Genomic DNA, 143,844 nt, shown 5'->3' with positions numbered 1-143,844 from the left:
CCGCGTGGCTGGGCAACTGGTTGCACGGTGCCGAGAGTCGAGCCGTGCTCTTCGAGTGCCTGGCGGACCACGCCAACATTCTGCTCCACGCCCTGCAACTTGTAACCAATTACAAAAAGTTTCCGGACTTGTGCCAGCGCAACGTGCCAAGCCACGTTTACGCGGCTTGCGTCCTCTTGCGCGTCCTCACGTACAAGGCCGGCAGGGAGCTCTTTGACTCGCTCAGTTCCGGCGGGAACCCAGAAAAAACCTGGTTCGACGTTTTCATAAAGGTCGTACTGTTCGCCAAAGTTCTGTGGGGTTCCAAATACGAAAAGTTCTCGCTACTGCTTAACGTCATGACTAGAGCGGTGTCGTTGATTTGCAGCCTCACTGAAAACCCGATCCTCCCTCAGCAAGCCGAGGTCCTCATCAGCAGCCTGGTAGACTCAAGCAAAAGCAGCCCGAACGGCCAATGCAGCACACACATACTGTCCGAATGTCTAGACGCAATGTGCTCCTCGGCGTCCGGCTTGATTCTCATCACAAACTGCACCTACAAGTCTTGCAAAGTGCCTCAGATAATACTGTCCTCAACGAAGCGAGCCATAGAGAGACGCAGCGAGCACGGACTGTGCGCTCGGTGCGTGTCCAATTTCCTGAGGGCGAGCGGCAGGATTGTCCAAGATCCGGGATACCTCCTGTCCGGGGGTTGTGCGGGCGTCGTCAGGCTCCTGTCGTGCGCGTCGGAGCTCATGGCAGTGGCGGACGAAGATCTGAAAAGAAGTTTGACGAGTTTTGTGAAAGCCCTGCTCACCACCAGTCTGGGAACGGCTCTGCTATGTGTAGGAACCGTCCCTGAAGCCTACGAGAAAATTGTGCTAGATGTTACGGATGTGTCCGAGAAAGTAAAGTACTGCACACTCCATGTGCCTTCTCACTACTCTCACGACGATTTGGTTCTCTGTGCAAGCCACTGCGTATGGAGCTTGAAGCACGAACTAAGGTCAAGTCCCGAAAGGGTTCAGGAACAGCTGCTGCACATGATGTCGCCATTCCGACAGTGCAGAACGCTGCTTGGAAAAAATGCTCAAGACTCTGTGGGGAGCCTGTGGAATGCGGTGACCCTTCTCACCCCGGAGCAGTGCCTATCGGAGGATCAATTAGTGGTCGCCCTAAGTGTGCTTAAAGGACTCATATGCTGCCTAAAGACTTATGTGTTTCTTCACTCCAGATACTCGGTGCGTCAGAGGATACAAGAACTAACTGCCGATTTTTGTAACGATGAAGGCAAGCCCATTTTGTGCGAAGTGACGCTTAAAGCTAATGAAGTCGAAGAAAAAATTAAGTCGTTCAGTGGAGGCAAGCCTCTAGCAATGCCACAGGTATCGCAAGCATTTATGGGTCGTAAGAAAGCTCGCATTATTGGATTGAAATATGCGAGCAACATGAAGGAAGACTTTGAAGCTGTCTTATCAGATAACGGTATATCAGCTGCAGGGTTCTCTGACATTATTGACTTCGAGGACAGTGACAAAGATGACATCCTTCCATCGATTAGATCGCTCACACCTGAACAGAGACACGGTATTCAGCTGACAGTTGAGTGCGGACTCCACCTTGGACTCCTCTCACGTGACAGTGAAGACCATGCAAAAAACCTCGAGAAGCTCGTTCATAACGGACGTCACTTTTATGGTTCGTCATGTTCAAAGGACAGCTGCGACTTTCTGCTGGCAACCGTGTTTCTGTTACTGAGGGGAAACGTGAAGAAGTCTTCGCAACTCCACAAGTTCTTATGCGACAGGGACTGCTATGCCCTTTACTTTCATGACATGGATGGTATCTGTGACACCTTGGTGTGTGCCTCCTTTTGCCAGTTGTTTGTGGTCATTCTCAGGGACCAACTGCCAAGACTCTATCATGCATTCAAGATGTACAGCTATGAGCCCAGCAATGTTCTCAAGCACTGGATAGGACAGTTCTTTTGGGGATGCCTCTGCTTTGATGAAATTGCGGTGGTACTGCTGATGGTGATAACCATGGGAGCGGAAACGCTTCTCTACGTCTGTCTCACCATGTTAAAACATATAGAAGAACAGGCGTTGCAAGCTGCTAACGAATTTCGCTTCATCGCCATGCTGAGGGAAACGGAAATGCATGACTTCAAGCTGGTGTCTTACGTTGAATATATCAACTCCTTGGTTGAACAGTATGAAAGTATGGTACAAAAAGGTTTACATATGTATGCACACTAGGTGTCGTATGTCAAGGCCACCTCAACTACAGTCTTTCTAGTATATCAGTTTCTGCCAGCTTATTGAGCCTTTTCTTTCTGCTCATTCTTCATGCTGTTTGTGACACCATTTTGTAAACCTAGGTAATCGTTGTGTCTTTTCAATTCCATTCTATTTTGCATATATGATACACCATACAAACTTCCGCAAACTGTTCGGAGCCATAGTCAAATGCTAGGAGTGGATAAAATGTAATATAAAGATATGTTCGAGGCTTTGACATAGATATACACATACCAAAAAGAAAGGAAATGTTGGAAGTGTACAGTTTTTCAGAACATCATCATTGTAGATATCTTTTTTTGTAATGCAAATACGAATGAACGTTCATGCATGAAAAAAAGAATCTAATGATCTTTAGGGCCAGGTTTGCTATGCAAAAGGGTTCAGCCAGTGTTTGTCGGCACCATGTGCAGCCAAAAGTGGTTTGAGATGGAAAAGATGCCAAATATCTAAGTTCGGGCTCTATGCTGGGAGAAGTGGCAATTGTATGTGTTCAACACAACATAAATTTTAGATGCAGTTGTGAAACATTGTGCCTGCCTCATAATAATGAGTCATATTTAATATTCAGCCATATCTTTAAACACTGCCATTGCTACAGTAGCTGAACGAACAATGTATTCATAGGAAAAATAAACAAATGGTTAAATGAATACTGTGCTTTTACAAGTCAAGTGCCCATATTAGATTCACTGTTGCTTTATTACTGTAAGTCCAATTATATCTAGCTAAGGCATCTCAAATGAAAGCAAATGGTAAGAACACCAGAAATAAATGCATGGGGAAAGCACAGACAAAGAAACAGGAGACATTCACTGAAGAAAACGCACTGCGGCCATATGGCATTGACTGCAGTCTGCGGTGTGGGCCACACTCTCAGAAAAAAAAAAGAGTCCTTTGACTCTTTTTATGGGGGGAATCCTGACATGCCACGTATATGACTGTCATGTACATGTCAAGTCAGGGCTCACTGAAAGGAGTAACTCTTGCCTTTTTTCTTAGAATGCATAAGACTACCTTTGCTCTTTCTAAAGGCAACAGAGCTCTGCGAACGTGCAGTAAACGCTCTTATGCGTGAGCGTTCATCGCTTCTTTTTTTTTTCCTGTTCTTGGCCACTTTTCGAACCCCAGAGTAAGGTAACAAACCAGGTGCAATGCCTTTCTTTTACTCCCCCCTCTCCCCAGTGTCCTTTTCTGGCATTCATCTTACACCAACTACTCCAACAGGCCACTCTTGTGTCACTGGAGTTTGTTTGTTTGTTTGTTTGTTTGTTTGTTTGTTTGTTTGTTTGTTTGTGTGTGTGTGTGTGCGTGCGTGCGTGCGTGCGTGCGTGCGTGCGTCTCGCTTTCCCCACCACTTCATTCAGTTTACCTCAAGTGGTTGCATAGCTCTCGCAGCCACAACTTCGTTCCTGGGCATGTTGGGGCATTCAAACGAAATTACTACAGTACATAGTTCTTTTGACAAAACAGGCCTGCGTTCACATTTATTTGAAGGAGGATGTGATCTTCGTCCTGCGGCTCTTCACAGCACTGCGCACTACGCATTGAAAAACAAATGTGGTTGTCATTTGCCTTTCAATATTTATTTTGGTTTTTATGCTTCCTTGCGAGTTTTGAGCATCGTGCGAACCAAATATTTCTTCGTTATAGCCGATATCGCGGCGGCTTTCGCATTTTGGTTTCGTTATAAAAAGAACAAATGTCGCTGAAATGAAGCACGACTAACCAAAGTTCGTATTTAGTTCGCTATAGCCGATATTTCGCTATATCAATGTTTGGTATTAAGAGGTTCAACTGTATCCGCTCGAAGTAATGCTGACACCTAGGCCTTTACAGCTTCAAGTAGAAAGTTAAGGGGTTCTTCGTAAATACTTACCTTTCCATTTGCTCAACCTTAGGTGAGCGTTGATCTTTCATACAGTGTATCTGGGCAAAAACAGAAACGCTTATAGCACCAGTATTTAGATGGTGACACGAGTTGGAAAAAGATCGGTTTCATTGTACTCACCTTCCGTCTCACTTTCAGTGCACAGCGGACCGGACAGTCCGAAAGGACAGCTGCATTGACCATTTGTGGGATTGCATTTTGATCCGCGAGGACATTTGCACAGTAGGCTGCAGCCTGGTCCGTAAAACTTGTCCGAGCAAACTGTAAGAAATTATAAAACGGAGGTATAGCAAAAGGAAGGAACACGGTTATAAACATTTTTTCTGTGCCTTTGTAGTGCAGGTTTCTTGAAAAAAATCACAGTTTCGCAGAAAGGGCAAAAAAGAAATGAATGCGATAGCAACAAATTGGAATGTTATAAGAAGTAAGGCAACCAGTTAAATGGGCTCTGCAACACTTTTCTAAGTACTCATCGAACAACCTCAATAATGGAGTTGATTGCCTCACGAATCGACTGCCGCAAAAATTTTTAGATTCCGTCAAGTACGAGCGGAGTTACAGGGATTAGTCGCAGCTCTTGATGCTTTCTCCCTCCTTTCGTTCCAGCTATAGCGCGCTGATAGCTACACCGAGGGGTGGGGGATTATGTCAAGGGGGCAAGAAGCTACGCCCGTACGTAAGCGCGCATCATCAGCTTGAGCACTTGTTTTCTTTTGAACGTTGCGCGCGGCTCACATGCTGGCGCCGCGATGTGACGCGGCGGCCGCAATAACTATGCAACTCATAATGTTCAAATGAGCCGATGGCCGTGTATTTGGGGTATATGACGCAGTGATTTTGAGTATATGGCATTATTTGTTGAGAGAATAGCGAACGATTTCTAGCTGACTGAAATTTGTAAATTCCCTGCCACGGGCTGCGCTATAATGTTTGGCGCACATGTACGCAGGAACCTCGTCTACCGATCGACACCATTTCCCGACCATGTTCAACAAGTGTTGCAGGGCCCCTGTAACTCCTTTAGGATCCCATCTTGCGTAACTCTGCAAAACGCTCGCGCAAGGGAATACGGCCGCTCCAGGGAGCGAAGCGGTTTTCGTGCTGTCTGTCGCCTCAACGCGACGTAAGCGGTGAGAGCGCAGCACGTGCAAGGGTATGAGCCGTCTACTGACGTCTGTCGAGATAGCGCGCGCAATCGCGCCCTTTTGATCAAAGTTCGCAGTTGCTGCCCCAGAGACGAAGCCGCGTATTTGGAGTGAAGTATATATGCCCGGCACTTGCCTTTCTCGCAGTGACGACCAACACGCCCAGGGGGACATCGGCATTTCCCCGTGACGCCGTCGCAGCCATGGCCACTGCAGGAGCACCGAAGCGCACAGTGATTGCCGTACCAGCCCTGGTCGCACGCTGAAAAACGCGGAGATTCGAGTTCGCTTGCGCCTGATCAGCATGCTATATAGGCGCAGACGAAATAAAGCCCGTAAAGCACATATAACAATGATGAACAGACGTAAGCGAATAGATTGCGTCGAACGTGATTCAACAGATTGTCAAATTATGCTCGCACACTAAATCAATGCGCACGCGTTGTACACTGTACTTACGTTAATTCGAATACGTTACTGTCTCAACTCGGTCCATTCTTAACCGGGTTCGCACCCAAACGCACTGCGGGACTGTCGCGCCATCGAAGAGCTTCTTAGCCACCAAGCGTGAATCGCGCAAGCGCTGTCGATGCCGTGACAGCACGGCGACGCCGACGGCGACGACGCGCCTAGAGTGTCCGCCTAATTGGTATCGCAATAAAGTGTAAGTTTCGGACATCCTATAACTATATAATATGAAAATACTCGGAACGCCAGCTGAGCTCGGCAGAAACACAGCTGTGTTCAGCAAACCTAAGGCAAACATGTGTCCTGTATTGTTCTAGCTATTTATGTTTCTACGTGTTCCAGCTTTATAAATAGCACAATGTCCCAATCCTCGAACAAGCGCCAACACTACCATTTTGCTTCTCCAGATAGCAAATGTCGCCGTCGTCTAAAAACCGTAATCATAGTCTGCTAATCTATTAATATTACCATGTTCCTGCCGTTGACGTATTTGTCGCAATAATAATAATAATAATAATAATAATAATAATAATAATAATAATAATAATAATAACAATAATAATAATAATAGTAATAGTAATAATAATAATAATAATAATAATAATAATAATAATAATAATAATAATGATGAAAGCCTCAGCAATTAAGCATCCCTGTGCTGCGCTAGCTTCTTCGAGGTCATGCGTGCAAACTTCCTCATTTAATTTATCACATCATCTAATTATCTGCCGTCCTCGACTGGGCTTTCATTTCCATGGCACCAAATCCAACCTATGGGTTGTTTGTCTAACGCTCCTGCGTGGCCTTCCCAGCTATTTTTTTCCACCTTTTAATGACAAATGACAACCGGAATACCGTCTGCTGCTTATTCACACTTTAATTGTCGTGTTTGCTGTTAACAGTAATTAGAAAAATTAAATGAGAGTCAGATCACGACGACCAATTAATTACCTTGCTCACAGGATTCTCCCACAAAGCCGTCAGCGCAGCTGCACAGTCCTGTACTTGGGTCGCAGCGTTCTCCGTTTTGACAGTGACAGTTCATCGCGCAGTACTCGCCGAACGTGCCTTTCGGGCATTCTGAAAAAAAAAAAAGAATCAGTTTCACCGCGAGGGCGAAGCAATGAATGCGGCAGCAACAAATTGTAATGTTTTACGAAGGCTGGCAACTAACTCTTTTGATTCGATCTCACATAATTCTACAAAGCGCTGGTGTAAGGGAATACGGCCGCTACAGGGAGCGAAGTGGTTTTCGTGCTTTCTGCCGCCTCAACGCGACGTAAGCGGTGAAAGTACAGCACGTACAAGGGTATGAGCCACCGATCGCAGTCGAGATAGCGCGCGCGACCAGATTTTGATCAAAGCTCTCACTTTTTGCCCAAGCGACGCAGCCCCCTCCCCATTGGCACCCCTTCATGCTCATTCGCCCGACGGAGCCGGCTGACGCGTTTCATCTCTGCTTGAGCTGCGCCCATTGCAGCCTTCGCAAGCTTTCGCTCGCACATAGAACGTACGACGCGCGGGGTGTGTTATCGATTCGGACTTTATACGGAACATGACGGCGACGGCAAAAACGCGCCTCGATTGCTCAAATAATTACCATCGCAATAAAACGGACAGCCTCGGCTGATTTTTGCCGTCGCCGTCGCCGCCGTCATGCACCGTATATGTATGTCTATATATATATATATATATATATATATATATATATATATATATATATATATGTATCAAAGCCACAAAGAAAAATAATTCAGAAAAACATTCCGACGCGCGGAATCGAACGGGCGACCTCCCGATTTCCAGCGCGCGGCGTTAGACGGTTAGGCCACTAACAGCACCGTCTTTCGGACTGCTAACGGCGAGCTATTTATATACACCACTTACATCAGCGTGCTTTCTTAGTTACCACATAGATGGCGCGATGTGCACGCGTGGCGCGCTTTAAAGATCGTCGCCCCGTTCCTGCGAACGCCGTTGCTCTTCGACCTACAGGGCGTGGTCGCCTTCGTGCGCTTATCTCGAGGAAAGAAGGGGGCGGCTGGCGGGGGGGGGGGGAGCGGGGAGTTGTATGTTTTGTGCTTTCCCCGCGATGTCCGCGCTGAAGTCACAGAGCGTACGAAGGTCGCTTCGCTCGCTGCAGCGGTCGCGTTTGCGAAAGGAATGCGCTGTTCAAACAGAAATAAGTAACAACTGGGACGCGCTCGTCCTGTGTGTACCTGTTCGTTCGTTTCGTGCGTCTTGCTTTATGTTTGAGCAGTGAGCTTCCAGTGTCGAGCTGTGACGCATAATAGTTCGCGTTGATGCTGTGTGCGTTCTTTTCGTGCGTCCTTTGGGCTCGAGCGACGCGCTGGGAATTTCGAGCTGCTTTCCGTTCTTCGAGTTACATTCCAATTTATTGCTATCGCATTCATTGCTTCGCCGTTACGGCGAAACTGTGACTTTTTTTTCCTTTTTGCTGCCCCTGGTGAGATCAATTGATGAAAAAAAACATGTGTTATTTGAGGTATATAACATGATTATTATAGAAATGATTTAGTCAACACTGATGAAATATGTAACCATCACTGGAATTTCATTATGGTGCATTAAAATGCAGCAATTGCTTTTCTGCGTAGCAAATAATGAGTGTAGTAAATATGATCCAGTGGTCATTACAGGGAACGTCACGGGTGTTCGCACTATCGTGCGCATCACGTGACCACGATGGCGCGACTTCATCAGGCGGCGCAGGAACATTTCCGAGGCAGGCGCAGTTATTAACTGTCCAGCTTTCTAAGTACAACCAGCGGCTTCTCGTGGGGCGCGTCTGAAACTACGTCACAACAATCCCTCTGTTAATTCCGCGTAAATTTCCCCTGGATAAAGGTTAGGCCTTGCCTACGTCCTTTCTGTTGTTGTAGTTTGAGCGCTAAGTCTATTATAATTATTGAGCACGCACTAACTAGCACAGCAGCAGGTACAACCAAAGTTTCACCTGTTGACACTCAATCGTCACACCAGAAAACTTTTCTCTCCTGTAAAGTTGTCTCCCTGACATGCGCTCAAGTTAAAAGGCGAACCCAGCTTTCCGTGCGCCACTAAAACGGTACTTTTATCATATCGTTACCATTTTAACATTACGGTTAACGGCTACACATGCGCGGTACTTACTGCGCATGCGCTATGTTTCGATCGCGCGTTATTTTGTTTTTTTTTTTTGTTTCCTGTCCACTAGAATTTCCATCTATAATAGGCAATTTCAAATTTGTTAATTTCCCTCCTCTAAACCGTTTATTCGATATCGTAACCAATCCCTACTATGGTCATGCGCCATAGTCATTCGAAAGAACGACGGCGACTATAACAACGACTACCAAGTTCCTCTTCGAACTGCCAGCAAGGTTATTCAGGCACGTACAGATAACACAAAACGCGCGGAAGTACAGATAAACAAGTTATAAACCTATCGAGACAAGTAAACGTAACTCTGGCGATTATCATTCCATTCGCAAACACCCAAACGCAAATCGGAGCAAGTACGAATCCTCTTCACTACACTTGGACATCTCGCGCTCTGAGCCGACAGAATGTATGCATACCTTTCGAGCAAGTTGGTCCCGTAAAGCCCGGTTTGCAGCTGCAAGTTCCGGTCACAGAGTCGCAAGACGCGTTGTTTCGACACTCGCACTTGAGAGAGCAGCCTGGACCGTAGTTGCCCGGGGAACACACTGGTGGAAACGATGCCACATGTTCATCTCAATAACACACAACGTCTCCAGGTTTCTAAAATGAAATGCCGAAATTTTACACGCGGGAAGCTAGTGAGTGACCTCGTTCAATGCGCGACATGCAGGAAAGAAAAAAAAATGTAAAGTGCTATATGACTGTCGGCGTGTGCGCAAGTGTTGTTTGTAGTACTGACGTGTGGTATCTCGTGGGTGTTGGGTCTACGTTGGGTTTTAAAGGGGCAATGCAACAACTTTTGAATGTGGTCAGAAAGTGGTGCCGATTGGTAGTCGAGGCTCCCGCGAACATGCGAGGCATGGAATTAACAATTAAATTTCGAAGTCAACAAAAAAATCGCTCGCTCTTCTCTCGACAAATGAGGCCATAAGCGCAATTCGGCTTATGACATCAATTTGACTTGCGGCCATTGGCTGATTTGAGCATCGTAAGCTGCGTAGTTGTCGCGGCCGCCGCGGGGTGCCGCGACGTGCCCGCGCCACGCAATATAGAACTACTACACCAGCGCTCGTGATCGAACTGAAATACATGCGAGCGTTCAATGAAAAAAAGAAAAGGAAGAGCTCAAGGTCATGACGTACGTGTGCAGACGTACGGATGTAGCTTCTTGCCCCCTTGTTATCCCTCCCTGTGTAGCTTTCAGCGCGCTTGCTGGGATGAAACGAGAGAGAATGCGCCTAAAGCCTGCGACAAATCCCTGCACTCCGCTCGTGCTTGGTTGATTCTAAAAAAATTTTGCGGCAGTCGATTCATGGGGCAATAAACTCAGACAGTGAGGTCATTCGATGGTTACTTGTAAAAGTATTGCAGGGCCCCCTTATAGGGGTTTTATGACTTCGTCTTCTCTTTCCTTCTTACGTACGCCCTGTGTCGCGTCCTTACACTGTTTCCTGTTGTGGGTTTTGATGCGCACGTTTGGGGCCCCGTTGTGCTCGTGGTTGTACACGCGAGAATAAGACCTTGACGCTGTATATAAGACATGCAGATTACTTGTGTTTGGTACCCGCTGTACACTGCGTCTTTGCGTCCATTCGTCCATGACTGTACATATACTCACCCTTGTCGCACCTCGTTCCTTGAAAGCCAGGCGAGCAGAGGCACGCTCCTGTCTTCGAGTCGCAGTGACCGTGAGAGCAGGAGCAGTTCAAAGAGCACCCGGGACCGTGCTTACCGGGTGGGCAGTCTGAAAGTAGCGCCAATAACACAATGGTATATTCCGATTTGCTTTCACTCGCAAGAAAAGTTTTTTGAACAGTCTATAGAAAGTACACACATGTTTTACTACGAAGTCCTCGGAATGGTTATGAAGAGTCTGTGGACGTCTGATTCTACACGTTTTTCGACTGCTGTCGTACACACTCTGCAAAACCACCCGTTCGGAACTTTATGGATCGTGATACGCGCTTAAAGAAACAGATTTATCTAGTGTTCTCGCCTCTGCGGACAGACTACAGTGCATACATTCTATAAGCAAAATGACAAGCCGTAAGGTGACGTTCTGGTAGAAGTGTCTCTAGAGAACCTATGGAATGACTCTAAAGTAATTTTTATAACTGTTGACTCCATTCCACGCTGACAGTCGGGCTACTGTTGCGTATTTTGGAGTGTATGCATTTACCAGCAGTGCTATAGAGACAACACAGAAAATATACGGAACAAAAACGGCGGGCTTCTGTTTCATCCATTTATTTTACGTGCATCATCCTACGCGGAGCTGGTGGACATGTATCCTTATACCTTAAATTCAGATTATGCGCAAAATAGAAAGCGCGAAGAATAACAGATGTGGTTTACAACACCCATGCCTTTTTCGCAACGCTGTCCGGTGACGCCCGCTGGACATCGACAACTGCCATCGGTGAAGTTGCAAACACCGCCGTTCTGGCAGTTGCAGGAGCTGTTGCAGTACTTCCCAAAGCTACCGTCAGGACACGCTGCAAGAAGAGGGCATATAGAGTTACTGTGTGTGTTCCTCTTGGGGAACTCCCGTAGGGAACGTATACAGTAACTATAAGGGCATACGTCGATTGAATACGACCTCCAGCTAAATATGTGTACTATATTCGTTGGCAAGAAAAACCTAAAGATTACCGCGGATAGAGTCTAAGAAAAAAAAAGAAATAATCAAGAAGTACTGTGTACACATGCGATCTCCGGCGTATAAAAATACCTCTAAGGGCAAACTTTGCTTGAACTGAAACTGAAACATGAAACTTTGACCCCCCCCCCCCCAAGGATCTACTGGGGAACCCTGCGCACGCCTATGCATGTGCTTGCATGTAAAATCATTATGAGATATGTTCATTAACAACCCAACATGATAAAGAGAAGCAATAATGTGATATACACACAGTTCATTAAATTCACTGCGCGTCTTTGATTGTCAGGGTACGACCACGGTCCAAGCACTTTGCTCAGTGTGAGAGGTCGTCTATAGAGGCTGTTCAACCGATCACTCAGTTGAACGCCGTGTTCTTTGTAGCAGAATATCGAACAACACAAACCGAGCACTCTTTCTAGTCGTTTTTTTATTGCGATAGCAATTATATGGACAGTCTCGGCTGGAAAATGTCCGTCCCCGTCGCCGTCATTCACCGTATATGTATAAGTATGTATATATATAGAAAAGCCACAAAGAAATTTTTTCAGAAATACTTTCCGACGCGCGGAATCGAACGGGCGACCTCTCGCTTTGCAGCCTGCCGCGTTGGACGTTAAGCCACGACAGCACAGTCTTTCAGCCTGCTAACAGTGAGCTATTTATATACACCATGTAATTCAGCATGCTTTCTTAGTGGCCACATAGATGGCGCGACGTGCGCGCGTGTGGCGCGCTTTAAAGATCGTCGCCCCGCTCCTGCGAACGCCGTTGCTCTTCGCTCTACAGGGCGTAGTCGCTTTCGTGCGCTTATCTCGAGGAAAGAAGGGGCGGCCGGTGGGGTGCATCGCTTCGCTCGCTGCAGCGGCCGCGTTTGCGAAAGGAGTGCGCTGTTCAAAGAGAAATAAGTAACAACTGTGACAATTAGTTCGCGCTCGTCTTGTGTGTACCTGTTCGTTCGTTTCGTGCGTCCTGCTTTATGTTGGAGCAGTGCGCTTCAAGTGTCGAGCTGTGACGCATTAGTTCGCGCTCGTCCTGTGTGCGTTCTTTTCGTGCGTCCTTTGGGCTCGAGCGACGCGCTGGCAATTTCGAGCTGCTTTCCGTTCTTCGCGTTACATTACAATTTATTGCTATCGAATTCATTGCTTCGCCGTTGCGGCGAAACTGTGACTTTTTTTCTTCGTTCTGTGTTTCCGCTGTTAACATTTTTCCCATTTGACACGAAATACTACATTTGTTACTCGACAGAATTTATTAGGCTCGTCCTTAATAAAACGATAATTTCTGCCTCCGTTCTCATGCGTGTTTTCAACCTTGTATAGAAGAGGGCGCGCTTCAATATAATACCAAAATAATATAACACCAAATTTTCTTTGGTTTCAAAATGACAAGCGTGGTGTGATCGACATTATGGTGACGTTATGAGACACAGAACAAAATCATAGCTGACATATAAAAATTATGGTAATGACTATGGTACTGCGCGTATTTCTCCTGACCGCGAGCTTGTAGTGTAGTGATCACCGAGGCGGAGCGAGACAATGTATCATGACGTCATATCGTCACGTCACTTCGCAGTGCACCAACATCTTGCATATCAACGCGAAACTGTTCGTATAAAGATAAATTACAGCAAATTATTTAGGACGCCTTGACTATCTCCAGTATTTTTTCTGAGGCTTACGTGGCTTCTTCCTTTATTTAGCGCAAATAAAAAAAAAACAATACAAGTAAAATATATTATGACTTCTTTAAACTGCATACGTCACATTATGCAAGCGCTAAGTATGCGACCTTTTTTGTCGATGTCCTTTCGTAGCGTTCTTCACCTTTAAGTGTTTTGCTGTGCATATAAGGCCATTTGTGATTCCTTGACAGCGATTTAACCACCGGGCCACTTCAATGTACTTAACAAAAACTAACGATATTAGGTCTTTCTTATCGTGTTGTAACTTGCTTAACATTCTTTCTTAATTCACTATTGATAACTTTTGGAATTCCAGAGTAGTTACAAGCTATCTCTCAGCATATCAATCAGGCGAATGATGGAGCAGCAATGTGAAGGGTGCATGCCGATCAACGTTCTGAACGAATATCGTACACTCATGCACTAACCTTGGTCACAGATGCTTCCGGTGTAGCCGGGAAAGCAGTCGCATTTTCCGGACGCACGGTCGCAAAGTCCGTGTTGGCAGAGACATTTCCGTTTGCAGCCTGTTCCATATGAGCCGACTGGACAAGCTGGAGACAAAAATGGAAAGCGACAAACTCTTATCTGACAGTACTGCAAATATCGACTAACACAGACGCATAATACACCGCATACAGCAGAATAACGGCGCACGCTGTGTAGCGTAATCTTGCTATCGAAATCTTGCTGTTACAGAAAGCTGCCAGAAAATTAGTGACCGTGCACGACATGGCCATTGAGAATTCGTACGCTATCCCACTCTGGCAGTCGAGCCATGCTTCGTGCGTCTCCACCGTATATACGTCATGCGGCAGCAAATGATGCGGTATTTGATGGGCATAGGTGCGCATGGCAAGGGAACTATAGGTAAGGTTTCCGTGCTGCTGCAAGAAGTAATTCGAAAACTGTGCTGTAAACACGAATTTGAAAACTTAAAAGGATACGGCCAGAACAACTTATCGTCAAGAGTCACCTTGATTTCCCATGCAAGTGTTACATGCAGCATTGAGAATAAGGTCATGCTATTCTTGCGATCGCTTCTCGAATTACCTTCAAGTTTATACAACCGACCATATTGGACTCGAAAACTTCCGGAAAATACGCAACGATGAAGGTGACTGAACCTCTTGAATGCGTGTAGAATCGCGCCCAAGGTTCCTTCGTGACTGCTTTCTACACCGTATAAGCTATTTCTACACCGTTTAAGCTAGTGGCACAAACTCTTTACTCCGTGATGCTCCTTATCGTGGGTGCACTACTGAAGTTTCTTCTCTCTTCAAGAACGCGCAAGTTATTGTGAAAGTGCTCCTTCTTGGACGCCTTGGAAACCGTACAATCAGTAACCGTTGTGTTACAAAGAATAGTCCAGAAGGTCCCGCGCTTCGGCGAGAGAGACATGGGCCAGCTCGCCTTCTCGTTACAGACCTGTGTTGGCGCCACAGTTGCCATAATATAGTTCTGTTCAGTGCGACTGAGAAATTCTAGAGAACTTTATATGTGTCCGGAGTACCGCGTAATACCTTCGTTGCACTGTTTGCCTTTGAAGCCGGGACGACACAGGCAGTCTCCGCTCTCGTGGTGGCAGCCGATCCCGGCGGGACAACTGCACCGCTGCGAACATCCGTGACCGTACCAGCCGTCCTTACACTCTGCATGCGCGCAAGAATGACACAATAATAATAATTATCATTATTTAGTCCTAAGTACCACATACCCAGTTTAGTCTTACCAAACTCCGAGTTTTCCCGAATTCAGTGCTTAACACGGCAGGTACAATATGTACGAAGATACCTGTCGTCCTCGTACGATATGTATGAATGTACATATTGTTCCGGGGAGTATACCGTTACAATATCGTACCCGTGACAATATCATACCCGTGAAAATATCGTACCCGGGACAATACCCGTGACAATATCGTACTGCTCGCGGCGCAATTAAAGCTGTACAGTTTCTGACACTCACTTTTATTTCTTTTTTACATCATAAGCGTTATAATTGTTGGTTGTTAGAGCTTGTATGTGAATGCAAAGTTCAAATATAGGAAAGTCGATCAGGCTGAAGTGCAATATACTTCCAAAAAGTATGAGGACGTAATTAAACATGTGATACACCGTCATATAGAACAGGCCTGTGACATAATATCAGTGTTGGCGGTAACGCGTTACAAGTAACGGCGTTACCGGTAACGCGTTACTTTTTTCGGTAACTTTGTAACGTACTCGTTACAATTTAGAAACTGTAACGGGTAACGTACTTACGTTAACATTTTTCGGTAACGTGTGGTGTCACGTTACTCGTTACTTTTTCATCCTGGGGGTGCCGTTTTCTCAGAGCTCCCCCGACAAATTCTTTTGTCGCAGCGTCGGACTGCTGTCGGCCTGCCAAGCATTCACCAAGAAAGCGCGGGCGGAATCCCTTTTTTTTTGTGGAAATTGTGGGGACCAATTTCTTAAGACGCGCCGACTCCTTGTGTGGAGGTTTGGGCCGTCGCCACACAAAGCTTGATGAAAGCCGCATAATCCTCCATGAGAAACTGTACGGACATGCTTCTCGTGGAAGTGGATGTAGCAGATGGATTGCTGGCACCTGCTCCTTTTCGTGCCCAAAAGAGAGGCCGTCCGAAGAGAAAGCACAAGGGCTGGTTTACTTCCATACCACGTGCTGATCGGGAAATTTTTTACGTGGGGGAAACGAAGAAGGCCCCCGAGAGGCTGCGACAACATAAAAACGACGTCCGCAAGCTCGCGTGACAAAGGAGTACACTCGCTGAGCAGAGCACGGTAAATGACCACCGCATCGAATTCAACAACTCCCGCGTCGTCGACTTAAGCGGCTTTCTGTGGGATTCTGGCCCATCCAGGCGACAGCCGGTAACGTCAGCCGGTCTACAGGTGCGCTGCCGATCGAGAGTCTGCGTTATTGTGGAGAATAGGCGTGACCCCCGCTGGAAGAAAACCCTGAAAAAGAATGCGAGCGCGACGCGAAACGTAGAATTTTTTCTTGTAACGCAAAAGAAAAAAAAATCTTTTTTTACTCACTACCTTAATACCGCTGTCACACGAACAGCCTTAACCGCGGTTAAGCTAAGTACGGTTACGGCTAACCACAGTTACAGGTAGCTACACGGCAGACATTACCGCAGTTAGTGTACTAATCGTGGTTATTGAAAACGGGTGATTCCACGAGAGATCGACACGCATCCGAAAATAGATATTTTATATTTGATTGAGTATTTTATATTTTATGCATATCCCATGCCAGTAACCCGAAAAGGAACTTAATTTCCTTATTAACTGCATAATTTACGAGGGAAAAAATATCAAACATATTCAATCCGGAGGGACCAATTTCACTACCTGTCGTTCTCGAAAGTTCACGACGTTGTAAAACACAAATATTACCGTTACAACGAAGATATTTTGTGTATGAAATGTATGCGCAACAAAGAGTAAAGTAACATTGTTTGAAACTTGTAGAGCTAAGGAAACTGTTTTTGAAAAATGTCTAAATATGCGACATTTTATAGTAGCTACAAAGCTGATAAGGCTTATCAACTTTGTTTTAAAAATAAATTTTGCTTTTTCTATGTGCAACTGCAGCGAAGTTACTGGTTATTGAACTCCTCAGCGAGTGAGGCTGATCTTGAACACCCTCACATAAACGCTCGCAATTTTTGCGGTAATTATACAGGTTAGAGTGAACAAAAAATGTTTATGCACAGATATTTTTTACGTGACTAGCCCATTTAACCATTTCTTTACTACTACAAAATTCGCGCATCTATTTTTCTAGCAGAAGCACACCATCAGAATTATTGTAATTTTCTTGAGATTTCATTGATGCTTTCTTTGCGAATAGCGTTGATGATTGAATCTCATATTTTGTATAATGTCACATTGAGAAAAATGGCTTCACCATGTGTCAGAGCCAGAAGCCATCACACGTAACTCCAAAGACAACTTTAAGCCACTATACCATTGCTAACGTCCGGTACATTCCGGTACATTTGTGCAAGTAATACTCGTTAAATCAGCATTTTGGGTATATTCGTTGTTTGGGTTAGAAGTTTTACGTGAAACATAAATTTCAGATTTAAATTATTATTGTGGGTTCCTACTGCAGCAAAGACACATCGAATAAAATTTATTATTGCGGAGTAACGGCAGAGGTAACGTCCGTTACTTTTTTTCGGTAACGGTAACGGTAACGCGTTACAATTTTTTGTAGGTAACGTAGGGCGGTAACGCGTTCCTTTTTTTATAGTGTAACGAGTAACGTATTTAGTTACTTTTTTTCAGTAACGCCTACAACACTGCATAATATTCATGCTCCGCAGGGCCACCTTACTAAATATAGTTATTGTGATACATGCAAGAAGAATACCAATTAGCACTGACATGTCTCAGTTCTCGACTTCCACAGGCTAAACCATACAAGGCATTCGTCCGGTAAGCTGCGCGAACATCCGATTAACCACTTGAATTACCCGTTTCTAAATATCGCATTCACACGATTGCAGATGGACCCATTTTACCTGAATTTGACATCCGAAGTTGCGTGGGTCGACTTACAATCGCATCAGAAACTAGTAGCGCCAGTTACGGCGGGGCAAACGAGAAATTAGGGACGCTGTGGCATGGTTACGACGTTAAGTTTTCGTTCCGGCTCTACCTGTAACATGTACCGCATCTTCTCGCGTATAACCACCCTCTCGACAACGATTCGCGGAATTTAAAAAGAGAAATGATCCCCGCGTATTGCCGCGAAGCTAGCTTTCCTGCATTGCTGTGAAGCACTACCGTGAAGCCACTTTTGCACACCGGAATTTCCGTTTTTGTTTTGACTTTACAAAACACGTCGCACGGATAGTTGGTGATACACTCCTACTCAAAATATTCCAGCGCTACTTTATACGAGGACAGGACAGAAAAGTGCGTGACAGAACGGGTGCTTACTCCAACTATGGAGTCGGTAAACGTGTAGTCAGTCCAGCGACTACGTAAATAAATTTCCTCTATGAAATGCGCTCACGCGTATTTTTTTCTGGCCGTGCTATTTGGGGTGGAAGGGGGCGCCTACCTACATTCGAGTCGACTTACAATCGTGTAAATACGGTAGTTTAAACGAGTGAAGAACATGACGCATATTATGTAAGTGTTAGCAAAACATAAGCTCACTTTGCTCGCAACTTGGCCCTTCTTTACCGGGCTGGCAGCGGCAGGCTCCCGTGACGTGATCGCAGGGTTCCCATGGCCTGCAGTTGCACCTCTGGGCACAGCCTTCTCCGAAGAAACCTTCCGGGCAGACTGCAATTACGACGAAGTGGGAATATTTGAATTTTTTTCTTATAAGGTCAGAGAGATTGCTCTACCGAGAGCTCATGGCGAACGTTCCGAGCCTACCTTCAAAAGTCATTCTCCTTGGCCGTCACTGGCCCTGTGCCATTAAATAACATATATCCTCATCATTCAAAAGTCAGACTTGCAATAGGCTACGCTGTGTGGTGAAATGTAAAATGACAGATGAGTGTTCATATATTTATTTTCTGAAAGACTGATAATGAGCTACAAAATTATAGCACGTGTGGTGCCATGGCACCATCTAACGCCACCAGGAATAATAAATAGAGAATTTTTCTGCGACGCTTGACCGTCTGAAACTATGCGTTGGAATCATGTTAGCCAGAAGTAATTTTATTGGTAAGATGACTTTTGGCGCTGCTTCCCTATCAGCGAAAAGTATATGCTTAAAAGCTTTCACTAAAGACGGAATACTTTGTCACTGCTTCAGGTATGCTCAGCAAATTTCACAATTCCTGAACCATACGTTATAACTAAAGGTGGTAGGGTGAGCTTGGACTGCAACGGAGGCTTATTTTTTGCTTGAATTACACTTAATTTTAAAAAGATAGACGTTCATGTCAGCCATTCCAAAGTCCTAGAGTAACGAAACTGCAGCAAGGCAATTAAAACCGGGTATTACATCTTGCATTAGCTAGGGAATCCGCACACTGGCACACACGGCGTACCTAATTCACAGTGGCGACCCTGGAAACCCGGGCTGCAGTGACACGTGCCGTCAACCTGAGAACAGGTGGCTCCGTGCAAGCAGCGGCAGTGGGGCTTGGAATCGATGGGGACTGCGATCAAGGCCTCCAGCGTGGTCTCCGTCGGGGTATTTCCTTCAGCAAAGAGCTCTTGAAAGGACGCTGTGTGCAGTGAAGGATTGTCCTTGTAGATGATTGAAATGATTGGACTCATTTTATGCGTGTCTTCTTTACGGCGTCATGACCGTCTCGGATAAACAATTCGGATTTTGTATCCGTTCTGTGCTACCTGGGACTTTATTTCTCTTAAGAAGGTGCCTAAATGTCAACGCAATAGAACTTTATGTTGTCATATTTTAATATATGCGCGCGTTCCCTTATCACCAGGAGCATAGCCTTAGATAAGATCGACAAACGCGCTCTCAGTCCGCGTCAATACTGATCTCGGAAGCCATGAATACTTGAAGCCAGTAAGATTTCGTTATGGCACAAGTAATACTTCTCTCTAAAAAAACATCGCACAACAAAAAGCAAGAATTTCAGAGTATACTCTACGACTAACGTTTGATACCGTTCAAGACGTCACACGGCTGCCTTCATTCATTGCATGATGGGAGCGGTTGTGAAACTCGGAGCACCTTAAAAAAAAACTTTTATTGCAATTATATGGACACTCAAGGGGCATTTCTTCCGTCACCGTCATGTTCCATATAAAGTCCAAATCGAAAACATCACCCCACGCGTCCTATGTTCCGTGTGCGAATGAAAGCTTGCGAAAGCATCAGACGGGCGCTGCTCAGGTAGAGATGAAACGCGCCGGCCAGCTCTGTCTGGCCAAGGAACATGAAAAAGCAACGACCCCCCCCCTCCTACCCCCGCCCCCGCAGACGCAGCCCCAGGGGGGGGGGGGGGGGTCTGCGTCTGCTCGGGCAGTAACTGTGAACTTTGATCAAAAAAAAATCACAGCATATCCACGGGGTGAATGATGATGAGTGGGGCGAAGCTACGGAGGGAATCATCTGTAAACCGTGAAACTCTTCCGTGAAATGCGCCCAGTACATAATATAAAGAGTGTGAAACATCGTGTGTATATTAAACATCAAACTTTTATTGTACTGTTGGTTTACGTGGTCCCTTCATTATCACTTGTGATCGGTGAAATGCAAGGAAGAAGTCCGCTTGGTCCGCTCCCGAGCGAAAGAGCGCCAAGAGCGACCGCATTCCCCGCTCGCCCTGTGCGAATTAAAGGCAAGGCTAGAGGGAAGACAGGACGCGCGTTCCACGACGCGAGGTCGGTAGCATGCCCAACGAAAGCCAACGGAACGCGATCGTGCAAGTGCTCCGGCTTCGCATCGCCTCATGGTTCCATTTAGCGTCCCAAAACCAAACATATCGCTCAAGGTGTGCCTTGCGTTTTTCGTAGAAATAATTTCTTTATCATGTACATTAAGACGAAAAGTTGAAAGCTCACTAGAGTGTATCGCCCGCAAAGTATGTCTTTTAGTGTGATTTAACTCTCGTACGGCAGGGTCCTCGCGCCGTTGCCGGTCCACCTCGCCCGTTGACGATCGGGCGAGGTGGCTAAATACAACTACTACTACTACACTTTAAGAAAAACATCTGGCGTTCTTTCGTTCTGCTTTTACAAAACATCTGGCGTCTTTCGTTGGTTTATTTCATCAATCAACGGCGTTTTGAACAAAATTTTTATTGTTTAATCACGCACAGGAGAAATCTCACCAGGCACTACCTTGGAGGTAAACAATGGCTGCTAATGGCAATGAGAGACAGAAGAAGTCGGCTTTTAGCTAACACTTACACTTCTACTTCTACTAACGTTTCCTACTGGAACATGCCAATGGCTGCTAATGGGGAATGAGAGACAGAAGAATTCGGCTTTTAGTTAACGCGCACGCTGCGAATTTTTTATTGTTCAACAACGCACAGGAGAAATCTCCCACCGGCACCACCTTGGAGGTCAAAGCGTAAGACTTGTTACTCACTACTACGATCACGACGACTACGAGGGACGAACGGGTGCCGCCTTAAGGAGCTTCGCCCCTAAAATGTGTGGTCGCGCGCGCTATTTCGACAGACATCAGTAGACGGCTCCTACCCTTGTACGATCTGTGCGCTTCCCGCTTCGCATTGAGGCGACAGACAGTACGCAAATCGCTTCGCATCCTAGAGTGGTCATATCTTACGCTAGCGTTTTTTCAGTTACGTGGGATCGGATCCTAAAGGAGTTAGCTGTTAGCATTACTTCGTATAACATTGTAATTTGTTGCCATCGCATTCATTGCTTCGCCCTTGCGGCGAAACTTTGACTGTTTTTTTTCGTTGTTCCGGACCACATTCTCAATTTAAATAGAACGTTAGCATATGCAATTACCAGCATGTGAGCAACGTTTACGTCTCAAAGTTCCGCACGGAAGGCTCAAGAAAGTGCCACACGGTATGGTGAAATGTATATACTTCCGATTCCCCAAACTCACCGACAGTCGCGCAGTGGTCGCCCCCCGATTTGTCGGTGCATCCGCATTGTCCGGTGACGTGGTGACATCCCCGTCCATTGGGGCAGCGACAGCGCAGCTTGCACTCGAGCCCGTGGAAACCATCGGGGCATCGGCGCTCGCAGAAGCTGCCCACCCATCCGGGCCCGCAGGTGCAGGCGCCGCTCATGGGATCGCACACCGCGTTCGGCTCACACTCGCAGTGCCGGCTGCAGTTGCGTCCGTACCGGCCCTCGGGACAGGCTTCAGTGCGACAGAGGTAAAGCGAAATGAGTTCAAACTATTCTACACTATACAACTATACTTTCCAAGTAGTGCGACTTAAAGGGGTCTTGAACCACTTTTCTAAGTAATGATCGAGTGACCTCAGTATCAGAGTTTATTGCCTCACGAATCGAATGCCGCAAAAATTTCTCGAATTTGTCAAGAGCAAGCGGAGTTAGATGGATCTGTATGATGCTTTAAGCGCTTTCTCTCTTCTCTCGTCACGACGAGCGCGCTGGAAGCTAAACAGAGAGGGATGGCACAGGGAAAGCAGCTACGTCAAGCGCGCGTCATGACTTTGAGCGCGCATCATAAAACACGACCGCCCTCTCCATGCGCGATTCCGGAGCGCGCTAGTGTGGCTACTGTATAATGGTAGCTGACTATGAGGCGCGCGGCCGGCACGTGGCTACACCCCGAGGCAAGACGCTCTTCTGATCCAACCGCTGCTCTTGATTGATCTCGGCTATCGGCCAATAGCATGCTATCTGTTGTGTGACGCCAAACAGCAGGCGCCGGCAGCTCCGGAGAGAGTGAGTGGGCTTCTATATGAAAAAAGGGCGCCTAAGAAAATGGCAACTTCGGGCTCCGATTCTAAACTCTCCTTGCCGCGGACGCCCGCAAGATTTAGCTAAGTGTCAGCTTTTCGAACGATGTGTTTTTTTTTACCAAGACCGAAGGGTAGTTCACGACCCTTTTAAAGGCAAACTGCAACAATATATGACTTTAGCTAAAGTGGTTATAAATGATAGGATATATAGTACACTCATTTTAAAGGCCTAATAACTGTGCTTACTTTTTTCTTAAACACGGACAAAAACACGAGGGAAATCTGCGCGCAGTTAATAGGCCTTTAAAATGAACGTTAACCAACTAGCACGACTTCGTGCCCTACCTAAATATAGTGCACTGCAGATGACGCATGCACCATGGGCCCGAATTCACAACCCTTTGCGTTCGTAAGTCTTACTAGCCATTGGCCCGCCGCTTTCTCTAATAATACGTCCAGCACCAGGATCTTCTGAGATTTTATCTTAAGAATAATACTGACGTACGAAGGTTTTTTTTTTTCTTTTTTTTTAGAATACCGGGCTTGTGTGATGTTCAGTGTATATGACGTATGTGCATCCCAGCACATCTGAGATGTCATTTGCCAGGAGCTTCGCGTTCTGCTTAGTGCACAACTTTCAGCACGCGCCATTTACAGTTTTTCTTCCTCTCTTTTAAATGGGAATAGCATTTCTTTGCTTATAGCGCGACATATTCCGGATGGGTGGACGACTCGCCTTTCAGTGTGACGTCACACACGCGCGCGCGCAGGCGAGGGACATTCACGCCGCACATATGAATACATCGGATGAATATAAACATATATTAAAAAATTCAAATGTTCCGACGGTGGGATTTGAACTTTGGACATCTCTAACTTCTACGCCACAGTCACATGCCAACATCAGGCGGAATTGAACACTTTAAGAATGTGCCGCCTGCATGCACGCACATTTTTCACAACGCTGGTAGAATTCCATGACCAATTTCCTTCTTGCAAGCCAACGCTATGAGACGCTTGGAGCGTTTTCAAAACGCTAACGGAGTGTCATCACCATTATACTATTTCCAACGATAATGATAGCTGACAACAACGAATTTCTGCTGTAATATTTTATTGCGATAGAGCCCTTTGTAATGGGTTGGAAGCATTCAACAACCCACTCGTTGCGTGATTCGCATTGTGTGACGCCCGGTATTGCAATTATATGGACACTCTCGGCTGGTTTTTGCCGTCACCGTCTGTCGACGCCGTCATGTCCCGGATATGTATATGTATGTATATATAAATAAAAGCCACAAAGAAAAACAAACCAGAAGAAAAAATTTCCGAAGCACACCACCGGGATTCGAACCTTCGACCCTTCGCTCCGCAGCGCGCTGCCTTAAAGAACTTGGCCACGCGCCTCCGGCTATTTAGCATAACAAAGGCGAGCTATTGATATACACAATTTAACGCTAACGGCATGCAGAGCTCAGAGGTGCTTCAGTACATGTAGTATCACCCGCGAGATTGCCCGAACGCTCCTACACTTTTCTTCAGACGCGCACTTAAAGGTGGCCCCTTTCTGTAGCCACTGACGATGTGGAACGCCGAGTAAACGATGCGTCTAACGCCACCGCGCGGCAGGACACACCGAGGGGTCACTCCACGTGCCGCAGTTTTAAAGAAAAAGAAGTCTAAGAGCGTTGGGTTGCAGCGCGCTGCTCAAACACGATGAATTAACAACCGCAGCAGTTAGTTCGCGCTCGTCCTCTGTGTACTTTTCGAGTGTCCTTCCTAGTGTTTAAGCAATGCTCTGCAAGTGTCGAGCTGTGACCGTTGTTAGTTCGCGGTCGTCCTGTGTGCGTTCTTTTCGCCACTCCTTTGCACTCGAGCGGCGCGTTGCAGGTACTGAGCTGCTTGCCGTTCTTCGTGTGACATTCTAATTTGTTGCTACCGCATTCATTGCTTCGCCGTTGCGGCGAAACTGTGACTTTTTTTTTTTTTCAGTTTATTTCTCAGCAACGTATATATTGGGGAGCTTCTCGTTACGCATCTACTCGTCTTTTGCACATTACAAATTTTGCGCGAATGGCCGCTATAATTTTATACCATTTACACCACCTGACCAGTCCCCTTTATTTAAAACGTCAACAACTACAGCAAACTACGGCCACGTTAAAGCTCAATGCGTTTAATGCCACATGCCACACTCTGTCGATCTCTAAGAAAAACTATATTAGGAGCAAGAAGTGTGCCGACCGAAATCGCAATAGAGGACAATTGAAATTTAGAATTTTTTGCTTTCCGTAAAATGTTCATTCGAGACAGGCACGGCATTAAGTAGAATTACATGTAGAGCTTGGTTGATCACAGGTGATCACCCCGTAATAAAGATGACAGTCATAGCATCCGCCCATCCGTATAGTCATAAACAGTACGTCTATATTTCAATTACGACGAGTTTCTTTCTTATTACCGCTTTAAACATATTATCCTCTAGGAACACGTCGCTTCGGGTCACGGTATATGCGTCTACAGACGCTTTTGCCTGCCTTCCTAAGGTGACGTGCTGCTTATCTTGCAGGGCGCATCCAGGTAAGGTATGAATGTATTATGACGATGATGCTCTGACCGCAGTTTCAAAAGTCACACAAAGTCCATTTGAATATATCAACGTGTAAATTCTTACGCATGGTGCAGTGAGGTCCGTGCCAACCCGACGTGCAGAAACACTTGCCCGTCGCTCGATCGCACTCGGCGTTGTTGGCGCAGCGACACTTCTTGGAACAGTTGGCACCGAAAGTGCCCGGAACACAAGCTGCGTTGCATGAATGCAGAAGACAAGTTGTCATGTAAGCAAGCCATGTTCAGGGTGCCAAGATATCGCAGCAAAGTCGTGCTCCTATGAGCATGAGATCTAAACAAGACAGAAGCGACAGCGAGCTGGTTATGATGGGTATCGGGATGAGTAGTTAGCGAATATATGGAATGCAATTAAGTTGCACGCGGAAGCTGCAGGATAACGCTTGCTACACGCGACACCAGCGTATCGCACTACTCACTGTGTTCGCAGTGTACTCCTCTGTATCCTCGGGCACAACGGCATTTCCCGGTTTTCCCATTGCAGGTGCCACCATTTCTGCAGTCGCATCGTAGTGTTCTTGCACAGTTGTCGCCTCGGCAGGAAACTACGTGTAGCAACGAAAAAAAAAAAACAAAGAACAAAGGCTCACGTACGCGTAAAGCACTTGCGATATAGAAACGTTCGTAAGAGAAACTATCGGTCAATATGCGTAAAGTGTGTATATGTTATAAGGTTTCAAGTATATGCGCATCTCTACAGATCGCAGCGGCGCCGGCCACACCGTTTTCAGCCGCCCCTGCATTTGTGACGTGGCATATGATTTGTGACGTCACATGTGCGGCCGACCTGATTGGCTTTTCAGCGTTTGCACCGAAGAAAACGTGAGCGGCCGGGTTTATGGTGCCACCTGGTGGCGCAGAGATCAACTAGACAAAGCACAGACCGTGGCCTCCGCGATTTTCCGCGCGCCGGCGGACGTTCGCGGATGGCGGAGCCGGCCCCCGACCGTCCTGGGCAGAAGTTGAGGAGGAAAATCTCGGCTTTAATCGCCCGTAGCTCCCCTGATACAATAATTATGGTATGAATGACCGATTTACTCTTGTAACTTAATCACTCACATAGTCTCAAAAATCGTTTTGATAAGGAACCTTTCAAGACCGCCTCGCCTGTTGAGTCAGTTGTTTTTGCGTTCTTTCCAACTGACCAATGCCATACTCTCTCGCGAAGTGAGCGCTGCTGCTAACTCTTCTTGAAGAAGATGGCTGGATGAATGCGAAACTTTATTGTAAGTCCTGAGGTGCACGACTCAACGCGCAGCCGGCCGCTCCCACGTTGGGACAGTCAGGCCAAGCCCGACCGCCGCATCGTGGGCCCTCTGGACAGCAATTTAATAATATATGACTTGGCCTAATGCTCATATTATGACACATATATAAATAACGTAGCCTCTTGCCTTGGCTGCATTCACCGGACCGTTCGCAGTCCGCAATGGGTGGGTTGCACTCTCCGGTGACGGGATCGCAGCCGGAGCAGTTGCACCTGTGGGCACACTGGGCTCCCCACGTTCCCCTCGGGCAATGGTGCTTGCACTTGCTTCCCGTGAAACCCTCTCGGCACACACACTCCCCGTTCTGGATGCAAGGACACAAGAGAATTAAGGTATTAGCGAAACAGGAGCACAAATCATTTAGGACGTGCCTTGGACGCCGGACTGTCTATTTGATGGACGCGGAGCAAAATATTAAGCGGTGTTTCCCTGAAAGGGAACTATCCAAGATATACGTAGCGTTATATGGCGGTCGGCGTGCTGTTTGGGTGGTTTTTGCAGTATCAATGAAAACAACAACATATGTGTATGCACATTTACGTGTATTTTCTTATCAACATTCAGTACCGGAGGCGTGTCTTCTTCCCTTATTACGTGTACCTTGCGTTACGTGTACTTACGTACTTACGCGTACTTATGTGTACTTGTTACGTGTACCAGTGAACACTGGCACAGTGTTCGCTGCGCTTCTCCGTGTGGATGTTAGTGCCTAGTTGGGTCCAAATGGGTTTGTGTACATCGTTTTCTGTCATGACTGTGTTTCCATTTGTGTGTGTTGTGTCCATGTCGGGTTTAACGGCGTTTTATGGCTTCACACCATAACAGTTCGAACGGCTCGCCATATAATGATACGCAGTAACACACTCGTGTGATGTACATTGTGCACATGCATGCTGAAGAACCCCATAGGTGGGCAAAGTTAAAGGGACACTAAAGAGCAAAACGATTTTTCTCGCATTAGTAAAGTAATCTTCCACGATACCAAAAACACCACGCTTGCTGCGAGAAGACGCTTAATAAGCGAGAAAACGCGCAAGAAGAAAATACAGGTGGCGACGCCACCTTGGAATTCCCGCACCATTTGCCGTGACGTCACATATTTTTGACGGCGCCTGCTTGGGCCTACGTAGTTCCTAATCGGTCAAATCGAAGTACATTGTCCTCTGAGGGGGCCAGAGACTTGACATAACGAGTTTGTGGAAATTTTGTCGAGCCAGTGGCGCCAAAATACGTTAAATGCTCTTTGAAATCTTTTACGTCACGAATTACAAAGCTCGGCGCGAAATTTAAAAATGAAACTTCGAACTTTGTTTTCTCCTCTAATAATAAACCTATGGTGGTGAAATAAACTACACAAGAGTTCTCCGAGCACACTTCATCAATCTAAACCAATTAATTTTTTCTCTTTAGTGTCCCTTTAATCTGTAGTCCCCTACCCCAAGGTGACTCATGATCATATGGTATCGTGATTTGTGGCACGAACTAAAACCAAATAATTCAATTCGCTCTAATTACCACGGGGTCGCACCGCAGGGTGTTGGCGCGGTCGCATTTGCATGCCCTGGCACAGCTGGGCCCGTAAGTGAATGGTGCGCACGGGAGGTTGCAGAATCGGCCGTGGCTGGCGGGGGGACACTCGCAGTAGCCGAAACGTCGGTGACAGCGGCCGCTCGGGCAGTCCTCGGGACACAGGCGCTCGCACCTATCACCGAAACGTCCTGCGTACGCGCAATAAAAGTGCGAGGACAAACATGAGAACAAATGACTATGTATTTGAGATACATGCGCCGATATATATGTTGAGATATATGCGCATGTGATGAGATACCGAACTTGTATCGTGATTCTTAAAGGGGTACTGACACCTTTTTTCGAAGGCAAGTTTACTCTGCCATACAAATCTCCTGTATGCAGAGACGACTCTGAGCAAGTGTGAAACTCAGCAAATGCTGATAAGATATTCTATTTTGATATTGAAGTCAATTTTTCCATTGCGCACCTACCGACATCGACACTAGCTTGACGTCAGACTACAGTACTAATTCTGGTGACTTCACGCAGCAGTCTGGCTAGTTCTGATGACGTCAGTTACCAAAACTTCCAAGATGGCCGCTTGTGCGTCACCAAAACATTCAAAACGGTCGCTTGTGCGTCACCAACAAAGCCACGGTACAGAGCGGCCGTGGAAACGTCACTATGTATTGTGCGAGCACGTGACGAGAAACTCATACTGTTTTGTGACGTCAGGGTACAGTAGGAACCGAAACTAGCTTTCAAAAAACATACTTTAATTACTTTTTCAGGGTGCACTCGCTCTTAGCAGTACCTTTTTCTAGACTCTTGAGGGCTTGGGCTTTCATTTGACGCAAAAAAACGACAACTCAAAATGTTCGTGTCAGTACCCCTTTAACTGCATCGTATATATAAGCACATACATCCAAGGGGAACAGGCTTAATGTATATATATATATATATATATATATATATATATATATATATATATATATATATATATATATAACCTGTACGCATCGTACATGCGGGTTAATTCGATCCAATAGGACCCTCGATCAGCCAGACGTGCTGCTAACATTCACACAAACCGACGGGCAAATTTCGACCCCAAGCTGAAACTATATTGACCAGCCATTCACTACATACAAATGAGTTCGCGCAAAATGAACGTACGGTATTCAGCTGTGGCCTTAAATGCATAACGCCAAGTTCTGCAACAAAGTGTTAAGGCTGTAGAGTCTACCACAGCACCGGAATGAATGAACAAACTTTATTAAAGGGCCCGTAAACAGGCTGCGACTTTTTTTTACACCCGCCAAACAAGCTCGCTAATCCGTACAGTAGACCGCGGCGATCACGTTTTCCGAATATTACAGCGCTGCGCGCCGCGCAGACCCTTCATTTCGAAAAACAATTCCCGCGCTTCTTTCCTACACCTGACCAATCCTCCTCGTACGCGCAGTGACGTCAACTCGGCGATCGCCGAGTTGACGTAGCACTGAGCTCGTCGATTGGTCTAAACCAGGTCTCGACAAACAATTGTCAAGTGAACGTCAGTTCCTGTTCCCACCCACCGCTACGAAACTGCGCCTTGTTTTTTGGCCCTGCGGTGATGCGGTTTCGGCCACGCAGTTGTCGCGCGTATATTCCTCGCACTGCATAGCACTGCATAGCACCTGCACGCACTTCGCCTTCGACATGAGGCTAATGAGGCGAAGCGTTGTTCAGTTGCCGGCTGCAAATCGAGCGGGGAGATGGGAATCTCCGGTAGCTCGGACGGGTCGCGCTTGCTCGCGCGGCAAGCGGGGTTCTCCAGGCTTTTCTCTCGCGCCCCTTCGACGTCTCGGAAAGCAAGCACGCATTCCTGCTGCATTGTGAACTGTCACAAAGGTTTAAAAATAGTGAAGAGCCGAAAACTGCCCGTCAAGTTACGGAGCACGTGCGACAATATAAACAATAAATAACCAGGAGCCGCAGCAAGCGGAAGTGCATTGCGACTGATCGAGCTCGCCCATGACGTCAATTGTTGACGTCGTGTCACGTTGCCGAAGTGGGCGGAGTCACGACGACGGGCTACGCCTTTTCCTCCATGTGGCGGAGAAGGGTGGTGAGGCCGCGCGAAAATTTGAAACCAGCTGAAACGGATGTTCTAACCCCTGTAACTTCCTTATTATAGCACGTACTCGCAAAATTTTTGCGGCAGCATGTTTACATAGCAAAAGTGCGCATATTTCTTTTCATTACAATTTTTGGACATCGGGGTTGTTTACTGGCCCTTTAAAGGTCCGGCAGTTTGCTCCAGGCGAGCCGGGGGGAAGAGGGGATTAACCCCTGTGCCGTCCCACCCTCCGTCGATGATGATGGTGTCACCGGAGTTTTTTTTTTTTTTTCTTCCCGTATTGAGCGCTAAATATTGTCTGCCGGTGACATGCTCGCAGATCGGTCCATTTCTTCGAGACCCCATAAACATTTTGGTGGTTGTAGAAGATGGTAACCTGTTTCAACCGTTTCAATACCAACAGTAATATCTGCGTTTTACACTGAAAAGAGATCGGGCTCACGATCGCTCCGAAGACATCGACATTTTGCTCAATCCATGGAAAAAATGACAAACGCGAGAGAAAGCGAGGAATGAAGAATGCAAGCCATGCCTACCGAAGGGGCACACGTCGTGACAGCGATGCTTGCCGTTCCCGTTCGGTGTACAGCTGCAGCGGCCTGTCTTGTGATTGCACAGGGCAGAGGCGTTGCAGAGGCATTTCTCCTTGCAGTCAATGCCGTACATACCCTGCAGATTGCAATAACCTCTCATGATGGTCAGCGCACACAAGACACAGAGCTAGACGACCCAGGCGCTGGCGATCACATTCTGCATTCTACATCTACAGGTGAGCCATCCACATTCTTCTAGTCTCATGTCTTGTCTGCTCTGTAGCCATCATGAGTATATTCGAACTCTCCCAATATGATACCTTACTGCAATGACAGGACGAACTAAAAGTTGCGTTGTAATGATGCAGTGACGATATACTTTGGAGATGGCTTGCACGGCTGCCTCAGGCCGCCAGCGAACAGTACATGGTCAGTGGCGTAGCCAGGGGGTGGCACACTAGGCCGGTGTCCCTCCCCCCCCCCCTCCCTTACCCCCGACATTTTTTTCTCTCATTGGATACAGAACACACAATGACACTCTACCACGCTTACCTGCTTGGACCCCATGTCAGATCAAGGGGGTGCACCTCCTACCCCCCCAAAAAAATTTCTGCCTACGCCACTGCACATACCCTTACGTGCAGTATAACGTCACGAGTGTAATGCTACTTTACCTGGGGACACTTCGCGTCGCAAAATTCTCCGACGTATCCTGGCTGGCAGCGACATATTTTAGCGGCTGAATCACACGTGCCGTGTTTGCAGGCACGACATGCGTGCTCACATTTCTCACCAAATAGCCCTGCCGGACATTCTGAAACGAGAGAGCGGGACGAAGAAATAAATGAATGAGAAAACTTGCAGCCGAATAGTCGCAAGCAACTACGCGGGCTTTCATATGTAGGCTTAAGAAAAAGTTGCCGAAGACTTACGAGTCAGTTTGCAAGTCCTGCCGTCTTCGGCGAGTTGCAAGCCCACCGGACACGTGCACCGAAAGGAACCGTCCAAGTTTTGGCAGCGATGCTCACAACGGTCCGGCTGTTCCAAGCACTCGTCGATGTCTGCGGAGGAGTTGGGAGAATTAAATATTGTGAAGAAAGAACCACGGGGAAACCGAAAAAGATACACCTTTCTATCACTCTTCGTAAATACCCGAGAAGAAAAAAAGTAAAGATGGGGTTGTTCAATGGCACGTCTTTTGTTCCACTGTGGATACACTGTCACTTAAGTTCTAGTAGCTGTCCATAATATACCCATATCGAAACAAATGTCCACGTCTACGGACGTCGGCTCTGTAGACGTCGTTGGAACGTCTCGGTGTTCCTCAAATAACACCGAGGCGTTTCAACAATCCGTGTTATACGCAAATGCATAAAATGCGCGCTTCTATAGGCCATTTTCAGTTTTGTTTAAATGGCGCAAAGAACTTTTAAACGTGCTCCGCAACAAACGCGTTGTTGAAACAGTTAATACAGCCTAAAAAATGCGTTCACATTGCAGTTAACATATCGACCCAAACTGGTGTAGAGTAGTTCTTGAGAGAAACCGGTAACTGAAACAGAAATGTTAATTAAGAGAACATTTTAATTATAGATATAGCTCGAAAGTGGCGCAAGTGGTAGAATCCCTGCAACGCAGACGTAACTACACAACCAGTGTTCGGTTTTCTATTTCGCGATTTCATCAAGCGTCATAATAAACAAAAAAAAAGTTAATCATTGGATCTCGTGAATAAAACTACTGTATGCATTGAGATTTATCGTGTAAGGAACGACCCTCTGTTCGGATCATCGCGTGAACAGACCGAACGGCTCTATAGTATACGTAGTACTTCGTGTGATAAAAAAAATTTTTTCATAGGATGCCATGAAGCTTATCAAGATCCAAATACTGGACAGCTGCACTCGGGACACGAAAGCCATCCTCGGCTTGGACCTGGAGAAGGCCTTTGACAGCATCCGTCACGAGTTCGTTCTCGACGCCATCTACAAACTCGACCTAGGTTCGTACTTCCATGCTTTCGTCAGGTCTTTCTTGAACAGACAATGTGCCGTCCTCAAGGCTGGAGATTTGGAATCAAAGAAAATGGAGCTCGGTGGAAGGGGCACCCCACAGGGATCAGTCATCTCACCGCTCCTATTCAACATTGCAATGGTCGGCCTCTCGAGAGACCTAGCCAAGATCCAGGGCATCGGTCACACGATCTACGCGGACGACATCACTGTCTGGTGCGCGGGAGGCAGTGACGGACAAGTCGAAGCCGCTCTCCAGGAAGCTGTCGACACTACAGAGCGTTTTCTTACAGACACGGGACTCCGATGCTCCCCCAAAAAATCAGAGCTCCTTCTTTACAGCCCAACTAGGAAGGGACCCAAGCCGCAGAACTGGAAACCCCCCACGGAAATTGACATTAATCTCTACACCAGGTGCGAAGATCCGATCCCCAAAGTTTCATCCATTCGAATCTTGGGAATGACACTCGAAGCGACGGGCACAAATTGCTTAAGCATTCACAAATTGGCAAAGAAGACGGATAGCGTCATTGGTCTAATCAAGCGGGTAGCTAACAAAAGGCGAGGCCTGAGCGAAGAGAACCTGATAAGGCTTGTGCACGCTTTCTTGTTATGCCATTTCACGTATGTGGCGGCTATGCACGTTTGGAAGAGGGCCGAGCGAGACAAACTAAATGCCATGATAAGGAAGGGGATCAAGAGCGCGCTCGGACTACCAAATTACACACGCACTGACCGGCTCCTGCAGCTGGGTATCCACAATACTCTGGAAGAGATTGCAGAAGCGCAAGAAAGGACGCAGATTGTCAGACTCTCCGGCACCAGGGCGGGCAGACGGCTCCTCATAGAGATGGGCGTCCCGCCCGCCAAGGTTGAAGACACCTACCAGGGCCTTTCGAAATGGCTGAAAGACAACATCATCATATCCCCCGCCCCGCGCAATATGCATCCCCAGCGCAACGTGGAAAGAAGGAAGGCCAGGTCGGCGGCGCTCCTACGTCGGGCGACAGAACTTCCTGGCGGCAGCTGCTTCGTAGACGCGGCCCAGTATGCCAACAGCAATAGTTTTGCAGCAATGTCGATCAACCACAGGGGTTCGACCATTAACGCCGATTCGGTACGATGCTCGTCGTGTGTGCGGCCGAGCAAGTGGCCATCGCCTTGGCCCTTCTAGATGATAAACATCATATATTCAGCGACTCCAGGGCAGCCATCCGCGCCTTCAGCGTTGGCGCCATGTGTAAGGAAGCCTGTCGCATACTGGAGGGCAAAAGCATCACCACCCACACTCTCACGTGGTTCCCCGCTCACATGGGATCCATCAGGGGAGACTCCACAAACCTGAACGAGCTGGCCCACTCCACGGCGCGAGGTCTCGCTTTCCGCGACCATGGAGAACTCCCTCACCAGCCCGCAGTTGTGGAGAACAGAGATCATCCGACCTCTTACAACGAAATTACGCAGCACTTCTATCTCGGCAGAAGAGACTTTCCCCTTCCTAACAACAAATTAAGTCGAGCGCAGGCATTGACTCTCAGGTTACTCCAGACGGGTTCGTATCCCAGCCCGGCTTTATTACATAAAATTTATCCCGACATTTATCCCAATAGCTCCTGCGAGAACTGCAACTAATTCGCTAGCCTAGACCACATGCTCTGGCGTTGCCCCTCGTTACGGGGCACGGACCAATCCAATGAAGACAAGTGGCTATCCGCTATCAAGAGCCCCGATGCCGGGGCACAACTATGGGCTGTCCAGAGGGCCCACGATGCGGCGGTCGGGCTTGGCTTGACTGTCCCAACGTGGGAGCGGCCCGCTGCGCGTTGAGTCGTGCACCTCAGGACTTACAATAAAGTTTCGCATCCATCCATCCATCTAAAGAACACGGGATGTAGACATGCAATGATAATAATTGGTCAAATTCTCAAGTATGCAAGAGAGAACGTTTTCTGGACTAAACAAGATAGATAGATAGATAGATAGATAGATAGATAGATAGATAGATAGATAGATAGATAGATAGAGATAGATAGATAGATAGATAGATAGATAGGTAGGTAGGTAGGTAGGTAGGTAGGTAGGTAGGTAGGTAGGTAGGTAGGTAGGTAGGTAGGTAGGTAGTAGGTAGGTAGGTAGGTAGGTAGGTAGGTAGGTAGGTAGGTAGGTAGGTAGGTAGGTAGGTAGGTAGGTAGGTAGGTAGGTAGGTAGGTAGGTAGGTAGGTAGGTAGGTAGGTAGGTAGGTAGGTAGGTAGGTAGGTAGGTAGGTAGGTGTAGGTAGTGTAGGTAGTAGGTAGGTAGGTAGGTAGGTAGGTAGGTAGGTAGGTAGGTAGGTAGGTAGGTAGGTAGGTAGGTAGGTAGGTAGGTAGGTAGGTAGTAGGTAGGTAGGTAGGTAGGTAGGTAGGTAGGTAGGTAGGTAGGTAGGTAGGTAGGTAGGTAGGTAGGTAGGTAGGTAGGTAGGTAGGTAGGTAGAAAGAAAGAAAGAAAGAAAGAAAGAAAGAAAGAAAGAAAGAAAGAAAGAAAGAAAGAAAGGCGTCAGGGACTACCTTCGCAAGACTTCTTGTCAGAGAGAAGTCTGTAGCCCTCGCGGCAGGTACACTCCGGCCCGGACAGAGTGAGGCGACAGTTGTGCTCGCAACCGGCATTGTCAATGCCACAATCATGTATTTCCTGTACTTCAATGCCTGCAACAACACCAACAACAGAACCACGTTTTATGCAAGGAAGACAATGCCACACCACGAAAATTTCGCTTTAGAATTTTGCGAGGGATGTTCTCATATATGATTAAAGTGTTCATGTTTACTGCCTCGAAACAGTAACGGAAGAAAGAAACCATAGAATATGAATTCCCCAACACTCTGTTTCGCGATCGTAGATTAATTATTAAAGGAGGTCAGTTTCACTTTTGAATCTCGCGCCGAAATCCCAGCACTTGAATGTTATTGCGACGTCACTGATTTTGGTTTCTTTTTGTGTTTCGGCCAGATTGGCTCAATAAAAATTTTTGAAACTTACAATCGAAAGTATCTGGCTCCTTTAATAAAAACACAATGAAATTCCTTTCTATCGATAAATAACTATAGCGTGTCTAAGGGATAAATTAGCCATAAGCCTGGTTTCCGGGGACATGTCTTAACATTAAGCCAGAGAAAGGCTGGGCGATGTTCCAGCTACAAGAGAAAAAAAAAAAAAACATTCGAGCAACACATCTCGAACGGGCAAGGAATCGGTTGCCGTCTTAATCCAGTAGGTCATCCTCACCACCGATGTGAGGTTCATTATTTAAGAATCTACACGAGTCCGCAAGTGCTGCTTCACTTGTGAGCACCTTCGAAATGTATGACGTCACATCGAGCTGGCGCGGCGTCGCCACATGCATTTTCTACTGGCGCGTTTTCTGCCTTGTCAGGCGTCTTCTCGCTGCAAGAGTGGTGTTTTGCAGCGAAGCTGCGTATGGCTAGGAGGGGGGAAAATGTGGTGGTCCGTGAGTGCGCAGAAACTACAATGAAGATGCAATGCCAGCATACGCTACATCGAAAGGTCTGCGCGCTTGCGCTCGTTTCTCTTCAGGTTTTGTCAGCATATATATTGCTAGGGATAATACCCGCCGCAGCTTGAATCGCTTTCCATAAAACGACCAAGCGCAAGTTCTGAAGCACGCATCTCCTAAATGCGCTAATAGAAAAATCAAAAGCTACAACAGAAGACAGTTCGATAGATCACAGCTCGTGCGCACGTTTCAGCATCTCCGGTTAACCACATGTACGGAGCGCTTGGGCGGTGAGTGTTTTGATATTTTGGAAGGGTAATTTATACTACGAGTGAAATCCTTCGTCTGTTGAGTGTCTCTCTAAACTTGGCAGGCAACAAGCATCTATTTCCCTTGGCAAAGGCGAGTAGGTAGCGACAAGCAGCTGGTTACAATGAGAGCTTTCAACCCAAGAACGCAACGCGCGGCTGTGAAGCTGCCAGCTGGCACTGCAGGAGCCTGCGCTGTCACGAGTGTGACGAAAGCGACAAGGGCGCGGCTTCGGTGTATAAAGAGGGAGATGCGTCTGACGTCATCCTTACGGAAACAGGAAGCGCCGTCACCGGCGAGCTGGTAGCCCGGATGACAGGAGCAGCGGTAGGATCCTAAGGTGTTGACGCAGTCGTGCGTGCAGCGGTTCTCGGTCAGGCACTCGTCCACGTCTGCGCGAGGCGAACATGGCTCTATCACGGCGCATGCTCAGAGAACGCACAGAATGACTCAAGTTCGATATACGTCGTGAGCGATAGTCGGTTACAACATAAGACTAAATACAAGCCCCACTCACAGCCATCGCTGTCCCATCCAGAGAGAATAGCATATACGTACCGTCCAATCACATACTCAATTTCGTGACGTCAAGCCCTATTCGCGAGATTCAGATAGTCGGTGTATCCATACGGGCACCTGTTCGTGTCGCTGGTTTTAATTCGGAAACTTGAACGTCCTGGCAAATGTCATCAGAGAATTCAGTGGCGTAAATCTAGAAAAATCACAAGAGGCGACACACATCTTGCCATGGCGGCCATTTTGTTTTGAGAGATATAAGTTTTATTTTACTTTTATAAAAATTGAAATCATGATTTGAAAAACGAACTCCTATATTCCCAGCTCGCGCAATTGCATTGTTCTATTGAGTCCTCTCTGAAACTGGTTGAGTGGCAGTTGCGATTTCAATAGTCTCACACAGCTAGCTGAGAGGTATTGAGCATAGGTACACACTCCGACATAAGCATTAAAAAAAGCTGAACGCGCTATACGCAACTGTCAAGCAATCCAAATATATGATGCTTTAAAGATAAATTTCAAGGGGGGACACTTGCAAGGGGTGTCCCCCCCCCCCGCCATCCTGAGCACAAAGGGGGTCAGGACCCCCCTGACCCCGTGATTTACGCCAGTGTCAGAGATGTCAGACATCTTTGCTTGGCGAAAGGTCATGTTTTAGGTAGCAACGACGAACCTTTATTTTTCGATAGTCGTGATACTTACATTATCGAAGAAAAATTGCTTACAAGTTCGAAAGGAAACCAGCTTGCACGACGCTATCACACAGGTGATTGACAAGCGCGCCGCGGCTTTGCGGGCGGAGCTTGTATTTATTCTTAGGTTTTAACAAGCGATAGTCGTATGCACTAGGGGGAGAGAGGCAAGAAAGGAAAAAAAAAGGGGGGGGTGAACCGAACTCTGTCTTGAATGGTAAACTGCAGAGCCCGAGCTAAGTACGGGACATAACACACACTGTACAGGATAAGCGCTATCCATGTCTTGTCAGAATCAAATAACCATTGCATTTGCCCTCAAGAGGTTCGCTCTCGCTGGAACGAAGTTCTTGACTATAAGGCCTAAGCGGGAAGGAAGGAAGAAAACAGAAAAGGAGAAGGCAGGGAGGTTAACCAGCAAAACTTCCGGTTGGCTACCCTATACACTGGGGGATCGGGGAACGGGAATAGAAAGATGAAAAATAGAGAGGAAGGAAGGAAGAAAAGGAGAGAAAAAAATTACACCATATCCCACTAATGGGAACCATGTGGGGATGCGAAACAGCGCATGGGTCAACTTAAAGTTCCGTTCATCACGGACACCTTGCCCGATGTTAACGCGTCCTTGCAAGTGGAGCAAAAGCTGCTTCGCACCTAAAACAAAAGGAAGAAGAGAGGCAGAGATGGCGTAAGCGGCGTTCTGACCAAAGGTAGCACCTGGCAACACCACAAAGTCACTGACCTTATCCGCTCGTAAAAGGCGCAGATAATTCGTTTTGCAGATCTTCACCACAGTACAGGTTTTGCCTTGTTCAGCACTGTGTTGTTCTATGCCCCGTGCCTAATTTGCGCTCTGCAGTTCACCGTTATGAACCAACTAGCCCAGCAACGAACTCCATTTGGTCTTGTAACCTTAATAAGTTTAAACAGTAGCGCAGCCATGAATTATTTTTGAGATGGGGGGAGGGGCCTAACCCCCCTTTACGTATGTTCGTGCGTGTGTTTGTATGCATGCGCGTTTATTATACACAAATACAAAAATGGTTTTTTTTTTAGTGGGGGGGGGGGGGGTTGAACCCCCCAAATCACTGGCTACGCCACTAATTGCAAGTAGCCCATGGAAGCTCACACATCTCACGATTTCTTGTTAGCGCAAAAAAACTTTTTTGCTGTAAGAAGAGATCATGGACTACCAACTAGCCCGAACATGCACTTTGTTAAGCCATATATGATGTGCCTCAAAGTTAGGAGTGCGCAGCGCTCACGAAAAAGACGAAATACAAGAAGTGCTGACGACATTTCGTCTTATTTCGTCTCCCTCCCTCTCTCTCTTTTGAGCGCTGCACAATCCTAACTATGCATGCATACATGCCAACTCGCTCAGTTTTCTATCGTAAGAGGCTTCGGGCAGGGGCGGCCCTTACACCAGCTGTTATATCAACATGGAAATGGTCGCATTTACCAGTTGGTGCTACGTGCCCGACTGTTCTGTTCCAGTGATGCAAGCAGATGCATATCACCTTATATGGACATGCCAAGGATTACAGTCGGAACGCTCCCGTCATCTCCTGCAAGCTGGTCTTCGCTACAGTGACACAAGCAGTTATGACCGATGGATACATGACAACACATTCCACAAGACACTTCTTCACTTCATACACAACACCGGCCTAACGGCGCACATTTAACACAAATATACATAACAAATATTATGCCTTAAGGGCAAGTCTATGTCGCAAAAAAAAAAAAAAAGATACATATCAGCTGAAATGACGACGAGGAGCTTTGGGAACCTTGACAATTGCGTTGGCTACCAGCTTAGAAAAGTGCTCTACTACTTTTGTATAGCGTTCAACTACTTAAAATATATGCTGTTTGAAACAAATGTTTCACTCAAAATAAATCACGCAGTTTAAATTGTGTAGGTGAGCCTCTCTTGTGCTTTCTTATTTTCGTGAGATCTGGAAAAAAAGAAAAGCGAGTCGGGCGCTCGTCCGGCGGGCCCGGGCTATCGCAGAGGTTTTCATAGGAGTCCCGGAATAGGGACCCTTCCCCTTTTTCTTTGCACTTCAATAAAGAAATGTTTTCATCATCATCATCATCATCACCGTCATCATCACATACGGAGAATACTTTGCTGGGACGAACCTCAAATGCCTCAAACCCGCGACAATTTCAACAAGTCCGACATAATCTAGCAAAAATAAACCGTGGATCCCGAGTTTAACGTGTTTTATTTTTTTTTATTGCGCCAAAGCTTAAAGAAAGATGCAATGACTGAAAAACGTGAGCGAAATAGGGCTTTTATCCGCACATCGCATTGTATAATACATCGCATGTTCGTTTTTTTGCGCATTTAAACCTGTCTAACCTTGGTGTGTATGCAGTTCGACAAGCGAGAAAAGAACCAGTTGAGTCGCGTCACACACGATGTGTAACTCTTCTTGCTTGTTTCGATCACTTTTTCTAAACATAAATCGTTAAAAAATTTTTTTTAATCCGGGACGGCTCACTACTCTGCCTTAGTGGAGTACGTGTAATCTCCTAATCGTTCACATTTTCTAAACACAGTATTAAAAAGAACTCAAAATGTCCATTATGCTATTGCCTAAGACGACTCGAACGCGAAAGCCATCTTCCTCTCTTTCTTCTCAGTCATGTATCTGATCCTCCCCCGCCTCTGAAAGCTTTCTGCACCTAGCTTGATTTTGCACGGTCTCCGGGACCGGAGGCATTGCAAGCCTCGTGCACTTCACCTGGTTTTGCACTGCCTCAGTGATCGGCCCACGTTTGAACAAGCGACGATGTCGTGTAATGATGTCATCGTGTGACGTCATGGTGACTGCACTACTTTTGGCGATTTGTGACGTCATGACGACGTTATATTGTGGCTTAATCGCGTTATCATGATTTCTTGCATCGCTCGTGTTAACGCCGACGCCGCTGACGGTGAATTTTCGCGTTTCATGAGACATCTAAGGCTTTCGCCTTTATATGTATTCATTATCGTCATTAGCTGCCGCACTAACACTTTCTATCATTCCTTTGTCCCACGCACGTCTAGCGACTGGAACCACCTTCCCTCCGACATCGTTTCCATTTCAAATCATGACTTGTTTTCTTCCACCGTACACAATTACTTACTTTATGACGCGTGAAGTTCGTATTGTATATATTTTTTTTCTACCTTATTTGTCCTGTATTTCTTATTGTATCTACATTTGCATTAAGTTGTATTAATCTAACATTGTATCTTCATATGTATTGTAATTGTTATTATTTTGATGTTACTTAGTTTGATTTGTTTATAATTTGTTATTTCATGTAACCCACTCCCCTCTGTAAAGCTTTGGCGATTGAGGGTAAAATAAATGAAATGAAATATGCTTCCCTGTGTGTTGTAACGTCCTAAACGGGCTTCCTAAAGTGAAGATTTTTTAGGGACAGCTTTCGGGTTTTCAAATGTATAGTACACAGCGCTTTAAGTCGTCAATCAATTTTCTAAACAATTAAAAAGAACGGTAAATCACAAACACCAGATGACCCTACAATCCATTTCTTTGTTCGGGATATTTAGACGACGGCACGTTATCGTGGAAGTGTGAGAATACTCACGGGTGACTACACGACAATACCGAATGAATCCAAAAGACAATGACGCCAAGGAAAGCACAGAGGAACACTAATTGTTGTCTTAACTGTAGCTTAGTAATTATGACGTAAAATGAAATGAATTATGGTGGACGAAAAAAACACCCTTTCCGTCGGTGGGATCCGAACCCACAACCTCCGAATTACTCGACAATACTGCGTTACCCTGCGATGATTGACAACCTTCACGTTGAAACGAACGCGAGGAAAGCGCGCGGTTTCTGAATCATTACCACGCCGGTCGCACGTCTTTTGTAGGGTCTATTACCGTTTAGACAGTTTCTTTTTTAGATGCGAAGTATCTTAAGGCGGAGCTCAATCCGGTGGTGGTGGTGGTGGTGGTGTGCGGCGTGACCACACTTACTGCGCATGCGCATACCCTCTCCACACACCACCTCTCCACTCACCATCTCCCCTTCCCCTCTCCACTCACCATCTCCCCTTCCCCTCTCCACTCACCATCTCCCCTTCCCCTCTCCACTTTCCCTCTCCTTTCCCCTCTCCCATACCCCTCTCCACTCCCCCTTTCCACTCTTCCTCTGAAACGCGGGCTATATTTTTATAGACATTCCGAAATTCGCTCCTGCGCAACGCCGCGATGAGCTCGAGCGCATGCGCGTCCCCTCCCCTTCTCCCTCCTCTCCTACGCTGCCCCCCTCTCGCCCGCCTGTCGACCGCGTTCCCCGCTCGCCCTGTGAGAATTAACGGCCAGGCTAGATGGAAGATACGACGCGCGTAGCGTCCCTCTTCGCGTTCCACTACGCGAGGTCGGTAGCATGCCCAACGAACGCCAATGGAACGCGATCATGCAAGTGCTCCGGCTTCGCATCGCCTCATGGTCCCCTTTAGCGGGAGATGGTGTAATTTTCTCTCTCTCTCCGACTGCATTGTAGAAACGCCATATAAGTTTCTTGATAATATTTATCATGTCGTAAACACTGATACTGTACTAAATAAAGTGTGTTTCACCTCGACAGTGTCTTGGCTACTCTGTCGTAACCGTTGTGTTTGATATTGTTACTGACTCTGACAGCATTTGCCTCCGCTATAAAGTGAAGACGTACCAGCGTCTCACGTGTTACTGTGTTCACGCACCCGCGATTCGACTGTTTTGAAAATACAGGCGCAGCTATCGTACTTCGCCAGATACTGACATTATTGGTCTTCCTACACCGAATTAGAGAATAGATGAACTTTAAACGCATTTAAGTCATAACTGCTGTTCTTAAGTAATTTTTTTGCAGCGATATGAAGGAGATAACAGCCGGAGTATAACGCTCACCGGCATACATCTTTGTGTGTTTGTTGCGTTGTATGCTCGATCCATACAAAATCTCAGGAGTAGCCGGCGCCCTATTTGTGTGCCAACAACTCCTTCACATCACATCAACAGAAAAACAAAAATAAAAACACTCACCGGATTCGCACCGAGGACCTTCGTATCCGGCCGGACAGATGCAGTGCGGCTCGCCGAATTGCCGGCTGTGCCGGCGGCTGCGACCGCCGTTGAGGCATTGCGTGGCGTCCGCGTAATTCGGCGGTCCTAGATGGACGAAGCAGAACACCAAGAAGGTGAAGGATCCGCAGGCGCCTAAACACGCACCAGCCATCGCGAGTGAGTGAATCTTCACTTCGAAATTAGTCCTTTCTATCCTGTTTGTTGATTTTAACCACGTCCCTCCCTTCAATTCATCATCACGCAGCGTAGTAGCCTTGACGTCAGAAGAAGACGCCTCCTCCGGCCGGCTAAGACGGACATGTCAGTGAGGGCAACTCTGAGATGGGAAGGAAAGGCCCGTTTGTGCAACCAGTGCAGCCGCTGCTTCAGTGAGAAAGAGAGAGGGGGGGAAAGGGTGCAAGAAGCGTTTAGTGTATGCGCACGAGAGACGGATAGGTTCTGGGGCCTGAAAAAAATTGAAGGGAGCGAGAGAGAGAGAGAGGGGGGGGGGGGGGCTGACGTGGCCGGCAGAGGTCTCTGCCGTAATTCGGTGGCGGCTGCAGCCCGGGGCTCGGCGCCAAAACACCGCGCGCGCTTTCGCAAAAATAGGATCCGCCGCCCAGGCAGGCATTCGCTTCGAGAATTCCTCGACAGGGCGTGTGTGTGCGTATGTGTGTCCGTGGCGGACCCATAGCCCGGGATCGCCGAGCGCTGACGGCACTAGGGGCCTCCCACGCTGCCCTTTGTGAATCAAGCGTGTACGTTTTATATAGAACACGACGTGGGACGTACACGAAAAACTGGAATGTAGAGGCGGTTTTATTATAAACTACATTTGTTGTCCCTGCCACCACGTTTTATTAAGAAGTTGATACTACACGGGCTTTAGAGTGTATAGTCTTAATGGCGCAAAAAGTGCAATAAGGTGCAGCATTTTGCAGAGTAAAACCGTTACACGGATTTCAAAAAACCGAGTAACAGCACAATGTCTAGGTGTGCATGTGTGTGTGCATGGTGGGGAGGGGGAACACTAAATGATGTTCAATCGCTTTGATGTGCCTGTGCGAGTGATGACTTTTGTAAGTCAAATCAAGGACAGTGGTACAGGTCGTCTACGTTGTCTTCGCAGCCACAGACAATGCATGCAGCTCTGCCACTCGGTCTTCCGCTTACTTTCAAGTTTATATGCAGGGAAATATGACATGCGCGCCCACGTTAGATTGCAGTCATGCACTTACGATGCAAGCATCCTCTTTCGCCATTACGCCTCGTCCAGCCATCGCAACATTTGTAAGCCGTGGTAAACCGAAGCTGCATCTTCTGTTCGTATGCCATGTAGTGTACGGTCCTGTAAGAAAAGAATGCGCGATAAATTGCTTCATTGAGTAAGATAATAATCATCGTCCTCAACAACACCATGCGACTGTGTCCTTTCCCATATTTCTCCGCTTACCTTCAACAACAACAGCGACACCATGCGACCTTGATCTTTCCCGCATATCACAGCTTACCCGGCCTATCATCCTGAACAACACTAGGTGACGTTGAGCTTTGACAGATATATCTGCTCACCCCATCATCCTCAACACCAATGACACCAGGCGACCTTGACCTTTCCATCGTATCTCAGCTTACCCTGCCTACCATTCTCTACACCATAAGTGCAGGGGCGTAGGCAGAAATTTGTTTTTTTTTTTGGGGGGGGGGGGGCATGGGCCCGGTGTGCCACCCCCTGGCTACGCCACTGCACCAGTGTAGTGAAACCAACAAATAATGAACTTAAGGAAGATATAGGAGACGTTATTTGTAGGTTTTAACTGTAGTGTAGTAATTGTTCTATCAATTCCTTTCCATTTATGCCATAATTACTATACTACAATAAAAAAAAACCATACAAGTAACGTCCCCTATGTCTTCAATGGCTTTATCTGTTGGTTTCATTAGGTTGTGTCTAACAAAGAAACGAGCCATCGATCAATCCCCCCCCCCTGTTTCGTTCTACAACATCAGGTGACTTTGAATTTCAAATCTATCCGATGACCTTATCATCCTCAACAACGACAGCAACAACAACGGGCGACTTTGATCTTTCTCAAATCCGTCCACTTAGCTAACATTACATACATTCGCAGGATTTGGGGAAATCTGAACGTGGCGCCATCTCTCGGCGGCAGCAACAACGTCCTGCCATAACTGAATGGGAAAAATGCGGAAAAAAGTCATATCTCTCAAAAAAGGTAGTTAACAAAAGCGAATAGGGTTCTGTAGAGCAGATACCTACTGGAACATTTCGGTGAAATTGCAGCATCGCACTACAAAGCATGTGGCTTCCCAGGACAATTGAACACCGCCCATAAGAAACACATGGGTCCCCATTGTAAAATATTAAACACTCTGGAAAGCCACGCGGTTTGTACTGCAACACTGTAATTTTAACAGAATGTTCGAATAAGTCTGCTATATAGAACCGGGAGTCATTTTTGATAACTAGCTTTTAGGAGCGAAGCACCTCAAGGCCGAGGCTTGTCCGTCCGTTTGGCGTCCGTGCGCACGGCACAGCACCGTGTAAAATCGAAACATCAGGTTTAACAATGGACTAATATCACTCATAATTGTGACAGAACAAGATAAAACACCTACAAGCAAAAACCTTTATACTAGTCGGCGACTTTAACGTACACATTATGGACCTTGGGACCTAGCTTTGTCGTCGACTCTCAGTGTCCGGTGTCACCGTATATAGAAAACCGTTGCCATAGTCGAAACATATGTGTGTATGTGAATCAAAAATGGGTTTACAACAGACGAACATCAATAAAAAACGCCAGGCCTGCGCTGAAACCGCAGCACAGTCACGGCGAAAGCTGGAAGAGCGGCGTTTCTAGAGCCCGTTGTAAGCTCTCTTGGGGCTACTAATACAAGTACACTAGCAAGGTACCCACTACGCCATAAATCACAATTTTTGTGAAGTTGGGAAGCACCTACTAAGCCACTATTCGTCATTTTGCGGAGAAGCGAGGCACCAGCTACACGTCTGTAAGGCATTATGTGCACTTTGTTGACGTGACGACTGATGACGATGAAGAATTATGGCTCAGCCCTTTGTAATGGGTTGGAAGCTTTAAACGGCCCACCAGTTATGCAATTTGCATTGGATGACGCCCGGTCGCTATTTCCCTCTCCCGCCATGCTGTATAACATACGTTGACGTAGGAGAGAGAGGGAGGGAGGGCGAAGAACTTTACTTAGACCCCGAGGAAATGGATCATGCGCTTACGGGCTTCCTTGGCAACCAATACAAGTGCACTTGCGAGGAACCCACTACGCTATAAATCATTGTAATTTTTGAGAAGTAGGGAAGCAGGCACTATGCCATTTTGCGTCATTCTACGGAGAGCCGTAGTACCTGCTAAACGCATGTAAGGCATTATGCGCTTTGTTGATGCTGTGTCTGATGACGATGAAGCATTATGGCGGAGCCCTTTGTAATGAGTTGGAAGCATTCAACAACCTACTCGTTGCGCAATTCGCATTGTGTGACGCCTGGTTACAGAATTCGCGTTGTGCGACGCTTGGTGCTTATTTTACTGTTCTACCGCGCTATATTGCATATGTTAATGTGGTTCCTTCCCGTTATGAAGCCTGTATAGGACCTTTTTGCTAATCAGTTTGAAGCACCGGCACGGCTCAGAGGTTGAATACTGGGATCCCACGCAGAGGGGCCAGGTTCGAACCTCGTTCCATCCTGGAATTTTTTCTTCGTTTTTTTGTCTTTTATTTCGAGCGATAGTGGTTACGGACACCGGCGGCGGCGGCGGACAACTACAGCGCCAAAAACGGCCGCTGAAATGATCTCATAACAGCTTTCGCTGTAATAATTGTGACAGAACAATATAAAACACCTACAAGCACAAACCCTTTATACTAGTCGGCGACTTCATTGTACACATTATGGACCATAGGACCTAGCTTTGTTGTCGGCTCTTTATGTAGCTTTATGTCATTCAATTTACGTTATATGGGGCAACGCTCGGGTAACGTATGGTTACTCACCCATACGATACCCAGAGCTTCGCCCACTCGTCATGATTCACTTCGTGGGGATGCGTGGACTTTTTTCATCAGATAGGATTTTTTTCGCTTATATGTCCACAAATTTCCAAATCTTATCGCATCATAACTGCATTTCCTTTCATGTTACTCCCCATCACTTTGTTGCCCATCTAGGCCATCGCTCATCCGAATCATACGGATTACGTGGCGTGCCCAAATGCTTTATTAGCTTTACTCTGGCTTGTCTGGGCCCGTGTTCACACGAATGTATTGCGCTTAAATCGTTCGTGAGAGAAAACCTAAGCCAATCCTAATGCTGGACATATGCCATAAGCGAAAACAGCTGACCAATTACACAGATAATTGAGGACAAATAGCGTTGTGAGTACGGCCTCAGTAAATTCATGTTAGTCCCCTAGTCCATGTGTGCCGTCAAACTATCATATTTAGTTCTATATTCATATTTGTGCAGAAGTGTTCTCAATTCTTCAAATTAAAAAAATGGGAATAAGAAGAATTTATTCTTCATTCAATGGTGCAGACTGCACAATGAGAAGGACTAAGAACATCAAACGTCATTTAATGATAGTCTCGTGAGAGCATACGCTATCGCCTGTGCTTTTCGTTGTGCATCACTCTGTCCCTGTCTTTAATAAGCACAGTCCAAAGCCAGTATGCAATTCCAACCAGCCCAAAAAACAGCTCGCCAAATAAACGCTCGCTCATAACGGGCGCCAGCGACGGAACAGAACAAGGCAGAGGTTGAAGAGAAAATGGAGGCTTGATGACACGAATATTCTTGAACACGGGGGCGTCGTTGCATAGCCAACGTTTCGGCGAGTGGTCTTGTCTTCTTCAAGACCTTAGCGCACGTAAGTGTATGCTTCGTACACTGTCCTTCGACGACAAAGGTGGAGGAGAAGAGGACAACTGCTTTCCTCCTCTACCTTTGTGGACGAGGGAGAGTGTACGAAGCATGCACTTACGTGCGCTAAGGTCTTGAAGAAGACAAGACCACTTGCCGAACGTTGGCTATGCAGCGACACCACCGAGTTCAGGAATATTCATCTCTTGACGGAACAGGACATTTTACGGCTGTGAAAAGTGGGTTCCTTGCGTGTGAGAAAGAAAACGGTGACGTAACGTCAATGATCTCGCGAAGGGCAGAGCTTCCGTCAGAATGCCGACAGCCATCAGCTGCAGAATTAGCATGCGAGTATATTGGCGTTGTTGCTAGTTCGCGGACGCGCACGAGGCGCAGCCGTTCGAGAGGCACCACGCGGTTTCCGCCACCAGCATGATCTGAAGGCTCTGGAAGAAAGCCCTTCGATGTGATTTACAGCCAGGCGCACTCTTGCTCGATCTGCTCGGAGTGCCGCCGGTATATTCCCGTGCCTGCCGAGCGGAGCCGCTCGTCGACGTCACACGGAGTTTATTTTGAAAAGGAGCCCCGCTGGTACAGACAACCCGGAACTGGACTTTTCCGCCGGCACGTTGCGGATATCATCAATATCCTCCTTCCCGCGGCTGGCCCCCATGCTTTGTTCTTTATCTCGTATCACACCAACGAGCTTCGGGAGAGAGCCTTGGTGGCCGGCTCCGACCTCGAGGATCAGCTACGGCTGGTTGCGAGAGAGGCCCCAGGACGTTTCCCGAGCTCAAGGCATCCTAGATAAACACACCTCTCCGAAGCTTATTTCTTGAAATAAATACGTTTATTCCTCTCTTTTCTGGCACATTCGATGCTCTGAAGCCCGAGTTCGCGTATCTCGTAGCTTCTAGGAACACAGTGGTGTCACGGAAAAAGAAAAGGAAAAAAAAATCGGTTATTAAAGGAGGAATAAACGTCGAGTTAAAATCCCTTGACGACAGGGCCTATTTTCATGCATTTGAATCGATCTTCTGCAAGGAGTGATCATAGTATGCTACCTTGCTTGCTTTTTCATCATCGTCGTCGTCATTCACCATAACATTATTTCTTTTTATTTACATCGCATTAGATTGAACGCAATGTGTACTTCAACGAACTAATGATTATGACGAACCGAAATTAAACGCTGTTGACGTTCAAGCCGTCTCGGGCATTCGTTGCGGGAATGTGGAGGTGGCCGTTCACCTGTCTGTCCTATAGTTCCTGCGCCTATTCTTGCTTGCCCAGCCTCCTTTCGAGATTAGGCTAATGTGGATAAGTGCATATCTAGGCTAAAGCATAATCTTTGTCAGCAGTGTCCCTTCAATCTCAGCGTCGCTAAATCATTCAGAAACATTTCATTTAGATGGAATAGGCTGAGATGTACTGCAAATCTACAATTTAAAAAAGGAAAAGAAGGAAGAGGTGGATAGCAAAATGACGTCTTCCGGTTCGATGCCTAGCTCTTCGCTGTTTGAAGGTGTGTGCCGTTCAGTGTAATCGGGGAGAAAACGCGTACTTTCTGCGACGCGGTTGTTACCAGTTATCTTGCCTCCTCCCCGATTACACTGATTCGCACACAACTTGAAGCAGCGACGAGCTGAGCCTTGACGGTTCCTAGAACCGGAAGTGCTGTAGCAGACGACGCGCCGTTTTGCTATCCACCTAGTAAAGCCCCTTTTACGATGACAGACGAAAAAAAAAAAAAACGAGGACGGATGAGGACGCCTTCTTCAAGTTCCCGCACCAGCTCGGCATGACGTCATGATTTTGACGGCGTCTTGCCGTCCCTAGCTTTTATTTTACCGCAAACAACGGACTAAGTTGTATTCTAAATGAGCCAAAAGCTGAACATGGCGAGTTCCGAAAACATTTACCTAGCACGGTGGCCCAAATAGAAGAAGATTAATCTGAAATTCGTGACGTCAAACTGACGCATACCTGTGCTGGTGTTTCGGCGAGAAATTAAAAAGAAACTACACTTTGCCTTGTTTGTTTCATAACTGGGGGTCGAATTCACAAGGCTTGTCAATCGTATGCGCTTTTTGCTGCTGGCCGGCTGTCTTCTCTAATGATATGTCCAGCGTGAAGATTGGCCGAACTTTACTAAAGCGTAAGACCTTTTAATGCGATAGCAATCGTATGGAAACTTCTGGCTCATTTCTGCCGTCGCCGTGAGGTTCCGCATAAGGTCCAAGAGCGATAACATCGCCCCACGCGTCGTATGTACTATGTGCAAGTGAAAGCGTGCGAGGGCAGTCTACGATCGCGGCTTAAGCGGAGAGGAAGTGCGCCAGCCGTCTTCCGTCGCTTGAATGGCCAATGGGAGCACCCGGAAGGGGGGCTGCGTGGCTCCGGCGGGAACTGCGTACTTTGAGCTGCCGGGTGCGGTCGCGCGCGTCCTATCTTGACAAGGATATGAGCAGACGGCTCATAACTTTGTACGTGCTGCGTGTTCACCGTTCAGTTTGCGTTGAAGCGATAGACAACACGAAGGTAGCTTCGCTCGCTGCAGCGGCCTCGTTTCCAATTCCTCGCGCCAGCGTTTTATTCAGTTGCGATAGGTCGGACGCTAGAGGAGTTAGCTGCTATCCTTACTTCGTATACCATACATTTTTTTTGTTATCTCATTAATTGATTCATCCTTGCGGTGAAACTGAATTTTTCTGTGTGTACACAGGCCCAACTTATACCTGCCTGTCTTATACCATGCAGATATATAAAAACGCTTTCTATAATTTGCGCTACTAAGTACTTCATCAGTAATTCATCAGTCTTAGTATGTCATTCCGGTTTCTCTCTAACATCTCTTACCTCGGTTGATACTCGAAACACCCCGACTGTGCGTCGGAACAGTTGGCGGTTCTGATCTTCACCATCTGCGTGCGAGCTCGCCTGGACGGCTTCGAAACGCGCACCGTCTCCGATTTTCGGTAGGCGCACACGTTTGGCCTGCGAAGGGGCGCAAACATAAAAAGAGTGACCGGGTTCGGTTCCTTTAGCTATGATGCTAAGGAGACCACAGGCAAAAGCCTCTATGCGAGGCACTCTTAATACATTTGATTCACATTTGAGTGGCTTTATTTGCCCTAATGTACATTGATTCGCTCTAGATTCACATTAATGCATGTTAATTCACACCTAAGTCACTTGATTCATTCTTGACTGATTATTCTGTAACTCGAATGAAAGCTATGTCACTTGATTCACGCTAAATTCAGTTCAATGTGCGTGATTCGCTGTTGATTCACGTTAATGTGAGTTGATTCACACTTAAGCCACTTCATTAGTTCTTGATTGACTCTTATGTAACTTGATTCAAAACCGAAGTAACTTAGTTCACTCTTGATTCGCACTTAATTCACTTGATTCACGTTAATGTACGTTTATTCACTCTTGATTCAGCTTGCATTCATTTCAATTTGTACTTCTAATCATCTGGCATCAATACAACTGTTTTTTTAACGTTATGGCAGTTTTGGCAAATGGTACCATTCGTATATACGATGGCATCGGATGTCGGATTTTTCGAGCGGTGAGCCATATAGGGCTTCCGGACATGAAACGGCAATTCCGTTGAATGAAAGTAACAATCGGACACGCTTGTCATAATCTCACGATCACACGTCTGTATACTAAGCTTCGAATGTTTATTCACAATTAGTTACTCAATGAAAGACTGTGTTTGATTAGACAAATCCTTGCTCAGGGAGTGTGGCCATGGGGCCACCGTTTCCACAAGTGGCCTTGTCTTCTTAAAGCAAGCAATGGTTGTTGCCTTAAGGGAGACAAGACCACCGTTCAACGACTTTTCATCTCTTCAAGGGACACTAAAGATAAACAATGAATTGGGTTAGATTGATAAAGTATGCTCGGAGAACTCTTGTGTAGTTTATTTCACCACCATAGGTTTATTATTAGAGGAGAAAACCAAGTTCAAAGCTTCACTTTTAAATTTCGCGCCGAACTTTGTAATTCGTGACGTAAAAGATTTCAAAGAGCATTTAACGTATTTTGGCGCCACTGGCTCGACGAAATTTCCACAAACTCGTTATGTCAAGTCTTTGGCCCCCTCAGAGGACAATGTACTTCGATTTAACCGATTAGAAACTACGTAGGCCCAAGCAGGCGCCGTCAAAAATATGTGACGTCACGACAAATGGTGCGGGAATTCCAAGGTGGCGTCGCCACCTGTATTTTCTTTTTGCGCGTTTTCTCGTTTATTAAGCGTCTTCTCGCAGCAAGCGTGGTGTTTTTGGTATTGTGGAAGACTACTTTACTAATGCGAGAAAAATCGTTTTGCTCTTTAGTGTCCCTTTAAAACCTCCTTCATCTTCTTAACTTCGGCGTGTTTTGACAGTTACTTATAGTTCCTAGTCAGTTATTCTATATAAATAATAAATAATTGCTTGTATTAGTGCTCACGAATTTTCGAACGAGGCGGAGAAAACAAAATGTTGAATTGTGAATCTACTCTTGTTTATTTAGACACAATGCTTACTGCTGGAAGGGCACTGAAAATAGTTACTTAGTTGTAAAAAACAGGAACCCTTCCACATTAAGAGCTGGTGACAGTATTAATAAGGAGCCACTGAAAACTCCGCAACTCACATGCTTGTATCAAGTTGAGTACCGTCCGCGCCGAACGCCAAGCCGATGACGGCGCACAGTCGTAAACACAACACCGTCCAGACGAGATGCATTGCAGCGGTGACGTTTGACCACTGCTCAGACCTCTAAGCTGACGACGAAACCGTCAGCGACGTAGGCACTGTTCCATCTGCTGTTGCCAGCTGCGACAATAAATTGATCACACATTTGAACCTTATGGTGGCACAGCTGAACAGGAGGAGGAAGAAATGAAGCAAAGGTACACTCTAAGAGAAAAAAAAAAGAGTCCTTTGACTCATTTTTGTGAGTCCTGACTTTCTAGTATATGACTCTCTTCCAAGAGACACGTGAACTCTTTTAGGAGGTCATTACACTCTCGTCAGAAAGTCGTGGGAGCCAAAAGAGAGTCATATACGTGGCAAATGAGTACTCACCTTAAGGAGTAACGCCTACCTTTTATTTTTTTCTTAGAGTGTAGGAAAAGCAACGAGAAACGCGTCCAGTTTTCTACCCTTACGCCAGGGAAGGAGAATGAGGATGAAAAGAGAGAGAGAGAGGGATGAATCATTAGTGAGCACACGCACGACTGTGCATTATGCCTACAATAATCGATGAAGGTGCGCGCTTCAGTACTATGAGCTGGAACACAATATGATTCCACTTCCAACAACGCCATGCTAGATCGGCTTTCGATGCATTAGTCAGGTGTTAATGACTACAAAAAATTAGGCGTCAGTTAATACAAAAGACACATACGAGGGCTTTACTCGCGAGAAAAAAAGCCGTTCACTCACTCACTCACTCACTCACTCACTCACTCACTCACTCACTCACTCACTCACTCACTCACTCACTCACTCACTCACTCACTCACTCACTCACTCACTCACTCACTCACTCACTCACTCACTCACTCACTCACTCACTCACTCACTCACTCACTCACTCAAAGCAGGTGCCGGCCAACCTGGTATAACATCAGTGAAGACGGTCGGCCGATGCCGATGGCGAACATTTCTTAAGGGCCAAAGCTACACGTGAATTCGGTTCATATTCTCTTACGATTTTCTAAGGTGAAATACGTTGCTAATATAGAAAAAGTGCACGCATACGTACTAAGCCCACACGCACAAACAAAGCACTGGAGGTGCGAAGAAAGACTCACATCGGTAATGACCGCCAGAGGCTATAGGGTTAACAAACGATCTTTCTTGCGGCCAAGGCGACGCAACCACCTCGTGCAAATTTACAAGTTAACTTCGAGTCCGGTCTCCTCTCTGCTCAGCTGTTGCCTAGTAGCGCCCAGAGGGTTCTCGAGCAGCAGAAGCAGCAGCCTATCGCAGGGAGCGGGCACTATAACGGTGTTTGCGCGGCACGCGCAACGCGATGGAAAGAAGGGAGGAGGAGGAGGAGAAGAGACGTGTTGAGAGGGCTGCTTGCCCACCGACAGAAGCATAAACACGGGGCAGCCGGCAGCCAGCGGGCCGCGTTGAAACGAACCTCAGAATGGGAAGGCGCAAAAGAGAAGGCCCCTGCTTTTAATGTATCACCCATAGCCCTGAGTTAACTTTTTGGGACCGCCTGCACAAGCTCTTACGCTAGAATTCTTTCGTAAGAGAGAAGTTCCGCCAATGTTAATCGTCTGTCACGTGATCAGCTAGTGAATGTGCGTGGTGCCAGTGGAAAAGATGAAAGGGGAGAAAAAAATGTGATCCATTCGTATCTAGAACGAAAAGTCGTGTAGATTTCTCGAAAAGGAAGCATCCCAGTTGTGGGGATCGGAGGCGCGCCTGAAGCCTCTGCGCGGACCGTCCGCCATTTCTGATAACCCCTTCCCTCTCGAGTTTTAGAGTGCCTAGAATATACTCTAATATAACTATATTCTAGGTGCTTTATCTCGCGCTATGCTCGGGCGGCGCACGGTAAGCCAGTGTTGCAAGATTTGGCTATATATAGGCAAAGTGGGCTACAAAAAAATTCTAATATTATCTAATCCACACTTGGCCTTGAAGGGGGCGTAAGCGGCAAACTTTATCAAAAATCCGCCAACTTTGTCGCCTAAGCGGGCGGAAAATCGAGCGACAAGCACCATCCGTCTATGACCGACTTTTTTTTTTTTTTTCGCCACGGTAGCTATTCTAGGTCACTCGGCGACCGCGGAAAGCCTTTCCGCCTCTCCAGGCGCCGTACTTGGGTAGTACTAGCACTGGTACTAACATAGGAACTCCGTGATGTCGGGTCGCGATTTCAAACTGGTGGCTAAGGAGTTGGACCTGTATAAGTAAAGGCGCGCCTTCGTGTATCGGGACCTTCTGGAATTTCGCCGATTCACCAGCGGTTAATCCTGTTTGTTATCTGACTGCAGGCGCAAAGCGAGTAGTGGTGTGTGCTGTAGAACCCAAACGTTGGTAGAACCTACTCAAGCCCGAGTGAGTGCGCTGCAACGGATGGCTCATGCACCCGGCCATGGTCATGGATAAAGGGCTCACGTGTTTCACCCAATATCAGATTTCGACGCCTGTGCTCACCGCTCCTGCTTTGCTTGACATCTGCTTTGCCTGGAGCAAGTTGGACCAAAATAGTTTAACTGGTTATGGTGCTCGACTGCTGACCCTAATGTCACGGGGTCGAATCCCGGCCGCGGTGGCCGGATTTTTATGAAGGCAAAGTGCTATAGAGGGCCGTGTGCTCAGATTAGGTGCACGGTCTCTCATATGCATGTGGTCGTTTTGCGACGTAATACTAAGACAATTATTATTATCTACCGCTTCCGCTGCTCTATATATAGTTTACTGCTGCAACAATATTATATTATCCAGGTTGAAGAGGGCTTTTCTTTTTTATTGGGAGGAGCTAAACTGAATTCAACGCTTGAACTGAATGTTCACGGGAGAGGGGCGGTAAATGCTGGTGGCTATGGTCATAAAATTTGTCGAGGAGAGCACAAAAAATAAACCTTGACTCTGTTTTGCTTCATGCGTAAAATACTGCAGCGTTGCTGATAACTGGTCCTATAGAAGACCTCGTATTGGCAGGGCACTTTACAAAGCAACAGACAGCAGCTTGCAGAATTTATTTTTTTTTTTTCAAACTAACGTTCGGCGATTGCTTGAGGGAGCATCTGAATATCGATACTTTCACCTTCTTTAACACAAGCTGTTTCATACACTAACGACGGTTCGTACAAAAAAGGACTGTAGTAGCCGAATATGAAAATATATGTCGAAATAAAACTGCAAATAAGAATGGCTATATTTGGCTGCAAATCTTTTAGCTCTTTTTGTCTTTGACTACATTTGGGTTGCAGTATAGTGCCTAGAATATACTATAGTTGCAGTTTCTCTCGCTTTTGGCTACGCTAGAGAAGAAGAACCCCTCTAGCCTCTCTAGCTACGCTGCCTCGTCCGACCTGGCAACACTGCGGTAAGCACGCGTTTGTCTTCCTGTCCAACGGCCCCTTTGGGAATCGCCGGACTGCAGCTCCCCACGCAACCCTACGACCCTACCGCGGCGGAACGGCCGGCTGCTCGGCGGCAACGGACCAGGAAGCCGGTCAAGCGAGTACCGCGGCCGCCTGGGCCCGCGGCCTCGTCGCCGCCACAACCAAAAAAGGACTTAAAAGTGCAGCAGGGCCACGGGGACGCACCAGCATGGGCAGGAGGTGTCGCGCTTTTTCTGCAGCGACGCATCATGGAAAGCACAAAGATGGATGCAGCACGACCTGCCTACGGACCGGGTCCCGAGGCCGTTCCGCGGCTGCAAGGTCTCCGAGGCCGATGTGGCGGCCCGGTGAGCGCAGCTGCCAACACCAGCCGGCGTGACTTTCTAAGCCACTTGCTGTGCACTTCCGCAGCTACTACAAAGGAGCCATGCACGTGGCACGGACAAGGGGGCCAGCACAAAAAGGGCCTCGATGGCGCAGGCCCCGCTCGGCCAGCGCTCGAACGCCGACCTCGCAGCCCTGTGCCGACACCGCATGGGAGAAGACCCCAACTTCGCGGTGACTGCTGACAGGGCCGCCGCCACCGCCACCGACAGCCAACGATGGGCCCCCGACTGCAAGGGACGACGACGCCGTCGGAACGATGGATGTGGAACGCCTGCAGAAACCTTATAACTTTAGCTCCATGCAGACCGCGCTGCGTTTTGAAAGTGGACACGAAATGTCCCAGGAACGTCTCTAAGAGATCCACACGTCCTACATTACCCATGACGACGTCCACTGGACGTACCAGGGATACCCAACGTCTGCAAGTAGGCATAGGCGTGCGCACAGGGGGGGCAGGTTTTGCGCCCCCCTGCAAGTAGGCATAGGCGTGCGCACAGGGGGGGGCAGATTTTGCGCCCCCCCTAATCATCTAAGAGGGGGGGGGGGCGCAAAATCTGCCCCGTACATTGACGCTTCTAGTCACCTAAGAAGGGGGGGGGGCGCAAAATCTGCCCCATACATGGACTTAGTAGGGTGGGGGGGCGCTGCGAAGAACCTTCGCCCCCCCTAATGGGGAACCCTGCGCACGCCTATGCAAGAAGGCAAAATCCAGAAGACGTGTATTCACGAGTACTGTCGGCAGCAAAAGTTTGCAGGATATCCCGCAAACTTTTACGGCCGACAGAACATTTGGGATGAGGTACTGAATCGCCGTGCCAAATATTTTCTGTCAATTTGCACCAGGAGACGGCCCAAACAAGGTATTTCTGTGTTTCTAACACTCTCTTCAACTTTGTTTATTAATTTAATTATTCTTCCTCGACCGTCCGTAGGAGACGACACCTAGGACTTTTTGGAGCTCACGCATTAGAGCCGGCCTTCTGGTGGTAGATTCGGTCTTCCAATCTCAAAGAACGAATTTTCGTTCACCTTATAACCCAAAATATGAGCTTCTCAAGCTCATGTATACAGCAGTTTGTATTTATTTACGGTACTGTCACTAAATAATTCGGCAGATCCCACGCCATGTGGGAATCGGTTTCATGCGAGTCTATGCTGCATTTTTGGCTTACAGCCAAGCGTTACGAGACGGACGTGTTTTTGTAAGCGTAGTATAGTTGTGTGCACATCGTGGCCTTACCAGGGACGTCGACTACACTGGCGTTTAAAGCGTAACTTATGGTCTGACGTAACGTCAGCACTCATTTTAGAGTACAGACGTGAGTATTATCGCAACGAAGTGCACTTTACGATGCGATGATGTGAGTGCTGTCATACGCAACTTTCGCTAGCGTATTCCTACGGGGTCGAGCAACGCTTGAATATAGCTTACTGAATCGTAGGAATACAAATGTAATGTTTATTCGACTTTTATGAAAGCAGAGCCAACACTGGAACCACAATTGACGTTAACCCGGCATGACGCCTGTATCATCGGAGTACATGTTTTATGTTTATTGCTTTGTTATAAAATTAGATAGCCAGCACTGCAACCACAATTCACGCTGTACTATTACGCCTGCACAGGGTCTTTTTCCAAAGCAGTTTCAAGACGTGGCGTGGCTCTGTGATAGAATACCAGACTGCCACGCAGAATTGCTTGGGTTCGATTCCTGCTGGGAGTACTGATTTTCATTCTTTGCATTCATCGGGTGAACTCTGCCGATGTCGGTTTTTCTTAACGCTCTCACATTTTAATTACGTATGTCTGTTCTCGCCGTTCCTGGGAAGATATAAACTGTCAATCAGCTGAGGCGCATACCCGCTTACCGTGGCTCGTGGTATACTGGTATATGTCACATGTGTCCGGAGGAAAAGGTTTGACGACGTACGCGACAGGATTTTCACGTTATTCATGTCATGACCAGACACTCATATTCGTCAAATCCTCTTACCCTCCCATGCCAATTTTGGTCTGCACCAAGCTAAGGAGGCGATCATGAGAGCACCCAGACGTAGGCGGCTAGATAGGTAGATAGATATAGATAGACAGATAGATAGATACGTAGACAGAAACGCTCAAAGTGCCTAGGGTTCGCTAAGAAATGCTTCGCATTTAAAAATGTATTAGTTAAATGTCTCCCACCTGTGTCAAGTAGGTCTTGAATAAGGCATCCTGCCCGCTGCACTGGATAACGCGCACTCGCTCGTGTACGTGCACCCACTCCCATAGGAAACTACAATTTGAGTATTTCAACTGTTCAACTCGTTCACCATTTGTTCTAAATATTTCTGCATCCTAGACGGCTTAACCCTGTCTCACTTGTTAATTGTTCTCAACGCATGCTAAGCGATATGCAATGCGTACCACGTTCAGTACTTACGTCGTGCACTGCACAAGTCTGCAGCAGCGGTCAATGAAATGTTCCTTAGCGAAGCTGTTTACCTCGACCCAGGGCCGTAGTAGAAATTTTTTTTCGGGGGGGGGGGGGGGGGGGGCACCTCATTGATTTGAAGTAGAGGCCGGGCAGGCAGAGTGGTCAAGTGTCATTTTGGGCTCTGTATGCCATAGCAAAAAAATTTCGTGGGGGGGGGGGGGGGGCACGGGCCCGGTGTGCTTCTTCCCCCCCCCCCCCCCCCCTGGCTACGCCACTGCCTCGAGCCCCCATGTGCATCCCACGCATGCGTTCTCAAGGGGGCACCCTGAAAGGCTTACTTCCGCATCGGCGATACGGCGCGTGGACAAGAATGTAGAGAGAGAGAGAGAAAACTTTTATTTGTGAAGGCCTCAAGGATTATCCTCGTTGGGTGGAGCCCTTAGTTCAGGGCCCCATTGGTAGAGGAGTGCGGCGACGGCGCTGCGTCAGTGGAGAAACAGAAAAGAGTGCGGCGACAGCGCTGCAGAAATGGATATATATGAGCTGATGTGGGTAAGTGGAACGGGAAAACGATTGTGCCACGTCCGTCGGAGGTGCCGGCGCGGACGCATCAGCGGTTGTAGCACATGCATGAGAGGTGCGGTGACCAAGGAACCTCCTTGGCGGTGACCGCGAAGGCACTTGCGAGGGGATAGTGCGGTGGCGCTGCTGTAGTATGGCGCCATACATGGTATATATAAAATATGAATGCGCGCATTAGAGTACTGCGCGAAACCGAAGATAGTGAGAATAATGTATGATTTCATAATGTATGCAGGCTAAACAGCTTCGCTGGTAATCCGTATGCATATAAATCTTGCGGCCTTACGAAGTTTTGGCACTAGATTCTACACGCATATATTAATCTGCGGAGGAAACAGCGGCAGGTTGATTTATTTTGTCGTCTTTCTTGCTGTAGTAAGTGACATCATGCAACATGAACGTTCCAATAAAATTAGAACAGAGACATTGGAGTTTGCACAGGAATTCTTTTGGACACATCCCACCGAATTTCTTGATGAAACGTGTTTTTTATGTACCAATTAACTTCCTCATTCTCGTTGTGGAAAGCTCTGCACATTAAAGTATATAAGTAAAATTGAAACGTATAACATCCCAGTCAGGTGACTCTCGCAGTGATTCTGGGACATCCTGCAGATAACGTATTTTGTCTTACTTGGGAGCTTTTTCGGATTATCCGGGCATCCTCAGGACGTTCACGCATTCGCATCAGGGTCATCGCTTGAACACCTCTGCGATGCCTGTGTGTTGTTAGGGATATTTTAGCCGTTCTTGATTGACTACAACCATGACTTACAAGGCGTTTTGAAGAAAGATAATCAAGAAGAAATTAAGTACTGCCCAGGTCACGTAGTATCTTTCTAATTGCACTAAGAATTATTTCTTTTCCATTATGTACGAAGGTAAGATCGAGTGGCCGTGACCGCGCGGCATGTAGAAACGGGCAGGCGCGAGCATGCAGAGTTTGTTTGGGAGAGCGTACTACACCGAAAATTTCCTCTCTATATATACAGCACTTGTGTTTCTTTAACGCATGACCGAAACGAAAACCAGTCGATATTTGCACTTATATTGTTTTTTTTTTAATCGACCCTTGGTGGTTTTGCGTTAAGTCAGAGGCAGGGCTTTCCAAAACAAAGTGACACGACCGCGCTGCCGCTGCACAGCCTAGAGAATAAAAGGCGAACAGCTGCGTAGGTCAAAAAGAAGTGGTAGCACTGACGCGCTAACCTGCGGCGGGAAAGAATAGTGCACAACCTTCAACAATATGGGCGGATGAGGAGCCAGAGCGCTATTCATGAGCTATGCGGGGAAACCCGTCCGAAACGTTCAACTCCAAATTAGGATGCACGACGAATGAGGATTAAAGGCCTGGCGCTACAGGAGTGTAGAACTCTCTTTATCAGTGCACTTTGGAAACGATGGCAACGACATGGCAGACGCTCGATCACGCCAGCGACATTTAAAGGGGTCCTTGTATAAAGGGGCCCTGAACCGCCCCTGGAGCTCCGTGAAAACACACACATGCAGAAGAAAGCGTATACAGTGCTGTGAATAGCTCAGCCAATCCACCTTTTTCATTTTCCCATTATGCCCTCTGTCATTTTGGTAGCGGCCGGGACAACCTGTATCAGCAGAATCATGAGACGTTTCGCGGCATTTCCGCTAGTGGAAGGACGCATATGCGCCGTGGCATCGTGAAAAAAGCTGATTCGTGCAGTCGTACGCGGCAATGAGAGTTTACAACCTTCACAAGCTAAGCCAAGCGCAGTCTTCATACAGAGGTCCGTCCTCACACTCCTAGGAGGGCGGACGCCAGCTCTATTTCGTCATAGAGCAGATTGCTGCCACTGGCCGATGGCTGACATAAATTAAGTGCGGCGTTTGGATCAGATGCGCTTCTTGCCACGGGGCGCCGGCCACAGTAGAACACTAGCGCGCACAGGAATCATACCAGGAGAGAGTGATTGGGTTTCATGACGCGCGCTGACGTAGCTCCTTGCCCCTTTTTCATCTCCCCGAGTGTAGTGGTGTAGCTTCCAGCGCGCTCGTCGGGACGAAAGATTAGAGAAAGCGCTTATAGCTCGCGACAAAGCCCTGTAAATTCACTCATACTTGGCGGATTCGAAAGATTTTTTGCTGCGATCAATTCGCGAAGCAATAAACTCTGACACTGAGGTTTCCTAGCTTGGTACCCAATACGCGCGGCGCTGCGTTGACGTGCCTCAGTGAACACTATCCTGATGGCAGGGGGACATGCGGGATCGGTACAATAGATCGAGATGAAGAAGAAGAAAGCTTTCGCCTTCGAGCAGTCTTTGGAGAATGCATAATGGTCGATGTGAACTTTTTTTTTATAACAATACCTGCTCCCCCCCCCTACTTGGTGCAGGAAAGACCCTCCGCCATGTATAGTAGAAATTGAACAGGAGATCAAGTATTATGGATCATACTTTTATAAAGAGAAAGCGTTGAGTAACTGATGAGGCATTTCTTTTTTCCCTTATGTTGTATATACATAATAGTCATGGACAGCATTTAAACAGTGGTGCTTTGTGGCGATGCTAAAACTTGAGGCTGAAGCCAGTTCCCTTGGCTGAGCTTCCCTTGCTGGGGATGTTCATGTGAAAGCCTGCGGCTGCCAGGAGTCCTTCGTCATCGCCTTCACCCTAAAGGGACGCAGCAAGAAGGAAGAAAATCGCACGTGTGAACACTTTACCACCACAACAAGGTGTCCAGAAAGCATACAAATATGTACGCCAAATTACACAAAACGAAACATCTTTTCGAAACATCTGAAAAAGCAGCAGCATACGGATGAAACTGCCTTGTGCTATCCAAGAAAAGCAATGTTCACTATTGAAGATACTATCTGCTGTTACTGCAATGCACTATTCACCATTACCCAAAAGCAGCACTCACTATTCATAATAGTGACAGACAAGTAAATGATAAGCGCATTGGCATTATGTGTGTATGCTACTACGCAGTCTATTAGCGCAACAGAGAGGCAAAGATACAAAACAAAAGGAAATCGTGAGCACGTCCAAACTTTCCCAGTTTTTCCTACTTGTCGCATCTTCAGTAAATACAGTAGACTCCCGTTAAGACGAACTCGAAGGGGCCGCGGTCATCTGTTCGTCTTATCAGGAGTTCGGCTTATCAGAAGTGCCCCTAAAAAGAGACATGGTAACATGCCAAGTGCATCCAAATATGTTACTTGAAAACACTGAATGGAGTAGGCCTACAATGGCGGCAAAAAGACAAGAAAAATCATTTATTTGGCTCATCTAGATAAAAACTATGCCTTCAAGCAGAGTACTTACACGAATCGTACGAGCACCTGATTTTGCGGGTTCAAAAATAAAAATTCATGTACATACTGCTACCACATTTTAATGATAAAACTGTAGCACGCTCCTATGTTGACGATTACAAAAAGAGAGAGAGAAGCACAATTTTCCTTCAAAGAATGTAAAATTTATTGTCCTGGCAGTTCGTTTTCTTCTGTGAGCCTGTTTTGCTGGCTCTAAGATCACTTCTGGATGGGCCTCGGTCGCGTGCTGTTGCCTTGACAAAGTCATTATACGCTGAGTTGCTTAAGAAAGTCTGCAAGGTTTTCTTCGATGTCCGGATATTTTGCCGTTTTCGGCCCGTAGTAACTTTTCCTGAACGACGTGCAGCTGAAGATATCCCATCGGGCTACTCACGGTCACAAGCCTCGCCACGAAAAAGACACAACGCAGCTATATTCACTGTGCAAAATAGCCTTCCCTTGTCGTGCGCTTCCATAATCAAAATGGCTGATCATAATTTGCACTTCACTGGGAACAGATACAACGCACACAGGTCCTATGCGAACCAACGCGAATTGACCACAAAATACATGTGCTCGGCCGCCATTGTGTGATGGCGATGACAATGCACCTGACCCCTCTGACGGGAGTCGCCGCGATCGTGGTTTTGGTTTCGTACTCGATTGTAATGCACAGACCATTTTTGTTCCTGTTGTCGCTTTCTTTTTTTGTTCCCCACTCCCCTTGCGTTTGCCCCTCTGACCACGTCGGAGGGGCCCCAAGCTCTTGTGTTCTTCTGTTCTCCTTTGTACTCCAGCTGGGAAACTGAAGAACGGGAGGGGAATACAATGGCTTGGGGGTCAAAGTTGTAAATCCCCCTACTCTTTTTGTTGCTTTCTTTGCCGATAAAGCCCGCACCTCCCCCACCCACAGGCTGGGGGTGAGGGGATGCCGGCTTTATCCGCTGACCGTTCTTTTCCCTTTATCTCGCGCCCTCCGCGTCGCGATTTGCTTCGCGTCTTTGCTCCCGAAAGCGCTTTTTTTTTTCTTTTGTGCTTTTTCTCGGTCAGCCTGAATGCCCAACCAAGACTGCAGTGTTCGTTTCGCAGAATCACCAGCGTTGTTGACCACCGCGAGAGTTCGTCTTAACAGAAGAATACACTTGGGCGGTTCGTCTTAAGCGAATTTTTTTTGCATTGAGTCTATGGGGAACCAAACAACCGGTCCTGTGTTGTTCGGCATAAGCGAGAATTCGTCTTAACCGAGTTCGTCTTAACGGGAGTTCACTGTATAGCCTTTTGGATTAGTAAATAGAGTAAGTACATCTTTCTGAGTTGGTTTAACTGACCCTACACTCTTTCTTCACTTCAGTTACCTTGGTGATATTTGTGTGCATATCAGATGCACTTGTTAATTTGCATGAGTTGCACAAATGAACGTGTTAAAATGTAGCATTGCATCGGTCTTCTTGCTTGCTGCTCTTTTTCACGAATAGTAAATCCTCATTGTAATGAATTTGTTGGTTTAGCAAAGAGACTTTATTATGAGCAGTATAGCTCATTAAATTATGAGCAGCTTTGACAGATTAGCGTTAATAAGGACGTACTATCATGAACAATATGAGCTGGAACATGAATTCATGTTGATTCAACGTGTAACGTAATGATATGAATGTGATGTACTGAATTGCCAGAGATACTTTTCCACTTGAGCATTTAGTGTCATGAACAGCTTTGCTCTTGCCAAGTGCTTTTAACTGCTATGCGTAGCTTAAAGAACATGACAATTAAAAATCTTCAAGAGGCATGAGCGATATTATTAGTGATAACTAGAGCTGTGCGAATAGCAAAATTTTGGGTGCGAAGCGAATTCGAATAATAAAGATTGAGTGCGAATCGAATCGAATAATTTCGAATAATTTTCGAATATTTCTTAAACACTTTTCGAATAATTCGAAGTGAAATTACAGAAAAAGTTGCAGAGAATCCCTAAGTATGTTCTTGTGAGATCGCAACATGAAAGTGTTTCTTTTCGCTAGGTTGGTGAAACGCTGGTGGGGTCATATTTCATAGTCGTCTTTCTTATCAAGAGTGAGGCAATGTAGAGGCCGAATTGCATTTATGTACATGATTTGGTGCAACCAAAGTGTTGCCGACAACACTTTACACGTGATAGGCAAAGATGCCATTTCCTCAGCCTCTCCTCCTCTTTCAACTTCTGTGAAAGCCCAATTGATGTGGTGGACAAGGGTGTGCTCCCTTCAAGTCCGGAGTTCCAAATCTGCCTCGTAGGTGTCGATATATAAGAACATCTGAAATTTTGGATGCTAAAAAGCTTCGGCGTCCGATTTTTCGGACTTCCTGCCCAAATTTCAGGTCCAAAACAGCATTAATTGAGCCCCCAACTCTACCACATCTTTCATCTCCATATTGGAACCAGCGTTTTTTTGAGTTAATACATTTGCCACCGTAGCAGAGCTTGAAAGGCAGCTTTGCCGCAATACGGGGGTGTGAGGAGGTGAAGCATATTGAAAATCTAGGGACCACTTCCAATCTGATGTAGACTGTCTCTTGCCATGGGCGTCCGGAGGAAGGTGCAAGGGGGGGCGGCTGCCCCCCCTTGGAATTTCGGATAATAGTTTTCTATGCAGTATGCAGCTTCAGGATTGCCAGCCAACTGCACGTAACACACTACTATTGACTAATCTTGCCGGTGATGTCACGGCAGTGAAAGAAAAGCTACCTGTGTTGGACGCAAGTCCCCTCCCCTACTCCTTCCCCTGCTGATGCACCCCCCTGCAAAAAGTTCTGCGGACGCCCTTGTCTCTTGCCTAAGTTCGACCGTAACGGAGCTTAAAAGGCAGCTTTGCCGCAATACGAGAGTGTAATGAGGTGAAGCATATTGAAAATCTGAAGGGGTCACTTTCAACCGGACGTTGACTGCATTTGTCTTTGGGAAGTTCGAATAGTTCGAATAGTAAAATTTCAGTGTGAATCGAATCGAATAGCAAACACTATTCGAAAAATATTCGAAATTTCGAATATTCGCACACCCCTATTGATAACATCTGCAAGTAAGAAAGCATAGCCCAAGATTCACCACATGCCACAAATGAGAAGCCCCTGACAGTAATGAAATTTCACCGACAGTCGTGATCCTTTTGTGTTGGTTCTCATGACACGGTCAAGTCAGCTCCCGGAAGCTGCTACCACATGCGTCACTTTCTTGGTGCTCTCTGCTTTGGTTTGCAAGTTGATACAACGAAATGCAAGCGGCCGTCATGAGCGATATACTGAATGTTCTTGCTCAACACTTCATAGTCTGGTAATGCTATTTGGTTTAAAATGCATGCACAGCAGTCAAGAGAAAGAAAGAACCTGAAAATAAATGATGTCTCAAATAAGGTCGTTGCATTATGCAAGGGTTTACAGTAATATAGCTGCTAATTAAAGAGCCACGATGTATGAACAAGCAGAAGAGGTACGTAAAGTGAAATGTAAAGGAGAGACACCCAAAGAGAAAAGCAGAGTTGTGAATGCGGACACTTGTTTTGAACGCACGTTTACGTTAGGACGCTGAGTTGACTTATGTTTGTGGACAGGGGCAGCTCTAGTGTACCTCTGCTTGTGCTGCAGAAAAAGAAAAGAAGACAGAGGTTTTAAAAAAAGCAAGGAAAATGTTCCCACCCTTAGGGATGTGCTACTACGTATGGTAGCAGTCTCGACGGCCCTGTGCCCACCGGCCAACTGCTTCATACATTTGCAAGCTTCTGTCACGGCATGCAAAGTTTTTTTTTTGTGAAACTCAGAGACTCGGGATATTCCAAGTGAACAGCTCGCAAAAGGGGCTACCAACTCACCAGTTGCTTGGCAAACTGCTTTCCACCAGATGGGGGCTTGGGACTCTGTGCTTTTCGGTGACCCAATTCGCTCTTGGCTGGCCACGTAGGAAACATGGATGGGTCCACGGGAACCGGCGTTTCATTAAAAAATTCGTGCTTCAATGCCTCTTCGGCAGTGATGCGACGCTGTGGGTAATAGGTCAGGAACCTGCAAGGACGACAGGCCCACACATCCCGTGACCACTTCTTGAAAGCAATGTGCTAGCAGGGAGATGAAACGAGAATACTAATGAGAGGCATGGGAACCGCAACATGCGACTACCAAAAAGCACGGCATGTGGGGAAGGGGAACTGAGAATGCTTGCGCTACGAGACATGTCACATAGCAGAGTGCTCCAGGGGTCAAATTCACAAAGTTTACGCTCTCTACTGTTGGTTGTACGCCTTTGCTAATAACCAAGTTTGCACAAATACTGAAATATGCAAATGTAAAATTGAACTGCGATTGTTAAAATAATTTGATTTGCAGATTAAATGTCTACTTATCCAATTCATTTATTCAAATATTAAATATGTACAGTACTCACGGATTGAAACAGGACAATTCAGAGCTAAGCAATGCACATTCTTTCATTTGCACCATCTTCAGTGCGGGTCATATCGATGTAATTTCGACTCGAACGAGTACATCAGAGGCAACGTAATTATTAGAGACCAGATTTGTCGCGACATGATGTGGTTATCTCGAGTAATTGCGCATACCGGTGGTTATACTAAAAAATTTGATGTCGTGTTTGAATCCATGAGTACTGTACATTGCGCAAGGTCCAGCCATCAATGGCGCCTCGACGTATTCTTACATCGCGCTGTTAGCACTGTAGTGCAAGAAGTGATGGTGGCTGTGCCATCCAGCCAAAGTGATAGATAGAGCATTCCATTCATGGATCATCAATTGAGCCATGTGGCATGAGCAGCGCAAGAGCCACGGCTTGTTGGTGGTACACGATGATGATGGTGAGTGCGGGGTGATATTGATGCTGTAGTGCCCTTCACGTCGACGGGACTGATCGAAATGATTAACGTAATGCTTTCGAAACTTTCTCCAGTCATGCGATATTTTTTGAAAAACTTCTGCTTTAGATTAAAAGACACCGAGACTAAGTTTTTCGAGGTGCAAGTGACGTGTAGTCTAGCATCTATATACAGCATTCATTCCCATTCTTTCACATGCTGTTCAAATGCGCTAATGCACATATCTCATCGTTCTATCAAACCAGTGTGTCTTTCGTCAAATGGCATTAACTGAACTGTTATTAAACAGCTCATACTGGAGCTTCTTTTACACCCACATAGGATAGTCAAGCCACTTAATTACAATTTACAGGACAGGCAAATTTAGTTCCTGCGTTTGCCAAGTCACAACTTCGACAGGACATTTTTGGTTATGATATGCATTGCTAAAGCTAGACAGACTTACGAAGGCGTCGTATAATAGAGTACAAATCAAGTGAAGCTGGTCAGAGGAGACTCACTTGTTAATCAGATCAAAGCCCAAATTCGAAAGGGTGTGGCCAAATCTACTTCTCAGATTGTTGTACGGGTGCTCTGTGAAGGTCACCTTCTTCACTAGCGGAAGCTCGGTGTAGCCAGGCCAAATTTTTTCACTGGGGGTGCCAAGATCCTGCAATTAAAAATTCAACAAAAAAGTCACAGTTTCGCCGTAAGGGCGAAGCAATGAATGCGATAGCAACAAAGTGGAATGTTATATGAAGTAACGCTAGCAGCTTTAGAAGCAACAAGAATTGTAGTAAACATAAGCCCATGCATCTTGAAATGGGCAGCTTAAAAACGAGGACACAAGATAGAAGGAATACACACTACACAGTTCTGACATGAGCTTGCTAAGTAGGCAGGTGTGCTGTGGTATGAATAGACTCAATGACCAAGACAAGGTGCGTGTGGAACAAGCTTAGTGTCAGTGCAAGTAGGTAAACATGATGCAGGGAACAGGTGACAACCGCAGAGATTAACTGTCAAAACGCTGGCATAAAGAAACACGGCCGCTGCAGCGAGCGAAATGACCTGCGTGCTTTCGGTCACTTCATTGCAAACTGAGCAAAGAGAACACAATGTATACAAATGTATCAGCCATCTGCTAGTCCCTGCCAAGATAGCATAAGCACGACTGCACCCGACCACTCAATGTACGCAGTTCTGCCAAAGCCATGCAGCCCCCACTCTAGGAACCCCCATGGGCATTTACACGACTGAAAACAACTGAACTTTACAAATTTTGAAGAATTCGAAACGGAAGAATAGATGTAGTTCACCGCATGTAACCTGCCTGAAAAGGTGGTTTCCCCGCACCGTGGAGGCACTGTGCGGTGAAACCATCTATTCAGAGTAAAATTGGCACTGCTGCAAAGCCACATGTCATGGTTAAGTGAGCGTGTTACCTGCACCCTGATTAATTTCTCTTTAAGTTTAAAAGTGCGTTATATGGGCTTATATGGCCTAAGGATGTAAAATTTTAAAAGAACGTAATTTGCCACCTAAAGCTTGTACTCTACTACTATTCAAATCCTGCTACCATTCGAATGTGCTTCCACTTTGTTTTGAACCAAAAAATGTGATATTCGCATGACAAGCCCGTTATTATAATAAATTAATAATCCTTTTGTCCTTCCTACTGCTCACTAAGCAGGAAACGGTCAACTGTTGAATTGGAAAGGGTAATCTTCCGTACAAAGTTTTTCCACAGACAACAAAACAATTTACGATCAAGATGCGAGAGGTGCCAGCACTTTTTGGTGCACTGCGTACCTTGAAGATTCTATTCAACTGGTCAATGTCCGACTTTCCAGGGAACAGCGGCTTCATTGTGAGCAGCTCTCCAAATATGCAACCCACAGACCACATGTCGATGGGTGTAGAATACTCCTGCAACATAAGAGCAAGCGCATGGTTTTGCATTTCTGATCCCTACATGAAGCAGAAGACAATTAATACACTCCGATATCAGCTAGTCAAAAAAGTTGAAAAATGTCCCAGGCTCAATATGTAAAAAGAAAAAGAAAAAGATGGTCTCATAAAGCTGCAAGCTATATTAAAATAATAAAGATCAAGCCTTTGGGTACCAGGTGTTCTTACAAAGTGCAATTTCTCACACATTAGCAACACCGTTTACTGGCAATATATGTTATTAATACTCAATACATATTTAAACTCGAAAATTAAAACAGAAATTAGTGGTAAATTTAGCTGGTCCTTTTCGAAACACTGCAGCGTGTTACATTCATAGGCCACTATGAACCCTGCTTAGCAATACAGGACATTTCATCACGAAGTATCAGTAACAAACCTTGACTCCAAGAAGCAGTTCTGGTGCACGGTACCACATGGTGACTACGATAGGAGTGTAATGCTTCAGGGGCGAGCCGTATTCTCGAGCTAGACCAAAGTCACCGACCTGCAAGGGCAAAAAAGAAAAAGGTTTCTGTAACACACTTACTCCTTGCCTACAAACCAATTACGCTACTGAACTTGAACACTGGGCCTGCTATGTTTTCAATGTAGTTTAAAGCCACTTAATTCATACTGCCCCACAGCACAAATTTGGTAAATTCAAACTTTTTGCTTGTCCATGCCTGCAAATAAAGCTGATTGCCTGCCTACAATACGACTAAACAGGCCAAATCACGCACACCAACGATCACATACTGACTGAGGAAGAAAAGAAAAACCGAGAAAGTCTGGTCTGGCCTTGGTCTATTGCGTGCCAAACACTTTTTTGAAGTCACTTTTGCTGCAGTACAATAATGTCATGTGGGAAGCATCTTAATATTGAGCAGGGTCTACCAGCTGTCGCAGGACAACACATTTCCCCCCTTAATTGCACACGCATGCATGCATTGTATAATAACAAGTACCAGTACAATCACTGATGCCCAAAAAACTTTACTGGCAATCATGCAGAGCTGTCTATGATGTTGCTGCAGCCTTGAGAAACAATAAACACGAAAACACTAGTTGGTGTGTTGCCCTGAGAACTTCTGATAATTCAAACAAAATCCTGAGGCCCCCTCGTATTTGAATTGTCAAGATTCTACTGTACTTTGCACAAAAGCCTAGATTTGTTGCCTGACCTTTAGGATGCCCTTATGGCTGAGCAGGAGGTTGGACGTCTTGAGGTCCCGATGGAGGATCCAGTTGTCGTGCAGGTGGGCCACTGCCTTGAGCAGCTGTAACATCAGCGTCTTCACCTCGCCCACCAGGAACGGCTGCTTCATCACCTCCATCAGGCTCTTGAGGTCGTGCTCCACATAGTCCATCACAATGTAGATCTTGTCCATATTGCTGCCTACCACTATCTCCTGCAGCAAGTGAAAAAAAAAAAAGTCCAAATGACATCGCACATGCAACCTCAAACTCTGCACCTGCCAGAGCGGGAAAGTACACGACGGCCAGCTAACGATGGAAGGCAAGGAACTGCCACTCACCCGAACGGTGACAATATTTGGGTGCTGCGCCTTGAGAAGGGTGTTGATCTCCCTCAGGGACGTTATTGGAAAGCCCTCTTTCTCTTTTTCCATCTTCAATCGTTTCAGAGCCACAATTTCATCTGGAAAGCAAACAGTCAACAGTACAGTAAGGTAATAACTTAACCTGTAGAGACTTGCCCAGTTTATCACCATGCACAAAAAGAGGACTTCCACAGTCACATTCGAGCCTGCAAAACTGTTTCTACACATTCCCATGCTCCTCCAGCATGTGCTTGCACAGCAATCACTGAACTACATACTACTACATACTAGTAGAACACTGACTCCGTTGCTGCGTCACTCATCACGCAAACATAAAATGAACATTCTAAGTGCATAGGATGGAAAACAAGTGGCACAGTTAAATCAGGGACACCTGCAAAATGACTGCACCTGAGCATTATAAAATAACCCTTCTTCTCAATAATGAGTGATTTTTGCTAATTGCTGGTGCAAAATAATTAGGAAAAGAGCAACTGCTCATTCTGAGTTCTGTGCAAGCAGTGTGGCGTGCTCTACAATAAAATGCCTCAGTACAACAAAATATATATTATAGGATGAAATACTCCTTCAATCTCGGCAATGTTGCGGATGTTACGGTGTGCAATATTCACGATGAAGTGCTTTTATAATAAAGCAGCTTGAATTACTATAATGGCACTTTACTGTATATATTAGTAACGCTTATATCCTAGCTTTCTGCATTACATAAATTTCTTCATTTCTGACACCTTACTGTATAAAATGGCTGAGAAGATACTTCAACACCAGTTTTAAGCAGCCTCTTTCTTAGGCCTTTCTCACACATCCCAAACGAACAAATACACTTTGAAGGTTTTGTTACGTAATGCTCCTCTTGGCTCACCTGTCTGTTTGTCCCTCGCTCGGTAGACAACGCCGTAAGTGCCTTCCTCGATGCGGTTGAGGCAGTGAAATTCCTCAACGCTACGACAGCCCTGAATGGCGGGCAAGTAAGGGGGCAATTGGGCGTCGTCATCATCGTCTTCGCTCAACGGGGAGGCCTCACCAGTTGTATTGGCTTCTGCCGTTTCGGCTTTCTGTGCGACTTCCTTCATTTCTATGAACAAGAATGCAAGTGAATTCACATCACTCACACAAAACAATCAAACAGATCCTGCTTAATGCTGGAAGCAGCATCAGAAGAAAAAGAAAATGGGAAAGAAAGAAAGCAGCATTAATTACAAATTGAAGCATTTCCATTTCTGAGTCGCTAAGTTTACAACTTCAGAAACATCCGTTTCTCGAGGCATACTTCAGAAATTTACCGAAGCATGACTGTAAACGCTGACTAATGCACAGATTTCAGGGAGTCGTCAAAGTAATACTGGAAGTGGCAAGACTGACTGATAAAGTAAGAATGACTGATGAAGTGCGTGACAATGACGTCATGAAGTACTACCCCACACAACTGCTACAAATGTAGGCACAATGAATATCACTGCTCGAAGCTTCGTTTAGTACGTAAAAGGAAACGACAAATCACTGAATTTTTACAGTGTGTTCAAATATGAGACCTTCTTATTTAAATACAACAGTAATCAATCCAAGACACTAGAAACAGCAGTGGCTTAGAAGCACTGGCACCCTGAAAGTTCTGACATGTGGAGCAACCTGGTTAGCGTTAGGATAGTATCAGTACTGCCAAATTAAACAAAGGAATCGCTTGGTAGCTTGAAGCCTTCAACAAAACCCTGTACTTCTATATGCAAAAAGAAAGAAGATTAAGTGCATATATGGTGACAAATTACGCATTATCTGAGTTTGAAATTGATGCCCCAGGATTTCCTTTATATACTGCGCATTTTATTAGAGTAACTTAACTATATTGATTATAAAGACGTACAGATGACAAGACCACAGCAGTAATGCTTCATCTAATGTCTCCTCAAATAAATAAGCAACACATGCACTACAATTCAACACACCTTGTGTGGTAAGGAATGACTCTGGTCTGACTGCAGCTACAAACATTAGACACTTACGTCAGGAACAACGTAGTGTCCATCGCAGTAGCCATACAACGTTTACATTACACAAATGATTTGGACCACAAAAGGCATTACGGTTAAAATGACGAAATGTGGTTGAATACGGGCAGCCTCAACTGGAGCAGTGAACATGGCAACTACACGACTCGCGAAAACCTTCGATGAGCACGTTCCTCCGCACTGTGGCATGCCTTTTTCCACCAATGTTTACTTTCGCACAATTCAGACAATACGAAATTTTTGACGCAAGTTCCTGCAAAGCATTTTTAATTGCCTTATAAAAAATGGTTTAAAGGGACACTAAAGTGAGACAAACACTAGATCAGTTCAAACTGACAAATTATTCTTTGAGAAGTCAAATGTTCTTAATTTTGCCATCATAGGTTTATTATTAAATTAGAAAATGAAGGTCAAAGTTTCATTTCTCAATATTGTGCTGAAACTTCAGTACCCGAGTGTCGGTACGATGTCAGAGATTTCAATGCTCTTTTTACTATTTTGGCCACATCGCCTCGGTAAAATTTCCTGAAACTTTCTATGTTAAGTGCCTGGCTTCCTCAGGACATGATGAAATTCATTTGTAATAACAAAGAATTATGTAGGCCCTAGCAGGTGCCGTCAAAATCCGTGACGCTACGGCAAGCTGGTGTGGGTACCTCAATGTGGCGTCGCTGCCTGTATTTTCTGTTTGCGCACTTCTGGCACCGTGCATCTCCTCGTGGCAAGAGTGGTGCTGTTAGTATCGCAAAAGAGTAACTTACCGAAAGGAGAAAAACCATTTCTTTTCCTTTAGTGTCCCTTTATGATACATAGAAACGATAACCAACCATATAACTAGCGTTAAAAGTTGGGTGAGTCGGTATGGGTTCATCTTTATCATGCATTAGTCTTTCTTAGCGCTAAAATCAAGATGTCGTCAAATCTTCCAACAAACTGTGCTTGTCTGTCTCTTCTTTCTTTGTGTCCTGTCTTGCTGCACAGTTTGTTAGAAGATGAACCAACCACATATCTGCCTCGCATCAACTGCTACTTTGCCATTTTGCCGTTTCTAATTAGAATTTTCCAATTAGAGTTTCGTTCATCTACTACAGTACAAGGAGGCTGCCAGGGACCAATACGACAATCTCTGTACGGTCCGCATGGTAAGTTGCTACTACGGAACTTCCCAGACGAAGCATGCCTGACAGCGGCACATTTTTACAGTGCCAAAAAACCTAGTTCAATGCGCGACATTTTAGGAAATGATAATTTAGCCGTAGAGGAATGGGCAGATGTGATTTAACAGGTAACCGGTAAATTTCAGTGAAAGAAATTTTTACAGTTGCATGCAAGTGTCTTGTGGCCCAATAGAACAAACTCCAAAAAGCACCGTATTTCACTCCATGCTATATTGCACCAAAGGGCAAGGGCAAGACAGGAAAATGGGAGATTCATTTTTGCGCGAATAAAATTTCTAAAGGTTACACAAAATGGTCAAAGTAACCGTGATGACTGCCGCACGTTGCACACACCCCCTTCATGAATACGTCTTTCTCATCCCGAGCACTCACTTTCAAACTTATTCAGAAAATTTTCGCACTTCTTCAGAAGCTTTCTGAGGAGATCAGTATCAGTTCCTCTCTTACCCACATCTGTACCATCAACTTTTCCGTCCTCAGAATATTTTTCATCATCCTCAGAGTCATCGTCGCTGCTGCTGCTATCTGAAACGAAAATGTGTGGATAACGATCATAAAGTGACGTGAAAGTTACAAACAAGCGAAAGGTTCAACAAACGGTGAGTTACAGCATGAAAGTTACAAGCAATGAAAGTTACAGTGATTCTGAGCAACGAGTGCTTGCAGCACCAGCCGTACACATCTGCCGCTGCGAAACAAAAACAAAGCTTCAAGCACTTTTTTTATGATCATCGCACCAGTAATGATAATGACAATGACAGTACAGAGGAGTGAAGGGCACCTCCATGGCAGCCAGTTGATGGACCAGAATTCATATTTCATGAATTCAAGAAACACTAAACGCAAAGAATGGAACTGACTGATCTAAAGCAACGAGCGTCCTGAAATGTCTAAAGTGTCGCCCTTACTGAGAGCAAAGCTTCCGTGAAAATGTGTGAACGTAAACCTGATACTGCTGCTATTAAAAGACCAAATCTGCTCTAAACAACACGTATTACCTGTTAAGTGCACAGCAGTCAAGTAGACGCGATTAAGTGAAAACTATACAGTGTTTGAGCATTTTTGAAATAATGAATTAAAAGTGTTGAGCAATTTAGTTGTTGAGCAACAGTGTTAAGCGATTTCGAAATCATGAATTAAATGCCAATTTTCCAGACTGTTGTATTTAAGTAAAAATGTGCAATCTGAGTTCTGATTGTGCGTAGCTTCAACACACAGCACTGTGCCTACAGCTGGCGACTGTAATTTTTCATTTAAACATCGCCCTTATTACTCGCAAATGCTAAGACAACACTGAAATCTTTGCGGCTACCAAAACTTTCATATGACTGCTTGTTGATTGCTTCTTAAAATGTTGAGAAGGCATCATTTGCATATGACTCATTATGTTTACATATTAAAGAACCGTCTGAAAAAAAAAAAAACAAACAGCCAAATCAGCAACGAAAGCCTGAATCTATATTGTGAGAGAAATGCCTTGACTAATACCGTAGCGGCAATTAAATAGTCGGGTGAATCGGCCAAAGCGTAGCACCCACTAAGCCTGTTCTAAACCAATGAAAGCCAACCGTGGGTGGGAACTTTTTGAACACCAACACTTTTCTGTTGACTTGTGGTCCCCTGAGAGCAAACAGTGATGATAGAAAATCACGAAACTGGCACAAGACCCAAGTCCTGTGTTCAGTGCTGTGACTGTGTACCAGAATACCATGCCATAAAAGGACGCTTTTAAACCTGCATTAGGAAAATTATCTTGTGGACAGTTTCCTGGACTGTATCCATGGTGTTGTGGATATAGGCAATTGAATTCACATTTGAAATAGAAAGAAGCATTTCACGAAAGCATTTTCAGGTGATAAAAGTAAAAATCAGCTTACAGGGGAGTAAGCAACATAAATAAGCCTTTATAGGCACAATAAAGTCAGTGGCAAACCACTTCTTAAACCACAATCCGCGCTCGTACACACACCAAAAAAAGTGAGGCCCTGTAGTACAGTAACAAATATGCATTAGTGCATATTTGTATGCCCAGTCCCTAGTGATTACCATGCTGGCACCACAGCATTCCATTTTAAAAACATTACATGGAAGCTGACTCAATCTTGCTTGCCCATCTTTCAGAAAAAGTTGTGTGCTCGGTGTACCACCGGCAAGTGATGGCGCGTCCTCCGGTAATTCCAAGCTGAGAAACGTGAAATCACTGCAGTTTATATATGCCTGAATAAATAATCACACTACTGCTCCTCAGTGAAACTTACTACCTGCAGGGTGGCCAGCATACTGCTGCATATAACTATTGTGGCACAAGTGACGGTAAAGGTGTGATATGGCAGACAATGCATGCTTCTATGCGAGAGGACAGAGTAGGTGAGTCAGAGCAGTTTATGGTAGAGCTGAAAGAAGAGCACATTCTGAATAATAGTCACCCGGAGAGCACCATGCAGCAATTCCCAGTGCAGCCAGAAAATGCTACAATGCAGGCGTGCCTCGTTGTGCGACTCTGCAGAGCGTCAACGAGGACGATCTAATCATTCATACCACAAAGTTGTCATCAATGCTCCAGTAGATTTTTTTTCTTGTAGGTTAGAAGAAAAGTTACTGCACAGTGAATTCTGTTACGCCCGTACTTACATACATGCACGCTCCAATTTCAGCTTCTCCAAGACAATTCGACTTGCGCCAATCTTCGACAATGTCCACTACCAACCTGCTTATGGTATTTTCGGCAATCACATTAGAAATCACGCTGCCGTAAACTCTATCTTGCTTGTTAGATCCACGGATTTATGCAGCTGTCTATATGCCTTTTCACTATTTATATTCTGACATACTCCGTGTGGAATGTTGCAAGTGGGCAGAGAAGTTAGTTGCTGTACCCTTGACAGAGTTGTTGAGCTGTTCATTGCCCACACTTTTTAACAGTTGAAAAGAGGGGAGCTCCAGCACAAAAAGTCTACAAACAGCCACAAATTTATTGTGCTTTCGCGCAGTACCTACCAAAATCTATAGAAACCTCTAATAATAAAAAGGAAATTTCTTAATCAGGGTCTCAATAAAGTCCTACAGTGCCACGACGATTCAAACCACGGATAATTAAACAATTCTTGAAGTTTTTGCTGCCCCACTGTGTTTCTAAACGCATGTTGCATTTGCTTGCTTATGCTTACACTTAATTTTACTATCTTTGTCAGGGGAATGCAACATAGCCAGAAATAGTTGACAAGGGCTATTGTTCAAGTACAAATCATCAAGAACACATGCCTGTTTGGTAGTCAGGCTGCTCTGTATGTTGACAATTGACGGCATGTAATGGCGCCATTAAATTAAGTTGCGTGTTTGCAAGAACTCACCTCCATCTCTTATTTCACCACATAAAATATGTCTTTCATCATCACATACACACCTAATTTCATCTAAGCTTGAACAAAAGGAGGTGTTGCTTCCCATCGACATTTGCTAGAACAATATCTCATAGGTCTGTTGTGCACTCTATTAATTTTACACGGTTCAATTCATATTAACTAAAAAAAAAACACATGAACCCTGTACCATGCTTCCTACTTCACAGGCAATGCTGTTTAGCTAGAGTGAGCTTTTTCCCTCCCAGCTTTCTTGATTTAAAAAAAAAAAGAAAGATGTGAAAACAAAATTTTTTGCAGTGCCATATTTGCATGACTGCACTATTTGTGAAAATTTGTTAGCCCCAGTCGCCAGCAAATAGCAAAGCACATTATTGGCATACAAATGACAAAAAAAGCATTATGCAATTAGCCATCACATTAACGTTAAGCTCTATATTGATTAAATTTCCATTAATTATGCGTCTTGAAGAAGCAGAACCACGTCTACATCTTCACCGTCCAAACAATAAATCCAGAAACTGTCTTATCAGTTTTCAAACACACTGTGTAAAAGTACTGTAAAAATTCTCATATATGCAAGCCCTACATACACTATAATTGCGTAACATTAAAACAAGGATGCCACAAAACATAAATCAAGAATCGGGCACTGAATGCCCGCATTTGTGTAACCATAGTGACGAGACACAAACGTGCCACTAAGCATGACAGCGGTACCTCGATGCCGTGAACGTTGGTTCTTTGACTCCCCTTTAACGAGCTTTCTCAGTATGGCCCTCAAACGAGCATGGCGATTTTTATCGCACGACGGTTTGCTCGCATTGGAGTCTGAAACATATAACACACCAAGAATCTCTTTAAAAGAGGAAAGCGGCCCAAAGTATCGTTACGACGAATACAACTACGCTCGAGACCTGCCAGAATCCAGAAAACAATGTTAAAACAGGCAATCAAGCAGCGTGACTGAGGCGTGAACAGAGAATTTTACATGTTACATGTTAACGGTGTGAGGCAGCATGCAATAAACAGCCCAGTACTGGTTAAAAAAAATATCTGAAAAAAAAAAACAAGAATAAATCACTTTTAACTGAAAAAGTGGTCAATGTCTAATTTTCCAGACTCTCTAAGGATCGCAAAATCACATGAAACATTAAGCAGTAAAAAAAAAAATTAATAAGGAATGCCTCTAACTGCCTTCAAGGACTCATATTTGAAATAGCTCTAAAGGTATGCCAGTACATTTATACGACCTCTTAATGCTTGTACTGTGACACTGTGACATAAGATGGCATGTTCTTTTGTGTATAATTAAAACACGCACACCGTTTATTTATTTTTATAATGACGTCCCGCTACACTGACCCTGTTTCACTTTTAATATGTGTCACAGCATAGCACACAACTGCAGTGTGGCAAAGCCAGCTTTCAGGAATCGACATCATGCAATGCTTTTTAAAATCCTTGCCATGCTTTTCATGCTTCCAAAGCCATCGACGAGAACGACAATGGGAGTTGGTGCCAGCGGCATTGGCGATTCCTTTCAGCTGTCATCAAAGTGCACGAAGCTTTGCAGCGAATCTCAAAAATGCAGTTGCTACAGCTGAGACCAACGCGCAGGAGTGCTCGTTCGAGGCAGTGAGAAAATCAAACTGGCCGTATTGACGGGTTCAATTAGTGGCAATTTGACCCTGCAATCGTGACGAAAAGTCTGAAAAGTTAGACGTTACGGAAAACGATTTTCTCGTATTTAGGCGGTTGTGGTGCGGAAAAAGTTCTTGAAGCTCGCTTAGCTCAGCCTTTAGCTCCTAAGGAGTCAAGAACTGAACTACCGTTATCAAAAGGACTTCATTCTAATAGCCACAATCAGTGTTTTATCAGTCATTGGAAACTTTAGCAGATCTGGCCTACTGCTCTTCAGCTTCACAGATAGTTAATTGTAAAGATGAAGCGAAATAGCTGCAAGTACCTGCTGAATGCCTGTTCAAAAGAAGAAAAAAAAAACCGCTCTCATATCAGGCGCTTCAGTGATATGAAAAAACATAGCGAGAGAATGTCTCCTTTGCATACTAATAAAAAAATTAAAAATAAACAACACAGTTTGGTGATGGGTAGGGTGTTCCAGTTGAAGCTGATGGTTGAAAAAGCAAACACAGGGAGCTAGAACCTGAAACAGTGAAGCAGGTAACTGTAAGAGCAAGACATTTCGGGCTCAGCTAGTTCATATCCCTTTCCGTCCCGAATTTTTCGTAGGGTAGAACAAAATTTTTCAATGTTCTTTTCTAGCTAAGAGGCTATTGAAAAGCATGCAAAAAAATAAAGGAGACCGCAGGTACAATGGCTTTCACGGGAGCATCATGTCCAGTATGCTGTACACTAGGATTCCCTTGTTCCACTTATGGGTACATACATTCTGCTTTCTTCCTTGAAAAAATGTTGCTGTTGTTCCTGTCAGAAAGTTAATTGTCTTTTAAAACACAAAAATGGCCTGAGAAAAAGAAAAAAATATTTCTATTATTAACTGTCGCGCATAGCGTTCATCACCACGAAGGGGTAAAAAGCTAGGAGGGAACGCGCTTAGCGTCCACAAGCCAACCTCCTCCGACGACGGTCCCTCCTCGTGCTCCAGGCTCTTGGTAGAATTCCCAGCTTGCTCCTGGTTCAATTTTTATGGCTGGGTTTCAAGATTGTCACGTGACGTCCTTCCTAGTTTCTTTTCTCTCCTCCATGTTTAGCACAATACGCGCCAATTTCATCCCAGTGTCCAGTGCACTGGACATGAATACAATCTCACACTGCGAGCAACCTTCTGATCACAAAAGCTACCTTTTTGCAACATTGCTTCAAGAGGGCATAAATCAGCTCGCACGATTTAAGTTATTTGAATTGCGCGAAGATAACTCCTCAAATAATTTTGTATGCTTGAGCACACTATGCGCGCGTGTTTCCTCTTGAATGACGCAATTACTCTGATGCGCCCCCATAAGAAAACGGGGCTGAAGGAGAAACTACATTCAAAAAGATATTTCTCGCCTCTTACAGAAGCTGTCAAAGTAGTTTCGGTTTCGATTGTGGCTTTGCTTGCTTTTCTGCCCCGCTTTTTTTGTTATGTCCAGTACACTGGTCACAGGGTCGGAAAGGGATATACTTTTGGAGAATGGCTCTACTGCTTTAAAGCAATAACAAAAAATATGCTGAATAAAAACCTGCTGCAACAACAGTAGTAAAGCAGGAGTTATTGAATATTAGCCAGTAGCACATGCGTGAGCAGATTTTTTCCTTGGCCGAGGCAGCCATAGCTTTCCAAATGGGGTAGCAAATGCTGCATTTGTAACCCTACAGTGCATTTGTTCATCAAACAAGTGCAAAATGCACAACCACAAAGGTCACTAATATTAATCACTGCAGTAATGTCAAGTCTGAGTGCCTGTAACTCCTGTTTTGAGGTTAAACAGCAGGAAAGAAAGTATTCCTGAAACAACAAAACGAAAAAAAAAAAAGCCCAGAAGCAGAAAAAAAGCAGTCAGACATCAGCACCATTTGCAGCAGAGGCACAGATGAAGCAATGAAATGTGCAAGCAAGCAGTAAGACTCGGTGCAGAGAAAGCATATCATGGCACAGGCATAGCTACCATATTTTCTTGCATATAAGCTGCACAAAATACATAGAAAATTTGGTGCTAAAGTTGCGTTGCGATTTATAAGTGCATTTCAGTGCACAAGTTAGCCTCACGACACTGCTTTGTGGTAGTGCACGGAAGGTGGCTTCACGGGAGGGGATTCTCCCTCCATTCGTGGCTTCTAGTTGAAGGTGCGGGCTATATGCAGGTGTGGGTTACACACGAGAAAATACGGTAATTTTTATAACACAGTCTCGATTCTAATTTTGCTTACAATGAAAAGTAATGCGCATGCTCTATGTTTATACTGGTTGCATTGCAGTGTGGCAGCTGGATAGAAATCACAACGCCAGAACAGAGACGATGCATTCTGTTGTTATGATGCGTCCGCTACTTGAGTGCCGAAACTCAAACTCAATTACATAGACAAGTACCAGAGCTACTAGTTATTTCGAAAGCTTTGGTGCCTGCCAGTATTTCTCCTTTTCTTGCTAACATTCAGGCAGTTTGCATCGTCACATACAAGAAATGAAAAAAAAAAAAAGTTGGAAATTTCATGCAACTGTGTTCATTTAAAGGGACTGAAACACGTGGTTAGATCTTAGTGCAAATGGAAACACCGTGAACTATAGTGACAGAATCGAGCATTCATTTTGCAATTTGAATATTATTTGTACTATTTCTAAACAGTAATTGAAAGTCACAAAACCGGCACGTCGCACTGCCTGGTTTAAAGGGGCGCTGCAACTGTTTAAAGGGTTTGCAAAGGGGCGCTTTGTGGTTTAAAGGGGCCTGCAAAGGGGCGCTGCACTTTTGGGTTTAAACGGGCGCTGCAACACTTTTGAACATGGTCAGAAAACGCTGCCGATGGGTAGTCGAGGCTCCCGAGAACACGCGAGCCAAACATTATACGTGGCCTGAAATTTACAATCAATTCTCAAAGTCGGCTAGGAATCGCCCGCTCTTCTCTCGACAAATGGTGCCATAAACCCAGATGACACAAAGTCCCCGGCCATTGCCTGACTTGAGCATCGTGAGCTGCACAGTCACTGCGGCCACCGCGGGATGCTGCGACGTGTCCGCGCGCTCGCTCGTCATCCCACTGAAAATAAGCCCCGCGTTCGGAAAAAAAAAAAAAAAATGCTCAAGCTCATGATGCACACATGACGTAACTTCTTTTCCCCGCGCCATCCCTCCCTCCTTAGCTTCCAGCGCACTATTCGGGGCGAGAGAAGAGAGAAAGCAATTACTGCGTGCGACAAATCTCTGTAACTCTGCTCCTACTTGACGGATTCCATAAATTATTCTATGGTTACTTGGAAAAGTGTTGCAGGACCCCTTTAACGTGTTGTTATATTTTTATTATGGTAATATATGAATTTAATATTTAACCTACAAGTGATGCAAAGTTTCAGGTATATAGTATAAGTACATCGAGCCTCTAACAAGGAAAAGAAGTTGCAGCTGTTGCAATAAAAACTGAATAAAGATGGGAAAAAAATCACAATGAAAATGCTAATCTTTCTAGCTGGCTGTACTACTACAACTAAACATTCTATGATTTAATAATAACCTCTTCCCATGCCAGGCCCTCACCAACAGTGAAATTCTGGAGCCAACAGTGATATATCTAGGTATGTTTTTTTTGTATCTTAGGTAGTTTCTGTTTTTTTTTTTAGATTCAGTCTGTAAACTGCAGATTCACCTTTATTTATATTGCAAATTTTTCTAGTAAACGAGACTCATGAAACAGCTTACTAAAAGTCCCAACAAAAACTGTAATACAATGCAACAGTGTCCATAAAACGTGCAAATGACGAAGACAAAAGGAACACATATAAAAGGACTGACACTGAACTTCCAGCTGGCGTTTATTTCAAACAATCACTTATTTATGCTCTGCTGCATCAGGTACATGTGCACACATCATCATAAAAAAGATTGTGCAATCAATCCATTCATGTGACAATATACCTAGAAATAAATGCCACCTTTTTTTTTTCACATTAACGCCTACGATAGACAGAAAAAAAAACAAAAAACAGGTGGTAAGTGTGTCAGTTGTTCATCTTCGGCATTACATGAAAAAGAAGCGGCTTATCTTTCTAGATATGTCACACGAGTGGACTGATTACGCAATATCTTTTTTTGAAAAGGCTGACTTACGTTTTGTATGATATGTGCACATGTACCTGATGTGCAAAGCATAAATAAGTGATCGTTAGAACTAAACGAAGTATTGTTGCTACACAATGCAACAGTTTTTGCAGCAATGTTTTGCACGAAAACTTAATGATCCAGTAGATATGGCTGTGACACTAAACATCCCGACAGAACCTGTAATATAGCAGCAATTCTACATCCTCTGCAAGAAATTTTTCCACAGGCTTGATGATCTAAAAACTGGCATTAATTCTACGTGCATTACGTTCTTAGACCTAACATCTAACGTGGAGGGAAAAAAAAACATAGAAGGAGAGGACAGGTCAGTCTGGCAGCTCAGTTTTCCCACACTAAGCGTCGAGACAATAAAATCCACTCGTTGAAATTGAATTCACTTTACTAGAAGACTTTACCCAACCAGTAACCGAAACATTTACCTGATGTCTTTCCTGCCCTGAAAAACAAGCCCAAACCTGTGCGCAGCAGAACAGAGACAAATTAGATTCCCAATCCAGTGTCAGCATAGTTTCGGCACACTTACCGTCAGAGTCACTGCTGTCATCGCTGCTTGAGTCTGAGGAACCGTCGGACCCGTCGTCATCATCGTCGTCGTCGTCATCGTCATCCGAACTCTTCGCGACAGCGCGTGGTTGAGGTGGCGCTTGTGGCGGCTGTTCCTTGTTAACGTTTGTGTCCATTAAAGCTATTCTCGGCTCTCCCTGTCCAACATGAGAGATAGTTTTCGGTGGACTCGGTTCTTCGTCCTCTGAAGGAAGTATTAAAAGATAACAGTCATAATAAAAAAAAACAGCTCTACGAAGAGCCACAGAAAAACAAATAGTGCTGGAAGCCGATTTCAGAACAGTTTCACGAAATAACTGAGCGACGTGCACAAAGCGCGAAATTAAGATTCATGCATGAAAATGCCATTAAAGCATCGTTAAAGTGCAACGAATTACATCCTCATAGCAACATGAAGACATTACATGCCTAGATATTAGCCACATTTGAAGATAAGCAGACATGTTGGTTTCATGTTAGTGCAAGTTGCTTAAAACTGAAATCTTTTTTTAAAAAGAAAGCTAAACAGAAAAGCTGTTTTTGCTGAACTGCACTTTCATATTACCCTGCTGCAATACCAAGCAAAAATCTACTGTTGACAAGAGAGAAGGCCTCATATACCGAAAAATATGCAAGAACAAAAGACAGATAGCGACACAACATTGAAGTTCTTGCACTAACTTGCCGAGGCGTCACAGATTTCGAAGTCGTTTGATTGGGTATAGTAGTTATATTAAATAAAAGGATTTTACACGAAAATTCATACAGAAAAGTAACCCAAATGAATGAAAACAGTCGTCAACAAACAAGAGAACATTCAGCCTGCAACTTTGATGGTGCCTGCCCGAAGCGTTGTGCCAAATCAGTAAAAGTATTTCATGCACATGCAGTTGCGTTCTCCCTTGACGGCTGAGCCAAGAAACACTCGGCTATAATACTCTTAATGCAAGCTTTAGTGTATAACTAACGTGTTTATCTACATGCAAATCAGAGATGTACAATGAGCATCAGATAGCCGTGAAACCACACAGCCCTTCAGTGAACACTGCAGATAGCAATCACTGAACGCAGGAATGCAATTTTCTTTTATGTGCCTTTGTTTCCGGCTGACAATACTGTCTGGTTGCTTTGACAAAGGTTTGATTGCCATTGCATGCAGTTTTTTGTGCCCATTATAACATTCTGTGCTTGAAAATACGATACGGTGAAAAGCAACCAGTTATTGTCAGCTGTGCAATTCATCAAGAGCTTCATCAATCTTTTGCTTAGCCTGAATGATAAGTGAATGCGTAATTTTGTTTCCGAGAATTTGGCTAGAAGCCTTATTGGGAATGGAGACTCGGCTATAGCAAACACTTGACCACCACTAATGATGCAAACAAATTTCTCGAAAACGGTGTGCTACGAAGAGAACTTTTGGTGCAAGTTCATTAGAGTAGAAAACATTTGCGATCGAGAAATGATGAAGGGAGAATGCAAATATCAATGGTTGCATACTGACCTCGCTCCTCGCTAACTGAAAATCACCAGAACAAGCGTTTTTTGTAGCGTTGAAAGCAAGCGAAAGCATGAAAAATGGGTACGTAAGCACAGCCCCCTTTTTAAACTTCTTACACCCACGCGCATCAGACAGGCCCAAAAAATGACATTTGATGGTTAATGCCCCTGCTCTTTAATAACATTTCCAGAGCTGTTGCCACATATGCAAATTTTGTGTAATGTGGCGTGATGATGCTGATTGGTATCCTTTGAAACACTTTTCAATACTAACTTCGAAACAGGCGTGCATTTTCAGCATGTCTTCAGAAATATCTTAATGTCTTTCACAACTGGCCACTATAAGTAAAATATGTAGACCACAAGAATGATGGCACAATTTGGAGCTTGATGAAGCATCAGCCAGAATGCACTCAATGAGCAGAGGCGAAAACATGAAATAATGAATGAGGTAAGGGTAAATGAAGGTATGCTTAAAACCCCGCGTAGCACCCTGCGCGTGGCATAAACATTTAAGGGATTAATCATCTGACGTCATTTTTCACGCCCTTTTTATGTCAGTATCACACACCAGAACAACTTTTTAAGCCCAACAAAGCAACTACAGTCAACTGCCGATTTTTCGGACGCCTAATTTTCCGCACATGCTCGAAATTTCGGACGCTTTCGCGGCACCGTCACCAGCCCCATAGACATCAATGTATAAGAACGTCCAAAATTTCGGACGCTGAAACTCTTCGGCGTCTGATTTTTCGGACTTTCTGCCCACAATGCGGGTCCGAAAGCCGTTAATTGAAGCCCCCAGCTCTGCCGCGTCTATCATCTCGTAAGTTCGAACCAGCGCTTTCGCGAGTCGATCTGTTTGCGACAGTAGCAGAGTCCGGAAGTCAGGTTTGCCGAAGTGCCGATGTGTTATGGGGTGATGCAGACCAGAAATTCAAAGGGGCCGCAATCACAGCGCCGTGCGGCGATGTCTTTACGGATAAGCAGCAGAAATGCACGAAGGCGTGATAGCAGCAGGTGGCAAACGCGCCAATACGGCTTAATCGCTGACAACACTTACGATAAGCATCTCCAGTTAACTGCTCGGTAGTGCATGTGGCCTAGCGCGGTTGCATGCATACTGCACGCATTTAATAGGCGAGAACCCAAACGGGCCATGCCGCCATCTATGCTGCCTCTTTGTGCGAGACCGCTAAGTGCGCTGCACAGACGCGTTGCCTTCACGAACAAAACCTGCTCGCCACTGCCACGCCCGTGTGCGTTCAGTAACGGAGTGGGCATCACGAAGCCTTTCGTGACAAATGCGTGCTTACGGTACAGCAACAGTACAGTGACGGTGTCAGCTTAGTTGGTGATGTGCTGCACACAACTATAAATGATCGGCTTCACACGGCAGCAAATGCTGTGTATCGGTGGAGATTCGGCGATGTGTGTGCGCATCGTTTACGTGCGCACACACATCGCCGAATTCCCTCCCTCTGTGTCCCTGTCTTTTTTTTTGCGCTAAAAGCTTCGCCAGCTTCTAAGGCTGGTATAAGCTGACGCTCCCTAATTATTTACTTCGAATTGCTGTATACAGCCCTTTGGAGAGGAACACGAAGAAACCTGAGAAATGTGTGCCATGAACAAGTCTGCTTTGCATAAGTGTGTTTAATTTTACGAACAAAACAACCATGTAGTGCTCGTCATATTTTAAGTGCAAGGTAATGAGACTGCTTGGCTTAGCTGTGCCTTCAACTTAATGCCTTGCCTTAGAGAGAATCTATTAAACCCACATTTCTTTGCGTGTCAACATCAGTACACCCTACTTTTTATGGTTGCCTCGCCAGCGAAGCACAATTAAAGCATAAAGTGAGCAATCTCCGACTGAACTTACCGATGTCAGTGAGGCGCTCGTCTTCGACTGTAAGAGAGATTTCTGGCAGGTCGGACCGGTCATCCAAGCTCCGTGCGAGAGGACTACGGCTGCGCTCTCTATTGGTCAGCTTGGCGACTTCGGCCGCTGCGAAAAATGTCAGAATCGCATAAATTTCAAAGGTCAGACACCTGAATTAGCAAACACGAAAAATTCGGCAGAGTGGCATGCATGAAGCATGCATAAAGTTGTGCTAAGGCTTTCTTTGGTTTAAAAAATGTGACCTCATGGAGGCGTACACTGTACTGCTGTGAAGCCACACCTTGATTGAGACTGAGTTTCCTGCCATTCAAAGTTTCGTTATCGCGTAATGAATACTAACCTCTCACCAAAAGCATGTGTTGAAGTTCTCTTCCCTCTTTCTTTCACAGTGTCCACTTACCATTTCGTCAGGTTTACACATTGCATTTTTGCTGTGTTAGTAAAGGCTAGCATGCAGCACTGTATGATTGCCTGCATTTGGTTACGATTTCATCATGAATCATGATCACAAGACCTTGTAGCATTATTGGCTGCCTTTGATGGCAGTCCTTTACAGTGCATAAGAGGATGAATTATAGGCAGCACTGGCAAAAATGAACTCATGAACATAACCGTTGGCCAGAGATAGAGCAGGAACATCTCATGAATCTCTAAACGAAGGCCATTCTTATAAAGATTTAGCATCATTACGCGCACCAACTTTTGCGAGTTATGTATCCAGAATTGCTTGAAGGAGAGGTCAAAGGGTCCTAATGGGACGTTCAGTTACAGGCAGTGGCATATTATATGCGGTAAATTCCAGTGCTTCCATACCATCAGTCTCAGTCTGGTTCATCCTTCTGGCAGAAGGGAAAAGATGTTGTCTCTTTCATTTAACGAGTAAAGCACGATTGGGCTCACGCGTTGTCAGGGGATATGTGCAGGAAGAAGTCTTAGTGTGGAGGTTTGATATCTATGCATGCACCCCACTTGCATCACTTTGTACCAATTGTCCAACAGCAGGGGCTTGGTTGGGGAAGAGGGGATGTGCATTTCTATCCCACAAAAGGTCCTCTGGCAACTCTTTGTTTCAGAGGCACTTAGAACTCTAGCATGCCTAAGAGCTCAAGCTAACACAGGCAAGATCAAGCTGACACAGAAAGAGAATGCGGCCCGGTCACCCGATAAAACTCCTGCTTGCTTGGTGGAAGTATATATCATGATCGACGACATGATGACATGTTTATTCCCCCGATAAAACTCCTGCTTGCTTGGTGGAAGTACATATCACGATCGACGACATGATGACATGTTTATTCCAAGTGCAAGCATGCAAAAACACACACACATTCTTTCCACTGTTTTTCCTTATAGAAAACAGTATCACATGACGCTGCCCATAACACTGCTGTTTACAAACGCATCTCTGCACCAGTGCAACATAACAGTAGCATGTGTACCCTGGGGCTGGACTTATTATTTGCTTGCTGACATCAAAACTGAACAGGCACAAAACCCGTGCGACAAGGCCCCAAGGTAGCAATCACTGCAGTAAAGAAAATGCAAACAGCGCTCACAGCGGGCTGCCTCAGTTTTTCGGTGCTCCCGGTCCCTCTCCCGCTGGGTTGACGCTTGTGACACTATAAGAAGCCGCTCTTTGCGCCACTCTCGTTGAAGACGCTCTCTGGTTGTGAAGTGGAAAAAAAAACATCAATCAGTAAAGCCCTCTTTTATTAGGAATGCAGTTAATCACTTGCATAAGTTTGAAGGTTTGTCTTAAACCTTGTGAGGCTATGAATCTCTAGGTTAATTCGATCTGCCCATGCTTTATGAACCAGTACACCAGGCAGTGCACCCAGCTGTTTGTTTCAGCAGTGCAGCGATGGCACTTTCTTAGCTAGGGCGTTTTTTTCCCTCTATAAATGCAGAGTGAGCTCAGTCTTAATTCATGCTTCCTCTCAGCCTCTTTACTACAGTGCCGAACTGGTGGGGATGAGTGAGCGCTGAGTAAGCGCAAATAATGAAGCAAAACATAGGTATAAGCACCACTGAAACCCAGTTATGTGACTACTGTACCTATGCAATGCTGGGTATGCTTCTTGTTTAAGCACATTTTTATATCCATGTACAGCTGTCAGCCCGCTTAACATGAGTGCTCTGCAGCACGACCTGAATTGGTTTGACTGACACCAGCAGCGAAGTGTTGGGCACTGTTGCCAAGATAACATCTCAGTCAAAGCGGTCAAGGCCATGCTGTGGAGCGTTCGTGTTAAGCGTTCTAACGGCTGTACATTGAACGTACTTGTCAAAGCCCGTAATTCGTCAGTCTGCACCGATCAACATTATCTTCAATTAAACAAGACGCATCTGACAGTGCGTGTCAAATGGAAATCTCTGGTGATTTTCTTGCTTCTTTGCTGCCCTGCAATATCGGCAAATTGTAGTGAGATAGAAACGATCTGCATGTTCGCCAGCAAAGGTACAACCGGTTCGTGTCATACACAGCACTTTTTAAAACCAAACACTTAACGAACCAGTGACACCTGCAAATCAAGCCTATTACCACGCTGTAATCTGCAGACAGCCACAGACAAGCGGAAGGTCTGCACTGCATGTGTACCTACACCTTTCGAGTGTTGCGTTTGACAATTTCTGCAGTACAGTAGCACTGTAGTCACATTGTAGTCGCATATATGCACCCTCTCTAACTCTCGGAAGAGCCAGAAACATGTCTAAATTATATGCCTCAAGAGCATGAACAAGAGGAGGTACAATAAGGTTCATAGTATTTTACTCATCTTTAGCCAACAGTTTCCGAAAGCTAGCTTAACCTGCCTAGAGTAATAGAAATCTGCAGCTCCATGCAGCGATAGCACTGGTTAGAAACACCTCTTCCTGGAACAAACTAAGGGGGTACGTGGCAATGAAAACTATCTCGGTTATTTATGGAGATAAAGTGATCAAATTTGGCATGCAGATGTGATATGCTGTGCTATCATAACTGAAATTAGTTTTGAGCTATCTGTTGTAGTTTTTGAGTTACAACACTTGATAGACTCTCATTGTCATCCCAAAATTAATTAATGAATTAGACATAAGTTCGTCAAGATTTTTGCGTAAGGTTGTTCACAAGGGCCCATTCTGTGCCGTAAAGCTATTGGTTTATTTTTCAATATTCAAATAAGCACACAAAAAAGTTTTTGAAATTTCTTGAACATATTGTCTTACTAACAACTTTTACAAAAAGCCAATTATAAAAATCTGTATGGTGTGCAGACAAATATGGACAGCTTTACGGCACTCACCAATGTCTCAGCATCTAAGCACAGAAAACGGAATGGTTTTATCTTTACTTGTTGTGAAATGGCACAGGGAGGACCGACAGCAACTGTTCAAAAAATGAAAGGTGAGAAAATGGAGCTCAAGGAAAATGGAGCTAAAAGCTAAGAAAATGGAACTCAGAAGAAAGCTGGTTTTATTTTTCATTGGAGAAATGCAGCTTTGTGGCTATCTTGAGCTCTATCTGTCCTCTTACTGATGACGCCATTATGGTGGCACTGTGTCAAGGCAAAACTGCAGATTTGCATTTTCTAAAGCCCAATTTTCTCATAGTTTTTGATGACAGCACACTAGTAAAATGCTTTTTTTTCTACTGCTTATTTTGGCCTAATATTTCACCATGACGTAAAACATGGCCTCAGGATTGCAGAAAAAAATTAATTGAAAAATTGCACATTTTGACCAAACTTACCATTCCCATTGCCACGTCCCCCCCTTAAAGGGCCCGTAAACAGGCTCCGACTTTTTTTTTACACCCGCCAAACAAGCTCGCTAATCCGTACAGTAGACCGCGGCGATCACGTTTTCCGAATATTACAGCGCTGCGCGCCGCGCAGACCCTTCATTTCGAAAAACAATTTCCGCGCTTCTTTCCTACGCCTGACCAATCCTCCTCGTACGCGCAGTGACGTCAACTCGGCGATCGCCGAGTTGACGTAGCACTGAGGTCGTCGATTGGTCTAAACCAGGTCTCAACAAAGAGTTCTCAAGTTAACGTCAGTTCCTGTTCCCACCCACCGCTACGAAACTGCGCCTTGTTTTTTGGCCCTGCGGTGATGCGGTTTCGGCCACGCAGTTGTCGCGCGTATATTCCTCGCACTGCATAGCAACTGCACGCACTTCGCCTTCGACATGCTGTTCAGTTGCCGGCTGCAAATCGAGCGGGGTGAGGGGAATCTCTGGTAGCTCGGACGGGTCGCGCTTGCTCGCGCGGCAAGCGGGGTTCTCCAGGCTTTTCTCTCGCGCCCCTTCGACGTCTCGGAAAGCAAGCACGCATTCCTGCTGCATTGTGAACTGTCACAAAGGTTTAAAAACAGTGAAGAGCCGAAAACTGCCCGTCAAGTTACGGAGCACGTGCGACAATATAAACAATAAACAACCAGGAGCCGCAGCAAGCGGAAGTGCATTGCGACTGATCGAGCTCGCCCATGACGTCAATTGTTGACGTCGTGTCACGTTGCCGAAGTGGGCGGAGTCACGACGACGGGCTACGCCTTTCCCTCCATGTGGCGGAGAAGGGTGGTGAGGCCGCGCGAAAATTTGAAACCAGCTGAAACGGATGTTCTAACCCCTGTAACTTCCTTATTATAGCACGTACTCGCAAAATTCTTGCGGCAGCATGTTCACATAGCAAAAGTGCGCATATTTCTTTTCATTACAATTTTTGGACATCGGGGTTGTTTACTGGCCCTTTAAAGCAAAGCCCTGTGATGTCTTTAATAGCATGTTTCAGTATTTACTGTAGATCGACTAGAATCTTGTGTTCCGTGCCGACAGGCCTTGCACCACAAAATTCAATCTTTTCCTCAGCCTCACCACCAGAAGGGTGGCCACACTGTTGCTGCTGCTTGTTTTTCAAGCTGAAAGAAAACATTGACATAGCAAAGTGCTTTCAGAAGCTCTGCACAGCTTTTCAAAAACACAGTGCAACTATGTAGATACACTTGCCCATTCTTTAACATGCTCCTCATCACAACATACCGCAAATAACACCCCCCCCCTTCGTCTGACGTAGTGACATCCAATGAATCAGATTCTGATATGGCACTTGGGGAATAGTCCACATCGGAGGACTCGCCACTCGACTCACTAGGCGCGCACTTCCATAGCGTAAGCGAACTGCGTGAGTGAGCGCACTGAAGAAAACTGTATGGCTAGTGCGCCCGTCTGGAAAGCAAAACGAGTGAAAAAGCTATAATCATCCGTTCTTATTCCCAACGAGACAGAGTTAGCTTTCCCGAGTCCCCAAAACAGGAAACGCAAAACAGGAAACGCAAAAAATCGTTTGCATAATTTAGTGCCGCACGGAAACAGATGTAATCACGACCCGGGGAGCAATAAATGAGAGAGTAACAGGCAGTCACCCTTTGAGAGATTAGAAACCAGACAGCCATTAGCTTTGTGGGCGCGAGAAGCAATAACCACCCGAAGGACGAAACGAAAACCAGCTGCACTGCGAGTGCTCGGATGCGCAAGAGAAAGCCGGCGCACCGCTTTGGAAAGGAAAAAAAAACACAATGGAGAGACATCAGCAGCATGAAAAAAATTCCACATAATCCAGAAGTGTGGCAGCACATGCCAAGCAAGAGAAATGATCAAAAAAGGTGTGCGTTTTAAACATACAGGCAATGATGTACATGTACAGGCGTAACCCCTCAAAAGGTTAAAGGAATGATGCGCTTGAAGGCACTGTTTCACTGTATGAATATTGTGGAGAAAAAAGAGCAGCTAAATATTGTATCTGTATGGCAGTCATACGTGGACAGCACACGTCTCTAAAAGAGCTATAACAGTTCGCAATGGGCAACACACGCGCCTAGCAACTCAGTCGCTCGAATATGTCTCATCTATACTGGCACCCTTGCATCGGCAGTGAAGGTTCTTATCTCTAAAGGGGCCCACCGAAACAATTTTCCAAGTAATAATTGAATGACCTCAATATCACAGTTTACTGCCTCACGAATCGCCTGCCACAAAAATTTTTAGAATCCATCAAGTACAGTAGAACCTTGTTGATACGTTTCCGAAAAAAAAAAAAAAAACGCGGAAAATAAACGTATGATCCGGGAAAACATACGATCTGAATCCAGTAAAAATTGAGGCTGACAAGCCCATATTGAGGTGCAAGGGCAAAAAACAATTATTTCTCAAAAAACATGGAGGGACTCTTCGATTTTCGAACTCCTGACATCTCGCTGGCAGCCAGAGGTCAGCCAGCTAGTTCCGGTCCTGACCGAAAATAACGTCGTGGTCACGTGTATTGAAATCCCGAGACAACCCGATTATTGCAAAATCGAACTCTGGGACAACCAGCGTCAACGTAAAGAAACGCTACCACCGTGTCTTGGTTTGCCGAAGAGCAGAAGTTATATTCTCGAGCATACGCATTTGGGATACGATCATGTACGTTTGCAAGATCACGCGGGACTTGCCCCGTCCGTGAAGAAAACTGCCACCCGCTAAAGGCTTAACAAGCTCAACTCTTCGCAGCGCACATAACAATCGCAGTGCAACGCGATATGCGAAATCTCGCGAAAGTGGTAAGTGCCCCCGAAAGCGACAGTTGTTCGCAGCTATCGCGTACTACGTTGCACACTCGCGCTGATTAGTTTGCGTTCTGTCTTGAGACAAGCGCTGGTATGTCCGCCGCCACTCGTAATCGCACCATCTCGCACGGCGGAACGGGCTTTAAAAGATAATGTCTGGCGTAATGGCAACTGAAGGTGAAGCCCCCAAGCGCCCGCACTGCGATCTGTCGAGTCCTCACAAAGATGGCGGCGAGTGCACATTGTCTCGTTTTGGCGTCTGATAACCAGAAAGCTCCCAGATATCTTCCAGAACAAATCTTTTCTGGCAGCTTCTGACGACCCGCTGGTAGGCAGAATTGCCCAGCCAGAGGAATACGAACGCCGACATGAATTGCGCCGGGCGGAGCAACCCAAAAACGAATGCGCTCCGGGAAAAAAGTGTGGGGGAAATTTTCGGCCATATTCACTGGGCACAATGGCGGCGTTGCTATAGTTACAGGTAGCGGCGTGTTGTGCGGCGTGTTGTGCAGCGGTGGCTAGCGGTGGCGATGCGGCGGCGGCATGTGCATTTCCGCGGCAAGCCGTTTGAAGATTTTGATGGCCAGCGTCACCGCCTGCCTTCGGGTCGGTGTGTGGTTGACAGAGAACGGCGATCGAGCAATTCGGAGAAGACACGGAGGGGACGATCGAGAAATTCGGAAGAGACGCGGAGGGGACAATTGTGCAAAGCAGAGAAAGCGCGGAGGGGGGAAAGGCACTGCGGAGAAGCTTCCGTCGCCGCACGGCGGCTGTCTGTCACTTCGCGCTTCATAAGTACACGAGAGGGCCCTTTTTGCACACCTGAATGAGAGTTTCTGAGTACAAAACGTATCATACGACCGCAGTTTTCCGCGGTGCTGAACGTTGCTGTCGAATAATCGTATTTTCCGGGAACCTATTAACCAAAACGTATTACACACAGCTGTATTGGGTTAGTATTTTTAATTTTCGGGATTTCGAGCGTAGGAGCCGGGAAATCGTACTAAGCGGGAACGTATCAACGAGGTTCTACTGTACGTGCAGAGTCACAGACATTTGTCGCAAGCTTCAAGTGCTTTCTTTCTCTCCTTTCGTCCCAATGAGCAGAATGAAAGCTACACAGGGAGGGGTGACAAGGGGGCAAGAAGCTGCGTCTCTAAGGCAGCACATGTCATGACCTTGAGCACTTTCTTACCTTCTTTCCTTTTAACGCACGACCCCCTTTCAATGTGATCGCGAATGTGCTAGTTTAGATCTATATTGTATGTAATTCTAGCACTATAGAGCGCAGCGTGGGCATTTGGTGGCACTCCACGGTGTTCGTGATAACTAAGTAGCTCACGATGCTCAAAACAGCCAATGGCAGTAAGTCAAGTTGATGTCATAAGCCAAATTGCATTTATGACATCATTTGTTGAGAGAAGAGCGAGCGATTTTGAAGCCGACTTTGAAACTTAAATTGTAAATTCCATGCCACGTGCTGCACTGTAATGTTTGGCTCACATGGTTGCAGGAGCCTTGATTACCGATCGGCAGCAATTTTCTGACCATGTTCAAAAGTGTTGCAGGACCCCTTTAAACCCTAAAGTGGGTGAATAGGCTAAAGAAAGCTATTCACTTTAGAACGAGGTGCCAACGTAAAGACACATGCAACTTACTGTTCTCTCTCTTCTTTCTCCCTTTGCTCTCTTTCCCTCTGCTCCCGTGCCTCCTTGGCTTCCCGGATCTTCTCCCGTGCGTCCCGCAAGTCACTGCGGCTCACCTCCTTCAGTTCTCTCTGCACACTCCTGCCAACATCTCGTGGGGGAGCCCTCACCTGGAAACCAGCAAAAGTAACACCCTCAGCACAAGAGCAAAGCAACACACTGGGACCGAAATTGATCAAGGACGTCTGGCAAATAATGCAAAATTGTCGACAGGCATCTGCGATTAGTGGAGATCGGGAGTGAGAGAGTCGGAGTGGAGCACGCAGGTACAATAACGTTAATACGGAAGTAGGACGGAGAAATCTAGCAATATTTTTTAATGAGTGCACACTGTCATGGTGAGTGCTGACTTCAGTGATCCCTGATGAGAAAAAAGAATGTTCTTTAGAACTGAATTACGTTAAGACAAACTCGGTTAAGACGAATTCTTGCTTATGCCGAACAACCCGGGAATATTTGTTTGGTCTCCCATAGACTCAATGCAAAAAAAAAATCCGCTTTAAGACAAACTGCCTGAAGGTCTCTTCAGTTAAGACGAACAGGTCTCTTCGATTAAGACGAACAGGTCTCTTCGATTAAGACGAACTTTCGCAGTGACCGATAACACTGGCGATTCTGTGCAATGAACATTGCAGTCTTGGTGGGGCATTCAGGTGAACGAGAGAAAGCAAAAAGGAAAAAAAAAAGCTTCCTGATGCAAAGACGCGAAGCAACTCGCAAAAGAAAGGTCAGCTTATAAAGCCAGTATCTCCCGCACCCCCAGCCTTTGGGTGGGGAAAGTGCCAGCTTTATCAGCAAAGCAAGCAACAAAAAGAGTTGGGGGAGCTGGGACCCCCAAGGCACTGCGTCCTTTTCTATTCTCCCCACATTCTTCGGTACAAAGGCTGGAGTACAAAGGAGAACAGAATAACACATTGGGCTATCTCATCTGCCCTGTACATAGGGGAAAATGTGAGGGGAGTGGGGGAGGGGGGAAGCCAACCGAAAGCGACAGCGGGAACAAAAATTAGAATTAGTGTTATTAGCGCATGAAACTGAAGCCACGTTTGTGGTGCTAGCACTCCCATCAGAGGGGTCAGATGCATTGTCATCGCCTTCACACAATGGCGGCCGAGCACATGCTATGGTCAGTTCGTGATGTTTCGCGTAGGACCTGTGCGTGTCGTATCCGTTCCCAGTGAAGTGCAAATTGCGATGCACCATTTTCATTTTGAAAGCACACGACATAGGAAGGTCATTTTGCGCACTGAATATAGCTGCGTCGTGTCTTTATCATGTGCTCGAGTCTTGAGACCGTGAGTAGCGCGAACGGTGATCTTCAGCTGCACGCCGATCAGGAAAAGCTACTACGGGCCGAAAACGGGAAAATATCCGGTCCTTGAAGAAAAGCTTGCAGACTTGCTGAAGCAGCTCAGCATATACAGTAAAACCTCGGTGATACGATCCCGGCTCGTACGAATTTCGGGGTGATACGAATTTTTCTGCGGTCCCGGCCAAGGCCCATTAGCCTGCATTGTATTGAAGTACGGTTGTTGCGAACCGATTTGCACCCCGCAACGTTTGATACGAACGTACACTAGCGCACAGGTACGAATAGGTGCTGCCCGCGCTGTCGCGGAAGACGCGGCAGTCACGCGCGGGCGCGGGCATACGCGCTGCGCGACCATCAACGGTGCATCGTTGCCTCTGAGATAGTGCGCGCGAATCTTGGAGGCCTTTAGGTGCCTTCGCGTTTAGATTACAGATGGCGTTGACGTCACGCTTTATTTTTTCCGACGCGTTGACGCATGCTCCTGTGCTCGAGGCAGCAGCGTCTTTGCACTGTGTTAACACGTGCCTGCCACGTCGATGCAAGCCATGTCCCCGTAACCAGACGTTCTATGAAACAAGACTGAAACTTGGGCTCCGGGTCTGTCATGAAGTCCCATTAAAAGTGGACGAAGACCCCAAGAGACGAAGCGGAGGGTCTTGGCGAAGGATCTTGGCCTCTATCTATCGTGTGCAAAGCACTTTCGCCGCAGTACTCTGTGTCATGCAGAAAAGCGTAGTGAGATTAGGAAGGGGCTACTGGCGGTCACGAGGCACAACACATCTGGTTCCTTAATTACACACGCGCGCATGCACCATACATTTACGAGTACAAGTATGATCGCTGACGTCTAAAAACTTTACTGGCAATCATTCAGAGCTGTCGATGACGTCGCTGCGGCCCTGAGAAACACTAAATCAAAACGCATGCCAACTTTCTTTTGTCGCATACTAATTTTCCATGTTTTCTGGTGATACGAATTTCGGATCATACGAATATTTTTGGTTACCCCGCGAGATTCGTATCAAGGAGGTTTTACTGTATTGGCTTTGTCAAGGTAACAGCACGTGATCGAGGTGTATCCGGAAGTAATATTACCATCAACAAATCAGGCTCAAAGAAGAAAATGAACTGCCAGGAGATTAAATTTTCCATTCTTTGAAGGAAAATTGTGCTTTTCTCTCCCTTTTTTCTTTTTTGCAGTTTTATTGTTAAAATGTGGTAGCAATATATTCATGAGCATGTTTATTATGAACATGCGAAAAAGGGTGCTCATTAGATTCGTGTAAATATTCTACTTGAAGGCATAGTATTTATCAAGTTGAGCCAAATAAATTCTTTTTCTTGCCATTTCCTCCCCACTGTAAGTGTACTCCATTCAGTGTGTTCAAGTAACATATTTGGATGCACTTGACTTGTTAGCATGTCTTTTTTTTTTGGGGGGGGGGGGGGGCACTTCTGGTAAGCCGAATTCCTGATAAGACAAACAAATGATTGCTTCGAGTTCGTCTTAACAAGAGTCTAGTGTACTACGTAATTTAAGCCAATACTATATGCAAAAAAGTGTTACTGGGATTGATTGCCATAAACAAAGACCAGGTGACACTTTGGCCGACACCGGAGTGGTCTACTGTACGTACTGAAATCATAGTGCCGCAAAGCAGTATTGGCAAAGCGTATATATACAAATAAGGCTGTAATGTATATACAAATATGGCATAATAATTAGGCTCGTGCGAATAGGAAATTTTAGGTTCGAAGTGAATTCGAAACGAACAGTGATTTGGTCGAATAATTTTAGAATCGAATTCGAATGGTATATATCATATATTATAAAGAAAAACGAGCCTATTCGTCATGACCCAACAAACCTGCACAATATTTTTTAAAACTGAAAGCATGCACGTGCAAATGTCATTCTTTTTGGTTCGAAGGGAAGTGGAAGCAACTTTGAATAGTAGCAGGATTTGAATTTCGGTAGAATGCAAGTGACAACCTGTAAAATATGCTTTAAAATTTACTATACTTAGTATATAAGCCAGTATAACGAGCTTTTAAACTTAAAAACGTTAAACCCCATCAATTATTATTATTTTAAACTTAGGAAATGATGAATCGATGTGAGGGTAATTTGTTCATTTAAACTTGAAGTGGGGCTTCGGGGCAGTGCGAATTTCCCCTGGATAGGTGTATTCACTGCATAGCACCCCTCTACGGCAGTGAAATCACCTTTACAGGGGGTTTATGCGGTTTGTATGTGTCTATTCGTTCATTTCGAATACTTAGAAATTTACAATAATTTAAATTTGTTTCGAAGCGAATTCGAATACTGTAACATTCGTTCGAATATTGAAACTGCTCGAATATTCGCACAAGCCTAATAATAATGTGGCAAATATGGCATAAAATATGCCATAATAATGTACCTATATACAAATATGGCAAAGCGTATATACAAATAATGCAGATTTTGTTGGCAAAGAAAGAATGGCTGCTTCCATAAGCAGGGACATCTAGTATATTTCCCCCACTCACTCTCTAGCTCTGTCTCTTAACCACACACACTCACGCACATATACAGAAACACGTTTCAGAACTTGTTTGAGAAGAAGACTATCATCTACTGAATATTATTTTATCTGAAGTACTAACGACGTGGCTATGAACTTCATTGTCACAAAGTATGCCTGACAATTACAATCACAGACAAGTGCATTCCACAGCAAGTGTCACAAGATCTTTCCATGTGACAGCCCGCTAATGGCAAAGTGCCATTCAGGTAGTTCTCAAAAACAGTGTGACCACGATAAAGAGTGGCGAGAAGGGTTTCGAGCCAAATGCACCGACAAAGACACAGGACCAAGATGACAAGCTGAATGTGTTCTCATATTTCTTTTTTTTTTTCCTGCAACCGATGCGCTCACCTGCTCTTTGCTGCTGCTACTGCCACTGCTGCTGCTGGCCTCGTTCCGCCCAGAGCGTGACGGCGGTTCCACAGGCCGAGCCACCTTTTCCTCTGTTCGGTGGGCTTGCCGGTGCCGGTTGTCGTGCTCGCGTGTGTCGCGGTTACGGGTGCTGCTGCTCCTGTGACTGCTGCTGCTGTCGGCAGCCGCACGCCGGCTGTCCCGGTGTCCACCGCTCCGATCTCGGCTGCTCGGCCGGCGGTCCTTGCCGCGGCTGTGGGACGCTGCAAGACCACCAGCGGAGAATGGTCAATCATGACGAAAGACAATTTTACTTTAGCTAGCGTTATAACAGGGGGGGGGGGGGGTAAAGGAATAGTGTTACCGTGCCGCAAACGTTCATTGTGGACAGCGTGTTTGAGTACCTATAGTGGGATAGCATTTATGTGCCCAAGCCGTGTCTGCGGCGTCACCGAGCGGAGGATGAATGCATTAAAAAAAAATTTTAAAGAAATTGAAAATGCTCGCCTGTATACCCCACATGCAGCAATATTACTACTACTTTCTCAGTAATAATAAATGCAAATAAATATGAACCACACACCAAAAGTGAAAATTCATAGGTTGCAGATTTGTTTACACTCATCTTCATGTTAGGCCTAAAACACTTTGAAATGGGAAGCAATCTCAAAAACTCCGCTAAGTTACCTGTAATACTTGGTCGGCGAAGCTGCCTGAAGGCAAGCTAAGCCATTCAACGCAGTCATTTGTTGCGAACCAAGTGAATCCCTCAACAGCAATGCCAACTTAAGTTCGAAGCGGGTGTCCAAAACTGCCGACGTGTTTTATGTGCACTATGTAGACCAGGCAAACATGGTAACGCTACATCTAAAAAATGGCATGCGTACAGTAAGTGCTACGGGTCGTTTAGCGCTCTGTACATCTGCATTTCAATCGAGCCATTCCGCTAAGCCCATTAAACTATAACTGTCTAAAAGCGGTGGTAGAGCAAAGCACTAAAAAAAAATTTGCTGCGAGTTCCACGCCATGGAAACCGTCGGGCAGTGAAGCTGTAAGTGCACAAGTGTATGTGATTGGCTGGCGAGATTAAGTGGTGTTGTAAATACGCTGCTGGATTTGAAATATGCACCCTTACAATTGATTGGGCAAAGAGAGACCATGTGACCTGCGGGCTCAGGCAATGCTGTTTCAGTGAACGCCTCACGTGACGTGCTTTGCCGTCAGCGCAGACAGCAACCTGCCAAGCGTGCGTTCCCTGATACCTAGATGACCACCTCACAGGCCCAGGTTCCTAGCCTTGGTTTATTACAATTATTGCAAGTATCTAATTAGTGTAATTAATGAAAGTGCGAATTGCTTTCCTGGTATTGTACCAAAAGTCATTTTGGTTTGTACCAAAAGTCATCGTCATCATCATTTCGTTTGATTATTTCTTTATTTACTCCCCCCTCTGGTCACTTGATCTGCGTGACGCCCACCACCGCCACCACCACCACCACCACCACCACCACCTACTACTAATACTACTATACTACTCGGCAGGCACGTAGCCAGGATTTTTTTTCGGGGGGGGCCCAAGGCCTTATTGTTCGAAAGAAAGTCATTCCATGGCAAAAACAAAAAAAAAGTTGCCTGGCAATATAGAAGGCTGGAAAAATTTCGGGGGGGGGGGGGGGGGGGGCCGGGCCCCCCGGGCCCCCCCCTTGCCTACGTGCCTGCTACTCGGCAATAACTTTTCTTGGCAATAGTGCGGAAGCTACAGAACCGAAACATTTGCCTGCGTGTGCGACAACAAATAGTACCTATTTTTATTTTCCAATCTACAGAGCTACCTAGCTCGAATAAATAAGGCTTTCTTCATCACACACATTATATATACATATATATATATATATATATAAATCAAGTATGGGAAGCCGTTGGTGGGAAACAATTATTGGACACTTAAAATTTTTTTCTTTTTTCATTTCTTGGACAGCAGCATGTTTTGTGCATGCCTGTCTCGCAGTAAACATGGCGTCCCAGATGCCGGCTGGACCATGCGCAACTGCAAACTCGCCGTTTCGTTCTTCAAAAAAGATATACTTGAAATGTGATAGAAAATGGAAGTCAAAACAGATCAAGCAAGTTATCTGCAACGTCTATGCTGGAATACGGTGTCGTCAGCCTGAATTGTCGACGAATGCTGTGAGCAAGCAAAAATGAAACTGAAGTCGGCTGAAAGCTGCCGGACTACTTGCGTAGTAACACACATGTGCGGATGCCCCGCCTCCGTAGCCTTCGCCCCACTGCCAAGATAAGGTGTCGCCGAATTACTACTACTACTACTACTACTACTACTACTACTACTACTACTACAATGATAATGGCACAGGGTAGGCTAAGACAGCTTTGGTGTAAGAACTTTTCAATTTAGTATGGAATATAAATACTGTGGGTACGTTTGATTGCCTCATGTCTCCTAAAGTTATTTCCCCCCCCACGGCTCTCGCATTGCCCAGAGTTTAGGTTCCCCGGATATCATTTGCTACACTGAAGTCGGTGCAGTTGCGTAGTAAGGTATGAGATGGTGCGAGTGTTCCTGTAATACTGCAACACGATACTGGTTATTCGGGGGCAAGAGGAACTTGCTTTCCTCTTCCTTGGCCTGGGATCTTTTGAGGTTAATGTGGTTTGTGCTGTTACAGGTGGCCCTACAGGAAAAAGAACTCTATGGAAGCAAGTACAATTCGATGGGACAAGAAAATGCTCCTTACATTCGTGTTTTCTCGAGTGCCTGTCCCGCTTGCGGTCTCGGCGGTCGCGCTTCGGAATCACAATGGTTGCCTGGGGGGGCTGTATGTGCAGCATGTCCTCGCCTCCATCCTCAGTGTCATAACTGTCACTGTGTGCAGGGAGAGAAAAATTTCAACTGTAGGACATGATTGAAGCAATGTGTTCAGTATTCAGCAATACTCTTTTTCAAATGCAGCAGGTCAAAGAGAAAGAAGAAGAACACAGAGATAATAAACTTTAATAAAACAAAGCAGTAAGTGTATTAAAGTCAGAGACGTGGTCTGGATGAAAACTGCTCAAATGCTCTGTACGTACTAAGCACAAGTTCGGGAGAAAATGGAGGCTTGGAGAGATGAAAAATCATTGAAGAGGGCGTATTGCTGAAGCCTATGTTTTGACATGCGGTCTTGTATTCTTCAAGGCAGCAACCCCCCATGTTCAAGGATCTTACATCTGTACGTACTAGGAAATGTACGATCTGTATATTTTCCTTGTAGGACAGAATCAAAATCTGGGCAGAAGATACAGTGAATGACCTCCGTATGTGTCCTAAGCTCTTCAATAATTACTTTACTGCTGTTTCCAGCCGATAAGACATTGGCACCGTAGAAGCTTTCAGCGTGTAGAGGCCAACGGCTACTTCCTTCAAGACTTACAGCAATGCTAATCGGTCGTTATCGACAGCTTTCCAAAAGTTTTGCTAAGTCACACGGGAAAGCAAAGCTGAAGCGTGCTGTGGTATTTGAAAAGTAAACGACGTGATCAAAACAGAAAAGTCGTGGCCATAGAGAAACGTATACACGACCACGTCCACGCGTTTGTGTTGACAAGTCAAGCTAGTTGCGTCTAGCTGTGCTCGGTCTGGCTCGGTCAAGTTTTCACACAGGAATCGCGCACGCAGCCACTCACCTGTCATCCGCTTGTTCGGCGTAGTCCTTCGTAGGCGACGTAACACTGCTCGAAACCATGTTGTAGCGCGTTTCTTCACGATCAATTTCGCCGTCTTCTTCCGAATCGTTTGAACTCCGGCTCATCGCAACTGCAGTAGTGTAGACGCGCAATTCGCCAATTGGGGGATTTCCGCTAGACGCAAAGCATTAGCTTCTTATGGCTAAACTACGCGATTTCCGCACAGCGGTAGAGTATAACTATATCTCCCTTAATAGTTAAATGAAGAGTGAAAAGTGCAATAAGTAGTTTACAAAGCAGTGGTCACATTCTACGGCACAGACGCCATAGCTATGGTGGCTAGATGGGGAGGTGTGCGAAACGGCGCGCCGTGGAGAGAGCGGACCTTCAGGACGCTGCGGCGGCGCTGCTGTCGGCACGGAGATGCGAAAGACGCGCGACCGGTCGCCTCCGCTGCGAAATAGCGGACTTCGCACGCTCTGTAATCGAGCTATCTGCCAGAAATTTGTAAGATCAATGGCAGCGCGCATGCCGTACAGTTCATCTTCCACTAAATACACCTTCACGTCGACATCATGCGAGGTAAAAAAACATACGGTCGCCTTCTTCTCCGTGTGTTAGACAACGGTGAAACCAGGGTGGTTTGAACCCTGCCGTAACTTTCAATTTCGCATGAGTATATATACACGCACGGACCAGTGGCGTAGCAGGGGGTGGCACACCAGGCCCGTGCCTCCCCCCCCCCCCCCCCCGAATTTCTTTCTGCCATGGGATACGGAGCACAAAATGACGCTCGACCACATCGATCTGCCTGCCCCCCAACTGAAAAAACGACCTCGGCTCTATGCTGGCCCAACGTGCAAGGCCGACCTGGCCGGCCATGGCCCGAGCTTGGCCGACAGAGTTGGGCCGAGGTTGGGATTGGTTAATGGCCTTACACCGGCCGACCTTTGGCTGCTAACATAGGCCCAAGGCCATAGGCCGACTGTGTAGACATCAGGCGGTGCACAGCTGGATGGATAATCTTGTCCGAATAATGTAGTGGAAAAAATAACAGCGGAAGCTCAGCGCTCATACAAGAAATTTTCGCTGACCGAGAAATAATGCACGCGGTGGAGGAAAAAAATTTGCGCCCACAGATATAAAGCAATGTCGGCTTGTCGCTGGCTCATAGTACCTGGCCAACGTGGTAGGTAGCAAAACATGGCCCTACGGAGGACCACGTTTGGTCGCCCGAGCATTGGGTGCCGACTCTTTCCCTGTCATTTGCCGACCGTTGGCTGAACGTCTTCGGCCAACTTATAACCAGCGTAATTGATTGCCGATCAGGGCCCCACTTTGGGCCGCCATTGGTCGGCCGACAATACAGGTTGCCGAGCGCTGTCCATCTGTTTGCCAACTATCGGCCGTCGGCCAATTTCAGTTGGGCCGGTACGCACATCATTCAAGGAGGTGCCTCCCCTCCTGGCACGGACAAGGGTGATTGAACACCCCTACCCACCCCGGAAAAGGTTTCTGGCTACGCCATTGGTGTTAGACAAGCTGGTTCTGTACACTAGGGCTGTTCCTTGAAAATATTATAACAGGGCGAGAACGCCTTTTAGCCATTAAAGTGGTGAGTGCATGCAATTCTCATAAAATGAAGTTCTGGCAAGGATTGGCTGCCTTACCTTTCAAAGTACACAACGAGCAACATGTTCGCTTGGAAGAGCTCAGGACAGGGTCATGCTTAAAATGAACATTTATTCAAAAATCTATAAATCTTTAGCAAAGTACAAGTACATAACATGAAAAAAAGATATTTACAAATTCACATAATGCACAAAATTTTAACTGGTACAACTGGAATAATATAGCAAAACATCACATTTATGAGGTAAGACTTCACATTCGCAGTAAGGAATGTTGAATGCTTCTGGGCAGCAGAACTTCTTAATTATCAACTCTTCGAGTTCACATAAAATAAGGCAAAATGGAACTTCATATTTATACAAACACTGAAATGTTCACAAGATAAATGCATTCCATCAGGTTGTTCGCCTCATCTTAAGGTGCTTCATTTTGTCTCTTTTAGCCTGTCTTGATGCGTTCTCATCTGCCACTAGAAAATGAAGCCTAGTTATCACATAAAATCTGATCACTTCATTTGTGACCTATACATTGTGCTGTGCGTAGCCAACCGTGTTAAGCTTGTTAATAGAGAGGCAGGAGAAGAGATCTCATATGCTGTTGCTCCTCAGCTTGTTAAAGCTAAAGCACTGCGTAAAGGCATCTTCCATTTTCAAGACCAGCTCAGTGCTTGTGAAGGGTACATCAGTCCTCTGTCCATGTGATTTGTTAAACATGACTATCTTGGACGCGGGCCCTGGCTGTCCCCTTGTAGCAACAACTCTGCACAGTCACCACATTTGGTTTTCTTTAGCATCCTTCGAGCTACATACCCAGAAACATAGCATGTTACACGCGAGTCACTTTTTTCCCCAACCAAATCACGGTGGTCTGGAAGGGCATCACATGCATTTAACATCTCATGGACCTCATTGAGCTGCCATACATCTAAAAAAATCATCAAGCTTGTTTTGCACAAATTTTAGGTCGCAACTGTTGCTCGGACCCAAAAGGCTATTTAACAGGCCCTGTGAAACATTGCCACGCGAGGGAGACCGTGCCAAGGTCTGAAAACTGAGGCAACCATTCGACGCTGCTGTTTTCCTTTTCGGTTGGAGCTTCTTCGTAAGGTACGACGGAACGTTCGGGAAAACAGTCCGTATGGCGTCGGGAGTCAGGCAGGGACGGTCTCGGCGAATTTGCACGGTTTCACCATTGATCACATGTTTGTACGTCCGAACGATAAATCGCTCATCTAAATGCGCTTCGCAAACGACACAGTTTTTCTCCAGTGACTTGTCTGCACGCGGGATCAAGCGCTCCCAAGCCTTGCTTCGTTCGTCGTCTTCAGGAGCGGTGAAAAGGGATGCCTTTTTACCTTGCTTTCTGGCGGAAACATGCCCAGAAGTGCATCCTGGAGCAAAGCAGTTTCTCTGTCTCTTTTCAATCACCATAGCTGTAACGAGCACGGTCACACTGCAAAAAGAAATCACTGAAGGCAGCGGCAGCACGGCAGCATTTCGCTAAAACATACGTGTTCCCCGATGCACCCCGAGCACGAAGGCATCTCCGTGGCGACAAGCGCGCCACCTAGCAGCGTCATGGAGCACTGGCGCGCCTCCTCTCGCAGCGCAGGCTGCCCGATGCTGACACCTCCCCATCTAGCCACCATACCATAGCGAAAGATTATAGTACAGTGTACTAGAATGGGGCAGTGGGCTCACTGCCGTATCCCTGCGCCGCGCCGCCGCGGCCCTCTCCGCGTCGACAGCTTGAGCGCCCGCCAGGGGCGCTGCCGCCAGTTTCTCCTGAAAACTCTTGCGGGGTGTGGAGCGCGTCCCCTTGGTCGGTGGGGGTTAGGCTGGTTACGCTGTAGTTGCGGGGGTATCAACTAGTATCAGCAAACGCGGGGTTGGTGGCGGGGAGAGGGCCACCACAATGATACAAAAAGAGATCACAAAAAAAAAATGAGGAGGGGAGAAAGTCGAGCATTTTATTCTTTTTTTTTTTAAACTGACCCAAGTAGTTGAAGCTACTGGTTTTCCATTTGTGTGTGCCCTGCAGCGCATGTTCACGCCGTTCATTCGTTTCAAGGACCTTTGTCGGCACCCCGCGTGCCGCTTTACTGCACTTATATATGCTTGTTTTTCTGAAGGATCGGCATCTGTGTCTATCCGCAAATCGCAACTGTCTCAAAGACGGCCCGCCGCTGCATCTGGACGGGAGGGACGCCCTTTTTTACAGCCTCAGGCGGTCGTGCACATAGAGCATGCAGCGTACGTGCAGAGGAATTTCTGGGGCTGCGTTTGACAACAAAAAACAGCTGGACCCAACGAAGCTATAGGAGTGACCGCAGAGTCAAGTGTGACAGCAATAAAAGCAAGAAAACGCGCAAGGGTGGTGACAACAAAACCATACTCGTGCTTTAGTAAAAAAAAAAGGGGGGGGGGGGTTAGGGGTACTTTTAAAAAAATAATAAAGAACGCTGGTACGTCGCTGCTTGTTTCGCTATCGAAGTCCTAAGCACATAACTATACTGACGGATGAAACGGGCTGGATAGTGACGTACAGAAAAAGGAGATGTAGAGGGGGGCTGAAATAGCTCTCATTAGGAAGCGGGGGAGGTCCAAAGGGATTGGGCTCTCTTTGGGATGCCCCAGTGGTAGATCGACGTTATCGTCGGCTGTCGACTGCAAACATCGCCGGCGTTTCTTGCTGTCCTTTATTTTTCATTTTCGTAGTCGACTAGCAGATGTTCATACACGTTTGTTGCATCTGTTTATTGTTTGACCACGAGTGACATTTTCGGCATTGATAATTCATATTGTGATACGGCAAACATTTGCGCATACATAGGCAGGGTTTTGTGTACATAAAATCAGTATGTCAGTGCGTGACACTGTCGAGTATTTCTTCGTGTCCTGTTTTATCTGTGCTGGTGCAATTCCAAGGTGCAATAAAAATGTGTACGCACGTGATACATGGTACTTGTTATGTACTCATATTAACTATGTATAAATATTTTTTTTTTATTGGGTATACGAGTCCAACTGCAGTTTTGGTAACCTTGTACGATCTACGTCTGTAAATAAAAATTTTTTAAGCGTACGGTGCGGATGCATTTATTACGAAGCCGTGTGATTCCGCCCATTATTGATTCGCGAAAAAAAAAAGAGCATTAGGTGGGTTAGTTACACAGACCAGCTAGATCATATATACACGAAAAATTTTTTTAAATGAGGCGTTGTTTATATTCGGCATAGTGGGGCTCGAAAGGCGGGAGTGAAGTCGCTATGATAGCTACAGTGGCGAAAGTGCATTGAAAATCGTATCGATCAGCACGACAGAAAAAAAGAAAAGAAAAACGAACGCCCCCAACTGCACACCCTTGTTGCAGCGGCTGTGTGGAGGAGCATTCATTTATGCAATAGCCGCTTAAAACATCGCTCGCCCTCCGTAAATCAGTCACAACAACAGTAACTTATTTCACAACACACAGAAAACTTGCATCAAAAGAACTTCCGTGAGTTGCGCACCGTAAGATTGACTTTTCTTGCGCGCAAAACAACAACGCGCGCTATCCGCGCCCTGCAGCCCGCCGGAAAGTTTCAGGTGACGCTGTGAGTCGCGCCGCCTGTCGGCGGCGACATGAAGTGCGTCACGCTCCGCCGCTCAGTGAGCGCACTATAAACTTCTAGAACACTGTAATTATAGTGAACTAGAAGACTTTCTAGTGGTGCGACCGGCGGCGGCTGCGGCCGGCGAGGGTGAAGCGAGATGACACTGACGGCCGGCGAGGGCGCTACTGCGCCTTTTCCTAGCCTCCGGCGCGCTCGTTGGCAGCAGTTGGCGGCACATACCTGGCTGTGAGGGTTGTGGTTTTGCTCGTTTTGTGCGCGCGATGTTACTCGGATAACTTGACATTATCTTGCGTATCTTGGCGTTAAGTAGTCAATGCAGTGAGAGGGAAAGATATTGTACCAGCGACTGGGAATTTTGCGATGACATGGCGAAAAGAAGAACAGATTCCCACTGTTTTGCACCAGGCTGCCGCACCGGCTATCCGGGCGCGCCGAAAGCATCGCTGTTCGCCGCACCAAGAGACGACTCGCTTCGAAGAAATGGGAGCGAAACCTAAGAAGAGCAGACAAGAGCCTGACGGAATCATCAGCTGTGTGTGAACATCACTTCGAAGCGCATTGCATATTGCGCGATTACGTTCATGTGGTCGATGGCGTGGAAGTGCGCATTCCGAGAGGCAAGCCGTCTTTAGCTCCCGATGCCATACCTACGCTGTTGCCGCAGTGCCCAGCCTACCTCTCCGTTAAAGCCCCGAAACAGAGAACGGAAAGGAAGAGACCTGCATGTTCGGTTCCACTTCGAAGAAAGAAACCGCGCCAGGACGTCGGAAGCGCTGACTACACTAACAACGAACATGAGGTGCTTGAAGAACCTGAACCTGCAGAATCGTCGCCTTTCAAGTTTCAGACCCTGCGTTCACTGGCACCATCGCCGAGGTGGTGCCGCATTGAAGATGATAGTGTTGGCTTGATTTTCGCGACGTCTTCGTTGAGGAAGCAAGGAAGGCTTGTTATTTGTCATGAGCGAGCTGTCATTTTCAAAAAATCGTTAGAGGACGAAGTTTGTGCTGCCATTTATTGTCAAGGCGTTCTGTGCTCAGAAAAAACAATCGCCTCCGTTGGCGACGCTGCAGCTGTACTGGATGATGCCATGGCAATGTGTGTTTGCAAGGGAGCAATGTCGGACAACGAATTCAGGCAAATGTTGCCGGTTTTGACGGTGAAGCAGCAAGCAGCAACATACACCAACGGACTCTACGTCTTCAGCGCCAAGTGCTCCGGGAAGGTCTTGTCCGATGGTAAGTGCATTCAAGTGCTTTGATCTACAAGCGCCGCATGTATTTATTGTTCAGGTATTTAAACAATTGTGTTTCTTTCGTGTACAGGACTTATTTGCCCAGAGTGCAAGTCGCATCGAAAGCTATTGTTGACAAGAAAGTCCTGCCAAAAAGCTCGTGTGCCTAAGAAAGGAGCCCTTGCCCAGCGCCTGAAGCTTCAAAGGCAAAAAACCAAGCGTTTGAAGAATAGCGCCACTGCATTGAAAAATCAACTGAAAGCAATGTCAGCTAAAAACAAAGCCATCACTGAGGAGGAATTTACCACTAGGATAGCAGCCCTTCCTCCAAAACAGCGTGAAGCAACACTTCACATGTTTAAATCGGCATCACGAAAAAGCGCAAAAGGCATGAGATATTCGAATGAATGGGTTTTGGAATGTCTTATAATGAAAATGAAGAGCGCCAAGCTTTATGAGCACCTGAGGAAAGAAAATATTCTGTCACTGCCAAGTAAAACAACATTGCGCAAATATTTGAAGTCGTACAGAACAGGGTTTGGCTTCTCCCCAAAGATTTTCAATGTGGTGAGTGAAAAGACAGCCACAATGGAGGAATACGCATGCCACGGTGGAATAATTGTAGATGAAATGCACCTTTCTGAGCATCTTTCTGTAACAACCGCCGGCCACATAGATGGTTTTGTAGATCTAGGTAACTTTACATCTTCTAAAGATAAGCATACACCGTGTGACCATGGAATGGTTTTGATTTTCGTACCGTTCATTGGGAAATGGACTCAAATTCTGGCAGCGTTTGCAACAAGAGGAAACGTCAATGGAGGTACCTTGACCAAGATCATGCTTGAAGCCATAATTTTGGCAGAAAAAGCAGGCCTGAAGGTGGACTTCATCACATCAGACGGTGCAAGTTGGAACAGACGCATGTGGACGCTAATGGGTGTCCAGGCCTCCTTGAATGAGATCAAGTGCAGTGCACCACATCCAGTCGACGAGCACCGTCAGCTCTACTTCATATCAGATTTCCCTCATCTCCTCAAGTGCCTTCGAAACCGGCTGGTATGCTTGGATTTTCAAACACCGAAGGGTCAAGTAAGTACCTTAATCAATCAAAATAACGTGCTATTTAACCTACCACACTTTTTCTTCCAGTCACTAACTTTCAGTGGATTATCACTGCTTTGGTTATATGCAGGTGACTATGCGAGCAATTCGCAAGGCTTTGGAACTGGATGGCAGCAAGGTTACCCTGCAGGCTATGCATGGCATCACATCCAGCCATACAAACCCTAACAACTTCGAGAAAATGCGAGTTGGTTTGGCAGTCCAGCTCTTCAGTGAAAAAGTTACACATGGGCTTCAGCTGCACAAAGCCAGGCTGGAACATCTGTGTGGTAGCATAGCAGCAACAATTCACTTTTTTGAGTAAGCATTGCATAATTTTATATTTACCTAATTTTGTGCTACTGTAACTCTTTGCAGATTTCTTAGCTGCACATACAGCTCACTGAAACATTCTTTTGCAGGACCATACATGGTGTTATAGAAGTCATGACATCGCGCTTTCCAGCTCAAGCACTCCGTCCCAACTCTCGATCAGCTGAGAAGCTAAACTCTTTTCTAACCTTTTTGTCAGAGTGGGAACGCCACACAAATGGGCAAAGGGGCTTTCTCAGTCAGTCCACAGCAACTGGACTGCGAGTAACACTATCCAGTACCTTGTCGCTGTTGAAGTATTTGACTGAAAATGTAGGTTTCAAGTATTTGATGACAAGCAGGTTGAGCCAGGACCCTGTCGAACATCTCTTTGGCATCGTTAGGCAGTCGTCGGGGTGCAATACCCACCCGACACCTCAGCAGTTCATTGCTACAGTGAACTGTCTCAGCTTCAGCAATCTTGCGCATTCTGTTTCAAGGGGAAACTGTGAGCCTGCTGTTCTCAGTTCACTCTTGAATGCAGATGCTGGTGAGCAGAACACTTGCACTGGGAGGCAGAAGTTGATTGACAGGTTTCTCGATGATGGAAACCTAGATGCCGCAGATGCCTTACTCACTAAGGCTGCGCCAGATCATTCTCCTGTTGTTGTGGCGTCAAGCGATCGCAGACTAATCTTTTACATTGCCGGTTATGTTGCAAGAAAGTGCATTCTTAAAACTGGTTGTGAAGAGTGCATTAACCTTCTTTTGCTCACCAAGGAGGCAGCTGATGATTTGAATATGGCTGAGCTTGTCCGTTTGAAGGACAATGGCGGGTTACTTTATCCTGCAGGCAAGCTGTGCAAATTTGTGGCCGACCTCGAGGAGTCATTCACAACGTGCTTTAGCCTTTTAGAACTGCACTCTGAAAGCGTGCTTGATGTGTTAGACCTTGTAAAAAAAAAGCAGAAAACTACGCTTGGATGCCCAGAACACGCTGAAGCCATAGCTGCTGACGTAACTGCATTTTACTTAACGACACGCCTGCATTTCTTCACGAAAAGTATCAATCGAGCCAGCGACAAAAGGCGGCAGGCATCAAAGCATTTGAAGTTGAGTAGGTGCTAAATGAGTGTGTACATGAAAGCTGTTGATCATGACGGTCAAGATTTTTTCCTGTCATTATTTTTGTAGTGAAGTAAGTTGTCAATAAATTCTTCATATGTGGTTTCATATGAACATGGCTGTGGTGTCATTTTTCATAATTACACCTAAATCAAACCGCCATAATCGCCAAAAACCTTCGTGGCCATAACCCTGTTGTTTAAGCAATGATGGAAAAGGTCCGACTGAGCAAAAGTATGGGGCAAACTTCGCGCCCATTAGGTCATTAGGGGGAACTCGTGCGCACGCCTATGGTCATGCGAAAAGTTCGCTTTGCACGTCATCACAATGGTACGTAGTTGTTGGTGGCATTTATAACCAAAAAAAAATTACTCTCGAAGTCAAAGTTTCGCTGACAACACGAAAATCGGAATGCGGTATTCTTCGCGACTTAATAGTGACGTGGCCTTCGCGCACGCTTTTTAAATGTTTAACCACGCTGGCCATCAAAACTTGTGGGCTTTCACCAGTGGGAAGAATGTAATCGTCGAATGGAATCGATAAATCAGCTTAAAAACGCGAAATAACAAGCAAATTTTAAAAAATGCCGCGAGGTCTCGTCCTATGAAAAGTTGCAGTGGCGCCACCTCGTGGCGTCAGTATGAAAACGGCTCGCTCACGCCTCGCTGCTCGCGCCACTAGAAGTCTTCTAGTTCACTATACGAAAGATGAATTTCACCACCGTGGCCAGCATTCTCGATTCCGTTTTGGCCAAATGTGTCGCTAAACATAAAAATATCTCGTTTTCCGTCGCGCTTACCAACCAATAATACCAAATTGTAGAAGTAATACTGATGTGCCGATGCCCCTTAAATTTAATTAAAAGCGATTTATTACGCGTAGGTGCCCGTAAAACACAGGTCATTTGCAGGGTGTGAGCGAAACCCGCGTCTAGAATATCGTAGAGAACGTTCAGATAATACTTGGATGCTCTGGAACTCCTAACCTAATTTCTTTCACTTCTCAGAGAACCGCTGAAAGCGGAGAACGAACCGCAAATAATATTCTTCGATCATCGTTACGCTCGCTGACTTGACGTAGTATGTGACAAGACCACAAGACTTTGGGCCGATCCGAGCAAGCAATAATCCGAGTGTGTTACGGCGTTACCACTTCCGTTTGCTTTCAGAGGGCGTTGGCAAATTATTTTCTGCTCGTAAAGTGCACAATGACGGTAAGTTTACTCCGCTTCCCCTTGTGTTCCGCGTACGAGGAATTGTTCGGCCCGTCCGCAACCGAGGAGGTTACTTCGCACTTCGAGTCGCAGCCCGCGTGCGCCGATTAAATTTGGAGGAGATGGCAGGATTAAGCCTAAGTCAGCATCGCCGGCACAGTTACGAGTGGTGTTTTAACCAAGCAACGGGCCTTGACGACCAGTTTTCTACGCTTAGGCGGGGATTACGCGTCGCGAGGTAAAAGTCTAATTCACTGTGAAACCGGCAGTGCGTTCGCGTTAAGTGGAGGTTCGTTTGCGAGGCCGCTTTTGCAACTCTGGACTCTCACCCCCCACCACCTCTCGAAGTTCGAAGAATGGTAATCAGATCGTGCTACGAATTGTGTCGGTATTCGCGACTCGACGACCGCGAATACCGCCGTTGGTGCGTGCGGAATGCGCGAGAATACCACATACTCGTTAATCAAGACGAAGTGGTGCACCTGTGGAGTGCTGTGCAAGCCCGGTTGTTAGAGCGTAGATTTCAACACGGCTCTCATTTGCAATGTAAACACAGCATTATTTTTCTCATCGCTCGCTCGCGTTTAGCTCCGCTGCTTCCGCGGCGCTGTTGCGAGTCGACAGTCGTTGCTTTTGTTGCGTGTTTTTGGTTGTTTTTGCGCGCGTGTGTTAGGAACATCCTGTGTTTTTTTGTCGCTGCAGACGGCAGATCAACAGCTCGACTCCGCCCTCGATCTCATGAGGAGGTTGCCGCCTCAGAAGATAGAGAAGAACCTGAGCGATTTAATAGACCTGGTGAGTCGCCGATTTCAAACTGTGTCATCGAATTATGCCTCTTTCTTTGTGGCACTGAAGAATCGGAAATGACACCTCTGTGCAACGTGCTTCGACATGGCCGACCATTGCTGTCGCAAAATCACTGTTCTGAATTTCGCATTTCTCACTGTGTGTGGTTCTTTTATCCTCTCGCTGCGTTGCATGAATATTATTTTCAAAGGAATATTTGTCATGTGAATTCAGAACTTTTGCACTAGAATGTTGCTACCAGTGAAATTATTTATAAAAAATAGATAAAACAAACATAACCATACCTGTGTAAGAGGGCTAATGTCGTTAGCTGTGTGTGAGAGAAGCAAGTCAGCTGTTCTGGTTTACAAAATGCGCCCAGTGTCCAGTTCGTAGTTTTGATTGGATTAGCTGCACCATAGTCGTAACATGTAAATTACAGTGCTAGATAAATACGTCAACAATGGATAAGATGAGAACTCGCACATGCTTGAAAAGAACGCTTATTACTGTTTGTAAGAATGCATAACGATCAATTCTGGCTGGACTGTTGGTGCGTTGTCAAGGATTCTGCGAAAGACTGCACTACACCCTTGACTGTGGCTTAATTGAGTTGGCGGAGTATTGTTGCACTATCAAAAGCACTTTTCTTTTATCAGAAATGATTATCTCGTATAGGCCATCGATAGTTATCAGCCGAGCATTTGATTAAAGGCTGTTGCTAGGGTTACGTCCAGACGTAACTGTAGTCACCGCTATCGTTACGTCCAGTTTAAAGTCCCTAGATTTTTCCCTGTTGAAGAGCAGGGAAAAATCTAGGGACTTTAGTTCAGATGTGGTTTTCCACAGACGTGAGTACATTATTCTCCTGTTGCTCAGTGAAGGCCCTCTGCGCCCTTCGGGCGCGGAAAACTAATCGTGGCTTCGCCCTCGCTTCGCGAGTGCGGCCATTTCGCTATCGCTCAATGGCCGCTTGGCAGGGTAACGGTCACGCGCTACTGGCCGCTGTCGCGGCCACACGCTGTTTAGCCCGCGCGCCTGCCCCTTCGGGGCAGGCGTAGGCGCACGTAACCCACGAGCCACGTCGCGCTTCTCTGGCAACAGTCTTCAGCAACACCTGAGAGAAAAAAAAAAAAAAAAGCCGCCAGCAGCAAGGTTCGAACCAACGTCCTCGCAGTTCCGAGCACGACACGCTAGCCGCTGCGCCACTGAGGCCAATCGGTTCGGTAGGTCTAACGGGCTGTATTTGTATTGCCACGCTGGACGTAACTTTTAAGACTCGTTATTCTTACGTCCAGACGTAACTGCAACGGCTCGTACCGTTACGTCTAGACGTAACGCTAGACACTCCCTTGATTAAATGCTTGCAATAGCTTGCAATGCCAGTGTTTCCGATCTCACCATTCTCATGGATCGGATCTTCCTGAAATGCAATGAAGCTGTAGACTAACTCTTAACGTTGGGAGGGGGGGGGGGGGGGGCGAAACAAAAACATATTTGAAAGATTTATAAACGAAAGGGGCAATGCTACATCCATATTCTTACGCGAGAGATGGCTTCGGTTGTCATTGTCTTGTCTTAGGCTGCTCATTATATTTAATTGTATAGCAAACTGGTGGCATACGTCTCTGCTAGAGATACATGGTTGAAAGTCAGCAATGTCCTTTTTTCTTGTTTTTCAACTGGCTGTGTTTCTTGTTTCCAAGTTCCAAACCGCTGTGCATGTAGCAATAACAGTACAAAAACAATGTCTCATCTGTGTTTTTTTTTTCCTGCCTGTGGCTGTCTTCATCATCATTTTTTTGAGTGAATGCTTACATAATTCAGGTGTGCTTAATAGCATAAACTCGTAGCATTAAGAACTGGGATATGTGTGATTATGGAATGGATTTATTAAAGCAAAACTGATATTTTGGAGCAATATCGTATTACTGCCCAATGTTTCCTTTTGTCAGCACGAATTTCATTGTGCAGACTCCATGAACTTTTTTTTTTTTTTTGATACAGGCTAAATGTGCAGCGTTTCATTAGTATTGAAGGTGTGCTCGCCCAAGTTCTGCCTTTATTTATCTAGTTCTTTTCAAATGCGTCCTTGGTAACAATGCGCCATTGGTTCTTGTGCTCAGGTGCCTGGGCTTTGTGAAGAGCTCCTGTCCTCCGTCGACCAGCCACTGAAGATAGCGACTGACAAAAAGTGTGGCAAAGACTATCTGCTGTGCGACTACAACAGGGATGGCGACTCTTACAGGTAATTGATCAGTCACTTACGTTCACTCATCGCATGTCCTGTCACAAGGAAACAAGATGGAAACGAACGAGCACAGTGCAGAGCACCTTTTGCAAGTAGTAACTTGAAAAGAGTCTTGCATGGTGAACTTACCGTATTTACACGAATGTAACATGCACCGTTAAGGCCTTTATCTAAACGACCTACCTTCGGAAGCAGTGTCATTTTCCATCATATAATGGTGTTCACCTCATTGGTATAGTGGTTACAGTACTCCGCTGCTGGCCCGAAAGTCACAGTTTTGATCACGGTCGCATTTTCGATGGAGGTGAAATGCTAGAGTCCCATTTACTCTGTGATGTCGGTGCGCGTTAAAGAACACCAGATGGTCGAAATTTCCGGGGCCCTCCACTATGGTGTACCTCATTATCATATCGTGGCTTTGGCATGTAAAACCCAAGATATTATTATCGTAAAAATTGCAATGAAGCACATTTCATAAACGTTGCTGCAGGTTCGTTTTGTGCTTGATCTCAGTATTCAGCAACATTCTCGGTCAGTCACTTTGGAGATGTCACTTTCGCAAAATCTTGCGTAACTTGGAAGCGAATGCATTGGTGTACGCTGCCAGCCGAGTTTTCTGGCAACATGCCAAGCTTGCTGTCTGCGCACAGTGCCAGGAATGCTGTCAGCTGCTAAGTCCAATGCAGAGTCATGCAAGACTCTGCAAGAGTTATAGTAGTTACGAGTTAAAAACAGTGCTAAAAAGACAGGACAAGAAAGGACACAAAACTACGGCGCTGTGGTCTCAGTGCCGGGCTCTCGTGTCCTTTCTTGTCCCATCTTTTTAGCGCTGTTTTTAACCTGTAATCATGAACCAACCAGCTCACACGTGTACCCCACTACAGTTATAGTAGTGTCTTTCAAAGTTAATGCTTGATAATATCGCCCCTGTGTGCTCGGTATGTAGGTCATTGAAGTGCAAATGGCAATGATGATGTGCCGCCTTCATTGTGAAAGCTCATTAGACGAAACCGTTCTGTAAACGTAAATTCTTTGTCTCTCTCCTTATTTTTATTTTTCACTTATTTTTTGTAAACATGCAGGCATGCTGTGTTCTTTCATAAATTGGAAGCGCGCTATATTCGGGTGCATTTTTATTCTCCTACTTAAAGCCCCAAAAATTGGATGTGTATTAGATTCAAGAGCATGTTAGACTCTGGGTAAGTACAGTATCTGGTTGCTTCGTTGGTGACGCACAAGTGGCCCATTTTGTTTGTTTTCATATCTGACGTCATCACAACTGTTGTGTGAAGTCACCGAAATTGATACTGCAGCCTGATGTCACACTGTGTTGAAATTTCCCGAGTCCTCCACTACGGCGTCTCTCATAATCATAATCGTGGTTTTGGGACGTAAAAGCCCAACAATCATTATTCTTATAGGTCGCGCCTGAAAGGGTTAACTTGAAAAAACCTCTACAAATCTCATACAGGTCCCCATGGAGCAACAACTACGAGCCCCCGCTGGAGGACGGAGCGCTGCCCTCGGAGCGGCTGCGCAAGCTGGAAGTGGATGCCAACAATGCCTTTGACCAGTACCGGGAGATGTACTTCGAGGGCGGCGTCTCGTCCGTCTACCTTTGGGACCTGGACCACGGCTTTGCGGGCGTGGTGCTCATCAAGAAGGGCGGCGACGGCTCCAAGAAGATCATGGGCAGTTGGGACTCCATCCACGTCGTCGAAGTCCAGGTAGGCCACCGTCCCTTTGCTTCTCCCGACTTGACCTGCCGTGATTTTTTTTTTATGCCTGGGCCACGTGCGTATCCCAAGATTGTGTTCTGGATCTACGAAATACTTCCAGCTTGTAAACAGAACACGTGCTATGCAACACCAGCTGGCAAAAATGAGTGTTCCAGACTGGCCATCATGGCTCCGAGCGGCGCTGACGAACACTTCCAGGTTTAAATGTACAGAAATACCTGATAATGTGGACGGGAGGACAACTGCCGCTGTAGCTCAATTAGAAGAGCATAGGACGTGTTATCCGGGGGTTGCAGGTTCGGTTCCCGCTGGCGGCAAGTTGTACTTTCTTCCACTTTAATTTCTTCACATTTATATCATAATTACTACAATATAACTACAAGACTGCAGATAGCGCCCCCTATACCTATGTTTGCTCATCTCCATATGCCTTTAGTCTTCTTCGCTCTCTTCTTCTTCTTTCTTTTGTCGAGGTAAGCATCGTCTGTGTCATTCTCTTTCAGGAGAAATCAAGTGGCCGAAATGCGCACTACAAGCTGACGTCGACGGCCATGCTTTGGCTGCAGACGAAAAAACCTGGTTCGGGAACCATGAACCTCGGTGGCAGTCTCACGAGACAGGTACGTGTCTGGGAGCAACAAGCAGATGAGATGAAAGCGGGCGCCCACTCGCGTTACTAGCATCCATCCAAGTTCCCCTCTGCCAATCTGAATTTCTGTGGCACTGCTGTCAAAACCCTGTTTACAGTGCGACTACTTCCTGAGTGAAGAATACCGTATTTACTCGATTCTACCGCGCCCTCGATTGTAACGCACACCCGTTTTCTGCGACCAAAAAAAAAAAAGTAATACATCGATTGTAACGCGCACCCATTTTTCGTGAGAGAAAAGAACAAAAAAGTCCATAGGAGTCAAACTTTGCACATTCAGAAGAACAAGTATTTCGGTTTTAAAGAACTAAAGTTTCAGAAAAGTAAAACACAAAGTCAAAAAGCGGGCCTTGCCGCTAAAACTGTCATCACTACGGCGGCGATACGAGTCGCGTAATAGATCAGTCCTCGTCCCTGTCGGACAACTCCTTGTCGCTGTCAACACTCTTCGATTTCAGGAAACCGGCCCTGCTTTGGTCCACTGAAACCTTTTCGTGAAGCTTTGCTGTAAAAAATCTTCTGCTTCTGTTTGCGCCAGTTTTGCACGCACGTTTCGGGAACTCCGAACGACCGCGATGCGGCCCGATTTCCGTCAGTCTTTCTGCACATGTAATAACTATTTATTAAATGCGGCATCGTGGTACACTAGTCGAGTATTTGGAGTCGGCACTTCCATGTCGTCGATGCGAACGCAGAACGGGATGACAATCTCCTCAGCACACGTACGAACTGAAAAAATGGCAGAAATGGCGAAGGCGCGTAGGAGGCGGCCATTTTGAAATGTCGATGGCAGTACGATAACCGAGTTTCTATTTTTTTTTTTTCGGTACTCGATTCTAACGCGCATGCGATTTTTGGACTCGTTTTCCCGGAAAAAAGGTGCGCGTTAGATTCGAGTAAATACGGTAGCTTTTGAGCGGTACAAGCAGGGTGTAGTTCACCCTCTTGCAAGTATGGCTGCGAAGACATGGTGGCAAGGTGTGCGTGATCGGCTCTTTGATGTCAGACTGCAGTGGCTTTTGCGATTGGGATGCGGGAAGCCAACTTAGAGAAATGGGAGAACATGTCAGGTTGGCTAAAATCTACAGAATGCGTAGTCTTTTCCTGCTTGTTAGAGTATGACATATGGTTGTAACTGTCCTTAAGCATTGTGGGAAAGTGTAAACACAACAGCCCATCTCTGGCCACCTTATGTTTGTTTTGTGCTTACGGCTGCTTTGTTTACTGTATGTACTAATTACTGTATACTGCATATTGTTGGTGCCTGTTCCTAATCTGCCACCTACTTCATTCCTTTTGCAGATGGAGCAAGACAGTCCTGTAAGCGAAGCAGTTCCTCACATTGCCAACATTGGAAAGATGGTTGAGGTAGGTTTTATTGCTAACCCAAGGTGTTTCGAGTCGGTGTTTTTATTACTAAATGCCATGGAAAAAAAAATATCAAACGATTGACGGGAATAGTAAATGCATCTCCTAAGACCCACTTCTCAGTCTTTTTTTTTACTTTCTGCCTAACAAAGTGCTACACATCGATTCACTTTGCCAGACTTGTTATCCTCGCCCGCTATGGTAGCTTAGCAGGCAAGGTATGGTGTTGTTAACTCGAGCACGCAGCTTCGATTTCCGGCCACACCAGCTGCATTTCGATGAGGGTAAAATGCAAAGGGAACCTGTGCGTTTAGGTTTAGGTGCACGTTAACCCTTTCAGATGCCACCTATGAAGAACTGTCCGTAAATACGTCAAGTCAGTGCAATATTTCAAGGCACTCGATATTCCATTGCAACAAAAATAATGTCATAATCTTACCCACCTATGAAGAACTGTCCGTAAATACGTCAAGTCAGTGCAATATTTCAAGGCACTCGATATTCCATTGCAACAAAAATAATGTCATAATACGCTAATTTATGCCTGTTATTGTAATTAATTCTAATCAAACTGTAATTAAATATCTGTTTATTCTGAAGTCATTCATGCTTTGTTTTTTCATAAATAGAATCAAATCTAAGGTTAAAAATATAGTGCAGATTCATTTTCGGTTATGCCCATTTTGAGCAAAGGAAAATTATACTTTTGACGTGGTTTGCGGGAAGCGGAACGTCGAACAACTCGTCTAACATGGTAGTGCCTTCAGCACAGTGACCACGTGCAACAGTACACTGCAAAATGAAGTGAAATGAAAACAAATTTATTATGTAGGAGGTTCAATTCCTCCAAAGCTCAGTGTATCTTGCTCTTTCGTAGCCCCTAGTCGACACAACTAGCAAAAACGAGTGGTGTACACAAGTGTGTACATAGTGTCTCAAAGGGTTAAAGAGTCCCAGGTGGTTGAAATTAATCTGGAGTTCCCCCACCATGGCGTGCGTCATATAATCATATCGTGAGTTTAGTGCGAAACCCCAGCAATTATCATTTTATGCTCCTCTGTTATAGCTTTTTATTGGCCAAGTTCTTCTTTGCTGTCTTTCCATGTAGCTTGATGAAGATTAGTTGGTTATACACACAAACCTTGGTGCAAGTAATGCTGGTCAAATCTGCAGTTTAGTACTTCATAATATTGAAGCTTCATTATATTGAAATTTGGCCTTCTTTGCAAAGTACAATCACTGACTAATTCCTTTCTTTTTTTTGCCTGGAAGGTGCCACAAGAAATGTCTGAGTAGTAGAGCAGCTAAAAAAAAAAGTAATTTCATTTCAATAACAGAAAAACTTCAGTTTTGTTGAACATGAGGGCCGGTCGTCGCATATACAGTTTGATGCTGTGTTGACAAAGGCCTCGTCAAGTTCGGCAAGTCGAATGAAACACAGGTCCAATGCAGTGATAATCAACGTGAACGACACTGTTGCACACCTTTCACTGCTGCGGCTTACCATCTAGGGCTTATGTGTTGCCCCGAGTGGTAAGGGCTTAATCTACTGCCTCAACCACAAAGGTGGAGGAGGAGAGGGCAACTTGCTCTTTCCTCCTCCACCTTTGTGTTTGGGGGAGAGAGTACGAAGTACAGTCGCCGACCGTTTATTCGGACTCAGCGGGAACCGCCGAAAAGTCTGAAAAAAAAAAAAAAGGATTCACCAGAAAAAAGCACCTTTATTGGCCCAGTGGCCAGAAAAAACTTGTCAATGCGTGTCTGTACACGTGCACGCTTACGTGCAACCAAGTCTGCCTGTATTTCAGCCAATGTTTGGCCACCCCTGTGGGTCTGCAGTAGCACTGCAACGGCCTACGCTAAATCTGCATTTGATGGCTGTGGTGTGGAAGGTGCGTCATTACGGCAGTCACTGTCGACATACGCTGGTTCAAGTAGCTGACGGATGATCTTATCGCCCAACTCGGCGAGAACTCCCAAGCAACTTCGGATTGAGGTTGGCCGTTTTCCACCTGCGAATAATCGCAGCTTTTGTCGCCATTGTAGTTGCTCCCCAAAATATTACAAGCTCTCCAAAATATTACTCCACCAGACTCGCTCAGACTCGCGGCTCAATCTGTGTCTGGGTGAGTCGACTCATGAGTTTGCCAATCTATGCATAGAGGTGCACTCAAGTGTCACATTAGGAAGTATCTTAATCACCCGTAACGTTTTTCTGTAGTGTCCTTTCAGATACGTGCAACATATGCAAATGCCCAAGTAGGACATAGTTAGCTGTTTTTAAACTGTCAGGAAATGGTGTCACATTGTTTTGTTGCCCTTGCAGGACATGGAGAACAAGATCAGGACGACGCTGAATGAGATCTACTTTGGCAAGACGAAGGACATCGTCAATGGCCTGCGCTCCCTGCAGCCGCTGCAGGACCGGAAGCAACAGGAGGCCCTCAGGAATGACCTCGCCCAGGCACTACGGAACCGCCAGGCCAAGCAGGACAGCTAATGACTGCAGGCTGCAACGCGCAGCGACACTTGCCGACGAGACGTTGCCGCGGCTGTCACACGCGCCGAAAAGAGAGAGAGAAAGTCCAGCTGCCACGGCCGCCACATTGTCGGTCGCCGCAGTCGACGAGGGCGCGTACGCACCCGACGGCGGTGTATTTTTCCCCGCACCCCGCGGTGTCGGCAGTCATCACGCAGACAATGTTTTTCACCTGCACCCATGAATTACATGCATCAACAAATCGGGGGAGAGGAGAGTGTGCGAGACATGAGACTGTGACACTTTTGGGAGAAGGGTCGTGCGAGGGGTGGAAGGTGCAGCGTGAACGGACGACGATGCACTGCCTTGTTTCTCCAGCTCAGGCGGTATTTCGAGGATGCTGTTGTTCGCGAGACTCGGCCGAGCGAGCAAAAACCACACACGCACACACACAAAACAAGGCTACATGCAACTTTTTTTCCTTTTCCTCGTTTTGGCTTCGGTCTACTGCCACTGTGTCCCTCCCTCGCCCCTCGTTAATCCACGATGCAAGACCGATCCATGACGAGCCCACTTATGAGTTTGTCATGTAAAACTGCGTAGAACGAAACTGACCCGCGTGGGAAGCAGTTCCCAACGGTGCAGCAGCACTTTCTTTACAATGTTGGCTTTCTTTCAGAATGAGTTTTAACGAAACTGTGTCGTCGCTCGTTTTTTTTTTTTTTTTTTTTCCGCCCACAGTTTTGTGTGTGGTCCAGTTTACGTTTTAAAAGGAGCCTGGCTCCTTTTTTTGTTGACTTTTCGTGGATGCGTTTTGATTTACCAGAAGAGAAAGTAGCTTTAGGATGTAGTCGAAAGACCGTTCTCTGCTGTAACTGTTGACTTCTTGTCGCGAGGGCACTTGTTTTTACCCAGGAATGCTTATTTCAATCTTTTTTTTCCTCCAATATCTTTAACACACACACTGATTGAAGTCTTGTTTTTGTGTTGCGAGTAGTATTATGTCTGGCATGGAGGGAGCAACAGTTAATTTGAAAGTTGTTGAACACTGAAGCTGCGGGCACGACAGAATGCAAGTGCCACTACATGCAAACACCTTAGACCGCAACACTTTGTTACTAGATCCAGTTTATTGTAGTCAAGCCCCTCGTTTGCCCCCCCTCGTCGGACTCCTGCGGCCAGCGCAATCAATCCTCTCCGCAGCCTTACGTTCATGACCTGAGCACTTATGTAATTTATTGTTGATTACCTATGCGGAACCTGCTATGCTTTCTTTTTTTTTTCTGCCATTTATAGTAGTCTCTCCAGGCACTCTGCAGTATGAAACGCGCATGTTGTTGGAAGTTTGGTCACTAGGGGTAGCGAGTGCGGATGTGTTTTGCGGGGGACCTCCCTCCCCTATTACTTCTTTTTGACGCCACTCGCGATTCTCCCACAAGGCACGCATCGTCGCTTTTGTGTTTTGTTAATGGACTACTTGTTGAGCCTAACACTTTTTTGGTGGCTGGTGTATAAGTGGTCGTCTTCCTGTTCTTGCGCTGCTAAGCAAAAATGGAATAGGAGATGTGTACATTAAAAGAAGCGGAAAGGTGCATATTAAGAAGAAAAAAAAAATCACAGATGTTACAATAAAAGGCTTATATTCATATAAAACTCGCTGTTTCGTCTCCTTCCTTCTTTTGTGAGCGAAGCTTGCCAGTGGTGGGTTTTTCGGTCAGTCCAAATGGCTGAGGCTGCAAAGTACAACTGCATCTTGTCCGTGGACTATGAGGCTTTTCCTGCCTGGAATTCCACTGGCAACTCTTGATGTGAAAAGGTCCTGAAATGGGGAAAAGTGAACTTCAACAACTTTATGACACTGCTAAATACTAGAGCTGTGCGAATAGCAAAATTTTGGGTGCGAAGCGAATTCGAATAATAAAGATTGAGTGCGAATCGAATCGAATAATTTTCGAATATTTCTCAAACATTTTTCGAATAATTCAAAGTGAAATTACAGAAATAGTTGCAGAGAATACCTAAGTATGTTCTTGTGAGATAACGACATGAAAGTGTTTCTTTTCGCTAGGTTGATGAAGCACTGGTGGGGTCATATTTCATAGTTGTCTTTCTTATCAAGAATGAGGCAATGTAGAGGCCGAATTCTATTTATGTACGTGATTTGGTGCAACCAAAGTGTTGCCGACAACACTTTACACGTGACAGGCAAAGATGCCATTTCCTCAGCCTCTCCTCCTCTTTCAACTTCTGTGGAAGGCCAACTGATGTGGGAGACAAGGGTGTGCTCCCTTCAAGTCCGGAGTTCCAAATCTGCCTCGTAGACGTCGATATGTAAGAACATCTGAAATTTTGGATGCTAAAAAGCTTCGGCGTCCGATTTTTCGGACTTCCTGCCCAAATTTCAGGTCCAAAACAGCATTAATTGAGCCCCCAACTCTGCCGCATCTTTCATCTCCATGTTGGAACCTGCGTTTTCTTGAGTTCATAAATTTGCGACCGTAGCGGAGCTTGAAAGGCAGCTTTGCCGCAATAGGGGGGTGTGATGAGGTGAAGCATATTGAAAATCTAGGGACCACTTCCAAACGGACGTTGACCGTCTCTTGCCTAAGTTCGACCGTAACGGAGCTTGAAAGGCAGCTTTGCCGCAATACGAAAGTGTAATGAGGTGAAGCATATTGAAAATCTGAAGGGGTCACTTTCAACCGGACGTTGACTGCATTTGTCTTTGGGAAGTTCGAATAGTTCGAATAGTAAAATTTCAGTGCGAATCGAATCGAATAGCAAACACTATTCGAAAAATATTCGAAATTTCGAATATTCGCACACCCCTACTAAATACATATTGCATCTCCTCCAATACGCTTTTTACATGACCGTGAAAAAAAAAAAAGCCCGCCGTAGCTAGGTAAGTAATAGTGTCATGTGGTCACTTCCGATCGAGATCTGATTTCTTTATTGCGATTGGTTCGTCTGCTCGGGTTGCTGAAGGGAGCCAGTCACATTGGAGAAGTTCGAGTTCAATTGTGATCGAAAGTGCACTGTGTGGCATCAATATTATAACACGAACGTTCTGTTAAAAATCTGGAGAACAGGTCTGCCTCAGTGGTACAGTGGTTATGGTGCTCGGCTCCCAAAGGTCACGGATTCGATCCCAGGTGTGGCAGCTGCACTTCGATGGATGTGCAATGCTAGAGGCCCGTGTACCGTTCGATGTTAGTACACATTAAAGAACACCAGATCGTCTAAGCTTCCGGAGCCCTCCAATTATGGTGTGTCTCGTGATCATATTGTGGTTTTGGCACGCGACAACCCCAGATGGTGAGAACACACATCTTGCACACAGCTTGATCTTGGAAGAACTTATTCATCAGTTTGTGGCCTAAAGAAGTCCTTGAGGGAAGCCTGGTGTTTCACGTCTCTGCTGGAACGGAATGCTGTTCGAGAACTTGGACGGCCTTGTCCATATCGCTAAACTCATTGACGTACCTTCTCTGCAGATGCAGCGCAGTGACAGTTCGTCACATATTGGGTAGGAATGATGTGTGGAAAGGAGGTTCTAATACACAGATGCCCACAAATTCTTTGCTGGGACCGGGTGCCAGAAACGTTATACAGTAGACACTTGTTAAACAGAACTTGAAGACCCCAGGAAAAAATGTTCAGTTTAACGGGAGTTCCCCTTACATAAGTGCAGATTACGAGCCTGAAACCAATCATATAGGAGGCAGCAGTTCCATTTAAGCAGCTATTATGTTTAAAAGATTTTTACTTACTGAGAGTCTACTGCATATGGAAGATGTATGTATAATAGGGGTTCTGCTGTATAAATCTAGGCTAATAAGGGCAGATGCAGCATAGTGAATAAAGCCACAAATGCTAAAATTACACATAAAAACACGTATTACTACCCGTAATCATTCCCAGAGTATCTAAATAATGGCTGCCGCCAGAGTTTGTCGTAACTTTAGAAACTTAAAGGGGTCATGAACCACTTTTCTAAGTAATGATCTAATGACCTTAGTATCGGAGTTTACTGCCTCCCGAATCGATTGCCGCAAAAATTTCTCGAATCCGTCAAGAATCAGCGGAGTTACGGGTGTTTGGCGCACGCTCCCAGCGCTTTCTCTCTTTTCTCGTGCCGACGAGCGCACTCGAAGCTAGACAGGGAGGGATGACACGGGGGAAAGAAGTTACGTCAGTGCGCGTCATGAAATGCGATCGCTCTCCCGCTGTGATTCGCTTGCGCGAGTGCGGCTACCGTGTACTGACGTGTGCGGCGCCGGCAAGTGGCGGCACCCCGCGGCAAGAAGCGCATCTGATCCAAACGCCGCTCTCGATTTACGTCGGCTATCGGCCAATAAGCATGCTATGTCTCTTGCGACGTAAACTGACAGATCCGCGACGTAAACTGACAGACGCCCTGCCCACCGACGAGAGTGAGAACCGGCCTCTGTTTGAAAAGAGGGCGCCTGGGGAAACGGCAACTTCGCGCTCCGCTTGTGGCCTTTACGCGGCGCGCACGACTGTAGTATTTGGCAGAGCAGTTCATAGCCGTGTCAGCTTTCCGCAGGATGTGTTTTTTCAACAAGCCCAAGGGGTGCTTCATGACCCCTTTAAGATGGATGGTGCTTTGGTCAATGACGACATGGCTCATTGTATTCGTTTAACAGCAGTAGTAAACATCGTAATCACTGTTTTCCCTGTAGGGTGAAGTCCTCTCCTGACAGTCCCCAAACAACTGATTTGTGCCGGTATAGTAGCAGTAATGGGCATTTCACGCACTGTATGAATGAACTAGCACTCATCACTAATATGTATATACAGTTAAAACTTAATTTAACGAACTTATGACCATGCATGAATTATTTCGTTAAATTGTGAAGTATGTAAAATAAGTTTTTCATAAACTATCTAATAACGAACGCAAGCACCATTTGGTAAGTAAGAGTACAACCGACAGTCAAGTCCATTGTACTGTGCATAGGCTAGGCATGCCACCTTATCAAAATAAAGCTAGGGCAGTGACAGGCGCTGGATGTTTCAACGCAATAGTGTTAAAGTGGACGCTAAGAAAAAAACCCGTCTGCGCCAAAATAGAACGAAACTGCCGCTTTTTTTACCCAGTTATTTCAGGAAAGACTTGGTTAAATTGGGTTTGGCCCAAGTTCGTTAATTCAGGTTGATGACAACGTTGAACCCTATGGGTACCTGCTGGGAAATGAAAATTTCTTCTTTAGACCGGGAACTTCTTAAAATCTGGTATTGTTAGATCGAGTGCCAGCTGTCCTTTTGTCGCACCCACTTTTGCTGGTTTTGTTATTCGACAGTACTAGCCCTATCCCATGGTTACGGCAATATCAGAGACGCATAAGTATAATTTTGTGAACACAGTGTAGTTTACTGGCTACATCATAGTCTGAATGTTTTTGCATGATTTTAGGCTCCCTTTCGGATAGTCTGTAATGCCATGAAGTTATTTCTCAAAAGTCTGTGGACCATGGATGAGGTCGTACCTTTGCAGGGCACCTCTAGCGTGAGTGCATTCGAGGGCGTCCACATGCAAAGGTGCTTCGCATTGGTACAAATGGCGAGCTTGTCCGATTGGTAGTCCCAGGCAATACCTGCGAACAATTTGAGCATGGACAATGAACAAAAGTGCATTTTGTAAGTCTAGACGACGGTGGTCCAGACTAACATTCTCTTTAGAAGTCTCGGAACTTTCGCGACAAGCAATGGGTTTGTGCTCGTGGCAAATATGGCAGTTCATTACTTCTTAGGTGGGCTAGTTGGTGGATGAACACTGTGGCAGAACAGCGCAAAAAATTTAACAGTGAACACACAGGACATAGCGCCGACACAAGGGTTCTTAGGTGGGCTAGCTGGCAGATGAACATTGCAGCAGAACAGCGCAAAGAATGAAACAATGAACACACTGGACACAGCGCGTTGTGTCCTGTGCGTTTAATGTCCCATTTCTTGCGCTGTTCTGCCTCAATGTTATTACTTCTACTGCAATTTCGTCCATCCTCAATATGTGGAGCCGACGTTGTTGCAAAATTTCACAAATTTTGGGTTCTCAATGTACCCCAAGATAAATATGTTGAAATGAATGAAACTGGTTAATTAGAATAGATTATGGTTGACGTATGCCAGGCTCATGAGCTGAATACGCAGTAAGGTAACTCAAACAAGGGTGGCTGGCTGTGCCACGTTGGAAGTTTCACAGAAATACCACATGATCACATATAAATTAAATGTCTCAGTGTTTGGTCAGGGCTAGTAACATTCTACTACTAAAAATTGATTGATTGACTGATTATACCACACGTGAGACTCTATAAAAGCTAGACAGTGCTAAACTCCTGTACACAGCTTTTCTTCAAAGAAGTCTAGTATAAAAAAGCCCAAAAATCCTACAAACTTAATGATGCTGCACTATGTGATGAGATCAGGAACAGTGGCAGGGACACTGAACTCGCGAACAGAAAGTCTAGGCTTTTTCCGTTTGCAAGCAGTAATCCTTCTTCCAACAAACTTTGAGATTCTGAAAAAAAAAACAAAAAGAACAACAAGCTAACACTCTGGCAATTTTTCTTAATTTTTATCAATGTGCATTTTTAATGATCTCTGTTTTTAAAAAGAAAACAAATATAGGTGTCCCTAGTTTGAATCATATTGTCACAAGGTGTAGCGGCTTGTTCTTGCATAAAGCTCCTTAGATGAAGCACAAGCTGAAGATGGCTGAAGATAGGCTAACTTAGCCTAACTTCTGCATAGGGGACAAACCTTGCAAATACCAGGAAGCATGCAAAAAAAAGGTTTAAATTGGAAAATGGGCTGCTGCGCTCGTGTTCTTCATTGGCTTGCAACGAAATTGCTTACGCCCGGCATAGTTTCTTAGCAGCTAGGGCAGGGGTCTCAAACACACGGCCCGCGAACCTTTCCCTAGCGGCCCGGCCTGCACGTGACTTTTTTCGTTCCAGTTTTTAAAATTTTCTTAACAAGTATGCTCATGAGCTACACAGACGTAAAAGGACTCAAGCATTTTCTTCGTGAGCCACCCCATGCGGTCACCTTGCGTTAAAACATGACCGTGGAACAAAGACTATATTTCAGAACCGCCGTCCAGAGGTGAGTTTGAGCCCCTGAGCTAAGGTGCCATACTGCTATGCTCAAAGGTGCAGGTTTAATCCACAGCTACAGTGACTGCATTTCGATAGGGGCAACACGCAGTAAGACCTGTGTACGTAGATATGGACGCACGTCAAAGAATCTCACGTCGTCGAAATTCATCCAGAGTCTTCCACACTACGCTGTGCCCCACAATCGCATCTTGGTTTTGACAAGTAATGCCCCAGCATTCAATTCAAATCAACTTGAAATGACTTACAGGTTACGGGGGTCAGATGCACCAGCACGGCAGTGAGGACGAGCTTCCTGATGTCCAAGATGAAGACAACATTTGGAAACGTTGCTGTAAGCAATGTTCATAGCAGTGTAAGTAGAGCCCGTGGGTTAAACGGCACCTCGTGCAGTCACACAAAAGTGTATAGCAGCCAAACGTCGTTATAACTAAGTTGCATCGCACACAAAAGTAATGGCAACAAAATAATGCAATACTGAAAAAATAATGGCAAGACTACTCTTCATTTACGTAACTATAACAGATTTTTTATATCCGCATTTGTTAGATCGAGGTTCAACTTAGTTTTCTTTCTTTTCAGTTCTCAATCGTAACATTACATTTGTATTTTAGGACTGATTAGTTAACAACTGCAGCACCCACTAATGGGTGTTGCGATCCTGGAAACACCAGCAAATTAAACTGCGTTTAAATTTAAAGACCACATTGTCATTACAATACTTTTGCTCCGAGCTAGCTGCTTTCTTTTAAACTTTAACACAGGGACAAAACAAAAACTGGGCAGTGAGAACTCTCTGTTAAGCGCTGCACTTAGGTTGTATGACAAACTCTCTTACCGGCTAATTTAAGTGCTAAAGAAATTTGGACTTTCACCTGCATTTAATTCAGTGGGTTACTGGTTGTGCTGATGTTATACATTCCCCAGCTACTGCAGGTTTTTTCACAGTCCTGTGGAAAATGTGCTAGAGGGGTTCTACCAAACACCAGTACGAGCACTGACCTGATATTCGTGCCAGGTAGTTTTGACTTGCGCTGAGCTTAGCTGCTGTTTGTTGCGACAACATATCCACGCTGTCACTGACGCTGATCAGGTATCCGGGACTCACCGGTCGAATAGGCACAACCTCGTCTGTGACCAAACGTATGTGAAGTAAACGAAGGGGAACTGGGCCAACTCACTAAAGTGTTTTGCTTTCTTTTTGTACACTTACAGTAACTTTCAATAGGTTTTGGCCCCCTTTTTATGGTTTGTTTCGTCTTGACTTCTTTATATATAATCTGTAAGGCAGAGACAGGCACATTCATTCATGATCGTCTGGCAGTTTCTTAAACCTGAGAACTGCAAGCGGACTCACTTATTCCATGTTAAAACGACAGACGGGCGTGATAGCTATGTGGGCGGGTGACAACAGGACGGTGCAGACGCTTAGTATCACCTCACGTTTACCAAGAGAAGAATGACACAAAATACAGGGCTATTCTAAGAATGTAGACTTCTTTTTTCCCTCTAGATATAAAACAACACACAACTAAGAAGCACTCTTTACTATTGAAGGTAGCCACTGACAATGCTGTACATTTCTATTTTCCCTGTGTGCTGTCCTAATCATATTCACACTGTTTCACATCTTTAGGACAAAACAGTGTGGAAGCTGAAATATTTTTTTCGAACACACATCGTGTGCAGCAAAACAATATAGAGCATGACATATTACAAGCAAAAAATTACGAAAATGATACAAGATTGAACATGTAACATTTAGCAGGTAGTTGCGATACTCGAAGAAGTTATTACACAGGAGTGGCTTCGGCTTACTATTGTACTCATGATGGAAACGCTCATATGAGTGCGTGAAATGCACACACAAATTAATTTTAATGGGGATACTTCACAATGAAACATGCAAAGTGATAATATTTTTGAGATTGCACCATTCGTGGAAGCTTTCAGTGTTTGCACCCAAGCATTAGAGCACTAAGTAGCACAGACACCTTCAAGATATTCGAATTTATCATGCACAAGGCATCACAGCTCTATACCACTTCACAACAAATGACGACGAGCTATACATCTTAACAATCATTCCTAAGCATGAGATCGAAACGTTTAACGTGACCAAAAATACTGTCGAAGACGAATATGTCTCAAATTTAATGAGTCCACTTGCCATGCTATTGTCTGTCAGCACTTCTGGGAGCACGTAGTCGAACAGTTTGCCCCAAGCAACCGTCTCCAGCAGCATTAGCTGTGAACAAAACATCAGCCGGTTATGGTTCTTGCCGCCTTACCACAACTGCGAGCTAATTACCTTGTCGTCAAAGCTCTCAAGCAGAACCACCTGCCCGCAGTGCGACCACGAGAGTGACTTGATACCAATAATCTCCTCGTTGAGGCCAAACGAAGCAAGCTGAACACCGGCGGCGTTGTAAACGTAGAGTTGAAACTGTAGAAGCGAAGTGACAAGAAAACTGAAAGAACGTGACAAACATGCAACACTCTAGCGAAAACGTAACGGTGCCAAACTTACTCCTGTTCTCGCAGACTCCCATATGCAGAATGTATCGGCATTTGGAGCCCACAAGAGGTCGGCGATGTCTTCAGATGCCACTGTGAAATTCTGTTAAAAGTATGTTTGAGTTACTACTTTTGTGAAAGTGAGCTCATCATCAGGTAACCGTGCAGACAACAGCTGCCTGTGTCGCTGGTTTACTTTGTGCAATAGCATACACTGTAATGAATAGAGAAGCAGTGCAGAAAAAATTGAGCACATTGGTGTGATCTCAATCACATAGCAGTGATATTTGTGAGTGATGTATAACGAGGTAGTATGTTCCTTTTAATAAGCGTGACAATTAGCACTCTTTCATGAGGATTGTAAAGGTTGTTAACGGTTTGTATGAATTTATCTTCCTGCAGCAGGGAATAGCAACTGTTATAGTTAAACGTACCCACTGACTATTAACTGAGTTGCTGTGCGATCTATCTGACAGCTTGCCCTCTTATTCTTTCCCTCCAAAGGATTCTTTATTTCAGAATTTTCATTTTATGTATTGCTAAGTATTACATGTGTGTGTTCCACAACCTTGCTTGTTGCACTCTCTTAATAAATCAACTTATCATGCAAGTCCAAACAGGTTTCCAAGGTCCCTTGGTGTTTATCGTAAGGAAGCCTATTAAATATGTGAAAACTTGCCACCACAACAGCAGCCAATATGCTAAAGCTACTAAAAAAGAGTGACATCAAATTACGCAAGATGTATTCCACGTCAGCAGTGTATCTCTAGGTTATTTTCTAAAATAAGTGATCACAATATGCAAACTGAAGTGTTCGAATTCTAGGAGGTTTTACTAGAATGCCAGAATAGGAATGAAAATAGCAGCATTTGCAGTGACATCAAGTGACTCGGTGTTGAGATTAGGTGCAGTGACCTCCTCTTGCGCGACACTTGGTAGTGGTAAAACTTAAATATTAGGAAGTTTATGTCGTTGTTTGCAGCACCATCATGCCAGCAGTTAAGAGTACATTGACATAGAACATAATAGTAAGAATAGGTAAGTTTGATAAAGTGCAGCACTTGAAAAATGAGCTCTTTGCAGCTGCGATGGGATTCCACTTGAACAAATGACACCAAAACATATGAGTACCAGTTTGCAAGTCCACTCGCAACAAACTCCGCAACCCTTACCCGTTCGAGAGTCCATGTCTTGCAATTGATGATGCTGACGAAGTCCTTGGCGTCCCTTCGCTCAACCACCGCCAGATGTTCTCCAGACTGACTGAACGAACGCAGAGACAGAGGCAACTTGGCTTGCTTCAAGTAAAGCACGGACTTTTCTACCAAAGACCAGACTGTCGTCCTGATCTAAAAAGGTGAAAGAAATGCCCAAAGTTATGGTATTTAAATCCAGAAGCCAATGGTATTTAAATTCAGTCATAGTGCAATGACCGGCCGTACAAGTAATCTCATTGTAGTAATAGCGCTGTAGTTATTATTACTAGAATTGGTGCGCCGCAGAAGACCAAAGGAAGACTGACGAAAGCACAGAGGGCGGTCTTGCATGCATAATTACACAGCTCGAGAAAACAGACCGATTATCTGATGTTTGAAGAAAGTGATGTAAGTGATAGCTTGGTACACAGACTTCTCTGCGGCGAGGGCACAACAACGCTACCAGAAAGCATTTTTTTTTCTTTTTCTTTCATTCTTTGCCTATAAACAGCTCTAGTATAAACTCACCTGAAAATCCGCTGTTGTTAAGATGTGCTGACTGTCGGGACTCCAGCATGCGCTGATGAGCCCGAGCGACCCTTCCGATATCCTGCATTTCCAAGTTGTGTCCTCCGGATGCCACACCTAAGATTTACATCAAGAAATGAACAACGTCACAGCAATAAGGAACTATTTTATTCCCATAGACTGTTTTTTCCTAAATGTACTCACCTGAACTATTTTAGGCTTTAGCAACACGCACAACAGCAGCTTAGAGTCGGGAGACCACTGTTTAATAATAAATATAACTGTAAGCGCTTGAAATAGTGAACACAGCATGTCGTTATGCAGTAGGCGCGCTCAAAACAAAAGCTTACCTCGATGGCGTCAACAACATCAACGTTTGAAATTGTAGCTATCTCCTGGAACGTAATGGCATTGTAGATGGTCACTTTCGTTGTGTACGGGACAGCCTGTAATGAGAAGTAGTAACGTCGGTAATCAACGCCGCTACATAACGTTTCGCTCGCCAACCAAGTGTTTTCCGTTTGGCGAGAATGAGCTAAGCGCTGAGGACTCCTTCACGACCCGAGAGAAGCTCATGATTTAGCTGATTACTTTCGTAGTTTAACTAGTTTAACGGAGTCTTCGCAGCCATCCCATTGCGGAGCGATTTAAAACACAAGCATTCGCGCTAGACGGGAATATTTCACGCGTCTATTTCGACGGTAGACGTGGCAATACTCCTTGCGTTAATTTACCGCGCATTGATGCTATGTCGATGGCAACAAAATAAACATTGTGGAAGCGAGGCTTTAGTTCTTTAACTGTTCACTTCCTTCTTTCCTAGACCGCGGAAGCGTAGCGGTTAAACGGAACACATACTCCGGAACCTGCTGGAGTTCAGCGTTTCCTGGTAAGTGTCGAGAACGGTATGGGGATAGAGAGTGCGCGCTAACTGTAGAGTGCACTTACGGGCCACTTGAATGAATTGAACCCTCCGATTTCATCCACGTGGACAAAAATGAAATGGTGCGGCGACGTGTTTTGCGCAGCAACGAAAGCTGAGTTAACTCCATTTAGCGCGGTTTGACTAAACGCGACTCTTGTCAGTCACATTCAGGTTGTCACCTCCTTCGCATCAACGGCGCAAAATCGTTACGCAGTGAACGCGCAAACATACGCCCTCCTTGCGGGCGAAAGCGCGCGCAGTTTGAACGAGCGATGCGCGGTGTGGGCGTGGCGCTTCGCGACTGCAGGCGCCCCTAGAAAAATGCTTTCCTTCCTACATGCATTCCTGCGTGGAATGGTTAGGTTCGGGTGACCTTCGCAAAAGGAGCATCAGTCAGATACCGGGTAGGATACAATTAAGAATCACCAGCCCTAAGCTAACTAACAGTAGTTAGTTTGGAGGTGGTGATTCTTGTAAGGTAATTCTTGATTTTCCGACGTGTGTCGCGCTGAGGACGTAACTCTCAGTCTCCGAAGATGGAACGAGCTCGGAATACAGGAGAGAGAGAGAGATGAGATATACAAAGATAGGGAGGTAAATCCGAGAGTACATGTATATTTTTGGGCTAGTTTTTTTTTTTTTTTTTTTCAGCCATTCTGTTCTTTACGACCATGCAATTGCAAACCAGAGGTAGTTCCGCGGTTTGCTACCCTGCACGAGGGAAGGGTAACTGCAAGGTTAGTAAGAGGAGAAGACATGGACTGCCGCCGTTGAAAACTGCCGGCTAGGAGAAGGACGCGAGTGGTGTGTGGAAACAAGCGTCATAGCGATGTAGCATAGCTTATAATACCATTGTGGAACTTGTTTCTAGAAACCATTTTCAGTGTCGGTAGCCAGGAAGTTGCTTAGCTATGACGTCATGGAGTGGTACACTGCGCCGTTTATCTTCGGTACACTGGACCGCTGTGGCTGCCACAGCTATATAGGCGAGTACAGCCATGGGAAACGCGCGCTCGTCGGGACGAGAGAAGAGAGAAAGCAATTACAGCGCGCGACAAATACCTGTAACTCCGCTCGTACTTGACGGATTCTAAAGATATTTGCGGCGGTCGATTCGTGAGGCAGTAAGCTCATTTAGTGAAGCCATTCGATGATTACTTGGAAAAGTTCTGCAGGGCTCCTTTAACCTCTATATTTGGTAAGTATGTGCGTTTGTGTGCACGTATGTATGTATACATACATGACGGTAGATGATACTCTTCAGGCGACGAAAAACGTCTGGATTAGTTTAAATACTTCTATGTAAATAGATCTCACTGACGTTTGTATATTCATGGTGTTATCAGAAGCCACTACAGATTCATTCTATAGCACTTGGCAACATGCATGTTGCTGCGCGTGCAAAAGGATGATATTAGCAAGTCTGACAGCCGGGAAATACTGATAAGATATTCGAACATGGTACTGAAGTTGTCCTAAAAGATAATACTTGTATTCGTCGATAAGCATCCGCAGTGTATAACCAATCTGCGCACGATCGCTAAACTTAGAAAGCGCCTACGTATGCTGACAGCTGTGATCGATCATGTTCGAATCGAAAACAATCGAGGCGTTCCATTTTTCTTGCTATGCACTTGCTCAAGGCTTCGTCAAGATGACGACGCGCACGATATGGTCGACTGTCGTGTCACCCGTATCACTTCTTGCCGATTAGAGAGATTGGCAGAAACTGTATGATAAATGAAGTAGTGAGCCCAGTCATAACGCCTGGCATGTTATCCACTCCAGATGTTTAGCTTGAAAGAAAGAAAAGAAGGAACAAAAATAGAAAGTAAACGAAGAGAGAGATAAATGTCAGACGGATGTCAGAACAAAGACACTGTGCTGGAGATGTTCGGGTCAAAGAATAAAAGGAAAACTATATTACAAGAAAGGAGAGGCGGACAAAGTCAGGCAGATACTTAATGAGCAGAGATAATACACCAGTGTTGCCATATTGGAAAGAAAGTAGATGTTGCCATTAGCTGTGTGCCTCGTTGCGCCGTGTATCCCGCGCGGTACTCGCCCGTAAAAACCAGGTAATTCTTCATTTTTTTTTATTTAGCATAAATCCGGAATATACGTTCTCGTTCGAGGTGCTTCTAGGGGAATTCTGAAACTGTTTCTTTATCGACGCGAACTTCTGCCTATAACCGCCGCTGTGGTCTATAGTGGTTATGGTGCTTGAGTGCTGACCCGAAGGTCGCGGGATCGAATCCCGGCCGCATTTTGATGGAGGCGAAATCGCTATAGAGGCCCGTGTGCTTACATAGGTTTAGGCGGGCGTTAGAGCCCCAGGTGGTCGAAATTTCCGGAGCCCTCCACTCCGGCGTCTCTCGTAATGGCATCGTAGTTTTGGGACGTAAACCTCCAACAATTATTATTAACTTTTGCCTCTAATTTATTTAATTATACTACTAACCTTGCTTCTACAGCAATTAAAGCGGCACGAAAAAAAAAAAAAAACGCTGTTTTTGCGGCCAGACACGACTGAGAAACCGCCTGTGCGCCTACATTGCCCACACCACAGATATTTGTGTAGAAATGAGTAAACGGGTTGTTTCGTTCGTAGGTAACGAGAACTCTGTAATTGTTCGCAAACCTATAATTCTGGAGGATATTTATGGGCGCTGCCTTTTCCGTAAAGCTTCTTGTGCCAGCTAGACTATAATATAGAAGCCGATTTTATCGCGGGTCGCGTATAGAAGATCACGTAAATATACTTAGTGCACTGTCATACTTTGCCTTCTCCGTCGTGGCTGGGCAAGGCCAATTTTCCTCAAGCGTTCGTCCTGCGTGTAAACAGATATCGTTTTATATACCTTCATGCTTCTGTCTACAGGCTTGCGCACGAGGGGAGGGGGGGGGGGCGCTGGAATGAACACCCCCCCTCCTGATGGGGAACCCTGCGCATGCCTATGCTTCTGTCGAGTCTTTGACAGTCTTTCACCGTTACAAGTTATGTAATTTCGATTAGTGTACGTTGTTTCATGTTGTGTCCTTTTTGCATATTTTATGCATTCCCGTTTTCACACAGTTCTGCGTGCGGTTGTATTTCTTCATTTTTCCTGGTTATCTGCGAAAAAAAAAATCTGATAACGGTCCCGCTGCCATCTTTGCCTTTAGGAACCTTGTGATATTTGTATATGGGGGAGAAACTGCAATCTTCAACGATTACATTAAACTGATACTCAAAACTGCAAGTCAACCAGGAATTATAAGTATCGCGGGCAGTTGTGGGATGTACCTTGAAGGCGCGCGCCGAAGGGCCGTACGCGGAAAGCCGTACACTAGCCGAAGTAAAAAGTTAGGAAGGTGCATTGAGCAATGCGAAAGAAAGAAAGAAAGAAAGAAAGAAAGAAAGGAAGAAAGAAAGAAAGAAAGAAAGAAAGAAAGAAAGAAAGAAAGAAAGAAAGAAAGAAAGAAAGAAAGAAAGAAAGATCAGGCATGCACAAGCCAAGCTTCGCTTGCTCCCATTTTCCCGAAAGGGGAGGGGCTCCTAATCTTTTTTCTCCGTCCTTTTCTTCGCAGCTCCGCAAGCAAGCGACCTGTAGAAGTTTCAAGTCGTCAAGAGCGTCGGCGATCGAGCAGCAAGCAGCGGCGAACGCCATGTCGTCCTTCAAGGTGCGGCCGGCGCGACGGGAAGACGCCGAGGTCGTCCTGGCCATGATGCGCGAGCTGAACGACTTCCAGGAACTGCCGCCGCCGCTGATCACCCTGGACGGACTCCGGCGGGATGTGTTCGACAACGAGCGCCCTTACGTCAGCGTCAACCTGGCCGTCTCGCCTTCTCCGGACGGCGGTGAAGTGGTCGTGGGTCAGGTCATCTTCTTTGTCATATTCGACGCCGTGTTGCTGAAGAAGCTGGTCTACATCGAGGACATCTACGTGCGTCCCGAGTACCGCTGCCGGGGCGTCGGTCTCGCCCTCTGGAAGTCGGCGGCCGACCAGGGAGTGCTTCGGGACTGCGACGGCTTGCGCCTTGAGGTGCTCGGCACCAACAAGGAGGCCGTGGACTTCTACGCGAAGCGAGGCGCCAGGGATCTCGGTCCCCTGTACGGTTTCCAGCACTTCAAGCTCGTCTGGGACGCCCCCTCCGATGGAATGAAGGCGTGATGGTGTTGTTTCACGTTTCAGACGGCACGCGGCGGATCATTTAAGGCCGCGCTGCCTGGCGGAACGGTTTCCTTTAAACAACGCACAAAACCTTTCAAGTCCAAGAATAGCTGTGCAATAACGCGTCCTTGAAGCTCTATTCGAGCCAAGGTGAAAAAAAAAGATCGTTTTCCTGAAAGCCATATTGTGCCAAGATTCAAACCCTGTACCTGAAGAACACATTGTGCCTAAATGCTTTGAAAACGTAAGACTGCTTCCGGAGAAGAGTATTTTACCCAGGCGGAAGACCGGCACCTCAAGGCATTGAGGCTTATGGCAGTAATATACCCAACCAAGTGACATAGCCTTAAGGCTATCTTTAATAAACGTTGCTGTACCGATTGCTCAAGACATCTCACCGGAACACCGCACCGTGCCTCGAAATTACACCGCAGCCGGAAAACAATATTATGCCAAGACTTAAAACCTGCACTTGCCTGAAGGTTACTTAAGTGCCTGAAGATTTCTGTGTACTGTACACAGCGCTGTGTACGTGTGGTCCTTTCCGTGTCTCTGTTTTTCGGGCTGCTTTCTACGATGATGTTGTACCAACTCGCCCAGCAGGCCACTCTTCTGAAAAAAATTGGCCGCGTATCTGCGTGCTTCGCTGCAAATGTCGTCTAAAGACGATAGAAGAGGCGCTGCGTGAGATATGAACGCCATCTGGCAATACGTCGGGAAACGTGAATGCTGTGTTGCGGGCTGGTAGTCCCGGCGCAGCAGCAGGCGAAGACCGGAGGTGACCAACGCGACCGGCGGGGACGCCAGCCAGCCCGAACACGCGGTTTGGCGCGAAGCGCCGAAGCAGAAGAAACGTCCACACTCAACGAGTACTCTCCACACACTCTTTTATATTCATGTCGCCTGGGTAAAGCAGGAATGCCAGAGCGGCGCCCCATGGCACTCGTACAGTGCAATGCTGAACCGAAACCGAAACACAACAATGAGCTCGTGCAGAGGGCACGGAGGAAGCCAAGTTTCGGCGCAGTCGCATTTTCAGCGCAGCTTAACAAACTAGGGTCTCTAGAATTACGTATCTATGTATTTTCTATTAAAGGAACACACCACCTAATACTTACCTAGTGATGTTGCGCCTCAGATATACATAATGTTTGCTTTTTGATCAACAATGTACACAAGTATGAACCTAGTCAGCCGTTCACGATGGCTGGCCCTTGGGCAAGTGGTTCAACTTTGGCCGAGTGGCTGAATCGAGGGACGTGCCGACAAAACAGAAAGACAGACAGAAAGACAGACCAAAATTTCTGCGTTTAAGTTCCCCAAGAAAGACTATCGTCTTTAAAAAAAAAAGACAGCGCTTCCCTGGGGGGTACTGTACCAAGACAGAAGACCTGTACCTGATTAAGGAACCGGCACCTAGACCACGTAACGCAGCCTTTAAGAGTAAGTTCCCTAAACTTTGTTGTGTAAATCGCTCAGGAGTTCTAACTGACGACATATACATGCGTCATGCCTATAGATACTGCACCTCAGCCATGACACAAACGAGAATCCAAACTATGGCCGTTTCTGCAGGGCCGTGTCATACTCATGCCCATAAAGACACTAGTCTTTATAGACATACGTTCGTTGCCTTAATCTGATTGTATAGTATCCACTACGATGCAATATAGCTTGGTTGTTTCTTGAATGATATTAAAGTTGGAATGAAACATTTGCCTTCTTTTTTTGTGTGTGTCTGTGAATGGTTTTCAATTATGATGCTATCAGCTGTCCGTACCGCCTACCGTACGAGATTCTTGTGTCAAAAATGATATAAAATGCAACTTGTTAGACGAAGCCTGCTCCTGCATAGCTATGTTTGTGCACATTGTGGGCTCCAGGGCCAGTGGTCAGCCGGAGCCTTCGGAGAGGACACGGAGGCAACGACAGCACAACCATTTCAACCTTTACTTCCTGAAGGTCAGGTCATGACTGAACTTTTCTCACACCTGCACGCGCACCTTGGTCTGTTCTTTTCTTCTACGGCAGGCTGGGCCGCAGCGAATGCTCCCTATAACACATACTATGTCATATGGCGACGAAAAAAGCATGTCTCGCTCCTTGCGAAAACTAGACTTTAGGGCCTATAAGCTAACGAGAGCTGCCGTTGTCTACTGGGGAAAGGGAGAACCGTACATCGCACTTAGTGCTAAGACCTTGACCTCATTGTACCTGTACCACTTGATTGCTAGCGGATTATGCAAGTTCAGTCCTAGTTAGCTCACGCTACCTTCTCATGCATTGCACGAAGTCAGTGACACGAACAGAAATAGCAGTGCTCAAGGCCTTGTAGAGTACTTCCTAGAGAATACAGGTTTCCCATAATTAAGCAGATTGGCAGCTATATCGCTATCTTTATCTCGATCTCTATCTGTACCACAGGGGCGTAGCCAGAAATTTTTTTTTTTTTTGGGGGGGGGGGGGGTGTTCAATCATAGTTTATATGTTCGTGCGTGCGTTTGTATGTGTGCGTGCAAGCAAAATTGAAAATTTTCGGGGGGGGGGGGGGGGGGGAATTCCCCTTCCGCTTGGCTACGACCCTGCTGTACCATCTGTATATATCTAGTCACGCACCTTTCTCTCCACCCATCTGTCATGTCTGCTCTATCTCTACCTGAATTGCAGGTCTGTTAACTTTGAGCTGAAAATTAGTTTTAATAGTAGAAAAAGCTTACCGCCGTGACCATGTTACGATCGTAAGAACAAAGAAAAATACGTACCATCGTGCTTGTGGCTTTTCCTTGAAAGCGGAGAGAGTCGAAGTACGCAGAGAAGTGCAGTCCATGTAATGATTAACCAAGAACAGTGTTCACATATGTATTTACTTTTCGAGCAATGTGAAAACAGTTATTTAAGCATGAGAACTAATACCGACTACAGTCTATGCGATAGTCATACATCTTTAAATTGCTGAATTACAATGTGGCGTTCTGGAGCAAAAGTGGGCAATTAAACAGTCTCAGCGGAGGAGCAGTCTGATGTACAAACAGCTGAGACAAGAGCTGTACACTGTGCAACGATCCCACCACTATCCCACCTGCGACAAAGCAATATGCTGGTCTTATGCCCTGCGGTATGTGTGGAGTCTCTGATAGCAACAAATGTTGTAAGGTTCCATAACACAGGCGTGCGTAGGGTTCCCCATTAGGGGGAGGGCGGTGGGGGCAAAGGTTTTATCGCAGCGCTACCCCTCCCCCCCTTGGTCGAGTGCAAAGGACAACATGCTTCACGATGGATGAAAAAAAAAAGTGATAATTAAGCGATGACCTGCTTCTTACAATGGCGTGCCTTTAGTCCCTGGCTTTCAGTAAACAGTTCTTGCAATAGAGCAGGGGCTTTCGGCCGCCATTATCGTCAAAAACCTGCGTGGAATGACGGGACGTCCTATAGAGTAAACTTATGGGGCAGGCATTGCGCCCCCATCAGGTGATTATGGGGGCAGAAAACCTACGAAAACTTTGAACAAACTTGTTCAATGAACATAAATAACCAGAGTTAAAACCTCGGAACCAAGCCAGACGCACTTCTACCGATACAAAACGACGAATTTTGTACAAGTTCAGTGAATGAAAACACACCACGTCAAAGCCTCGGGAACAAACCAAATGGGCTTCTACCGATACAATACCACGAACTTCGAACAATCCAGCTCAGTGCATGAAAACACTCCCAGTTAAAACCTCGGGAGCAAGCCAAATCGGCTCACAGCGGTACAGCACGACGAATTTTGAAGAAACAAGTTCAGTGAATGAAAACAACCAGAGTCCAAACATCGGGAACAAGCCAAATGGGCTTCGACCGATGCGACACGACAAATAATGAACAAATAAGTTCAGTGAATGAAAACCAGAGTTCATACCTCGGGAACAAGCCAAACGCACTTCTACCGATACAACGCGACGAATATTGAACACACAAGTTCAGTGAATGAAAACAACCAGAGTTCAAACTTCGGGAACAAGCCAAACGGGCTTCGACCGATACAACGCGACGAATATTGAACACACAAGTTCAGTGAATGAAAACTACCAGAGTTCGAACCTCGGCAACAAGCCAAACGGGCTTCTACACGACGAGTTTTGAACAAACAAGTTCACTGAATGAAAACTACCAGAGTTAAAACCTCGGGAACAAGCCAAACGCACTTCTACCGATACAACACGACGAATTTTGAACAAACAAGTTCAGTGAATGAAAACAACCAGAGTTCAAACTTCGGGAACAAGCCAAACGGGCTTCGACCGATAGGACACGACAAATATTGAACAAATAAGTTCGGTGAATGAAAACAACCAGAGTTCAAACCTCGGGAACAAGCCAAACGCACTTCTACCGATACAACACGACGAATTTTGAACAAACAAGTTCAGTGAATAAAAAAAACCAGAGTTCAAGCCTCGGCAACAAGCCAAATGGGCTTCGACCGATAGGAC

At 45.8% G+C, this 143,844-nt stretch overlaps 7 protein-coding genes across 11 annotated transcripts in view; 3 read left to right on the top strand and 4 right to left on the bottom strand.

The window, feature by feature from the left end:
* LOC119389931 (protein broad-minded-like) overlaps nt 1-2,917 on the top strand; it is a 3,892-nt gene extending 975 nt beyond the window's left edge. The window contains 1 exon segment of the mRNA XM_037657377.2: nt 1-2,917. This exon segment is cut by the window's left edge and continues 16 nt beyond it. Within this exon segment, the coding sequence (XP_037513305.1) occupies nt 1-2,237 (2,237 nt within the window). The 3' untranslated portion in view covers nt 2,238-2,917.
* Nucleotides 539-25,781, bottom strand: LOC119389928 (multiple epidermal growth factor-like domains protein 11). The gene is made up of 15 exons (XM_037657370.2): nt 25,721-25,781; nt 25,348-25,476; nt 21,842-22,102; nt 19,329-19,508; nt 18,478-18,606; nt 14,818-14,946; nt 13,723-13,848; nt 11,315-11,443; nt 10,567-10,692; nt 9,365-9,493; nt 6,735-6,863; nt 5,452-5,577; nt 4,291-4,431; nt 4,159-4,208; nt 539-755 (listed from the first exon to the last, which is right to left on the bottom strand). The coding sequence occupies exons 2-14, from the start codon at nt 25,349-25,351 to the stop codon at nt 4,177-4,179; spliced, it is 1,641 nt and encodes a 546-aa protein (XP_037513298.2). The 5' UTR covers nt 25,352-25,476; nt 25,721-25,781; the 3' UTR covers nt 539-755; nt 4,159-4,176.
* A 700-nt stretch (nt 25,782-26,481) lies between these two features.
* On the bottom strand, nt 26,482-43,127 carry LOC125756264 (multiple epidermal growth factor-like domains protein 6). Its single transcript, XM_049415182.1, has 9 exons — nt 42,824-43,127; nt 36,820-36,939; nt 35,292-35,429; nt 31,669-31,797; nt 31,411-31,550; nt 30,740-30,872; nt 28,085-28,287; nt 26,696-26,873; nt 26,482-26,504 (listed from the first exon to the last, which is right to left on the bottom strand). Exons 1-9 carry the CDS (start codon nt 43,014-43,016, stop codon nt 26,482-26,484), a joined length of 1,257 nt encoding a protein of 418 aa, XP_049271139.1. The 5' UTR covers nt 43,017-43,127.
* An 18,635-nt stretch (nt 43,128-61,762) lies between these two features.
* Nucleotides 61,763-103,728, bottom strand: LOC119389924 (cyclin-dependent kinase 11B). 4 transcript variants are annotated; one of them, XM_049414586.1, is made up of 18 exons: nt 103,398-103,728; nt 102,470-102,597; nt 99,714-99,976; nt 95,433-95,590; nt 88,747-88,853; nt 87,170-87,295; nt 83,774-83,998; nt 83,670-83,705; nt 78,170-78,280; nt 74,538-74,615; nt 71,769-71,981; nt 70,862-70,983; nt 70,508-70,735; nt 69,724-69,831; nt 69,186-69,302; nt 67,895-68,043; nt 66,381-66,570; nt 61,763-61,894 (listed from the first exon to the last, which is right to left on the bottom strand). In XM_049414586.1, exons 1-18 carry the CDS (start codon nt 103,520-103,522, stop codon nt 61,790-61,792), a joined length of 2,589 nt encoding a protein of 862 aa, XP_049270543.1. In that variant the 5' UTR covers nt 103,523-103,728; the 3' UTR covers nt 61,763-61,789. The 4 variants fall into 4 exon arrangements, with proteins under 4 accessions (XP_049270543.1, XP_049270545.1, XP_049270544.1 ...); XM_049414588.1 differs by lacking the exon at nt 78,170-78,280; XM_049414587.1 differs by lacking the exon at nt 83,670-83,705.
* A 9,636-nt stretch (nt 103,729-113,364) lies between these two features.
* On the top strand, nt 113,365-124,559 carry LOC119389926 (F-actin-capping protein subunit beta). Its single transcript, XM_037657368.2, has 7 exons — nt 113,365-113,634; nt 114,337-114,429; nt 116,547-116,668; nt 118,143-118,398; nt 118,914-119,030; nt 120,362-120,427; nt 122,754-124,559. Exons 1-7 carry the CDS (start codon nt 113,629-113,631, stop codon nt 122,925-122,927), a joined length of 834 nt encoding a protein of 277 aa, XP_037513296.1. The 5' UTR covers nt 113,365-113,628; the 3' UTR covers nt 122,928-124,559.
* On the bottom strand, nt 123,813-135,006 carry LOC119389925 (WD repeat-containing protein WRAP73-like). The gene is given in 14 exon segments (XM_037657366.2): nt 123,813-124,692; nt 124,694-124,725; nt 128,420-128,527; nt 130,297-130,380; nt 131,051-131,179; nt 131,262-131,328; nt 132,219-132,296; nt 132,360-132,494; nt 132,579-132,668; nt 133,738-133,914; nt 134,290-134,406; nt 134,494-134,550; nt 134,640-134,735; nt 134,797-135,006. Coding segments are annotated over 14 exon segments (1,311 nt in total). The 5' UTR covers nt 134,866-135,006; the 3' UTR covers nt 123,813-124,620.
* On the top strand, nt 133,813-139,499 carry LOC119389927 (thialysine N-epsilon-acetyltransferase). 2 transcript variants are annotated; one of them, XM_037657369.2, is made up of 3 exons: nt 133,815-133,922; nt 135,113-135,178; nt 138,785-139,499. In XM_037657369.2, exon 3 carries the CDS (start codon nt 138,863-138,865, stop codon nt 139,367-139,369), a length of 507 nt encoding a protein of 168 aa, XP_037513297.1. In that variant the 5' UTR covers nt 133,815-133,922; nt 135,113-135,178; nt 138,785-138,862; the 3' UTR covers nt 139,370-139,499. The 2 variants fall into 2 exon arrangements, with proteins under 2 accessions (XP_049270546.1, XP_037513297.1); XM_049414589.1 differs by lacking the exon at nt 135,113-135,178 and having other exon boundaries at nt 133,813-133,922.
* The last annotated feature ends 4,345 nt before the right edge of the window (nt 139,500-143,844 follow it).

Source organism: Rhipicephalus sanguineus, chromosome 4 (assembly GCF_013339695.2).
Source record: "Rhipicephalus sanguineus isolate Rsan-2018 chromosome 4, BIME_Rsan_1.4, whole genome shotgun sequence".
Classification (NCBI taxonomy): Eukaryota; Metazoa; Arthropoda; class Arachnida; order Ixodida; family Ixodidae; genus Rhipicephalus; species Rhipicephalus sanguineus.
The sequence above is the reverse complement of the archived record's forward strand: the minus strand, read 5'-3'. Positions and strand labels throughout refer to the sequence as shown.

Bases quoted from the DNA above. Each gene is read 5' to 3' on its own strand.
- LOC119389928 (XM_037657370.2), bottom strand. The intron at 13,849-14,817 runs GTATTACGCGGT...TTTTGTCTCCAG, and splicing joins AGGCAAACAGTGCAACGAAG to CTTGTCCAGTCGGCTCATAT. The intron at 10,693-11,314 runs GCATGGGTGTTG...CGCTACTTTCAG, and splicing joins CGGACAGCGTTGCGAAAAAG to ACTGCCCACCCGGTAAGCAC.
- LOC125756264 (XM_049415182.1), bottom strand. From the start codon at position 43,016: ATGGCTGGTGCGTGTTTAGGCGCCTGCGGATCCTTCACCTTCTTGGTG. The intron at 36,940-42,823 runs GTGAGTGTTTTT...CGCCTCGCGCAG, and splicing joins AGGTCCTCGGTGCGAATCCG to ACGTGGACGAGTGCCTGACC. The intron at 30,873-31,410 runs GTAAAGTAGCAT...TGCAATCTGCAG, and splicing joins GCGACGCGAAGTGTCCCCAG to GGTATGTACGGCATTGACTG.
- LOC119389924 (XM_049414586.1), bottom strand. From the start codon at position 103,522: ATGAGCCGGAGTTCAAACGATTCGGAAGAAGACGGCGAAATTGATCGT. The intron at 71,982-74,537 runs GTAAGAGAGGAA...TCTTGTTCATAG, and splicing joins AGTTGATGGTACAGATGTGG to AAATGAAGGAAGTCGCACAG. The intron at 69,832-70,507 runs GTCAGGCAACAA...TTGCCCTTGCAG, and splicing joins GCCATAAGGGCATCCTAAAG to GTCGGTGACTTTGGTCTAGC.
- LOC119389926 (XM_037657368.2), top strand. The intron at 114,430-116,546 runs GTGAGTCGCCGA...TCTTGTGCTCAG, and splicing joins TGAGCGATTTAATAGACCTG to GTGCCTGGGCTTTGTGAAGA. The intron at 116,669-118,142 runs GTAATTGATCAG...AATCTCATACAG, and splicing joins AGGGATGGCGACTCTTACAG to GTCCCCATGGAGCAACAACT.
- LOC119389927 (XM_049414589.1), top strand. From the start codon at position 138,863: ATGTCGTCCTTCAAGGTGCGGCCGGCGCGACGGGAAGACGCCGAGGTC.